The 139,444-nt window shown below is 52.3% G+C and overlaps 4 protein-coding genes and 1 long non-coding RNA gene across 5 annotated transcripts; 3 read left to right on the top strand and 2 right to left on the bottom strand.

Moving 5' to 3' along the window:
- The first annotated feature begins 9,541 nt into the window (after positions 1–9,541).
- Positions 9,542–20,346, top strand: Tinagl1 (tubulointerstitial nephritis antigen like 1). Its single transcript, XM_090335373.1, has 11 exons — positions 9,542–9,890; positions 10,756–10,819; positions 15,301–15,393; positions 15,596–15,710; positions 16,707–16,830; positions 16,911–17,061; positions 17,165–17,354; positions 17,461–17,506; positions 17,986–18,109; positions 19,720–19,765; positions 19,865–20,346. Exons 1-11 carry the CDS (start codon positions 9,575–9,577, stop codon positions 20,003–20,005), a joined length of 1,410 nt encoding a protein of 469 aa, XP_090191499.1. The 5' UTR covers positions 9,542–9,574; the 3' UTR covers positions 20,006–20,346.
- Positions 20,347–38,223: 17,877 nt separating this feature from the next.
- On the top strand, positions 38,224–44,685 carry Hcrtr1 (hypocretin receptor 1). The gene is made up of 7 exons (XM_090333822.1): positions 38,224–38,500; positions 38,656–38,834; positions 39,773–40,016; positions 40,280–40,395; positions 41,396–41,622; positions 42,769–42,890; positions 44,371–44,685. Exons 1-7 carry the CDS (start codon positions 38,302–38,304, stop codon positions 44,559–44,561), a joined length of 1,278 nt encoding a protein of 425 aa, XP_090189948.1. The 5' UTR covers positions 38,224–38,301; the 3' UTR covers positions 44,562–44,685.
- A 3,141-nt stretch (positions 44,686–47,826) lies between these two features.
- Pef1 (penta-EF-hand domain containing 1) lies at positions 47,827–63,283 on the bottom strand. The gene is made up of 5 exons (XM_090335372.1): positions 63,142–63,283; positions 53,631–53,904; positions 50,744–50,899; positions 50,161–50,304; positions 47,827–48,274 (listed from the first exon to the last, which is right to left on the bottom strand). Exons 1-5 carry the CDS (start codon positions 63,163–63,165, stop codon positions 48,045–48,047), a joined length of 828 nt encoding a protein of 275 aa, XP_090191498.1. The 5' UTR covers positions 63,166–63,283; the 3' UTR covers positions 47,827–48,044.
- A 258-nt stretch (positions 63,284–63,541) lies between these two features.
- LOC150062185 (uncharacterized) lies at positions 63,542–64,098 on the top strand. The gene is made up of 2 exons (XR_016535996.1): positions 63,542–63,626; positions 63,715–64,098. It is a non-coding gene; the product is annotated as an uncharacterized LOC150062185 (long non-coding RNA).
- A 6,013-nt stretch (positions 64,099–70,111) lies between these two features.
- On the bottom strand, positions 70,112–123,665 carry Col16a1 (collagen type XVI alpha 1 chain). Its single transcript, XM_090335371.1, has 72 exons — positions 123,481–123,665; positions 121,902–122,005; positions 119,842–119,916; positions 119,620–119,737; positions 118,532–118,655; positions 117,943–118,209; positions 116,986–117,066; positions 116,735–116,860; positions 116,122–116,175; positions 115,463–115,489; positions 114,837–114,872; positions 113,789–113,815; positions 112,786–112,848; positions 112,525–112,566; positions 112,395–112,439; positions 112,260–112,295; positions 111,909–111,971; positions 111,510–111,554; positions 111,336–111,431; positions 111,108–111,146; positions 110,665–110,709; positions 110,456–110,491; positions 109,630–109,740; positions 109,229–109,264; positions 108,642–108,677; positions 108,454–108,564; positions 108,105–108,149; positions 105,751–105,786; positions 105,575–105,619; positions 105,148–105,279; positions 104,681–104,716; positions 104,374–104,481; positions 104,034–104,156; positions 103,865–103,918; positions 103,612–103,653; positions 103,270–103,305; positions 103,133–103,186; positions 101,979–102,047; positions 99,050–99,094; positions 98,933–98,959; positions 98,003–98,062; positions 97,759–97,806; positions 97,588–97,641; positions 93,666–93,719; positions 93,413–93,445; positions 90,981–91,097; positions 90,786–90,827; positions 90,598–90,684; positions 89,933–89,977; positions 89,055–89,099; positions 87,395–87,448; positions 86,833–86,886; positions 86,236–86,289; positions 84,897–84,941; positions 84,745–84,798; positions 84,533–84,568; positions 84,164–84,226; positions 82,581–82,652; positions 82,357–82,410; positions 81,559–81,603; positions 81,334–81,378; positions 81,036–81,089; positions 80,592–80,645; positions 77,974–78,024; positions 77,674–77,763; positions 76,190–76,225; positions 75,346–75,390; positions 73,293–73,481; positions 72,922–72,988; positions 71,881–72,057; positions 71,648–71,725; positions 70,112–70,507 (listed from the first exon to the last, which is right to left on the bottom strand). The coding sequence occupies exons 2-72, from the start codon at positions 121,969–121,971 to the stop codon at positions 70,305–70,307; spliced, it is 4,866 nt and encodes a 1,621-aa protein (XP_090191497.1). The 5' UTR covers positions 121,972–122,005; positions 123,481–123,665; the 3' UTR covers positions 70,112–70,304.
- Positions 123,666–139,444: the final 15,779 nt, after the last annotated feature.

Genomic DNA, 139,444 nt, shown 5'->3' with positions numbered 1-139,444 from the left:
GGTCTGTTTTGCCCAAGGCTAGCACTCTACCACTCTGAGCCACAGTTCTCAGTTTCTGGTGGTTAGTTGAAGATAAGAATCTCATGGACTTCGATGCCCAGGCTGGCTTTGAACCATGATCCTCAGATCTCCACCTCTTGAGTAGCTAGGATTACAGGCATGAGCCGCTGGTACCTACCTGGCCAAAGTGTGTTTCTTAAGCCTGAATTTCGTGAGTCCCTTACGATTCCCCGTCTCTCGTTGAATTCACATGAAGATGTTTTCCGGCGTGTTAGATACAAGCTGCCATAGGAATTCCAGTGTTTCTTTTACAAGCAATCCCACGTCTGTCTGCTTTCCGAGTCAGCTTCTATAGCCCTCTGCCCTGGCCCTGGCTGCCCTGACTGTGGAAAGCGAGGGTCTGTTTGCAGCTCTGCCAACTGATGTGCATAGAGCAGACACAGCCCTGTACATGGATTCCAGACTGTTCTAATCCTGTTTTGACTGGTCTAATCTGGACTTCGTGCAGGTTGGCTCAGGAGGGTTGCACCGTTCCCACTGAGGGCGCCCCAGCAGGCTCAGCAGAGCCACACTGGAATCTACTAAATTTTCCCACTTCACATTGCTTCCATTGACAGTGAGTTTGGTCTCAGGAGACCCTTCTTTTGTATTTGAGCCATGTCCCGAGTCTGGACCACATGCTTTGTATCTGCTTCTTGGACGGTGAATCCAGGGATAGAACCTGCTTCACCTGGGTCTGAGGTCTGTGCTTCCAACCTTGACTCACACTCCACCCGGGCAGGGTGAGCTCTTGAACCAATTAAGAAGATTCTCTTGTTTGTTCCTTCCTTCCTTCCCTTTCTCCTTTCCCTTTTCTTTCTTTTTTCTTTTTGTGGGTTGTGGGGCCTGAACTCTGGGCCTGTGTACTGTCCCTGAGCTCTTCAGCTCAAGGCTGGCGCTCTACCACTGAGCCACAGCACCACTTCTAGTTTTCTGGTGTTTGGAGATGAAAGTCTCACAGTCTTTAATACCTGGGCTGGCTTTGACCGGAAATCCTCAGATTTCATCCTCCTGAGTAGCTAGGATTACAGGCATGAGCCACCAGCGCTCAGCTGGGCTCCTTTCCCTTTTCTTCGGAGACAGTCAAGCTTGCAGCCTAGACTGGCTTCAAAGTCAAGACTTTCCTACCTCAGCCTCCTGAGTGCTGGAATTAAAGGCATGTGCCAATCCACTCAGCTTGAAGATACTTTGGCAGTGTCAGAGCGCGTTCTTTCTGCTTCTTTCTGGCTTGAGCTGAGTGAGCTTAGCTTTGGCAATCTAACCAAAACACAAGAGCTTGTACTCCATCTCGGATTGGCAACCACCACATCAGGGATTCCTAGCTGGTATACCAAGTTACCACCAGCTTGGCTGCATGAGAAGTGCACTTTCTCCCCAGTAACAAGGCCAGAAGTAGAAAACCAAGGTGTGTGCAGGGCTGCAGTGGCTTGGCCCTGTAGTTGCTCTGGGGGAAGCCATTCCTTGCCTCTTCTGGCTTCCAGTGGCTCTAGCTGCTCCTTGTGGAGCATCCCTGAGGCCACCTTACTCTCTGGTCTCCTGTCTGTGTCTTCTGGTGTGGCCCTGAACAGAGCCCTGGACACCCAGACAATCCAGGCCCTCTCCACTGGTCCACAGCTCCCCTAGTTCTGTATCAGCCACAAGCACTTTTTCCAAATAAGGCCACATTTGCAGGTCTGTCTATAGATGTATCTTTTGTGCTCTCTCTCTCTCTCTCTCTCTCTCTCTCTCTCTCTCTCTCTCTCTCTCTCTCTCTCTCTCTCTCTCTCTCTCTCCCTCTCTCTCCCTCCCTCTCCCCTCCCCTCTCCCCTCCCCTCTCCCCTCCCCTCTCCCCTCCCCTCTCCCCTCCCCTCTCCCTTTCCCTCCCCTCTCCCCTCCCCTCCCCTCCCCTCTCCCCTTCCCTCTCCTCTCCTCTCCTCTCTCTGTGTCTGTGTGTGTGAGTCAATACTGAGGCTTCAACTCAGGGCCTCACACACTTGCTTACTTTTTTCACCTCTACCACTGAGCCACAGCTCCACTTGTGGCTTTTTGCTGGTTTTTACATATACGAGTTTCACAGACTTTTCTGCCCAGGCTGGTTCAAATTCGATTCTCTGATCTCATCCTCTTGAGTCACTAAGGTGACAGGTGTGAGCCACCGGTGTCCAGCAATGACCCAGCTTTTAGAAGTGGGTTCTGCCATGGAATCAGGTGTCCCTCACCCCACGGGGGACTTGTTTCTGCTTAAGAATCAAAAGGAAAAGCACAAGATGTGCTCACAGCCCTGCACTTGTCAAGATTTATCCGATGGTTCTCAGTCCCAGGCTGACAAGATCCACATTTCCCAGAAATGTCAAGTGAAATGCTCACGTGGTCAAGGACACAGACGCTGGGCACAGGACCAGCTCTAAGGAACAGGGCAGTGACTTCGGGCCACGACCTCCAGGCAGAGTCCTTTAGCAAAAGTGATGGAGATAATGCAGAGGTGTGAGCCATCGCCTCCACACATTCCGGGATTCCTGAGGCTTTGAAAGAATTAGCCATCACCGTAAAAGCGGAACAGTCACTCAGGGCCTGTGGCTCACGCCTGTCATCCTAGCTTCTCAGAAAGCTGAGCTCTGAGGATTGTGGTTCAAATCCAGTCCAGGCAGGAAGGTTCATGAGAATGTTTCTCTCTAATTAACTAGCAAAAACCCCAAAGTGGAGCTGTGGCTCAAGGGGCAGAGGGCTAGTAGAGTCAGTTAGAAAAGCTGACAGTGGGTCAAGAGTTTGGCCTAGTGGTAAAGTGCTTTCCTAGCATGCACAAAAACTAGGTTTGAGGGGCCAGGAGTTTGGCCTAGTGGTTAAAGTGCTTGCCTCGCATGCATGAAGACCTGGGTTCGATTCCTCGGTACCACATACATAGAAAAAACCAGAAGTGGTGCTGAGGCTCAAGTGGTAGAGCTCTAGCCTTGAGAAAACCCAAGGACAGTGCTCAGGCCCTGAGCTCAAGCCCAGACTGGCAAAAAAAAAAAAAAAAAAAAAAAAAAAAAAAAAAAAAAACTAGGTTTGATTCCTTGGTACCACATACATAGAAAAAACCAGAAGTGGTGCTGTGGCTCAAATGGTAGAGCTTTAGCTTTGAGAAAGCCCAAGGACAGAGCTCAGTCCCTGAGTTCAAGCCTTAGTACCAGCACAAACAAAACAACAACAAACATACACACATATCAAGCACTTACCTACAGGCTGGGATCACTACAAATCTACAGTCAGCAGTTTCAGATGATCAACTACCCTGCTAGAGTCTGGCGTATTTCTCTGGTGGATTTGAGAGTCCCAGGTATTTCTCACTCAACCTCTGGTCCTCCATGCCTCCTCCTTTCTCTGGCCTCCCTTGGGCTGTGACTTGAAGAACAGAGAAATAAAGTCAGAGGGAAGTTTCTCACCTCTGATTGGCTAGTTCTCCACACTCACCTCCTCCTCCTCCTCCTGGGTGTCAGGGAATTGGACCTGTCTCCATTAGAGGCCAGCTCCATCCTGGGTGCTCTGGGTTCCCTCGTTGGCTATTCTGTGCAGAAATTGGCTCCTCAGAAACCTCTCTCCACATCACCCGCTCCTTCCTGTTGGCCACCAACACAGAGGAAGCTCTGTGTCTTCTATATTTGGACAAAACCCTCCTGTGACTCCCTAGTCCTTTCTAGCTAATGCTCGGTTTTCCTGCTTCCTCTTGGGCTAAAAATTTCTAGAAAGAAAGAAAGAAAGAAAGAAAGAAAGAAAGAAAGAAAGAAAGAAAGAAAGAAAGAAGAAGAAAAGAAGAAGGAGGAGGAGGAGAGGGAGGAGGGGGGAGGAGGGGGAGAAGGGGGAGGTGGAGGAAGAAGAATTTCTTGTGCTTGGCATCTCCAGCTCTGTGGCTCCTGTCTGCTGTCCATCCGTCCTGATCCAGCAGCCTCCATCCCCACCAAGTCTACCCTCAGCAAACTTGTTTCCGCTTCTTCCCAGCCAAGTTGATGACACTGTCTTCATCTTGCTTAGCACTTGGCAACAACTGCTTCTCTTACCCTCCTTCTCAGCATCAGGGACTGAGCCCCAGCCCCTACAAACACATGCCCGCTCCTTCCTCTGCACTGTGCTTTCTCTCTCTCCCCCTCCACCCATTTTGGGCTTGTTGGTCTGGAGTTTGAACTCATGGCCTGGGTGCTATCCTTGAGTTTTGTGTGTGTGTGAATCGGAGTTGGGGGGGCGGTCATGGGGCTTGAACTCGGCCTGGACATTGTTCCTGAGCTCTTCAGCTCAAGGCTACCACCCTACCCTTGAGCCAAGCCCCACTTCCCATTTTCTAGAGGTTAATTGGAGGTAAGAGTCTCAGGTTCTTTTGTGCCCAGGCTGGCTTTGAACCTTGATCCTCAGATCTCAGCCTCCTGAGTAGCTAGGATTACAAGTGTGAGCCACCACGCCCGGTGAGCTTTTTTTTTTTCCACTCGAGGCTAGCACTTGAGCCACATCTCCACTTCTGGCTTTTTGGTGGTTACATGACATAGGACTTTCACAGACTCTCCTGCCTGAGCTGGCTTCAAACTATTATCCTCAGATCTTAGCCTCCTGAGTAACTAGGATCCCAGAGACACTCACTTGCGTCAGCTTTTGGAAACACACACCCCATTCCTCCCTGGCCACTCCTGCTTGGTTTATCGCACTTCCCTCTCCTCTCTGTTGAATGTATTGTAGATATGGGGTCTCGCCATCTTTCCCAGATTGGCCCTGAACTGAACTCCTGATGATCTGGGGTCACAGGTGTCTGCACACTGCAATGTCTGGCTCTCCCAAGAGGCCTCTGTGGAGCCTCCTGTCTCCGGGCGTCTTCCTGTCTTCCAGCCTGAGAGGGACTGGCACAGCTCATACTTGCTGAGCTGGTCAAATGAGAGAATGGTCTTCCTTGCTCAGGGAGAGGAGTGGCAGGGGTTTTGTGGCCACTTGAACCCCATCATGATCCTTCAGATCTCAGCCTCCTGAGATTACAGTCATGAGCCACCAGCCCCGCTCAGCTTGCGATCGCAGTGCCCGTGGAAAGGGTCGTTCTCTGCATCGCTAGCCTAAGTTACGACATCAGCCTCCTAAGTGGCCTCCACGACGCCTCTTTTGTGGTACTGCCTGTTCTCTGTAGAACAGCTTGGATGGACTTCTTTTTTTTTTGTTATTTTGCCAGTCCTGGGCTTGAGCTCAGGGCCTGAGCACTGTCCTTGGACTTTCTCAAGGCTAGAGCTCTACCACTTGAGCCTCAGCACCACTTCTGGCTTTTTTTCTATGTATGTGGTACGGAGGAATTGAACCCGGGTCTTCATGCATGCTAGGCAAGCACTTTAACCACTAGGCCAAACTCCCGGCCCTTGGATGGACTTCTTCACGTGGAAACGAGATTATTTCACTCCTGTATTTAACTCTCTTCAGTGGCAGGAGACAATTGCAGCTCCCTCCTACAGGCTGCACATGTGCCCGGATGTCCTGACTCCCTGCCTCACGGCTCCCAGCAGACACATGATGTGCAGCCTCAGGACCTGGGCTCCCGAGGATCTGGCATCATGGAGTGCATCCCACAGGCTCTGGGTGTGCCCACATCACCCCCAGCCCTCTTGCAGCTCAGATGCCACCTCCTCTGCTAGACCACCCGGGCCCTGTGGACACTAGAATCTCAGGTCCTGCACCTATCTGCACAGCACTTCACATTTCGAAATTACTCCTTGATCTCCCTCCCTTCCTCTCTCCCTCCCCCTCCCTCCTTCTCTCCTTCCTTCCCAAGGCCCCACCCCATTTCTCATTTATGTGTTTGTCTTCCTATTAGATTGCACACACTTGTCAACAGCAAGGCCTGAGTTAATTTGGTTCAACCCTGCACATCTAGCATTTAGCAGATTCCAGCCCATAGTGAATACCTGATAGAAACTTGTTGAATGAATGCAAAAAACCCAAAAAAATCCTAAAAGTAGGCAGGCCATGGCACCATCCAATCTCATTGCCTGCATGCACAGCATTCTGTCACTTAGCCTCTGGATCGCTTCTTTCAGCACTCCAAAGGCCCAGGGAAGCCTAGCACATCACAACAGGCTAGTCCAGCTCTCCGTCTTAGTTTGCAGCATCATCCAGGATCACTCAGTATCACTCAGTATCACCTAGTATCACCCAGTACCACTCAGCATTACCCAGTATCACTTAAGATCACCCAGTTTCAGCATCACCCAGTATCTCTCAGTACCACTCAGAATCACCCAGCACGACCCATTAGCACTCAACATCAGCTAGCATCACTCAATATCACCCAGAATCACCCAGCATCACTCAGTATCAACACTGCTTGGAGCTTTGGGCTTGTCTAGCTAACTCCAAGATTGACTGGATTTTTGTTTGAGCCATGCACATCTGGACCCTTCAAGTCAGGAGGCCAATTGAGAGCATGGCTGCCCTGTTCAACCCCAGAGAGACATCCATCCGGGGTGCCCAGAGTGGCTGGAGGGATCTCAGACCTGGAGGAGCCCTAGATCTCTAGGGAGGAAAGAAAGCTGGGGCTCTGCTCTACTGTGTGTCCCGGGGTGTGGCACTGCCCCTTGCTGCCTTCCCCTCCCTTACAGAAAGAAGACAATAGGACAGGCCTGGGGGAGACTGTGGGGATAGATGGATGTTGAGGCCTGGAAGGGACAGGGCTGCCTAGAACTCCCCCTGAGGGAGGCCCTGGTGGAGACTTCCTGGGAAAGCTGGAGGGAGCCGGCCTCACTTGCCAGGCCTTGGAACAAGGCCCCATGCTGGACACCAATGGGACAGAGAATGAGTCACTGGGGTGAGCTGGGCGGAGGAAGGCATGGAAATGGAAAGTGGGGTGTCCAGCACCCACTACGCCCTGCCCTTTTCCTCTCCTTCTTGGCCAAGGACCCAGTGAGTCACAGGATTCCAGGGAGATGGGCTTGGATCCAAGCTCTGCGATGATGGGGGTGGTTTCTGCCTCCTATGCACATCCAGACAGACAGACAGACGAGACAGCCAGATAACCAGACAACCTAAACCCCCAGACACACACAAGCCAACACCAGCACACACACAGACTGGTGGGGAGAGACAAGGACAGCCCTCCAGACACACCCCCAGGTACACCACAACACACACCAGAACAGCAAATGATCCCCTGATTTCCAGACAGACCCCAGACCAACACAGACATGACACCCACACACATACATTGGCATGGGGCATATGGATAGGTAAGTGGGAATGCAAGCAGACTAACAGACAAGGCCTGGCAGGTAGCCAAGGCATCCAGACACACACACAGGCCTACACACAGGTAGTAGATAGGCAGGCAAACAGATTGACAGGCAGACACAGACCCAGGGACACAGTCTGACACACAAGAACACTTCATGAACTCAGATGTGCGTGTAAGCTCACAGGGCATGACTTGGGACAAACACAGGCTGGATAGCCATGGGCTGGACTGAGCTGAGTCCCAGCCCCATGAGATGAATGCATCATGGCGGGCACTTCAGGAGTGCTTGTTCTGCTGAAGGCAGCCTCCAAGGAGGATACAGCACTGACTGATTCCAAGGAGATGAATTGGAGGTTCGACTGAAAAAGGGACTTTCCAACCAGGAAGGTGTTGAGACCTGTCTTGGGTGACTCTGAGCCTGGGGGGGGGGATATAGGGGGAGGGAGAGAGCATTGGAAGTGGGGGAGGAAAGCCTGCCTTCTGGGAACTCAGGCTCATTTGATCTTCCTAGCCTCAGTTTCCTCTCTAGACATTGCCTGCAGGGAGCCCACAGGCAGTGGGGTGTATGAATGTCTACACTGGGAGCCAAGGATGTGACACACACCCCCATCCCTACCAGAGTAGGAACACCCCTCTTCCTTCCTCCCCCTGAGACTCACCCCCAATGCCCCCTGGCAGGGGGCAGCCCTCATACTAGTGCCTTTGTCCTGGCCTCTCACTCAGCCAGGAGCTGGTGCAGCAGCTGGGGGAGGCTGAGGGAGGGCGAAGTGTCCTCGGGGTGCTACTGTGGCAGGTGAGCAGTGTGCGGGGGCCAGGGGCTTACAGGTGTGGTCTCTTCCTCCCCTGGCTGGTAGAGCCCTCTGGCTCAGGTTCAAGCTTGTAGGAAGAGAGGAGATTGCACCACAAGGTGAGGACGGGTGGTACCCCGAGGGACAGAAGCCCCATTGTTCAAGGCCCAGGCCGCCAGGGTGAAAGGAAGGTTAGTTAGGCCTGAGGCGGGATGGGGAACTTTGCAGGGGGTGCCAGCTGGCAGGGCCCTGGTAAAGTGGCAGGTGCCAAGGAGGGTGCCCTTGAGTTTGACAGAGGGGGCGGTGCTGGGCACCGTACTTCCAGGACCAGGGAGGGCAGACCCCATAAGGGGCCCTAGGTGCAGACAGCTGCCACTCCACACATCGGAGATGTGCTCCCTGGGGCAAAGGTCTGCAGGTTCCCGAATCCTCTAATCCTCGAATCCTCCCTGGAATTCCAATCGTCCCAGCCTGCCGTCACTGGACAAAGGGTGTGGATAGTTATTTGTCCCACTGAGGGGTCCGAGAGAAGCCGACCCCTCCCTAGCACCTCCAACACCCAGGGTCTGGTTGCCTCAGCTCTGATTCTTTACAAGAGTTTTTCTACTCCCTGGAAAGTCCTTCCTAGCTTCAGACCACAAATCTTTACGCTTGAGTTGCCGTTCTGCCAGCTAAGGAAAAGATTCCACTGACCAGAGACTCAAGGAGTACTCACGCCTGCCCCTCCTCATCTTGAAGCTGTCCATCCCAGCTGGCCAGCCGGCCCCAGCCCTGAACTCCGGCACATTTACTCCAGGTGATCGGTGGCCCCTCCTCCCGAAGCCGGGCCAGCCAGAGGCGGGGCAGGGGCCGGCCAGGCAGGGCGGTACATAAGCTGTCCCACTCCTTCCCTGGACTCCGTGTCCACCATCGATCGCAGAGCCAGGAGGCGGAGGCGCAGGGCAGCCGGGGTCCAGCCCACACCCCCTCACCAGGTAGGGACGCCCTGCTCAGAGGGCACAGGGTGTAGATAGAGAAGAAACAGAGCAAAGCAGGGCCAGGCAGAGGAACTGAGACTGGTGCCAGAGAGAGAGGGTGTGTGTGTGGGGGGGGGGGGGGGGTTAGACAGGGACAGAGGGACATGGAGAGGACGGAAGAGGACAGGAGAGAAGAGGAGGACTGGTCAGAAGTGGCTGCAAAACCAAGGACTGAAATCAGGGGTGTCAGAGGGACCTGGCACAGGACCTTGACCTGAAGGACAGGTGTTGGGTGGGGACCTAAGAATACCACAACCCCTCCCCCCATGCCCCTTTCCTTGTCCTCAGAGGTCCCTGTGCTGGCTAGGCAGAGGCTCTGTTCCCTGCCCTCCACCCCACCTCCTGGAAGCCAGGACAGTTTGCAGCCCCTGTGTTGTGTGCAGCTTGGAGGTTGGAGAATCGCCCCCCCCCATCCTACTGGACTCCCTGGCTTCCCAGCCCCAGGATGCATGGAGGGGGGGGGGAGATCTCTACTGCTCACCACCTCTGACCCTTGACCTCTGCCCTTCCCAGGTCCAGCAGGCATCATGCGGAGCGGTCCACTGGGGCTGCCGTTGCTGCTGCTGGTTCTGCTGACTGGCCAGGTTGCCCCAGGCACTCGAAGGAGTCGCCAGCGCAGGGAGCTGGCGCCGGGTCTCCACCTGCGGGGCATCCGGGATGCGGGCGGCCGGTATTGCCAGCAGCAGGACATGTGCTGCCGCGGTCGTGCTGATGACTGTGCCCTGCCCTACCTGGGTGCCACCTGCTACTGTGACCTCTTCTGTAACCGCACCGTGTCCGACTGCTGCCCCGACTTCTGGGACTTCTGCCTGGGGGTGCCACCTCCCTTCCCCCCTATCCAAGGTAGGTGCTGACATAGCCAGGGGAGTGAGTCGCCCTGCCAGCCTCAGACTCACTGAGGAGGCTTGGTAGACTCTGGGAGAGACGGTAACCCTCTAGGAAGTCCCTCCTGTGGTCTAGCTCTACTCTACAGCAAGACTGAGAGACGACCCCTAGCTGGGATTCTAAGTTGGCCCAGGGACATGGCAGCCAGCCTTCCACCCTTTCTCTCAGTCCTGTCTCTATTCCGGAAGGACGTGGAAGGTGCCGGCCCCGCCTGCTGACTCAACCTTGGACTGATAGGGCGTAGAGGGAGGTTGCCAGGGTCATCTTACCGTTCTTCTGCCTTTGCTCAAAACCTCATAACTCAAGGACAGGTCATACATGCCAGGGGGTCCCATCTTCCTCTACCTTCAGCCTCCACCCCCTTTGCCATGAGTTTGCCATAGGAGAATCACTGGCCTTCCCCCTTAGGGTTCCTGGGGTTCTGCATATGGTGAACCCATTCCTGAGTTGCTTATCCCCAAATGCTATGTTCTCTTGTTAGGCCTCATTTTCCTATGCCCCTTCCATGCTCTATCTCCAAGCCCGAGTCATTTAAATTGCCAAGGATCTCAGGAATGTTGTGGCTGGTATCCAGGTAAAGCAAGAGTCATCTGAGCTAGAGTCATTGAGTAACTTCCTATGAAGCCAGGCGTTGGTGTGGAACCCTGCAGGAAATATCTTAAGCTATAGTTTGGCTTTGGAGTTCCGGAGGGCTGGGATCAGCGTGTGTGTGTGTGTGTGTGTGTGTGTGTGTGTGTGTGTGTGTGTGTGCGCTCGCGCGCATGTGTGATCAAGATCACCGTCCCTGGCTGGGTTCCCATCACCACCCCTCTTCCTCCCACAGGGTGCCTGCATAGGGGCCGTATCTACCCCATCTTTGGGACCTACTGGGACAACTGTAACCGCTGGTGAGTAAATGGGACCCTGTGGCCTCCGTGGTCAACAAACCTGGTTCAAATCCTACCCCTGCCACCGTTTCACCCTTTTCCTGGGATTGAGTCCTTTTCCTTTTCTGAGTGGGCGGGAGGGGGTAGGGGGGTTTACACGGATCATGCTTCCTCGTATGGCAGCAGCCTAGAAACATTCCTGAGAGTGGTCAGCCATGGCTGCCTGGCAAGGTGCCACCTCTGAGCTGGGAATCCTGGCTTGGGCTGGGCCACTGCCCCTCCCAGTTCTCCTGGCTGTCACGGGAGAGTCCAAGAAGGGGACGCCAGGAAGGAAAGCCATGAGTACAGCATCCGCTGCCCTGGGACGGATAAGGGGTCAGGGATGGCTGCCCTCCTGCAGGCAGGCCCGAGGCAGGCCTCCCCTGGAATGTGACCTTCCTCCCTTTCCTCCCACCCCTATTCCTGGCAGGAGGAAGAAGGGGTCATAGGTGCCCCGTAAGCAGATGGGAAGCAGGGCAGGGTTGGGTAGGAAGCCTGAGGCCTTATGGAGAAATAAGAGGGTTCTGCACCCGCTCCACCCCTCATCTCTCTGCTGGGGGCTGGGAGGCCCCTGGGAGAGAAGGAAACTTTTTGGAATGCATTGTGCACAAGCTGTTTCCATTGCCTCACAGGGGTGAGGAGCACGTGGGTCACAGCGAGAGTGGGAACGTGTATGTGTGTGCATGTGTGCATGTGGGTGTGCGTCTGAGTGGGAGATCACAAGTGCACGCAGTATGTGTGCATACACGGATGTGTTCTGAGGGTTCTCCTGATCCTCACAGGGTGGCTGTTGAAGGGTTAACTCTCTCTCTCAGGCCCCTCTGGAATGCTGGGACCTGCTGCTTGCCACCAGCCCTGTCTGGACCTGCTTGGGCAGCCCTGGGGCACAGGCAGTGGGATCAGGAAAGCAGTGGGGACCTCTCCTCTATCTGCCCCTCTGGATGGTGGCTGAGGGTCCTGGGAGGAAGTTGGAAGGTCTAGCCCAGCAGCTCAGTATGGGGAAGGGAAAGAAGGACAGGACACCCCCCAGTCCCCACAGTCTCCTCCAGTCTTCCCTGAGCACCACCCTCTGGCTGGCTCCTGGGCTGGAGAGTCAGGCTTCCTGGGGCTCAGCACCCCTTAAGGCTCCTTATAAGGCCACACTGGAGGCGGGCGCCTGGGGCTGGCAAGGAGGCAGTTTAGCATCTTGTAATAGCAGAGATATGAGCTTGTAAAAGCTCCTAGAATGCACAGAATTCAACCCTTCAGTTGACATCTAGTTATTGAAGATCAACTTTTCACAGAGACATTGCTGGGCCCACGGATGGCTAGAACTCAGTCAACACAGTCTTTGAGCTGCAGAAGCTTCTGGTCTCCTGGTGGAGGACACGGAAAACCACACACACACACACACACACACACACACACACACACACACACGCATGCACCATCATAACAAGCCGCTGTGTCACTGTAGAAGTTATGAAGGAAGAAGAGGGCATAACAGAAGGATTAAGAAAGAAGGAATGCATTTTAAGGGAGGGATGCAGATGAGATAGGAGGATTTCTCAAGGCAGCTCGGCTGGGTGGGGCGGCCAGGAGGTCCACAGGGTCATCTTGATCAGATCTGGGTGAGAGGCAGGCCTAAGGAGGTGCCATCAGTTCCCTGGGGTCTCACAGACACAGTGGGGATTCGTTTGTTTATTTCTTCATATTTAATGAATTTATTTTTGTGCCAGTACTGGGGTTTGAACTCAGTGTCTTGTGCTTTCACTTAGCTTTTTCACTCAAGGTAGATACTCTCCTACTTGAGCTACACGCTTCCGGCCTTTTGCTGATTAATTGGAGATAAGAATCTTAGGGACTTTACACAGATTGGTTTCAAATTGCCATCATCAAATCTCAGCCCCCTGAGCAGCTAGGAGTACAGGTGTGAACCACTGGTGCCCGGCGTGAGAAATGTTTTGCTCTGAGTGTCTACAGTCTAAGGGCAGACACCAGGTCTGACTTACTGGGGCTTGGACTTTCCGGCAGATGAGAAATGCATGGTGGGGTGGAGATGGAGGGATTTTAGATAGACAGATGATGTGATCAGGAAAGTTTTGGTCCAGGTAAGAGGTGACAAGGGACCAGAGTGGGGTGGGTGCAGTGAGAAAGTGACAGGCAGTGGGTGTGTGAGGTGTTTTCTCTGGCACTGGGTAATGGAGGCACATGGGAGACACCACAGGACACCCAGGCCATTGATATGAAAAGCTGGGTGCCTTGTTCTGAAAACCCTTGGAGTACCAACTGGAGAAGGCTGGTAGCTATTTTTAAGTCTTGGATGCCATTACATATCCAGAGGTGTCAGAGGTCAGCCCCGAGTCTACAGCGCAGGAAAAGGGGGGCCTGGGGTTCCTGCAAGTGAGAACATTAATAATAGAGAACAATTTTGAGTGCCCACGTGGGCTAGGGCCTGCACAAAGTGCACCCACGTGGGCCAGGATTTGTACTAAGTCCTGTACAAGCCTGTCATTGAATCCCTGGAGAGCAGTGCTGAAGCCCTGGATGTCTTCCTTTAAAGCCACAGAAGGGCATGTCCACAACTGGTTATGTGAATAGATGGCTGGAGTGGGACTTGAACTCCAGGGTCTGTATTCTTTTTTTTTTTTTTTTTTTTTTTTGCCAGTCCTGGGCTTGAGCTCAGGGCCTGAGCACTGTCCTTGGACTTTCTCAAGGCTAGAGCTCTACCACTTGAGCCTCAGCACCACTTCCGACTTTTTTCTATGTATGTGGTACCGAGGAATCGAACCTGGGTCTTCATGCATGCTAGGCAAGCACTTTAACCACTACGCCAAACTCCCGGCCCCCAGGGTCTGTATTCTTACACACTGCATTGTACTGCCTCAGATGTGCAGTCACTCAAGTAATATTTATTGGGTGCTAGGCTTTGTTTACCTCAGTACTGTAGGTACTAAGCAATCTCTGCACTCAGGACTTTAGCATCTATGAGGAAAATGATGTGCATCACTGTAGAACAACAGGAAGGAAGGAAGATGTGGGGAGGGTGCTGCAGAGGGGAGGGAGTGTCAGAAAGTAGGAGGCTGAACTGGAAGATAGTGGCAAGAGAGCCAGGTACTGGTGGCTCATGCCTGCAGTCCTAGCTACTGAGATCTGAGGGCTGAGGTTCAAAGCCAGCTGGGGAAGGAAAGTCTGGGAGACTCTTCTCTCCAACAAACCAGCAAAAAGCCAGAAATGAGGTTATGGCTCAAGTGGTGGAGTGCTGGCATTGAGTAATAAAGTGCCTAAGCCCTGAGTTGAAGCCCCAGGACAAGCACAAATACAAAAGATAGTAGCCAGACCATGCGTCCCTGAGATGGTGGCAATTGAATGAAGACTTGGAAGGACAGAGTGAGCCATGGGAATTTGGGAGGAAGAGCAGCTCAGCTCAGAGGCCCTGGGCAGGAGTGTGGCTGGAGTGAGTGGCTAGCCTCACTCAGGATCTGGGACCAGGAGGAGCAGATCACACACAGAGCAGGGACAAATTGCGCAGAGCCTGTAGTCACCATCAAGGACTTTGGCTCTTATTCTGTGAGGTGACGCCAATGGAGGGTTTCAGATAGAGTAATGACAGGGCAGGACTTGGGCTTAGCACGATCACTATGGTAACGGCGTTAAGAGTACACTGGAGGGGGACATGGGATGACGTGGGGCAGATGCTGCTGGAACAATGCAGGGATGGCAGCAGTGATTCTGGTGAAAGGGGATTGGACTCTGGTTGCCACAGGAGATAGTTAGACACCATTTGAATTCTGGGTCTGTTGTGTTTTTGTTTTTGTTTTCTGGTGGTACTTAAGGACTTGCGCTTACTACTAGGCAGGCAGGCTACCATTTTTTATTCAAGTAATGTATCAAATCCAATCTTCTGGCCTGAACCACAACTCATCTACTTACGTTTCCTGTGTTACTGGCATTCTAGGAGTGTGCCATCATACTCAGCTCTTCTTGGTGCAGATGGAAGTCTTGCTAACTTTTGCCCTGGCTGGCCTCAAACCTCAGTCTGCCTAATCTCTGTCTCCTGTGTAGCTAGGATTACAGGCATGAGCCACAGCACCCAGATTTGCCTTATGGTTGGATTCAGTATGTGAAAGAAAGGCAGGGTGACTCCCAAGTTTCACCTGAACTCCAGAGGGACAGTGTTACCAGTTTCGTTTAGTTTTTAAAAGCAAGAAAGACCAGAAATTTGTCTTGGGGTGTGCTAAATCGGACTTGTTAGGTACCCCGTTGGTGATGTTGACTAGCAGCCAGCTCTCTGACTGTGGAGTTGAGGCACAGAGCTGAGTAGCGGAGACAAACTTGTGAGTTGTGAGCTTGACTAGATGTTGAGCACCACAGGGCTGGGCGGGGTCATTAAGGAATCCTAGGCTCCTGTTGCCTGCTGAGGCTTCTTTCCATCCCAGGGTCCTCACCCTCACTTTTCCTTTCCTTTCTTTCTTTTCTCCCAGCACCTGCCAGGAGACAGGGGAGTGGAACTGTGACCAGGAACCATGCTTAGTGGACCCAGACATGATCAATGCCATCAATCAGGGAAACTATGGGTAAGAGGCACGGGTGCAGCCCCAGCAGGCACGGGGGCACGCGCACATGCCACACCTGTGATGCACGCCATGCGATACAGGCATAGGTTTACTTGGGATGTTATTTGTTTGCACTTGGCCCCTCTGAGTCTCCCTTGCACATCATTCCAGGGCCCCTGGTCTTGGCAGATCTGTGACTTCTTCCCATCACTTTCTCCTCCAGGTGGCAGGCTGGGAACCACAGCGCCTTCTGGGGCATGACTCTGGATGAGGGCATTCGCTACCGCCTGGGTACCATCCGCCCATCTTCTTCTGTCATGAATATGAATGAGATTTATGTAAGTCCACCCAGGGCTGCCCTCATCTCTTTTAAGGCTGTATATCCCTGGGCACGTTGCTCCCCTCTCTGGGCCTTGGTTTCTGTACTGGCAGCATTAGGCTCAGAGTCTAAGTCATGTGGTCCAGGCTGAAGCCCCTCCCCCCACCCCACCACTCCACTGCCTCTTCAGCCTGGGAAAAAATGCTGTTGGCCCCAGTACAGTTGGGGTAGAGCCCAAAGGACGAGGAGGTCACCTTGGTATTTTAGGAAAAAAGGGACACAATCTTCCAGCTTGGCTGGAGAACAGCAATTCTTGGAACAAATGCAGACTCAGCGGAACCCCTAGGGAGTAGGGGGCTCCCCTGCCCCCACCCATGGGACCCTCTAGGGACAGAAATGGGAACCAGACCCAAATAGTTAAAGAGTGAGGAAGAGGAGCTTTGTGCTGCTGGGGGCGAGGGGCAGGGTACAGGGTGGAGGATGGGCCCGTCATTGGCAGGCAGGGAAAGGTAAGGAGGCCAAGGGCCAGTCTTCTCTGTGTAGGGACTTCAGCCCCAGGCTGGGTGACCAGGTCTAGTCCTGACTTCCCTGAGCCTCTGCCTATTTTCTGCCTCTGGCTGTTTGTCTTGGCAGTCTGCCTGATCACGAGATCACTTCTTCCCTCCCCTGCCAGAGTCTAGGGCCTAGAGGCCAAAGCCCTGGCAGGAAGGAGGGTGTGGCAGATTGGAAGGTGCAGGGGAATGAGACAGGCAGGAGTTGTGAGTAGAAAGCTATGACCCTGGCCTGGCCACTTGGCTGCTGTTGACTTTAGGTGCCCCATCTGTAAACTAGGACTAGTTACCCTAACCTGGTGCTGGGGAACCACTGAAAGGTTCTTGGTTCTCTCATTCAACTCCAAGGTAGGGGGACCCCATAGCGGCAGGCACCTCTAGACCCAACTGCCACAAGTCTTGGGCTCTCAGTGGCTGGGAGGGGCAGCCAGGCCAGGGCAAATGAGAATACCTTTACCTTGCAGACGGTGCTAGAGCCAGGGGAAGTGCTGCCCACAGAATTTGAGTCTTCCAGAAAGTGGCCCAATCTGATCCATGAGCCGCTGGACCAGGGCAACTGTGCAGGCTCCTGGGCCTTCTCCACAGCAGGTGTGTCCAGGGCCAGGGGTTGGCATCAGGGAGAAGGGCCAAAGCCTGGCCCCTGACAATCCCTCTGCTTTCCTCACTAGCTGTGGCATCTGATCGAGTGTCTATCCATTCCATGGGACACATGACACCCGTCCTGTCACCTCAGAACCTGTTGTCTTGTAACACTCACCACCAGCAGGGCTGCCGAGGTGGGCGTCTCGATGGTGCCTGGTGGTTCTTGCGGCGTCGAGGGTATGCAGCAGGGGCTGTGGGCAGGGGAAGTGGGAAGAGCCCCCCTGTGGGCAATACCCAAGCAGTGTGGCCCCACATCACCGTCCTTCTGCTGCCTCTCCAGGGTGGTGTCTGACAACTGCTATCCATTCTCTGGACGTGACCAGGATGAGGCTGGGCCCACCCCTCGCTGCATGATGCACAGCCGGGTGACAGGACGGGGCAAGCGCCAGGCCACAGCCCACTGTCCCAATAGCCAGGTGGATGCCAATGACATCTACCAGGTTACTCCTGCCTACCGCCTGGGCTCTGATGTAAGTCCCTGCCCCCTCCCTCCACACACACACCAGAGGAAGGGGTGGAAAGGGAGGTTTGGTCAAAGGCTGAATGAAGACTCATCCATGTCTTTCCTCCCTCTAGGAGAAGGAGATCATGAAGGAATTGATGGAGAATGGTCCTGTTCAAGGTAAATGCCCCTACTCACTCCTGGCCGGGCACAGTGGCCCAGATGGTCTGAACAGCGCTGATGGAAAGTCCAGTGGGACTGGAATGGGGGACCTATGTTCCCTCCCTGCAAGAAGACCCTGAAGCCCCAAACCAATGGCTCACGTCTGTCATTCTAGCCACTTGGGAGGCTGAGATCTGAGGACCATAGTTCAAAGCCAGCCCAGGCAAGAAAGTCTGTGAGCCTTTTCTCTCCAATTAACCAGCAAAAAGCCAGAAGTGGAGCTGTGGCTCAAGTGGTAGAGTGCCAGCCTTGAATGAAAAAGCTAAGGGACAGAGCCCTTAGTTCAAGCCCCAGGACTGACTACACACACACACACACACACACACACACACACACACACACACACGACCTGGAGTGGGCATTTAGTCTTGCATCAGAGCACAGCCCTGATGTGTGACTAATGGCCTGAGCAGCTCCACCTTGCCCTCTCCCCACAGCTCTCATGGAGGTCTACGAGGACTTCTTCCTGTACCAGGGTGGCATCTACAGCCACACACCTGTGAGCCTGGGAAAGCCGGAGCGGTACCGCCGACATGGCACTCACTCAGTCAAGATCACAGGGTGAGGGGCTTGTGGGCACACATGTGTAGATGCAGTGGGACACCCACTGGGGAAGAATGAAGGTGGTGGTGAGGCAGGAAGGCTCTGGAGCCTGTTTTCAAGCTTTACAGTTCATGCTAAGCCAGGGCTGCCAGTCTCGTTTCCAAAGGAGAAAATGTTAATTCAGACAGAGGGAAGGGAGTCAGGAGCTAGTGACCCACGCCTGTAATCCTAGCCTACCAGGGGTCTGAGATCTGAGGATCACAGTTCAAAGCTAGCCTAGTCTGTGAGACTCTTTTCTCCAGTTAACCACTGGAAGTTGGCACTGTGGCTTAAGGTGGTAGAGTGGCAGCTTTGAGTGAAAGAGCTCAGGGACAGTGCCCAGGCCCTGAGTTCCAGCCCCACAACTGACAAAAAGAAAGAAGAAGAGCTAGTCCTGGGCCACATTGAAAGTGGAGAGCCTCTGAAGGGCTTCTAAGAGCAATTTTATCCTTGTCCAAGGAGATACCATAACTGCAAGAAAACGTAGATTAGGGAGCCAAGCTACTCAGTCTCTTGTTTCTTGGCACCCAGTCCCAATCTGGAGAACTCACAGAACTAGCCCTCAATTGGCCCCTCTGATAGAACATACCTTCAGATCATGAATTTTAGCAGTCACCTAAATGGCTAGCCTGTGCAATATTCTTTTTATTTTATTTTGTACCTGGTAGTACAGGTAGCAGGGCTTGAACTCAGAGTCTGGGCACCGATCCTTAGCACTTTTGCTCAAGGATTGAGCCAGTTTTCACTTCTGGTTTTTTGTTTTTTGGTTTGTTTGTTTTTGATGAATACTGGAGCCAAGAGTCTCATACATACTTTCCTGCCCAGACTAGCTTTGAACCTTGATCCTCGAGATTTCAGCCTCCTGAGTAGCTAGGATTATAGGCATGAGTCACAGAGCCCAGCCCTATACAATGTGGGAGTTCAGAGTGAACCATTGCAAAGGTACTCACATTCTTTTAGGTCTTTTCTTTTGTTCCCCTGCTCCCCAAGGGAAGGAGGGCCAGAAGATGCGGGAGGTCCCACAGAACTAGTCTTAGGATGTAAGGCCTGGATAACTAGGCCCAAGCTCTGGCTTCTGCCCACCCTTCCCCTTATATCTTGGTGCCTTTCCCCCCATGTTGTCTTGGGGAAACAAACCAACAGGTATGGAGACAGAGGCTGGACAGAGAAAAACAGTCTGTGAGGTTCTTGGCTCCAATCAACTAGCAAAAGCCAAAAGTGGAGCTGTGGCTCAAGTGATAGAGTGCCAGCCTTGAGTAAAAGAAAGCTCAGGGAGCTGGGGGCTGGTGGCTCACGCCTGTAATCCTAGCTACTCAGGAGGCTGAGATCTGAGGATCAAGCTTCAAAGCACCCCAGAAAACCGCAAGTGGTGTGGCTCAAGTGGTAGAGCGCCCCCCTTTTGCTGAAGTATTCAGGGACAGAGCTCAGGCCCAGCGTTCAAGCCCCAGTACTTGCAAAACCAACAAGCAAACAGAGGTAGAGATGCTTAAGAGTGCCGGGGCCCAGCCTTCCATGTCCAGGGGTGTCAGGAATCCGGGTGGTCCCTGGGCGCAGGCCCACTGAGTGCCCTTCCCCTCCTGTCCGTCCAGATGGGGAGAGGAGAGGCTGCCTAATGGAACCACGCTGAAATACTGGGTGAGCCCCCACCGCAGCATGCTCAGCCCCCTGCCCTCCCCACCCCTCCCCCTCCCTCCCCCTCCCCCCTCCTCACCCACCCTCCCCGTTCATTCCCAGACGGCAGCCAACTCCTGGGGCCCGTCCTGGGGCGAGGGGGGCCGCTTCCGCATCCTGCGCGGTGCCAACGAGTGCGACATCGAGAGCTTCGTGCTGGGCGTCTGGGGCCGCGTGGGCATGGAGGACCTGGGGCACCGCTGAGCGGGCGGGCACGAGGCCAGGCGCGGCCCCTGGACGGACAGCGGCGGGGGCGCCCTCGGGGGGGGCCCTGGGGTGCGCGCGGGCGGGCGCCGGCCCGGATCCCTGCCCGGATCCGCTGACGCTGCGCCCGGCCTGGGAGCCGCGGGCAGGAGAGGCCGGTGGAGCCCCAGACCTCCCAGCGGGGAGGCCCCTGGCACCCCCAGCCTAAGACCACGGAAGCCAGGACACCCCCAGGCTCCTACCCCACTACCCTGCCCCCTCTCCCGTGTTCTTATTCTTCAAGATATTTATTTTTTTTTCTTTTTCACTGTTTTAAAATAAAGCTGAAATACTGACCATAACCATAGATAGTACCTTAGACTTTCTAGGGCTAACTGGGGCGGCCGGGGCTAGATGACAGAGGGGACTTCCTGAGCTGCTTGTCAGGGGTAGGGGGACTAGAAACCCTGGCCTCCTTTCTGTCCTGTGGGGGGGGTGGCATGGCCTTTGGCCCCCAGTGCTGGGGGGGGGTGGGAATCAGCTCAGACGCCGCTGAGTCAGCTCTGCCCAGGGTGGGAGAGCCCACCAGTCAGCAGAACTGGCCCAGCGCCCGGCAGACTGGGGAACAGGGGAGAGGAGGGGGGCTTGTCTGCACAGGGCACAGGGCAGGGCACCAGCCTCGCCAAGCGCCCTGCCAGGGGCAGCCCAGAGGCCCCACTGTCCTCCAGTCACCAGGCACGCACAGATCGCTGGCTTTCCCATCCCACACACCGTTTTCCCATCAGATGTCCTCCAGGCCAGCTCCCGGGGGCCACCGACTCCCCCTGCAAGCCAGCTGTGGAGTTCTCTTACTCCCACTCAGTACACCAGGCCCTGTGTGGAAAACCCCTGCTCCCCAAACACCCCACCCTCCTGCCCCTGCCCCAGTGACTCTGGGTCATCAGGGCTTCTGCTGCCCTTGCCTCCCACCCCAGCCCCAGTGCTGGGAGCTCCTCCAGGGCAGGGATTGGGTCTGGTTCATTGGGGTTTACAGTGGTGGCTTACCAAGGGGCGTCATTCTCTTCCCAGGAGCCCAGGGGCTCTGTGTGAGTTGGGGGATGGGCGAGGGATCTCCCCATGCAATCCTGCTCCTTGCCCCCACCTCCCACAGGCAGGAAAGACAGGTGTGGTGACTCACTGCCAGGGTCCCCACAGTCCCTGCTCAGCCACGGCCCCCACCACGGGGCATCGCCTGAAAGGAATGTGGGCAGCCGATAAGCGGTCGCCTTTGTCTCTTTTCCTGTTTGCTAGGACGTCCTGAGCCGGCTCCCCTGGCCCGCCCACCGGTCCCAATCCCCCGGGATGTGGCTTGCCAGTGGCCTTGGGACAAGGCCGACACTGGGCGGGGAGCCCTGAAGAAGGGCTCAGAGAGGCCCTGGACACCCCCTCCACGGCTTGGGCCCTACAATGCTGGAAAAAACCAGTTCAGAGGCCATGGGGCTGGGGTGAGGTTGGAATTTTCTACCAGGACCTTTGAGAAGCTTCACGGGGTGGGGAAGGGAGGGAATGAGACCAGGTCATCCTGGCCTGGCCCAACGCTGAGGCTTCCACTCTGCCCTGTGAACCCAGTGACCTCCACCCAGACCTGCCTGGGCCTGAGCATCCTGGGATGGGAAAGGGCCGAGATGCAGGTGGGTGGCAGCAGCAAATGGTATTATAAGGAGAGAGAAAATGTAAACAGTCCCAAGCAGATTCCTGTCCTTGAGGCTGCCTGTAAAGAAATCCTGGCCCCCTAGCCTGCTGTGGTGTGTCCTGGGGTTAATCCAGTTCCTTCTCTAAGCCAAAAGCACGGGTCTTTGGACAGATGGAAATGCCAGGCCCTGCTCTGATCCACCTTGGCTCTGTAATACTGGCTGGGTTTGTCCATCTTTAATGAGGCTAAAGGCATTCAATGTCTCCTGGGTTGGTGGGAGAATAAACTGAGCATTTCCCCTCATTGCTGGAACTTGTTCAGGACTCAGTCTAAGGGATTGGATCTGATCATGCAAAAGTTTTATATCAGGAACACTTATTGAGTGTTTTGACCACAAGTTTCTGCCAACACATTGTTCTGAATACTTTATATATTTTATCTTGTGTAAACCTTTCTTTTAAAACAGCAACAGGCCGGGAGTTTGGCCTAGTGGTTAAAGTGCTTGCCTAGCATGCATCAAGACCTGGGTTCAATTCCTTGGTACCACATACATAGAAAAAAGCTGGAAGTGGTGCTGAGGCTCAAGTGGTAGAGCTCTAGCCTTGAGAAAGTCCAAGGACAGTGCTCAGGCCCTGAGCTCAAGGCCAGGACTGGCAAAAATAAATAAATAAATAAATAAAACAGCAACCAAAAAAATAAACAAAATCAAAACATGTTTTTCTAAGCAGGGATGCCTCACACCTGTAATTCTAGCTCTGAGAACTTAGAATTGTGAAGCCAGGAAAGTTTGTAAGACCTTCATCTCCAATTTAACACACACACACACACACACACACACACACACACACACACACAAAAGCAAAAAAAGACTCCAAACAACAAAAACACTTGCTTTATTTTACACATAAGAAAACAAGAATTGAGAAGGAATAGCAAATTAGTGGAAATGATCTTTAATAAGTGGTTGAGATGGAATTCAAACTCAGAGTGTGTACATCCCCACAGTCTCCAGCGCTGTACAGGTTGTAGTAGTTAACACCGGCAGTTATGATCTAATGACCTCTCCAAGCCCTTTGCTTGCCTGGCAAACTCTTACTCATCTGTTCAACCCAGCTCAAATGTCCCACCTCTCAAAAGCCTTTCTTGGTACCCACCATCTGAATCTCCAGGGACCTGGCATACATCTCTAGCACAGTGGATCCTTAATGACAACTTATGCAAAACAATGAGGGCAGGATGGCTTTCTTTCTCAGCCCCATCCTTTCCTAGCTACTAGCTACTTACTCCAAGTAAGCAAGTCTTCATTCTGGTCTCTGCCCCTTCCCTGGGTCAGGGGAGAGGTTGCCAGGTGGGGGGGAGGGGCTGTTGGGTTCCCCAGTACCTGACTCTAATCTCCCCGGGCTGCTAAATTACATCACTTCATGTGAGCTGAGACTTCACATCTTCCTGACCTCTTGCCAGACCCCATCCCTGCCTTGTGCCCATTAAGGGAAAGGAATTCATGACCACTGGGCTGCAGTGAGCCAGGCACTTGTGCACTGCCTCCTCCCCCCCCCCCCCATGGGAAAGTGTCTCACTACAAACCCAGTGCCCAGTAGCAAGGCGACTCCTGGAATCCTGGAGGCCCATGGGAGGATTAGCAGGCCTAGCATGGTTTGCACCAAGGACCCCAGGACTGCTGGGGTGTAGTCTCTCCTTCCTGGTGTCTCTCTTTTCTGCCGTTCTTTCTAGAATGTCTGCACGTGGCCAGAAAGGACTCCTGAGCACGTCCAGCCCCCTGCCAGGAAGTCTTCTGATTGGCCCAGCTCCAATTCAGTGTCCATCGGTAGGCCAATCACTTAAACTATAGGCACAGAGGCCACAGTAGCCCTTTATGGAATTAGCATGTGAAGGATGGGGAGCTCCCCCAAAACAGCAGGGTGCAGTGGGGGCACAGGAGGATAGAAGTGTGTTGCTAACCACTAGGGGTAATGCTACCTCCATTTGACTAATAAGGCAGGGATGGAGGCCTGTGGGGGTCATGCAGCCAGGGAGCGGCGGAGCCAGGTACAGAGCTGATGATGAACTTGGACATGAGTGCAGGGAGATGAATGAGCCAGGGCTTTCTCCCCCGGCTGGTTCAGAGCACTCCTTCCCGGGCCCTGGGCGAGGGTTTCTAGAATTCCACTTGCTTAGTGGAAACTGGCTGTGAAACAGCTGCAGCAATCTCCTCCCAAAGTGTGGCAGGACCAAGGCCAGGCAGCCTCCCAGGAGTCTTCTGCTCTTGCACCTACGTTACAGTGAGCCAAGATGAGCTGGTTAACCAGCTAGTCCACCCAAGAGATGGGTGCCAGGGGAAGACAAGCACTGTAGGGAAGGATTGTGTCTCCCCCACCCCCAAAAGTATGGTTTGAACTCAGGATTTTAAGCTTATTTGACTTAATTGGTTCTCTCCCACTTGAGCCACGTCACCAGCCCGGCTTTTTGCTGATTACTTGGACTGTCTTGGACTTTTTCTGCCTTGGATTGGGCTCAAATGACAATCCTCCAGATCACAAGCTTCTGAATCGCAAAGGTTCCAGGCATGAGCTACTGGTGCCCAGTTTGTTCTCTTTAGAGAGAAGACACATATTACTTTAGGCAATATTACTAAGAAGTGGTGGATTTCATGTGATGACTTATCGCTCCCCATCTCCCAAGTTGCTGGTTCATAACTCCCTCTCCTAGTGAGTTCTAGTTTCCACTAGAACCTCTGTCCTGAGGTGAGTCATGAAAATGCTGATCCCCTCCCACTTTTCTGTCTTAGAGCCAGCATAATCTCCAGCCTGCCTGAGTTCTGATAACAGGTCATAAGACCCTCCTCATTCCAAAGTCGTCCTGCCCCCGCCCTGAGAGGGGAAGGCTGCAGGGTGAGGCCCAAGAGAATGCACAGGCCTGGCTGGGGCTCCTTACCCACTCTCCCAGCACTAGCTCTATATCGAAGGATCCATAAAACCCAGAGCAGGGCTGTGGAGAAAGGGCTGGGAAGCTCTGCCCACATCAGTCTGCCACCCCTCATCCCTGCATCTCTCCATTGGTAATCCAATAAAAGCAAGCATTTTCCTTCCTTCCTTCCTTCCTTCCTTCCTTCCTTCCTTCCTTCCTTCCTCCCTCCCTCCCTCCCTCCCTTCCTTTCCTTTTCCATGCCAGTATTGGGGCTTGAATGCAGGGACTGGGTTCTGTCTCTTAGCTTTTTTTTTTTTTTTTCCTCAAAGCAACACTCTACCACTTGAGCCATAGCTCCACTTCTGGCTTTTTGATGGTTAATTGGAGTTAAGTCTCATAGCCTTTTCTGCCTAGGCTGTTTTGAGCTGGAATCCTCAGATCTCCGTCTCCTGAGTAGCTGGGACTATAGGAGTGAACCACTAGCACCCAGCTAGCAAGTATTTCCTTGAGTTCCACGAGAGTCCTCAGTAAATTAACAGAATTTGAGGGGCAGGCTGAGGAAACCCTGATTTGCAGCCAGCTAGTCAACAGTCCAGGTCAAATGACTGAGTCTGCCAGTCACCAGACAGACTGACATCTCAAATGGGAGGTGGGCACTCCTGCTCTGAGCTGTCAGCCTGTGATCACAGGCATGAGGGGCAGATTGAGCGGGAGGACACCCAGCTGGTCTTCCTGCCACGAGGCCTTGCTTGTGTCTGGGAGGCCCCAGGCGTCTTTCCGTGTCATGTGGTATGAGCGTCCGGTTGGAAAACTATAGCTGAGTCTGATTTTATTCTTCTACAGTGGACAACCTTATCTGTCAGACCTCAAGCTGGGTGCCAGTGCACACGGCCTCCCTGCAGCTGGCATCTGCCAAGCAGGAGCGGTGGCTCCAACTCTGCATGGATGCTGTGCCCTGAGGTTCAACACTCACAGCCACTGGTGACCATGGTGTGTGTGGAGCTAGGAGTGGGGCTTGTGTGTACCCCCTGACCCTGGGCCTCGGCCTGGACTACAGAGAGGTGTTAGGGCTGTAGAGGGGAGCAAACATGCTGAGGAAGAGTTCAAAAATAAGAAAGGAAAAATCAACCCAGGGCTGGAGGTATAGCCCAGTGGTAAAGTGCATGCTAAGCCCTGGGTTCAATCCCTGGCACTGCACATAATTAATAATATCAGTACCACTCCATCACCTTTTGTAATTCCAGTATAATAAAATCAGAAATCCACAGCAAAAAGTTGGCCAGAGAAATCTAGGGTGTTTGGGAATTTAAAAGATCATTTGTAACTAAGTCATGAGGAAAGGAGAAAATTACAGTGGAGATTACAAGATCTTTAAAATGGATTAGGAGTAAACTAAAATGGAACGTGGAAGAGAAATTATAGCCTTCACTCCATCTACGAAACACAGAATTGTTTGCAGCAGTGGTACTACCTAGACACTATGTTCAAAATGAGCTGTGCAACCTGTGGATGGGGACAGGAGGGAAACACTGAGACACCGAGGGAAGGGGTGACATTGTCCAAAAAGAAATGTACTCCTTCTCTGACTTATGCAACTGTATATCACCTTTATAATAACATTAAAATAAAAGCATCGCAAAAGGAAAGGAAGGGGGCTGGGAGGGTGGCCTAGTGGTAGGGTGCTTGCCTAGCATGCACATAGCCCTGGGTTCCATTCCTCGGTATCACATACACAGAAAAAGCCAGAAGTGGTGCTGAGGCTCAAGTGGTAGAGCTCTAGCCTTGAGAAAAATCCAAGGACAGTGCTCAGGCCCTGAGTTCAAACCCCAGGATTGGCAAAAACAAAACAAAACAAAAAAAGAGCCCCATGACCCACAAAAAAAAGAAGAAGGATGGAAGGAAGGAAGGAAGGAAGGAAAGAAGGAAGGAAGGAAAGAAGGAAGGAAGGAAGGAAGGAAGGAAGGAAGGATTGCTAACAAATAAATTAAGTATCCAAGACCAGATACCAGGGAAAGACAAGCAGAAAATCCAGGAGCATAAAAGGAAGGAAATAATAAAGAGAATATGAAAAAGTGGTCATATGCAAAACAACCAAAAAACTGAATAGATTCCTTTATGAGCCTTGATAAACAAATCATCAGCACAGAAAACACAGTGCTGGAAACAAAAGGAGGACGTGACTGGAGATGTGGATCAGGTTGTTATAAATCACTGGGAAATACCACATAGGCCTGGGGTTCTGTACTGCCTCTGGCTAAACCAATATGGAAAAATTCAGGAAACAAACTCAAGAAAGAAGGAGCTGGTATGAAGATTGGAGAGGCAATCCTCCCCCCCTCCAAAGAGAGAACAGTGCCCAGGCCTTGAGTTCAAGCCCAGGACTGTTGAAGAAGAAGGAGGAGGAGGAGGAGAAAGAGGAGGAGGAGGAGGAGAAAGAGGAGGAGGAGGAGGAGGAGGAAGAGGAGGAGGAGGAGAAGGAGAAGGAGGAGGAGGAGGAGGAGGAGGAGAAGAAGAGGAGGAGGAGGAGGAGGAAGAGGAGGAGGAGGAGGAAGAGGAAGAAGGAGGAGAAGAAGCAGAAGCATCTAGCATTCCAGCCCCTGAAGAGGCATTGTCTTAAGATCCTTGAAAGGAAAAAACAAAGCAAAACAAAATCTAAGACTAAAAAGCCTAAAAACATTTTTTTAAGATATCACGTTATTTGGCTTGGTGATGCCATGCTTGGAATATCTGCAGCCACCACTGAAATTGACCTGCGACCTTCTGCAAAATTCTCATGTCACCCTGAGCTCATCTTGACCTGGACCAAGGTTGTATGAGCTCTCTAGAAGGCAGCAGGCACGTCCCCCTCTTTTCCTGTCACTTGAGACCATTTGTGTAAGATATGGACTTCTGCTCCCTGAATATGTATCTGAGCCATGGTATTCGGTTGTCATAGCTACATGCAATTCCCCCAAATCCTTCCTTTGAGATGACAGAGATTTTGCCATCGGGCTGAGGCCTCAGTGTCCCTCCTGCCTGGTCCGTGGGAGGATTTATTTTCCCAGGAGATTTCTGTCACTCCTTGGACACCTCCGCTGCTGTGGCCCAATGTGGGAGGACACAGGAGGAGAAGGCTGAGCCTGGGTCCCAAGACCTGTGAGATGGGGCCCAGGCAATGAAGGCCACCGCTGAGATTCCAGAAGTGACATCTCAGCTCTCACACTGCACATGAGTGGTGATAACAGGGATTTTGCTTCCACGATGACTCTTACTTATGCCAGGATCTGGGAGAGGAGGAGGAGGAGTGAAAGTAGATCCTCTGGGAGATACAAACCAGAGAGAGAAGGCGTCCATGACTGATTAGAGGCAATGACAGGGTAGACGATGAGAGAAATGTTCCCCCAAAGGCTGCTGTGTGCACCCCCACCTCTCCACCCCCGCTGCAGGTGATGGTTAAGAAAAGCTGAACAAGCCTGGCACTCCGGGAGTTGGAGGAGTAGCTGCATGTGGATTGGAAAATACGGCTGTGTAATTACAAATAATTAAAGATAAAACTGTCATATCCAACCTGCAAATTCATGGATTACAGTAGAGGACCAGGAGAGTCCATTTAAGGAAACTTAACTATGAGGAATCATAATAAAGTAGTGAGACATAAAATATGATATGAGGACAATGAAAATTTGGAAAGTAAGTGAAAGCCTATTTAATACAAGTTGAGTCAGTCATCAATTACCCTTTCCTACACACAGGCCCAGGCCCAGACCCAGACCCAGACACACACACACACACACACACACACACACACACACACACACCAGATATATTCTTTTACTCACATGCACATCTCCCATGCTCACATACCACACACATACCCCCTATGCACACCCCATGCACACAAGCATTACACAGCCCATGTGCACACACACACACACACACCATGCACACACATACACAAGTCATACATGCTTGGAACACACAGAGACAGGGACAGATTTCAAATGACAGAAAACTTTTCTTTCTTTCTTTCTTTCTCTTTCTTTCTTTCTTTCTTTCTTTCTTGTCAGTCCTGAGGCTTAAACTCAGGCCCTAGACATTGTCCCTGAGCCTTCTTTTGCTCAAGCACTTTATCACTTGAGCCACAGTGCCACTTCTGGCTTTTTCTGTATATGTGATACCAAGGAATCAAACCCAGGGCTATGTGCATGCTAGGCAAGCACTCTAGCACTAAGCTACACTCTCTTCCCAGAGAACTGTTTTCTAAAGATGCTATGGGATCATTTTCCGGAGACTGGCATAGCTTCTTCCTCCTCCATCTTGGCCAGGGGCTGTGGGGATCCTAGGTTGCTTTGCCTGTCTGCAAGCTAGGACCCTAAACTAAAGTCTGCTGTCTGGTCTTCCCCACTCAGGCCACTTAAGGACAACCAAAAGATCCCCAAAGCTTTTCCTTCCCTGCACATCTTTTGACAGTGTTCTTTGAAGATGTGCTCCTGCAAAGTAGGGATACAATCCTGGACAGAGACTTCACAGATTCCCAAAGCAGTGGAATGAACCCCGAGGACAATAACTACAAATACCAGAGGGCCAGAGGGCCAGCAGTCAAAATTAGAACAGGAAGTCAGAAGGTTTTAAAAGAAGAAAATGGCTTCATTCAACAAATAATGCCATTAAAATGCTGGAGGATTTTAATGACTCAATTTAAAAGTCATATGTTTCGTCTCTAAAGAGGCAAAGAGAAAAAGCAATTAGAAACTACAAGAGAACAAAAAAGTTGTGTAAGAACATCCCGATCTCCAGGAAATGGAAACATGTGGGGGTTTCTCCTCTGTGTTGTTGTTTTTGTTTTCTTTTCCTTTGTCTTATTTGTTTGTTGATCTGTTTTTGGAAGGGTTAAAGGGCTGGATACAGAAATGGAAGGACAAAAGTGAACAGATGCAGCAGTGGTTCTCACAAGACCTTATGTTGAAAATGAACTATGCAACTTGTGGGTGGGGTAGGAAGGAAAAACTGTGAGAGAGTGAGGAAGGGGTGGCAGGGTCCAAAAAGAAATGATCTCATTCACTGGAACTCCTCTGCATTTCACCTTTATAATAATTTTAAAAACCCTAAGAAGAAAGTCATGGCCCAAATATGAAATTAATTGAAGGGTAGTATGACTTCATGTATGGAGAAGGGGTGTGGAAGAATATTTTAGAAAACTTTAGAAAAGACTTTACTCATTTTCAGAGATAGACAATACACAAATTTAGAACATAATCGGAAATTCAGAGGGAGACAATAGACAAAATCAGAATATTTTAGGGAGTGTTACTGAAATTTGAACTCAGGGCCTCTATTCTGTGAGCCACACACCCTGCCCATTTCTGCTGTAGTTATTTTTCAGAGTCTCATGGTTTTGTTGGTTTTGTTTTTGTTTATTTTTGCCAGTTCTGGGGCTTGAACTCAGGGTCTGAGCACTGTCCTTGGGCTTTCTCAAGGCTAGAGCTCTACCACTTGAGCCACAGCACCACTTCTGGCTTTTTCTGTGTATATGTGGTACCGAGGAATGGAACCTAGGGCTTCATGCATGCTAGGTGAGCACTCTACGGCGAGGCCATGCTCCCAGCCCTCACATTTTGCCTGGCACTGGAATGGGCTTTGGAATATGATCCTTCCTTCTGTGCTTCCAAAATAGTTGGGATTACAAGAGTGTTCTACCACATCTGGCTAGAGTATTTTCAATAAGGATGTGGAACCAGATGAAAACAGAATAGTTCCACAACAGGAGTAAGGGATGGTGAGTGAGGAGACGATAAGGATGTCTCATCTGACACAGAGGTGAGTCATGAAATACTATAAAGAATTAATGACTCTAGAAAAAAGAGCTAAAAACTTATGTATCTAACCAAACTCAAGCCCAGGCATTGCCAAACTTCTTATTTTGCACAGTAAGGGCTGCACCAGACAATTCTCTCTTCCCTTAGTCATAGAACACTTATGTGGTTCTCCTAAGGAAAATTCTACTTCCCAGCCTCTTTTGCGGCCATATGTAATCAGGCCAGCACATCAGGTCTGATGCACAAAGGCCAGGAGTCTTGCTGTAAATAACAGTAGCTAAGGCATCTACAAACTTTTCCAAATGCTCATTTAACCCAAGGAGATGTATTCCTTTCCCTTGGCTGCAGTAGCAAGGTCCTATTTCTTTCTTTGTTTGTTTAGGATTTTTTTTTCCTTGCTACAGATTCTAACAACTAGGGTGTAGACATCTTTGAGAGAACTTGTTTTCCCTACCAACAGATTGGTAGCTGTATCATTTCCAGTGGGACGATGTCATTTAGCTATGATGAAACTCAAGCCCAGAGAAGTGAAGGAGTAGACTCAGGGTCACACAGCAAGTAAATGGCAGATTTATGATTTAAACCCAGGCAGCGTGGGGTCATCATCTGTCCGTGTCACAGTGACAGTGATCTACCCTGGCACAACTCAGGCTTGCTGCTGAGTCCAGAGCTACTCTACCAGCCCCGGACAGCCTGTAGAGAAAGGAACCATTATTTCTGCCTGACTAGGTTGTCAACTGCAGTAAGTACATGCTCATTAAAGAATCTGTGGCAATACTACAACATTAAAAATGGCTTTACTTCATTTTGTCCTGAATAGATGACTTAAAAATTTTTTACTTGATTATTATAGAGGTAATTATTATTATATTATTATACACCACTGGATTACATTTGCATGCATTGGGTTATAAGTACATTCCCTTTCATATGGGATCATCTGTTCCCCCACTCTCTCCCATGCCTTCCCTCCCATCTCCACCCGGGACTGGCACAGTTCACTTTCAGTAGTGTCCAGTGTGCTCTGCTGTTGCACTTTTTCACCCTTTTTCCCTGATTCTGCGCCCTCCACCTTCACACAGATGTGCTTGTGCATACATCATATATAAAGAATGCAGTCCTCCGTAACAGGGAAACAACAGCAAAACAAATTAAAAGTCTTTTGTTTCTATGTCTCGGGAGTTCAGTTCCGTGGGTGTGTTATTTTCTGTGCATACAAAGAGGCGCTTGGGCCTCTCTCCTGAGTCAGTCCTCTTTCGGTCTCACGGTATGTGAGTATCTAGAATCCCGTGTCATACTGACAGTAAGTTCTTGCTTAGTTTCAACGTTCTTTAAGTTACAGGGCAAGGCTCCCAGTCTGTCTACACCGCACCCTTGCTCGGCCCCCTGGGGATTCGTTGCCTTTGGGATGGATGGATGAGTCCAGGCTCTTGAGCCTACACACGGGCCAACCCTTCACCCATCTTTCTGTTTCTCAATGATCTTCTTCATGAGAGCACCCTCCAGCCAAATTAGCCCCTCCTCCCAGCAGGCTTTGTACCACACCCATCCTTGCCGTGTGCACCCTGCTCCCTCGGTCTGGAATGTCACCCCTTCTTCCTCGGCCATGTCCTTCCTGTGTGGCTCAAAGTTGTCCATGTTGATCCAGTTCTGAAGTGCTAGGTACTCAGGAGGCCAGAATTGGGAGGACCTCAGTTCGTGACCAGTATAGGCAAAAATGTTATTGTGGGACTGCCATCTCAGCAAACAAAGTGATTCATGGCCACATTCCCAGCTACTGGTGACATTTAGATGGAAGGACGGAGGCCTGAGGCAAGCTCAGGCAAAACAAAACAAAAAGCAAGGGACCCTATTTGAAAAAAAATAACTAAAGCAAAAAAGGGCTGGGAGAGTGTGTCAAGTGGTAGAGCACCTGTATAGCCAGTACTCTAGGAAGGTTCTGAATTCAAAATCCATATCATGAAAACACACACATACCACCACCACCACACCACAGTATAAAATCAAGGTGAGAACAGGGGTTCACACTTACAATTCCAGCTGCTCAGGAGGCAGAGCTAGAATGACTGGGGTCCCACACAAAGCAGGCTTGGGACAAAGCCACAAGACTGTATCTGAAAAATTAATTAAAACAAAGAAGTTCTGGAGGGCTGAGAATGTGACCTGGTGGTAGAGTGCTTGCCTAGCATGCATGAGGCCCTGGGTTTGAATCCTCAGTACCACATAAACAAAATAATAATAATAATAAATATTTGCTGGGTGCCAGTGGCTCATGCCTATAATCCTAGGTACTCAGGAAGCTGAAATCTGAGGATCATAGTTCAAAGCCAACCAGGCAGAAAAGTCCTGTGAGACTCTGATCTCCAATTAAACACTCAAAAACCAGAAGTGGTGCTATGGTTCAGAGTGGTAGATCTCTCGCTAGCCTTTACGGATAAAGCCCAGGGACAGTGCCCAGCCCAGTACTGACCAGAGGGGGAAAAAAGATCTGGGAGCATGGCACAAGTAGTAGAGCACCTGCCTAGCAAGAGCAATACCCCGAGTTCAAACCTCAACAGGGCCAGAAAACAACACGTGTATTCTCTTATTCTATTGAGATCAGATGTCCAAAACAAGACTTGTGGAGCTAAAATCAAGTTCCTTCTGGGGGCTGGGGCGAAGGTCCGCCCCTGAATTGTCCGGTATCCTAGGTCATCCACATTGCTGGGCTTGCGGCCCTTTCCAGCTCACTCTGCCTCCTTTCTTGAACCTTTCTAGCACTCCTGCCTCCCTCTTAGAAGACACAGGCTCTGCCTCTGAGCTTTACCAGAGGAGACCACTGTGCAGCCTATTACAGAGGCTCCTCATGGATCCTGGAGCAGATGGCAGGAAGAGGCCAAGCTGGAAGCTAACCCATGTCTTTCTGGCCCCAAAGCCTGGGCCTTCCCCCTTTCCTGCCTCACAGATGAGACGGGATCAGAGGCTCTGGAGCTGGTGGTCCCTCCTTGGGCTCACATGTACTCTCATCCTTCCTGGTTCCAAACTCATTCTGCCCCAACCCTGACTCCACAGGCTCCCACCCCGTGCATTTCCTACAATTCTCAGCTATTTCTCTACAGAAAGGTCTCCCAGCCTCTGCAGCAGCACCCTCTTTGTTGCCCGGCATTACCCCCCTCCCCCCCGCCAGGGTGTGGGGAGCAACCCAGACAGGGTGTTGCTCCTTCCATCCCCTTCTCTAGTCCCAGCCCCTGCTTGCAGATTCTCTCTGGGTTCAGTCTCCACACTCCCAGCAGGTGTTGGTCCCTTCCAGTGCCCACACCTGGAGGAGGGACTTAACAAAAGGGAAGCAGAGGCAGGGACCCAGCTTGGGCCCAAGGACATGAGGTCTCTGGGTGTCTGTGGGCATAAGTACTTGATCAGCCCTCCTAGAGGCCAGTGTCACTGGCCCTTAGGGACCCCAAACCCATGGTTTTGTCCCTGGCTTCTCCAGTCCATCCATGTGAATGCCTTCTGAGCCACAGCTCAGCCTTGCTGCCCCCCCGCCCCCAGCTCTTCCCTGGCCTCTGTTCTGTAAAGCACTCGGTACCCCCTGCCCTGAGTCTTCCCTCTACCCCACATCCTAGGCCTGCAGCAGCATCAGCAAGTTCCAAACCCAATTGCCGCTCAATTGCTCTAGTCCTAGCCAGACAGAGGTTACTGTAAGTCACATGGGGATTGGAGAGAGCAGGAGGCAGCACCTGGGGACAGGGCCAGGCTGACACTTGGAGATGAATATGACAGGGACCTGTGGCTTAGAGGCTCAGGATTAGATCAACAAGACTGGGGCCAGCTGGTTCCAAGAAGGAGGTCGTGTGGGCACCAGTTGACTGACAGCCTGAGCAACGCCAAGGCCTCAGTCTAGGCCTCCCCCAGCAGAGGAAGCATGGAGCCAGCCTGGAGCGTGGAGACCCCATGTCCCACGTCCCTCCTGAATGCAGGTGCTTTTCTGGGAGCTCCCAGAGGCTGGGGCTGCTCTGCCCAAGGACCTGATGGCAGCTCCTGGTGGGATTTCCACAGCATCTCTGCCCTGGATCCCCTAAGATTCCCCTGAGCAGACGCTCAGGGGTCCCTCCCTCATGCTCCTCAGCCTCCTCCACCTTCAGCTACAGCTCCATGGGCCCAGGTCTACCAGAGGGCCTGGGCCTTCTGGTAGCCACACTCTGGGGAGGAAGAGAGGCCTGCTGTCTTAAGGAGTCTCTTGTGACTCCTCATCCAGCCCTTGTTGGGGTAACTGGGGGATAAAGGAGGAAAGGTTGACAATTGGGAGGGGGGTCCCTTGGAAGGAGAGGGCTGGACTGGTTCTGTGACACTGGGTATTTTTTGTGGGGCTGAGTAAATCTCAGCCATGATTCCCACCCCACCCTTCTATAATGATTTGGGGGAACCTGGGAAGCCCCTTTGCTTACTCCAACCCAGGGCGGTCTGGGTGGCCTTGAATTGGAGCTCTAGACTGGGTTCTGAGTGGTGCAGGGCTCAGCCAGTATCCACACCATCTACACAGGCCCTTGGAGCTGTGCCGTACGCACGGGTGCTGTCGTTTGAGTGTCTCTGTATGATGTCTCCCATTCCCCACGAGCCTGCCCCTCCTCCCAGCCTCTTCATGGCAAATGGTCACAGCTATAGGTGGGGGTGTGAAGGGCCGGATCACTGCTCTGAGAGAAGAGGTACCAGTTCCACATTTGCACACTCATGAAGCCACAACACAGGGCATATCCACACACCTATCCCCACACCTGCAGGAAAACACCCTGGAGGACCAAAGCTAGGCAAAGTTCTGGTTGTACACTGAGACCCACAAAGACAGACAGCCCCCCCACCCCTTCCTTACAGACAGACCCTGACCATGTCAATCAAGACCCACACAGAGGCAGATGTGGACAACTCCCACCTAGGCTTGCCCCATGCATAGGCACACACACACACACACACACATACACACACACACACAAATGCACACACTGGTTCCCACAGATGCACTTGGCTCTTGCTTGAATACAGAAACTCAAATATCAACTGCCTCAGATGTACACACACACACACACACACACACACACACACACACACACTCCAGCCACTACTCTTTTTTTGAGCCCTTCATGGCTCCCTCTCCCCTGCCTCTGCCAGCACCCAGAGCAGGGAGGATCACAAATCTATACTCTGTCACAAAGCTCAGGTTCTGACTCAGTCCTCCCCTGCAGTGCTCTGCAGAAGCAAAGGTCACTGGGCTGCCCAGCGGCTACCCACCTTCTCTCATACATGCTGTGCCAGACAGACCATCTCCAGTGCCTGGGGAAAGAAAGGGCTTTGGCTGCCCTGGGGAGATGAGGGTGGAGCTCAGAAATCACCTCCTGGGAGAGGAGTGTGAGTCTCAGAGGACAGGGGAGGAGGGTGGTCTCAAGTGCTGGGAAGTCCTGTCCAGCAGCAGGCGATGGCCAAAGGCCCAAGGGTTCTACCTGTGCTTCCCAGCAGACGGAGTCTGCAATCCTCTGCACCCATTGCTCCTCTGTCTTGAAGACTTCCTTCCTCCCGACAACCATCCCTCCCCAGTTCTCCCCCTTCCCAGGGCCACCTTCTCATTCTTCAGGTCTTGCCCTAGAAACCTTGGCCCTGCTCATGAGTCCTACTGGGTCCCAGCGGCCTCTGAACACCTCTCCCCGCCCCCACTCTACCATAAGCACATCGTCTAGCGTGTACCTGTCTCTGAAAGCCCTGGGGGAGGAAGCTGGTAGATGTGAGGGGAGCAAGGGCTGGAACTCTAGCTCTGCCTCTGCTCTGTGACCTTGAACAAGTCACTGAAGCTTGTGTGGCCTGTGTCCACATCTGAAAACTGGGGAGAGTAACCCAGCCTCCTCAGGCCCCTGTGACGCTGGCCTGAGATCATGCATGGCGCTCCCCACAGCAATGGCAGCTGTGTCATTATGGGCTTCTTGCTTGGCATAGAGCTGGGTAAATATTTGTTGAATCGAGGAGACCCTCCCCCTCCCTGACTTGGGTGGGGAAAAGTGGGCGGAAGACAGACAGACAGACAGACAGACAGACTTGGGTCAGGTAGGACCAGGTAGGACAGAGACAGGCTGCTGTTCTGGAATGCGGGGTACCTGGGCTCCGCACCAGCCCAAGCCTGGCTGGCGGCGGCGCCCTCTGGCCCCTGCGCCCCACCTGCACGCCCATCTCACCAGCAGCGGTGCCGGTGCCCCTGCCCCGCGGCCCCCGACGCTGCCCGGGGCGGGTCCCCACGCACCCGCTGCGCCCCGACGCAGGGCGGCCCGGGGCGTAAGTGCTGAATGGACGCGAACGGCATGAATGGACCGAGGGGCGCGTGAATGGAGGCGGAACGGGAAGCGCAGTGGCGCGGGAGGAGGGGGGAGCGTCGCCCCCGCCCCGCGGACTCCGGCGGCGGGGAACTCGGCGCGGAGACCCGCCGCCCCCCGCCCCGCGGCGCGCAGCCCGGCCGGAGCCCGCGCCGCCACCGCCGGCCCCGCGGCGCCTCCGCGGGACGGGGAGCCGCCCCGCCCCCCGGCTCGGTCTCGGTCCTCCCCGCAGGAAGGCGGCGTCCGGGCCGCCAGGTGCGGGCACCAGCCACGGGAACGCGCGGGTCCCGGAGCCACAGGTGCGGGGCGTGGGGGACCCCCCCGGGCCGGGAATGGGGGTTCAGAAGGAACTGGGGGGACAGTCTCGAGGGGAAACCTCTAGATGTGGGGAGGCCAGACACCATCCGGCTGCTCTCACCTCCCGGCGGGCGTCTGCGGACCCTTAGCGCTCTCCATGCGCCCCCCGCAGCCCCGAGGTGCGGGGAGGTCCCGCGGGGGGAGCCGGCAGGCCGATGCCCCGTGCAGCGCGGAGCCCCGTCCCCTTCCCGCTGGGCCTCGGGGGACCCCCAGCCCGCCCTGGGGTCCCTGCGCCGCGGGGGGAGGGCGGCGGGAGGGGCCGAGCGAGGCCGGATTTATGAATGGAGAGCGGCCTGCGCGCCCGCCCGCGACCCCTGGCGGCCGCCTGGAGCATGGCGGCCCGGGGACTCGAGGGGGCCCTGGCGGGCCCGAGGGCCTCGCAGTAGGGTCCTCCCGGCTCCCGGAGAGACGGCCAGTTCCGCCTTGCATCGTCCCCGCGTGTGTGTGACTGTGAGGGCGCGCGCCCGGGCCGCGCCCCTCGGGAAGGGCTGGCAGGTCTGGTGGGCGGGGCCCGGGGCGCATCCACTCCCTCCACCCTTTTGGTACAACCAAAAATCAAAGCCAGCGGGCCGACTCAACGGAGAATGTGTGCCATCTGCCATCGGGACCGCTTCCCTTCTTAAATCTGGGCTGTTTGGTGGCGTCACACCAGCCTGGCTTGGCTTGGTGACCTTGAGCAAACAGTTCAACCTCTCTGAGTGACCATTTCCTCATCGGCCAAGCGGGGCTCCCTAATAGCAGTACCCAGAAACGCCCGGCTTCCCGCACCGCCGGGTGCTGGGACAGCCGGCGGAACGCTTGACTTTAGAGCTCAGCACTCCTGGAGGCAGTCCTGGGAGGTAGGTACTGGATGGGGAAACTGAGGCTGAAAGAGGGAGGCAATCACCCATGAGCAATTTGTGTGGAATTGGGATGCTGCCCAAGACTGCCTTCCTCCACCACTTCTGGTGTGAGAACCAGGAGGGGATATGCAGCATGATCCATAATGTTTCCTCCTTCCCTCCCTCCATCCTTCCCTTTCCCCTACCCTTCCTTCCATCTCTTTTTCCCTTTCCTCCTTCTCTCTCCTCACTCTCTCCCTCCTCCCTCACTTCCTTCCTTCCTTCCTTCCTTCCTTCCTTCCTTCCTTCCTTTTTTCCTTCCTTCCTACCTTTTGCACCCCCAAAACTAGGGTGCAAGACCCAGGCCGCCCAAGGAAGTGGGCTGAGGGTGGCCCTCTGTAGATCCCAGATGCCCCTCTGATGCAGTGGCTCCAAGCTCATGGAGCCCTCCGCCACCCCAGGGGCCCAGACAGGGGCCCCCACTGGCATGGGGGAGCCCTCCTACATGCCTCCAGACTATGAAGATGAATTCCTGCGCTACCTGTGGCACGATTATCTGTACCCTAAGCAGTACGAATGGGTCCTCATCGCAGCCTACGTGGTGGTGTTCCTCACCGCCCTGGTGGGCAACACTCTGGGTAAGTGACATGCCCCTGCCCCTGGGAGCAAAAGGATCCTGGGCCTGCCTGCCAGCCCCGCTGTCTGCTAGCACCGAGGAGAGTGAGGGTGGGGATGGAGGAGAGTTGGGATGGGCGAGGCTCGGCTGCTGACCTCCTTTCACCTGCACCTGCAGTCTGCCTGGCTGTGTGGCGAAACCACCACATGAGAACGGTCACCAACTACTTCATTGTCAACCTGTCCCTGGCCGACGTGCTGGTGACTGCCATCTGCCTGCCGGCCAGCCTGCTAGTTGACATCACCGAGTCATGGCTTTTTGGCCATGCATTGTGCAAGGTCATCCCCTACCTACAGGTAAGCTCTCACCGGCCTGCTGCATCTGCCCCAAAGTCACCCCCTTGGGGGGTGTCAGCCACACTTGGGCTTGCTTTGCAAACAGCCCCATGCACTCACACAGGGATCTTTCCTGGTGACATGTAGATGAGCAGTCACATGGATACACGTGGTCCCAGCCCCGAGTGAAGGGCAGCATAAGGCCACAGTGATGCAGACACAGACACTTGTGGGGTCTGCTTGCTTGTCTTAAGGGGTCAGACTTCCAGGGGCCTCATGGAAGCTGTCACTGCCCATCCTTCCAGTTGGCCCAAGACCTCCCTCCCTCAGGGTGCACATTGGGATGCCCAAATGGGGCTAGTGAGTGGAAGAATGGCTGACCAGAGCTGGCATAGCTTTTCACCTGTACCCCCTGACCTTCTCCCTGCCTCTCAGAGGGCAGGGGGTCCCTTTGAGGCAATGCTGACCCAAGCTATGGTCCAGACTCCTCTCTGTTTCCATCACAGTGGACTTTCTTCAGAGCATTGTACATGGGTGATGTTTCAGAGTTAGGGCAATTGGCTTTCCCAGTGTTCTAAGGTTTTGATTAACTTAGGTGATCTTAAGCATATTCACAGATAAGGTCATTGTGGGCCTTAATTTCTCCATCCGTAACATAGCACCCACTTCATGGCATTGGCGTGAGGATAAGGAGAGCAATGCCTGGCATTTGAGAGTTTGTGTGCCAGGTCTCTAGCTGGACATTTTCCATACATGCTTTCTTTTATTCTCACCAGAATCCTGCCAGGTAGATGCTATGTGCCCATTGTAGAGGTGAGGCTCAGAGAGGGTGAGTGCCTCGTCCAAAGTCACCCGGAAGTAAGTGGTGCAGTCAGGATCTGCACCACATCCAGCTGCCTGGCACGTCTGGGTTGTGACTTCTCCTTACTTGCCCACCCTCTTGTGTCCCCATGGGACAGGCCGTGTCCGTGTCTGTGGCTGTGCTGACTCTCAGCTTCATCGCCCTGGACCGCTGGTATGCCATTTGCCATCCACTGTTGTTCAAGAGCACGGCCCGACGTGCCCGTGGCTCCATCCTGGGCATCTGGGCTGTGTCTCTGGCTGTCATGGTGCCCCAGGCTGCTGTCATGGAATGCAGCAGTGTGCTACCCGAGCTGGCCAACCGCACCCGGCTCTTCTCTGTCTGTGATGAACACTGGGCAGGTAATGGTGGGCAACTCTGGGGCATGTACCCTAAGGGCAGGCATCTCCAGACGTGTGGGCATCTGCTAGGAGTCTATCCTGAGCAGACACTGCCAGATAAGGCAACTCCAGGTTCTGTTCCCACCACAGTGCCTGCATGGGGTCCAGCTATTCCCATTCCTGGTTGGGCCCTAGTGGGGATAAGGTGGCATTACTAATCAGGCAGGCCTGGCTGGGGTTCTCAGGCTAGACCTGACCCTTGCATCTTTTAACCCCCCCCACAGATGACCTGTACCCCAAGATCTACCACAGCTGCTTCTTCATCGTCACCTACCTGGCCCCACTTGGCTTCATGGCCATGGCCTATTTCCAGATCTTCCGCAAGCTCTGGGGGCGCCAGGTGAGGCCCACTGTGTGCCACTGAGCTGAGAGGGGCTCCAGTCTAAGGGAGTAGATGATCCCCTGCACTCAGAACAAGCCCTGATGGCTGTAGCAGGAGAGTGGGCAGGCCTAGGGACATGGGGAACTTGAAGCCCAAGTGCTAGAATCTATCCTGGTGCAAGGATGACTAATTTCCTTCTGGTGACAGTAGCGACCACTTATTGTTATGTCCTGTCATCAGCCTCTTCACCACTTCCTATGTGAGAAAACTCCGGGACTCAGAGAACAGAATGTCTCCCCAGAGCCTCAGAACATCAGAGATCAACGCAGATATCTATGTGCTGGGCACAGTGGCTCAACATCTATAATCCTAGCTTACTCCAGAGCCAGAGATCAAAAAGATCATAGTCTGAGGCCAGCTTAGGCAAAAAGTTCTCTAGACTCCATCTCAGTCAATAAATGCTGGGTGTGGTGGCACACAGCTGTCATTCCAGCTAGACATGTAAATAGGAGGATCACGGCCCAGGCTAGCCTAGGCCTCATTATGAAAGCCTACTGGGAATATAACTAAGTCCTGGGAACCTGCAACCCTGGTGGAGAGCCATGCTGTGAGGCATAGACTCTTCACTGCTTCTCTCCTACGCCCCCCACATCCAGATCTCCCCATAGTCTAGTCTGGCCAAGGGGCAGCAAAGTTCAGCCTATGTTTATTGGAACTGAAGAGCTAAAGAGATTGGAGTTCAGGGCCTTGTCAAGGGTTCCTCACCTCTTTGAGTCTCTAAGAACTGAAAATACCTTTCCAGAAGCATGCGCTTTCATGGGGAAAGAGAAACAACCTTGCTCACACCATAGCTGGAACTTCTTTCAAATGAATGTCAGGTTCCCTCCCCTTGGGGAGGGGGATTGTTCCCTTGTCCACCTCCATCCTGCCCTAGGGTCTGGCCTGGGTTAGACTCAGCAAAAGGGAAGGCCTGTCTTGTGGAGTGAAACCCATGCTGCTATCTATGTGTGCTGGACAGATACCTGGCACCACCTCGGCCCTGGTGAGGAACTGGAAGCGGCCCTCAGACCAGCTGGAGGCCCAGGGGCAAGGCCCAAGCACAGAGTCCCAGCCCCGGGCCCGCGCCTTCCTGGCCGAAGTGAAGCAGATGCGAGCTCGGAGGAAGACAGCCAAGATGCTCATGGTGGTGCTGCTCGTCTTTGCCTTGTGCTATCTGCCCATCAGTGTCCTTAATGTCCTCAAGAGGTATGGGGCGGGCCGGGAGTTTGGCCTAGTGGTAGAGTGCTTGCCTAGCATGCACAAAGACCGGGGTTCGATTCCTCGGTACCCTACATACATAGCAAAAAGCTGGAAGTGGTGCTGAGGCTCAAGTGGTAGAGTGCTAGCCTTGAGGAAGTCCAAGGAGAGTGCTCAAGCCCTGAGCTCAAGCCCAGGACTGGCAAAAAAAAAAAAAAAAAAAAAAAGAGGTATGGGGCTGGGGGAGCGGGAGGGTGGGGGGGAGAGGCAGGGCCAGGGGAAGGACTTGTCCCAGGGCCACCGCCTTTCCATGATGTGACCTTGGGGCAGGTTGTTTCTCCTCTGTGAGTCTATCTCCTCCATCATTAATGGGCACGACAGTCTTGATGATTGTGAAAACTCATTCTGCCATTCAAGTTCAGGATGAACAGTTGCACAAAACAAAGTCTCTGCCTTCAGAGCAGGGACATAAGTTTTAAAAAAAAATCTATGCAGGGGCCGGGAGTTGGCCTAGTGGTAGAGTGTTTGCTTAGCATGCACAAAGAGTTTGATTCTTCAGTACTACATACATAGAAAAAAAAAAAGCTGGAAGTGGTGCTGTGGTAGAGTGCTAGCTAGCCTTGAGAAAGCCCAAGGACCATGCCCAGGACCTAAGCTCAAGGCCCAGGACTGTCAAAAAAAATCTATGCATGGTGGCAAAGACTATTGACAGGGGTGGGTGGTTTTGATTTTGTTTTAGATGTATTTTCTCAGTCTGAGAAGCTGGACATTGCATGTGATTGTAATCCAGCACTGGAAGGCTGAGGCAGGAGGCAGGCTAGTGTCACTCTCTCAGTGAGCAGAGACGAGGAGGAAGGGAGGGGACCTTCAGGGATCTGGAAAGACAGCATTTTAGGTAGAGGGACAGGGACACAGCGGAGGAGGGGCCGAGAAGGGTTCATGGAGGAACATGAAGAAAACAGATCCTTGCTGTCACGTTGCTGTGAGGATGGATAAGAAGATGGACTGGGGAAGGGGAGGCCCTGCGATCTGGTGGCCTGTTCCTAGGCCCATTCTGGTCAGGACTTCAGACCTAGAAGCCTACGAGAGCACCGTGATGAAGAGGAGCAGGTGGCCTAAAACATGACAGTCACCCACACTCCAATTTTGCCTTAGGGTGTTCGGGATGTTCCACCAAGCCCGCGACCGGGAAGCCGTCTACGCCTGCTTCACCTTCTCCCACTGGCTGGTGTATGCCAACAGCGCCGCAAACCCCATCATCTACAACTTCCTCAGTGGTGAGTGGGCTGGGCAGGTGGTGGTTGGAGGGAGGGCCCGGCAGTCCCCAGAACAGCAGTCTCCATCTTGGGATGGTGGGGAAGGAGGCAATTGTTCTCTCCTGGGCATTGTGGGCCTGCTCTGGGAATCTCCACTCACAAGGGAGACTGAGTGGCTTGAGTGGGAGACAGTGGCCAGCAGTCATGTGGAGGTGGGCAGAGGCTGCAGTTGCCTCTACCATCCCTGCTTAGACATGTGCAGCAGGACCTCCTGCCACTGCCCTCTGTGGCCAACACAGGCAGAGTGGCCCATCTTTCTAAAGGGAGCCTGGCTTGTGGAAGGAGGGTGGGATTTCCTGCCCCAAGGCAGAAGGGCAGCTCACCAGCACAGATAGCCCAGGCCTGAGGATGGGCACTCCCCAGCTGGACATACTGGCAGGTGGCACCTGGCCCCACTGCCTCTGCCCACAGCCCTCTCAGTCACCCACGTGGATGCCCAGATGCCCACCCCACTGTGGGCCATCTGCCTCTACGGTCTTGTAGTTTCTACTCCATTCACCATCTCCCAGTCTCAAAGGGGGTCCTGGCCTGACCTCTCCTCAGGCTTGGCTCAGTAGAAGTGACTCACAGACTTCCAGTTGGGACCTGGACTTTTCAGAGGCCCATCTAGGTGACTGCTCAAGGCTGGATACAAATCATCTTTTAGAAAGGATTAAGAGGTTTGAGGGAGCACAGCTCAGTAGTATAGTCACACAGGCACTCGCGAATTACTCAACAAAGACTGCTGTTGGTTCCCAGCCCAGACGAGAGAGAAGCTGAGCTTTTGCTGGAGAGGCAAGGGCAGGCAGACTTCCTGACCTGCATGCCTTTGTCCACTTACTTACTGAATATCTATTATGTGCTTAGCCCTGTACTGGGCACCACAGGGGCTGGCAGGCTGATTACACATGCTAGAGGAGAAATCTTTGCCCCCTTGGTCTGTGTGGGCTGGACAGGGTGGAGTGGGATCTGTCCTCTCCCACTGCCCTTCTCATTAAGAGATGGGCTTTGAAATAAGAACGGCCAGAGGCTAAGGTCCTAGCACAGTGCCTGGCACAGCATGAGTGCCACTTGCAAGAGCCCCTGCTGTCATTTTATCCTCACAGGGAAGAGTTGGGGAGAGCCTAGCAACAGAGTGAGCCCAAAGCTCTCTCCTCCCCTGCACACAAAGGGCAGAGGTGACCTGAGGCTCCTGAGCCAGACGCTGCCACATCCTGAGCCAGGCCCTGAGCCAGAGTGCCGTCAAGGAATCAGAGAACAATTGCATTTTGCTTTGGGAAGGAATCAGAACAATTGCATTTTGCTCCAGGAATCCACTCAGGAGCTCTGTCCTTTCTCCACTCTCCCCTTCCCTTTCTGCTCCCTTGAGCATAGCTGGAACTGTGTGGGTGGCTCTTGGGCTCCAGCCCCCTTCCAGCTGCATTTGTCTCCTTATGGTTTTGTCTTTTGTCTCCCAACCAAGGCAAATTCCGGGAGCAGTTTAAGGCCGCCTTCTCCTGCTGCCTGCCTGGCCTCGGTCCCTGCAGCTCTCTGAAGGCTCCCCGTCCTGGTTCTTCTGCCAGCCACAAGTCCTTGTCTTTGCAGAGCCAGTGCTCAGTCTCCAAAGTGTCTGAGCATGTGGTGCTCACCAGTGTCACCACAGTACTGCCCTGAAGAGAGCAGGGGCTGCATAGCTCCTCATTGACAACTATGGATGGAGGGCCAGGCTGGAGCTCCAGGCCTGGCTTTCTGCCTGGGTGACTCTGAGCAAGTTCTTCTCTCTCTGAGCTCATGTCTCCTTAAGTTAAGCAAGGTTGACATGAGGCTTACAGATGCATCAGGGAAGGGGAAAGCTCTCCATGGTCTCACACTTGGGCACAGTTACTGATGTATTTCTCTCCCGTGACCATACTCCACAGTAGCACCCACCATCATCCTCCTTCTAGCGCTTGGCCTTCCTTCTGCAGACTCCTCTCTACCCAATCATAGGACCTCCATAGGTGTTTCTATCTGGCCCAGGAACCCTTGACCCCACAAAGCCAGAGCTGTTGATGATGCCTGTGCAAACTGAGTCCAGTCATTGTCTGGTGACCCCCGAGCACAGCACAGCCTTGCCGGCTGCCCAGCCACACACACTGCAGGCTGAACCCTGTTGACTTTGTGTTGTGATAAAACTCTCTGAGCAGCCACTCGGCATGGAGGCCAGCAGCCCAAAGCAATTGTAATTAAAAGCCTGGCACAGAATGCTCCCTTTTCCTTGTCATTACACAGAATCTGTGTGGCTCAAGTTAGGACAGGAGGCGGTGCTGCTGGGGAAGCTGGAGGCGACCCTGGAGGCTCTTGCCTGCAGCCTTCCTTGCCCCCAACAACCCTAGATGGGTCCAGAGCGCAGGCAGCACTGCCTCCTCAGTGGTGCCAAGGCTTTGATGCCCAGAACCTCCACTTTTGCCATGTTGTCTGTTTCCTGGCCCCAGGGCCTCTGGAACTTAAGGGTTATGATGAGCAGACAGCAGGTTAACGGACTGATTTACTGTTTCCCTCACCTTCTTGTAAATCAGGCCTTCATTTATTTTCTATGAACTCACAGCATACAGAGGAAGCCACACACTTGGCTGGACGTGCTTGGGCTGGCTCCGAGCTGATTATGGGGCTGCCAGAGGCTCTGATCCTCACTGCCAGAACAGGATGGAACAGTCTAGAGTGCTGCTCCACTCAAGGAGTGGGAGACATATGGCCGAGGCCAGCTCAGCCGTGCAGCATGCCAGGAGTGCTTACATTGATTAATCGAGCCCTGGGCTCCCTGACCCCACCTGTCATCACAAAGCAGGGGACAGGGCCCCGGGGCCCAGCCTGGCTCCTCCCAGGCCCTCCACTTCCCTGAGCAGGTGGAATGTGTGCTTAGGTATGTCACCCGCTCTCCAGCCTCCCCAGCCCAGCTGTAGCCCAGTGGCCCTTATACCTATTGCCAGGAGGAACAGGGTGCCCACACACTCCACCCCCACTAGCCTTGGAATCCAAAGCTGTTCCTGAAAGTCAAAGGCAGGTCTGGAGGGGCAGTGTGCACAATAAGGTACCATGCTGGAGCCAACTGTGTCCACCAGGGTCCATCCAAGCCTGGGGCCCTCAGCCTTCCTTAGCACACAGACTGAGAGAGGCACCATTCTCTAGAAGGGCTTGGGAGCTGAGAGTGCACTGATTCAAACATATGCGAGACCCTGGTTTCTATTTACACTGTCACATAAAAAAATAAAATCACAATGGCTTTCAGGGAAATAAAAGAGGGCTTTCAGGAAGACAAGCTGACAGCTGGAGCTTCTGCTTCACACTCTTCTCTCCTCCATTGTTGGTAGGACTCAGCCCCACAGTGGGTTGCACCTTTGCCTTGAGGGCCTCTGATGAACTAGAGGGAACCAGCATACCAAGGAGGCATCAGCGAGGAGCACCTCAAGAGCTCTGGGGTACCTGGCAATGTGTGGCAAGCTCCACTACCTAGATGACTGGCATTCAGGAAGGGGGATGTATGCACTGGGCATACAATGGCAGGCATTACCAAGATGGCAGGATTTAGAGTCCACTCTAGGAAGATGTCTCTATGGGTAAAAAATACCAAGCCAGCTGGGAAGGCTCAGAGATTTTGTCATCCACTCTCCGGCCTACCCAGCCCAGCTGGAGCCGAGGCCAGACTTCTCAGGAGTCTGTGGAGGGCACTCTAGGTCTGAATAGGGCTGGCCTCTGGGAACTGGATCTCATCTTATCCTAGGACTTCAGAGTCACAGTAGCAGAGAAGCTAAACCGACTGAGCCTGATCTGCTTACAGGGACTCACTGGCCTGCAAAACTGTCACAGCTGTTCTCCGTCCCCAACCCCATGCCCCCATCCCTCCCTCCTTGGGCTGGGAGCACTCTCCTGAAGGCATCTCTATCACCAAGCTCTTACCTTCATCTCCAAAAGCCAAAGGATAATCACATCATTATCGCTGATAAGGCCCTTTGGTGTTCAGCTTTTAATCGAAATTCTGTCACCTGGTTACGGACACCCAGTATAGAGCGGGTATCGTGTTGAACTAGAGATCCAACTGACAGGAACAGATGGCTATGCTTAGTAAGAACAGGGGAAGTTATGACTATGTAAATGGAGCTTGTCTCAAAAGGTAAAACTCACACCTGAGATAATAAACAGGCCATACTCTGAACAAAGTTTGGGGTGGCTGCTTCCAGATCAAATGCCAACCCTAAAACTTTCATGAAACAAAGTCAGTCTCTTGAGCTGACCCCAGCCATAGAAGTGAACCCAGCAAGGCCTCACCTCACTCTGGCAAGTAAGAACTCCATCCTGGCTGCCACCAAACTGTTTTCCTTCATGGCTTGGTAAACAGTATGTGCTGGATGAAAGAATCAACAAGTGGTTGAATGGATAGGTTTGGAACTAGATGTGGTAGGAAACACGGGACTCCTGAGTTTCATCTTTTATTGAAGCTTATTGTTTTACTGGACTTTTGGCCCCAAATGGAAACACAAATTCTAAAAAACAAAACAAAACAACAAAAAAAAACGTTGGCAATGCAAAGTAATAACTGAGCCCTGGGGACTAAAGCCAAGCAGAACATGGGTGGCAGGCAAGAGGTACAAGCTATGGAGAGCAGCAGCCTGGTCAAAGATGCCCAGATGGCAGAATGCCAGTGCTCCCTGGGCAGGGAGACCCCAGGCAACCAGAGGTTAACACACAGGACACATGGGTGTGTGTGAATCCAAGCCACTGGTCCCAGAGGCAAGTCTCTCTCACGTCCATCAGACTGGAGAGATTGAGGTCATCTGACATGACGCCTGGGTGAGGCTGATGAACACTCACCACTGGCATCAAGGTGTACAGGGGAAGGCTGGAGGCCAGTGCATGGCTGACCACATACTGCCCTGCCCTGGTTCCAGGCTGTGCCGCTCAGGGCATTCAGCTTCTGGTCCTTCCCTAGGTCAGATCCCTGCCTGTGTGGCCACACTTGGTCCCAAGTGAGTAATAAGCACTACTTGGTGGGCTGATGCAAGACAGGGAACAGGGCTGCATCAAGTAAGGGAGGATCTCTCTAGGAGGGACAGGAAAAGAGGCCCACACGCTCTCCCATTGTAAGGAACAGACAAGGCCCTTGGCACGCTCCACTCAGGCTCAAAGCATCCGAGAAGCTGTCATGGTGACGAAGTCTTCAAAGCTGAGCCGAATGTTGCCCTGCACAGCTGTATCCTTCTCCCGGAAGGCCTCCGTCAGCACCTGTAGCTGGGTGCACACCTGGATGAAGCGGTCCAGCTGCATGGCAGGGTTGGCAGAGCGTGGGCAGTAGCGGGAGACCAGGAGCTGAGTGAACTGGGGGCTTAGGTTGTATCCCATCTGGGACAGAGCTGGAGGGGCACAGAGCAGACAACACACTGTTGTGAGCGCCTCCTTGGCCCAGCCTCACAAGGACAGCAGACCAGGGGACTCAGGGATCAGCACAGAAGCATGGCAAGGATGCTCCCCTGAACCAGAAGGCCCTCCCTCTGTTCCCAAGACGCCACTGTTCAGTTAGGGTTCACAGGGTCCCAGGCAGATAGGGGGCTCTGTGGTCATCTCCAATTCCTGTAAGTCACAGAAGGAAGCCCAGGTTCCCACACCACCTTGCCTACAGCAGACTGCAGAGGCAGCAGTGCAGCACATGGGCCTGGCCCATGACAGGCTGGCAAGCTGAGTAGTCTGACCATCCTTCCATCTTACTACTGCTAAAAGAGGGATGACATGCACCTTGTGGATCTAGTCAAGGTTAAAGATGATCTCACACACACTTAGCACAGTACCCAGCACTGGGTATTGTTTTGTTTCTGAGGCAGGGTCTCCCTAGTTAGTCTGAGCTGGCCTTGAACTTGTGATCTTTCAGCCTCCTGAGTGCTTCAGTTACAGGTGTGTATCATAATGCCTGGCTCAACAAGTGTTTCTTTTAATAAAATCATCTTCTCTCCACATGAGCCTACAGTGCTCCCCCATCCCCCAAATGAGATGCATCCTGCTTTCTGCCCTCTTCTCTACATAATTTATCAGCCTAGGCTAAAATCTCAGCAAATCTCCATTTGCTCTGTGGACAATACATACACAAAGCCTGTTTTCTCATCTGTAAAATGGAGACAAGACATTCTTCACCAAATGGTAAGAAGTATAATAAAAAGGGCCTAGTATATGAAAAAATGAAACCTACTAACATGCTTATTACTAACTTGGGACATAGCAAGCATTCACTGATAGTTTTTGCTCCTTTTGTTTTGCGCTAGAAGACCTGGTATTCAAACTCAGGGCCTCGCCACTTCCCTGAGCTTTTGTGTTCAAAGCTGCCACTCTTGGGACACGCTTGAGCCACAGATGCACTCCCAGCTTTTTGCTGGCTAACTGGAGATAAGAGTCTCATAGACTTTCCTGCCCAAGCTGGTTTTAAATCGTAATCTTCAGATCGCAGCCTTCAGGACAGCTAAGATTAAAGGCATGAGCCACGGGAGTCTAGCTAATGTGAGTTTTTCTGTTGTACTACCTCACCAATACCGGTGACTGAGGTCAGCAAGCTATTGGTCAGTGCCGTCCTCCTCTTCTTTCCCACCAGGGACAGATGTAGTGGGCTCACTCCTTCTAGAAGGCCCACAGGCCTTCCTAGTCTTGACTGAAATCCATGACCAGGGCAAAGGATTGGACACTCTGAGTGACCCTTTTCCTTTTAGGTTTGGAAACTCCCACTAGTTCTCATAATCCCATTAGCCACCCGTCCTGTTACCCACCAGCCCAAGCCCGGGGCCCAGGCTGTGGTGTGATAGAGTCAGACAGGATGGAAACCTGCAGCCGGTCTCAGGTCATGTTATCCAACTACAATCAGAGTTGAGAAGACACTACCTTTTAGCAAAAGCGGCTGTTACCTTTCTCAGCCCCTGGGCAGGGCCGTTCTCATCCGATCTGGCAGAAATAGAGGGAAGAGCTACACAAGCCACATAGAGCACATCCCTGGGTGCTATGTTTCCATCCCGAATTCGCACTACCAGTCAGGGCTGCCCCTCGCAGCAATGAGGGAGTCCTGTCACCAGGGAAGCCAGCCCTGATCCTAGCTCCAGGGTCCCTTTCCCCCTGATTTTGCTCAGTGCCCCTGGTCTCAGAAGGGCTTTATGTCTTCACTAAGGACAGCACTTGTGACACATGGGAACTTGGCAGTGAAAATGTCCTCTGTCTGTCTGAGGAGAGGAGAATCTAGCCATGTCCTGTCCACTACTGCCCTCACCTTGCTGCAGCTCTGTGTAGCTGATGGAGCCTGAGCGGTCCCGGTCATACTGCTGGAAGAGGTTCTTCCACTGATGAATGAACTTCCACAGGGCTGAGAAACCATACACATCGATGCGTCCTGACTTTGTCTTGTCAAACATGTCTGGGGGGAGGAGGGAAGAAAGACTTCAGAACTCAGGAGGCCTGCTCCCCAGGCTAGGACTCCACAAAACCACAAAGTCTGAGGCCCAGACACCTGCCCCTGAGACTAGAATCAAACCCAGTACCAGCCTTGTCAGGCTGCCTCAGGCCTACCCCATCCAGTACTGTATCTTCACTGCGAGTCTGAATCTCCACTGACTTCACCTGCTGTCTCCTGTGGGAGGGAGTACCTGCCTGCAGAAACTGAACTGGCCTGTAACCCAGAAGTCAAGAACTTGAGAAAGATCCAGTCTAGGAGAATTCCAGGGAGATCTCCCAGCCTCCTCCTGGGAATACTCACTGGCCCAAGGAATTCTTCTCAGACTGACCACCCAGCCACCCACTATCAACTCTCTGCTGGCTCTTCCCTAGCCAATCCATGGGGAAGGGTGGGGACTCACTAATCATCATGAGGCAGGTCTCGTCATTGAAGGAAGACCAGTTGGAGTTGATGAGGGCCTGCTTTAGCTCCTTGATGGAGATGTAGCCACTGTGGTCAGCATCCACGGACTGGAACCAGGAATAGGCCTCAGGATCCACACTGGGAGGGACCCCACCTGTGGGGAGGAGTGTGAGCCAGGAGAGTCAGGCCCAGGCAACAAGGTCAATTCACAGAAAAGCCAGCAGAGCCTATTTCAGCACCTCCCCGGCTATAAGTCAGCCCTATGCACACAGCCTCACAGATCCACCTCTCTGTCCTCCATTTCACTAAGACATGGCTGGAAGGCTCTCAGGTTTGCAGCTGTTTTCTCTTCCGTGAGTCCTGCTGGCTTTGCTATATAATATTCTAGTCACCTCTCTATTTGATTCTGTGTTTCCTGCCGGTCTCCAGCACATGTAGAATTCTTTGGAAAAGGTGACCTGAGAGATGGAGTGGTAAATGAAAGCGCAGCAGCAACGAAGTCTCTTGGGAACAACTGAGTTAACTGTCTCCATCACACAAGAAAGTATCAGAAACAGCCATGGGTGGTTGTGGAGGACAACCTGACTAAGGGCACAATATGATCTACTTGATGAGAAATCCAGGTCATTCCCCCATCCACCCTCTAAAAACAGCAGTCTCAGAGTAGAAGCTCCCACTGAGGTAAGCGTGCGCGGTGTGCTTTGTGCAGAAAAGCCACAGTGTGGAACCAATACCAGACCTGGATTCAAATCCTGGGTCTGATCCTAAGTGGGATGTGTGATTTTAGGTAAAATGCGTAACCTTTTTTAAGATGTACCCACTTCCCAGGATGGTGTGATACTTATACAAGATAACAGAAAAGGGGCCGGGAAGTGGTAACAGTGCTTGCCTAGCATGCACGAAGATCCGGGTTCAATTCCTCAGTACCACATACATAGAAAAAGTCGGAAGTGGTGCTGTGGCTCAAGTGGTAGAGCTCTAGCCTTGAGATCCCCCAAGGGTAGTGCTCAGGACCCTGAGTTAAAGCCTCAGGACTGGCCAAAAAGAAAAAAAAAAAAGATAACAGAAAAATACGTTTCCTAGCAAAGGCTGCAAAGGATATAGTCGCAGACACGTTCAGAGTGGAAGAAAATCAGCTAGGTCTGCAAGGGTGGCAAGGAGTGAGATGGGAGGGCAGCAGGGGCAGAGGTACAGGGTATGTTCAGAGCATGCCAGAGGGGTTTTATGTGAGTGGAGTTAAAAGGGTGACACCAGGTAGGGAAGCAGAAAAGGCCCTTTAGGATCCTTTTTTTTTTTTTTCCTTTAGGATCTTTCTACCAGCAGAAAGGTATCTCTAATGGTCAAATGTGTCTTCCAGAAAGCTGGTGCTCAAACCCTGGTTGTGCGATCTCCTTGGGACCCCAGTGCAGGTACTGTAAACTACACACCAAAGGTGTATAGTGAGAGGAGAAAAGAGAGCAGCTGAGCACACAAGGCAGGCCTTCCTTTCTCTCCCCTTCTTTTCTCCCTCCCCCTTCTCTGTCTCTGTCTGTCTCTCCCTCTCTCTCTCTCCCACCTCCAGCTCCAGTAATTATAACTAGCCTTAGGCCCTGGAGGGATAAGGCTCAGAGTCAGTGACCTCCTGCAGGCTTCTAGACAAGATTTTAAGGGATATGGAAACCCACTAGAGAGCTGCTGCATTGAAAGCAAATGGCCTGGGCTCTGAGGAGATAAATGTTACTAGCTAGCAGTGCTCAGAACTCCTGAGGTTTGAGTGTCTCCCCAGGGCCACCTGCCCAGGTACACACTGTCAGCAAGGAACTCCCAGGAGGCCTTTCCTATGCACCAAAGTGGGATGCTTTGCTGGTGGCTGAATCTCCTGGGAAAGAGCTGCCTGAAACGAGGTGGTTTTGTTTTTGTTTTTCCAAAGGAAAAAAAGAGAGATTGGGGAGTGGGGGAGAAGGCATGATGACATCCATTTTCCCTGACCTGTTTGAGGCTGCTCAGAAATACTCATTGAGGCTGAAACCCCCACCCAAGGTTTTCTGTTGAATCTCCAAGTCTTTGCCCTGCCTCTGTCCTCCTATTCTAAAGGAGGCCTCTCCTCCTTCTCATCCTCCTTCATGCCTCATTAAATAATAAATACTTCTCTGCTGAGAATACCCTAGGACAAGTCCTCTCAGAATATTCTTTATTAAGCTCAGATGATGTACCCAGTTCTTATCTGCATCCTTTCATTTGATCCTTATCAAATAAAGTGAGGTAATGCCACCACCCCATTTTACAGATGGTGACACTGAGGCTTAAAGAGGAGTAAGTAGCCTGATCTCAAAAGCCAACCTTATTGGGCTCTGGTAGCTCATGCCTATAAACCTATAATACTCAGGAGGCTGAGATCTGAAGAATGTAGTTCGAAGCCAGCCCATGCAGGAAAGTCTGTGAGTCTCATCTCCAATTAATCACAGAAAAAAACTAGAAGTGGTGCTGCGGCTTAAGTGGTAGAGCCCTAGCCTTGAGCAAAAGGAACTCAGGGACAATGCAGGCCCTGAGTTCAAGCCCCAGGACTGGCAAAAAAACAAAAATCCTGGAAGAAAACAAAAGGAGACCTTGTTCATCCTCCCTAGCTTCCTGCTCTTTTCTGTGCCACAACATAACTAACACACAAGATGCTCCTTCAGCCCAGATCTCAGAATGAAGACAGACATGGAGCAGACACTCGCTGCCAACCTGTGGCTGCTGACACCTAAGCAGGAGTAAAGCAATAAACAGAAACACCTGCCACAAGCCGGGAGGTCTGGAGGTATTACTACAGCAAAGCGAGCTGACACAGACTGAAGGGTTGCCTGAGTACCCACAGGAAGATGAGGACGGACTGTGAATGACTCAGGGCCCAAGATCCTACTTACCTTGTCCATAAGGCCCAGGTTGCTGGGCAGCATAGGGACTTGGTGCCCCATAGGGGCCCCCTGGGGCTGCACCGCCATATGGACCTCCAGGAGTTCCAGAAGGAAGCCCCCCCGCACTGGGGTGTCCATAGGGCCCCCCACCAGCTGGCGGTCCATAAGGCCCTCCAGGGGCAGGTCCTCCATAACCACCATACTGCCCCCCGCCATGGGGAGGCCCAGGGTAGTAGCCACCGGGAGGAGCTCCAGGCGCCTGTCCTGGAGCTCCTGGGCAGCCCTGTGGAAGGAAAAGACAGCAGTTAGGATGAGGAGGCCAGAAACTAGCACAGCACAGCACAGCACCTTGCCACTGCCACTTTCTCAGCAGGCAGGGTGCCTGACGCCCTGGGTCAGAGGAATAAGCCCAGGCTTCCTGGGAAGGTCCCACCAGCACAGCTCAGAGTCAAAGGCCTCCAGAGGGCTGAGATCAAGTCTGCTCTGCTACTTTACATTCAGCTTTCAGCAGGCATGGATGTGCATGGAACCAGATGGCATTCCAAATGCTGGCCTGCAGGCACCCCATCTCCACCCGCAGGATTCTCAGCACACAAGCCTGACCTCAACAGTGACACCGATAATTCTACAGCATGGACCCGGGCCAGCCTCACTCCTGACTCTGCAGCCAGCAGGGAGACCCAAGACCCAAGGCAGTATGATTCCTTGGCAAGAGACCAGTTCAGGCGCTGCTACTTACCAACTGGATTGCTAGTCATTAAGCCTCAGGGTGTTCAACTGCAAAATGGGAACAATAATGCTGGCTACCTCAGGCTAACAAGGGGACAAAAGAAAGTGCTCTGACACAGAGGAGGGAACTCAAATGCAGACTAGTCACAGAGACTGGGGCAAGGGTTATAGGCAGATAGGTCTAGAACCCAAGTCTCCCAGCCAGGGCGATGTGGATTTCAGCATACATGGGGGGGGGGGCATTTTCCCCCTTCTCCATCTCTGTATACCTGTAGCCTAGGACACCATATGTCCCTAAACAGACAACAAAGGCCTGGCAGAAAGCAGGCTCAGCTCATCTGCAGATCAGCTCAACTCCAGGACATATAGAGCAGCTGGCCCAGCTCTGAGGACAGTATAGGTTCTATACATGCTGTAGATCTTGTAGATCTGCTTGTAAATGCCCCAGTGGCTTAGCACTGAGAGCCTGGGCTTTCTTTTTCTTTCCTCCTCTTCCTCCTCCTCCTCCTTCTTCTCCCCGCTTTTTTTTTGTTTGTTTGTTTTTGTCATGGGCCTGGGCACTGTCCCTGAGTTCTTTAGCAAGGCTGGTGCTCTACCACTTTGAGTCACAGCACCACTTCCAGTTTTCTGGTCATTAATTGGGTGATTAAAGAGTCTCACAGACTTTCATGCCTGGGCTAGTTTTGAACTGCGATAGTCAGACCCCAGCTTCCTGAGTAGCTAGGATTATAGGCTACCAGTGCCCGGCTTGAGCCTGCTTCTTTACAAATAAAATACAGAGCAATCCTTTCCCTATTGGATTGTGAAATAAATGCGAGCAAACTTGGTTACTTTCATTTTTATCTGAAGAATGCTTTGGTAAAATAAGATAAATACAATTGATAAAGAAAGTTGCTTCAGCCAGTGCAGTGGCTCATGTTTGTAATTCTAGCTACTTAGGAGGCTGAGATCTGAGGATCAAGGTTCAAAGCCAGCTATGGCACAAAAGTAACTGAGACTCTTTTTTGTTTGTTTTATTTTTGGCCAGTCATGGGGCTTGAATTCAGTGTCTTAGCACTGTCCTTGGGCTTTTCTCAGGGCTAGAGCTCTACCACTTGAGCCACAGCACCACTTCCAACTTTTTCTATGTATGTGGTACCAAGGAATTGAACCTGGGCCTTCATGCATGCCAGGCAAGCACTCTACCACTAGGCCAAACTTCCAGCCCAGTACCTGAGACTCTTATCTCCGATTAACCTCCAGAAAATGGGAAGTGCGGCTTGGCTCAAGGGTAGGGTGGTAGCCTTGAGCTGAAGAGCTCAGGGACAATACCCAGGCCGAGTTCAAGCCCTATGACCTACCAAAAAAAAAAAAAAGTAAGAGAGAAAGTTGCTTCATAGCCCTGACCATGCAGGCCTTGCTGAGTTCTGACAAGACTTGGAATCTTCATCAGAGGAACTCAAAGAGAGCTTGGAAAGCACCAGCACAAGGGAAACACTCTCACAGCAGAGCCCAGTATGAAGCAAAGGATCACATAAGCACTGCTGCACTGTTTTTTACTATATGACCCACTACTGTCAACAAGGGGCCTGGGCATGTAAACCCTGAGGGACATTCTCAAGGAGTTCAGTTAGCACAGAGGCATAGGACATTTGTCATACCAAATAGCTAAGGAACAGCACAAGAAACAAGGGTAGATCCGGACACATAAACCACTATCCCAGGACAGCCAAGGAAAGGGAAAAAATGCAACGAGTTTTCCCGAGAAGGTGGCATTGAGCTAGAAGAATCATCAGAGGAGTGGGAGAGATGTGACAAGAGGGATACCTGGCCTGAAGACCAGTCATAAAACCTAGGCTTCCCATTTTCATATGAGGAAACTAAGGCTGAGAGAAGGGAAGGAATGTGCCCAAGCCATTTTGTGAGTAAAGGCAGAGGCAGGGCCAGGCTGTTCCCCCAAAGTAGCCTACACCCAATGGCTCCCAATGCCTTCTGCCATAGCTCCTTCCCTCAGCACCAGAGAACAGGGTCCAGGGATCATGGAAGAGGGAGGTGGGCAGGGACTCTGCAGAGTTTGAACCCCTCCAAAGCACAAGCTGGACAGCAAACCACGAAGCAAGCATCTGCTCCATGCTACCGCCCATTGCCACTGCGGGCAATGTCACAGCTGTACCAGGGCACCTGAGCACAGCCCTTCCACCTGGGAACAACTGCCACGACAACAAAGCACTCGGTCTTCTTTCCCTCCAGGCTATCCTAGTCCAGGAGCCCATGGGGACAGGGCAGTCTGGCAACATCAACATCCTTGCCTTTCTACCCCATGTTAACTCTCACATGTGGTTTATCAATACAAACACTCCCTGCAGAATCTCACCAACACTCCCCTAATAAGAAAAGGGAAGAGGATGGTAAGTCTATTTCTCAGATGAAGAAACTAAGGTACAGAGCTGTTAAATGACTTCATCCAGCAGGCATTTACAGAGCAACAACACAGGCTTAGGGGCACAAAACCAAATGGAATCCTTCCCTGGAAGAGTCCACAGTATGATATGATCTGATTCAGTGCCTGCAGAAAACTATTTCGATCTACTTACATGCTGCCAAAGAATCATAGCCTAAGAAATAGATTCTGTTTGCTGAGCAAATAAACAAATGACCTATAAACAACCTGTGAAGAGAATCAAGGAAGGATTCCCACGAGAGGCAAAAGTGACAGTGGCGTTGGTCCTTGGAGCCAAGGCAGGAATACAGTGTGAGCCCAGAAAAACAAGACCTTTATAGCCTCGTGACCAAGCACTCTCTCTGCCTTTCAGTTGACGGGCAGGTACTTTCCTCTGCTCAGTGTCTCCTCCACCCAACAGTAAGCTCCCTGGGTCTCATTCATCATGGTCCCCAGGGCTCAGTACAGCTTAGAGAATTCCAGTGGTGGTGTGGAAGATGAGCAGGTGGGAGGCAGCAGCAGAACATGGACCAGACAACACAGCCCAGGAAGGGGAGAACAGGAGGGATTCTGAAGCTATTTCAGAGACAGACTAGACATGACTTGGCAACTAATTAGATTAGGAAAGAGGTGGAGGGGGAGCACGGAGAGGAAAGTATTCGGGTGACTCAGGTTTCTAGCTTGCACAAGATGAAGGATGTGCAGCAAGTGAGGCTGACTCCAGGCCACTGAGTTGTGAGTAAAGGTCTGAGCCAGAATTGTAAAACAGAGACCATAACTGCACAAGTTTTCATACTACAACATGCTACCAACCCTTTCTAGAATTTTCCCAAAAGCATTTCATACCAACAAACATAAGACTGAAGCAGAGGAAGCCAAAAGACAGGAAGTTCAGTAACCACGGTTTCTAAAGCATCACAGAAAAAAACAAAAACAAAAACAAAACTACCTCTAGGTCTTTAGCTGACTGAAGATTTGATGTGTTGCTTCCAGCTCAATCATTTTTCACTGATCCCCAACTCTAAGAGGTAAGGAATATTATCTCCATTTTAGAGATGACAAAGGGAAGGCACAGTTTAACAACACACCTGAGCGTGTAGCTAGAATGAGCAAGCTGGGACCAGGTTTGATGATGCAAGTCTGTAATCCCAGCTACTCAGAAGTTAGAAGCAAGAGGATCATGGTTCAAGACAAGGCCAAAGCTTGAGAAACTAAAACCAAAAGAACTGGGGAGGTAGCTCCAGAAGCAGAGAACTCTAGAGCAGTAAGCTCTAGGCCCTGGTGCAATCCCTAGAACTGCCAAAAAAAAAAAAAAAAAAGAAAAAAGAAAAAAATGAAAGGATGCCTTTTCAACAGGGGGAAAGGAAAAGAGGAAAAACTGGGGGTATGTGATATTGTTCAGCACCTGCAGGCCCAGAAATCAGAGAGCCTCAGAAGAATCTTATTTTGGGGCCGGGAGTTTGGCCTAGTGGTAGAGTGCTTGCCTACCATGCACAAAGACCCAGGTTCGATTCCTCGATACTACATACATAGAGAAAAGTTGGTGCTGTGGTTTGAGTGGTAGAGCACTAGCTTTGAGGGAAAATCCAAAGACAGTGCTCAGGCCCTGAGTTCAGTCACCAAGACTGTCAAAAAAAAAAAAAAAAGAATCTTATTTTTTTTCGACATTCTGGAAGAGACCCCAAAGACCCTTCTGTCCAACCTCTCTATCTATACCAGAGTCTGCACCACCACTGTCTGTGCTCCTGCACAGACAGTGAGCCTGTCCCCTCCCAATTCATAAAGTCCTGCAGTTCCCTTTAGCTCCCGGGCTCATTCTTCCTCTAGAGAGCCTCAGATATCAAAGGCTGAGCAAGGATGAAGAAAGGCTACATTACAGATAAGCCTGAATCTTAGAGCTACTCCAACTGCCTGCTCAGAGAGGAAGCCCAGGCTAAGGGGTTAAAGCTGAACTGTTAAATAATCACGAGGCCCAAAGGAATGGTTCAGGCACTTGCCAACATAGCCTCTTGAAATATTTAAAGGAAAATAACATGCAGCCGATGAACAATGAGCCAAGAACTGTCCCAAGCCTTCAATTACCACTCTTATGCTAATACCCAAATCTTTGTCTCCAGATTCATCACCCTGAGATGCACACTCATATATCCACCTGCCTCCTGACTTTTTCTCTAAGCCTGTGCCTCTTTCTGTTCCCTCTCATGGTGCCTTTTGCCACCCAGTCATGCAAATCCAACGCCTTAATGCACTCCTGGGCACCTTTCTTTCCTCCCTCAATTAAGCACCAAATATTCTCAACTCTAGCTCCTGGTTTTCAAGCCAACCTTCAATAGCTTCAAAACTCCCTGCCTCAGTCTCTCCTGATTCAATCCATTCTCATAGGCCCCTACAGCAAAGACTCCAAAAGGGTAAATAACACAAAACCCTTCTAGATCTCTTAGGTACTCTTAGAAGGAAATCACATATCCCTCAAAGATATACAAGACCCTTTGGAATCTGACCCTGGCTTCCATTTCTGGTCTTATTTCTTGCCCCCTTATTATTACAACGAACTGATTTTAAAATTCCTCCAGAATACTGGGCTATCTTACTGGCTTGATCTTTGTGAATTTATTTCATCTATCAGAATACAAATTTTTTTCCTGCCTGTCCTGTTGCTTGAACTTAGGGCCTGTGCATTGTCCTTGAGCTTTCAAGGTTAGCACTCTACCACTTCACAGCACTACATTTGAGCTTTTTCTGTGTATGTGATACCAAGAAATTGAACCCAGGGCTTTGTGCATGCTAGGTAATAGGTAAACACTCTACCACTGGGCCACACTCCCAGCTCCCTGAGTTTCTTTTGCTCAGGGCTGGTACTCTTCCACTTGAGCCACAGTGCCACTTCTGGCTTTTTCTGTTTATGTGGTACTAAAGAATGGAACCTAGGGTTTCATGCCTGGTAGGCAAGTACACTACCACTAAGCCAGATTCCCATGCCAAAATACAATTTCTTTCTTCACCCAGCTAACTCCTCCTGGTGATTTAGTTTGTGGCCTGCTGATAGACAAGGTGTGTTCCTGTTGTGCTTAGTGCCTTATACTTACTCCCATTTAGTACCAACACAATGAGCCTACAACCTATATACCTGCATTCCTCCCACATGCAGAATTTACTGCATGCCACACATGATGTCCAGCACTTGACATGGGTTATCTCATTGAATCTCGTGTGTGTGTGTGTGTGTGTGTGTGTGTGTGTGTGTGTGTGTGTGTGTTGCGCATGCGCATGTGCAATGGGGGGGGGCGGCAGCATCATTTCTGGAGCTTGAACTCAGGGCCTGGGCACCGTCCCTTAGCTTTTTTCCATTCAAGGTTGGGGCTCTACCACTTAAAGCCACGGCTCCACTTCTGACTTTTTGGTGGTTAATTGTAGATAAGAGTCTCATGGACATTCCTTCCCTAGACTGGATTAGAATTGAGATCCTAAGACTTCAGCCTCCAGAGTATCTGGGATTACATGTATGAACCACCTGCAACTGGCTTACCTCTCTTAATCTTCATAATAAGGTCATCTATATTGCTATGTTGTTGGTCTAAAAGAAGGGGAATGAAATTCTTGTACAAAAGTAGCAGACCAGGGATTTAAAGTCCAATCTCTGGCCCCAGAGATCAAGCTCTGAAACCACCATGGGATCAAAAGGTGCATGACTTTTACCACTCCAACATCCAGACTATGCTTGAATACATGAGCTGGAGGTGGTGGAAAATTACAGGAATTGTGACTTTGCAATAGGCTGAAACACACCCCTAGGGCTATGTAGTGGGTGGAGGAGAAGCAGAACTGACAGAGTCTCTGGACAATTTAAAACAACCAGTTTCCTTTTATAGCACGCCTAGAATGAGGAAGCTAATAACAGTAAGGTGGGGAGGGGAGGGGAGAAAGCTATTTCTTCTATTCCAGACACTTTCCTTTCAGTGCTCCTTTTGAATTTCTCATTGCAAGCATAGGCCCAGGAAGCATGGTGTGGTGAGAGTAAAAGTGGCAAAATCTTTTGGGACAGATATCTTTCCAGTCAGCTGTTGTGGCCATCTGGTTATAATGATAATTTTGTATGGCCTGCGAATGATGTCATAAATATTCACATGGCCCTTGGCAGAAAAGTTTCTCTACCACTGCTTTAGATGGTCTGGGCATATAATAACTGAGGGGCCAAAAGCGTGGCCTAGTGGTAGAGTGCCTGCCTAGCATGCACAAAGCCCTGGATTCCACATACACAGAAAAAGCCAGAAGTGATGCTGTGGCTCAAGTGGTAAAGCCCAAGGACAGCCAGGTGCAGTGGCTGTAATCCTGTAATCCTAGTTACTCAGGAGGCTGAGATCTGAGGATCAAGGTTCAAAGCCAGCTGGGGTACAAAAAGACTTGAGATTCTTATCTCCAACTAAGCTCTAGAAAATGGGAAGTGGGGCTTGGCTCAAGAGTAGGGCAGTAGCCTTGAGCTGAAGAGTTCAGGGACAATGCCCAGGCCCCAGAGTTCAAACCCTATGACCAACAGAAAAAAAAAGGGGGGTGCTATTTACCAGGCGTCAGTGACTCACACCTGTAACTCTAGCTAGTCAGGAGGCTGAGATCTGAGGATCACTGAGGCCAGCCTGGCAGAAAAGTCTCCATGAGACACTTATCTCCAACTAACCACTCAAAAACTGGAAGTAGCCCTGTGGCTCAAGTGGCAGGGTTCTAGCTTTGAGCACAGAGATGCTCAGGAACAGCACCCAGGTGCTGAGTTCAAGCCCCACAACCAAACAAAAAAGGTGTGCTCTTTCAACAAGCTCTCAGGATTACAGAACAACCACTGAGATCCAGTGTACTATGGCAATATTTCCCCAACTGTGTTCTTCAGTGGAATTTCATGGTTACATACATTTAAAAAACGCTATATATTCCATTCCTTTCTGGCAGACTTACAATATACATTGGCAAGTTAAGAATTCTAAGATAAAGTTATCCAGATGTACTAAAGAGAGTATTGGGTAAATTTACTTGACAATACCCATTCAGAAAACAGAATGGAGTTGGGGTAACACTGTTGGTATACTTCTTCCTAACCCCAGTCCCTGTTCGCTCTAGCCATTCTCCTTACCTCTTAAGTTTGCAATGAAAGAAGTTCTAAGCTACAGCTGGCCTCATCACTCCCCCTCCTTTCCCCCCATCATGCACACCCTCACTATGTAAATCTTTTATGACAGTTAATCTCTCTGGGCTTGTTACTTGGCTGTACACTGAGACTGGTAATCCCAGCCTGCCCTACAGGGCTTTCATAATCGACACATTTGGAGGACCAAATGGCATGTAAACTGTACAAGGCTTCACTTCATGCAAGGAGCCTTAATATATTTATCTTATATTCAACACTCTATTTGATTGTTTGCCACCTTTATTTTCCTGCAGGGGTTTGATTTCTTAAATTACTGTGTGATTTGGGCAACCTTTAGGATTGTTTCCTCTTCTGTAAAATGAGGCTAGTAAAAACCACTAGCAGTTTTGTAAATATCAAAATGTCAAAAGGCAACACATTGCACCTTACTATGTACCTAAATGCCTTGCAAACATCACCTCAATATTCTTCAGAAGAGCTATACAAGGTAGATCCTTCTTAATCTGGTTCTGTTTCAGAGGAAGACATTTTGGTTCAGAAAAGCAAGGTATCTCACTCGAGGGCTCAAAACGATCCTAAGTAATGGGGCCCAAGATGTGGCCCTTCTTCTGACTCCAAACCGGGTCAGAACTCCGGGGTATGGCGTTCTTGCCTGACTGGCGATGGGCTGGCTGGCTTCTGGCCTTGCCTCTGCTGCCTGACCACCCATCTTCTCTGGGTTGCACTTTTCCTGCCCATGCAGTGACGTCGGACAGTCCAGTGACCCAATCAGCACACTTGGAGCACTGCCAACACCCAGCCTCTCCAGATCCTTCTGCCGCGGTGGGTGGGGGTGAGTGGGAAAACCAGTTTCCAGCCCCCGCCCTGAGCGAAACCGAGGGAAGCCGACGTCTGCACACGTCGAGGCGGCGCTGGCGGCTCCGCCCCGGCCATTCACCGGGACGCCCGGCGGCCCAGCCCGGCCTCGCCGGCCCAGGGTCTCTAAATGCCTGACCGTGTCACCAGGGGCGCCACACTCCCTCGCTGACGCGTGGTCTCTCGTGACGTAAGCCGGGAGCGACTGACGCCCCTCCTCCTCCCCCCTCCTCCCCGGCGCCAGGCTTCTCCGAAGGCACCTCGGCGAGAAAAAGACCATGGAGAAAGCAGGGAGAGAGAACGGCGACGCCGCGGGTGGGGAGGGGGCGAGTCTGGACTTGTCCTAGCCTCTCCCTGGCTTCGTGGGCTCCACACTCACTCACCTGTCCGTAAGGATAGCTGGCCATGGCGGCTCTGACGTCACACACGGGTGAAGGGCGGGGCTTCCTGCGATGCAAGCCTCCTCTCGCGCGGCGCCGGGGGGGAAATGGGAGGGGCGGAACTTGCTTCTGATTGGACGCTCCGAATGCCAATCCTCTGTGAGGTCGGCTAACGGAAGTGACGCCGAGGGCGGTGGGCGTGCGCCTGAAGCACAGACGTAGAGACGCTCAGGGCCGGATGGGGTCTCCGGAGCTGCTGGTGGTTTTACTAGAGCGCTTGTTTCTCCCTTCCCGGACGTAGAAGATGGCCCCGGGGTCGGTCAGGCCAGGATATTTCGTGAGAAGCCTGGGTCGGGTGTTGCTGCGTCGAGCATGTTCTAACCTGGCAAGTGGGACGCTTGCTAGTGGCGTCATTGCCGTCGTCACGCCGAGTTCCCGCCCACGAGGCTGCCGTGACTAGGAGGGACCGGGCGAGACCTCCTCGGAGGGTAACGGGGAAGGACGAGGGGTTCTGTGCCGTCGAGACCCGGAGCCGAGCGAAGAAAATCAGACGATCCCGCGCCTCTTTCTTCACAGATGGGGAAACAGCGCCAGAAAGCCAGTGACCGACCCGTGCTCGGTCACGACCGAGCGCGGCCTGGACCCGGGGTCCGCGGAGGCCTCAGCGCCCGGCGGGGACGTCCGGACGGCGAGCCCTAGTCACGGAATAAAACAAAGGCCACACGCGCACCTCTTGAGGCTCCTACACTTGTTTGCACGCTTATTTGATTAACTGGCTGAGTTCGAAGTAGGCATTCTCCATGGGGGGGGGGGCAGCCAGAGTTGAGATTGCTCAAATGCCACATCTGGTGATGCCATTTGGTGGCTTTAACTTCTCCAAGGGCTTCCCATCACTTCCCCCCTCCCCCCCGTTTGACATTTTATTTGTTGGACTACATAAAATAGTTTTATTTTGGTAAAGGTCTTTTTTTTTTAAATCCTGAGTATTTTCTTTTTCATAACTCTTACAGTAAAATTTAACCTATTTTCAAGACTCTACATGACCTGAACCTTGCTTGAGTCACCAGACCTCCTTTCTGCCCATTGCTATCTTGCTAGCCTGGTCACTCCTTGGGTCCAGTTCATCCTGCCTCCAAGTCTTTTGTGTGGGGGGGGCAGTTATGTGGCTTGAACTCAGACTGGGCACTGTCCCTGAGCTTCTCAGCTACTACCACCCCACTCTTGAGCCAAGTCCCACTTCCCATTTTCTAGAGATTAATAGGAGATGAGTCTCAGGTCCTTTTGTGCCCAGGCTGGCTTTGAACCTTGATCCTCAGATCTCCACCTGGCTTTGCCTCCAAGTCTAGATCACCTCTTATCTCTTTCTTCAATTTCCATGGGATGGCTTCTTTTTGTCATCTAGGTCTTAGTTGAAATATCATGCCATAGTGGGATCTTTCTTCCTTTCTTTTTTCTTTCTCTTTGTTGTTGTTGCCATTGATTATAGAGCTTGAACTCAGGATCTAGGTGCTTTCCCTAAGCTTTTTTGCTCAAGGCTAATGCTCTACCGCTTTTATTTGCCAGTCCTGGGACTTGAACTCAGGGCCTGGGCACTGTCCTTGGACACTTAAGTGTTCAAGGCTTGTGCTCTGCCACTTGAGGCACAGCTCCACTTCTGGCTTTTTCTGAATAGGTGGTACCATGGAATCAAACCCAGGGCTTCATGCTTGCCAGGTGAGCACTCCACCACTGGGCTATACTCCTGGCCCTCTTACTTTTTCCTAATTATTACCTGTCACTAGTTGAGTTTTCCTCAGGGTTTATGTATGTGGTAGAATTGTCCTTATTTACTTCCCTGTCTCCAGCATCTAAAATAAAGTCTGGTATCCATAACTCCAATAAACGTTACTTGCTATCATAATTATACATGCATTAAGTATTCTGTAATGTTTAATTTTCACCATAGTGTTGAGATAAATACTGTTACCCATTTATAATGAACTGGGCTGAAAGAAGCTAAATGATTTAATATTGAAAAGAGCTGGGCATGGTAGCACATGCCTGTAATCCCAGCACTTGGAAGGCTAAAGTAGGAGGATTTATAGTTCAAAGACAGCTTGAGCTGCATAGTGAAATTCTTGTCTCAAAAAAAAAGAAAAGGAGAGTCTTAAGATGTGACCCCAATTTCATACCATTTTAACTACTCTCAGTACTTAATAGTTGGTTGCATTGTTACAAGAGTCCTCAGCCAGAGGCCTGATTCTGGGGAATTGTTCACAGACTAAGTCTAGTCAACCATATACAAAAGACAAAACAGAAAAGAAGTGATAGTGGATACAGGAAGCTATTCAGTATGGCCACTCTGGAAGGGTCCTCAGTCTTGCTTTTGAGGAACAACAGTTTTGAAGGGTTATATAAGAGAGGAACAAATGGCAAGAATTGTCCTTCATTAAACAGGCCTGGTCAAATTGTGGTCTGTGGCTGATTTTTATCCCAGGATAAATGACTTTCTTAGGGATTGTTTTGGCTTGTTACAAATGTTTATCCATCAGACCTGTTGTTCTTGGTTCCTGAGGTGCCTGTAGGACTGCGTGACTAACAGAAACAAGGCAGAAAAGCAAGATGGAGTTCTTTAGGTCAACAGCTGGACTCTTCTTTAGGTTTAGGACAGTGATATGATACTTGTAGGTACTGCTCTGGTGGTCTGGATTGGGAAACTCAAAGTCATTCTAGGTATAATGTCACAGCCTGTAATCCCCAGCAGTGAGGAGGCTGAGACAGGAAGATTGAGGGTTTGAGGTCAGCCTGAAATACATAAGATCTTCAAAACAAAACAAAAAATGCTGAAGCTAGGCACTGGTGACTCATGCTTGTAACCCTAGCTACTTAGGAGGCTGCAATCTGAGGATTGAGGTTCGAGTCCAGCCTGAGTAGAAAAGTCCTTGTGAGATTTTTTATCTCCAATTAATCATTCAAAACCAGAAGTGGAACTGTGGCTCGAAGTGGTAGAGCACTAGCCTTGCGCAGAAACAACCCAAGGACAGTGAATGCTCAGGCCCTGAGTTCAAGCCCCAGGACCAACTTTTTTTTTTAATCTGGTAGTTGTCAGTCTATTAATGATATCCCTACAAACTTGAAAATATCTTGGTGCTTTCAACCTTGAAGGCGAAGGATTACCAGCTTCAGATAAGCATTCCTTAAATGATTAACATGCTTACGTGCAGAGTAGACCAGGAATGGAGTTTAAGGTAATAAAAGGAGATAGAGAAGAAATGAAGGCAGAAATGTCAAGGTTTTATCTTGCTTTGGTTTACCCGTTGGGGTGTCTAGATCCACCTCTAAGCCCCTGTTCCGGTATATTCTTCTCACCTTTATAGCCCTACAACCTAAGAAATATTGCTGGAATTCAGTTGCAAAATCTTAAAAGGGAAGAAGTTCTGAAGTATGGGGCTAAAGGTCAAGGGGATGTTTACCCAGAAAGAATGGCAACACCTGGCCTATAAACAGGCCATGTGACAGCACACTCATTCTACAAACACGTCAGTCTATTGAGTTCCCATACTTACCAGGCTGTTCTGGGTGTTAAGGACTCATTGCTTATGAGAATTCTTTCCCCAGCTCACCTCTGTCCCAGCCTAAGGCTTAGCTGTTGCATATCTTCACAATTTTTTTGGGAGGGAGGCAGTCAGACACCAACCAAAGCCAACCTATAGGCTATGTCTCAGAGATCCAGGTGTGTTTATTTTGGAGGAAGCTAAAAGAGACACTAAAAACAATCCACTCACTTCTCAAAACCTCAACTACTTGAGGCAGATAGAGGAGGGTGGGGATATTCCTATTATTGTTTCAGTTTTAGCCAAAAGGGGGAAAGTTGGATTCAACCCTTTGGAGAGCATCAAGTATTTTCTTCCCAGAGCTCATAAAAACACCATTGTTGACCCATCATCAGAGGTAAGGCTGAAGTTGATCATGGAAGGGCCAGCCAGTGAAAAGTAATTTTCCCTCAGGCCTCCTGGCTGGGTGCCAAGCTCCTGTATGACTTTCTGAGAAGGAATGCCAACATCCACCTAATTATTATGGAATTAATTCTCTTTGATTCCAACTAGATCTAGTTCTGGAATTGAGATTATAGTGGGTGTTTGTGGAAAGTGATTTGCAGCTTTCCATAGAACCAACCAAAGAATGAGAACAGCAGATGTGGCAGTTTGGTCAACTACCCTTCCATTAGGGAATTACAAAGAATACATTGATATATTCCATTCTTATAAATTACCCAGGACATTTTTTTGTTAAGGCTTGTAAGGGGTTAACAGGCCACATGTGAAGAAAATCTAATTGGTATCTGTTGAATTGTGGTGACCAAGGAAATAAGGACAAAAACGATTTAAATTCCAAAAGACATAAAATTTGGATGTGTGGGACAGAAGGAGTCTTTACAGAATAAATATGCAACAACCTTTCTTCTGTTTTTTTGTTTGTTTTTAATGCTAGGGCCTAGGAACTGTCCCTCAGCTTTTCATTTCGGGTGGGCACTCATCACTTGAGGCACAGCTCCACTTCTGACTTTTTTGCTAGTTAGTTAGAGGTAAGAATCTCATGGACTTTCCTGCCTGAGCTGACGTCAAACTGGGATCCTTAGATCTCAGCCTCCTAAGTAGCTAGAATTATAGGCGAGACCCACCAGCTCACAGCACTTTTTTCCATTCTTTCTGGGCAGATGGCTTCTCAAATTAAGCACCCTCCTGTCCATTCTCCATACTGCCACCCGCAAACTCCCTACTAGACAAAACTCTGTGTAAACCCATTAGTACCATGCTCAGCAATCCAACTACAGTAGCCTGCGTCCCACCCCAACGCTTGCTGTGCCCAACCATCTCTGGACCTTAGCACATGCTGTCCCCTCTGCCTGGATCCATTTCTTTGTCTAAACACATCAGGATCCCCCTCAAAGATGCATTCCCCTAGTGCCTTATACTGTCACAGCACCCCACTTTATACTGATTGCTTAACTGTCTCCCTCCCACACCAGACTTATCTGTCTAGTTTGCCTCAGGATTCCCCAGAGCCTAGTACAGCTCCGGGCACAAAATAGGAAGAGGAAATAGACTCATCATGTTAGATTCTTGTCAATCTGAATGCTGCCCGTGTTGCCTTAAAAGCCTGGAATCCACTTTAAAAAATGAAAACAGAAGAATAATGGATGGGAATGTGAAGGGGCTGCCTAAGAGAATCAGAAGGCAAGTGCTCCTCCTTTTTTCTTCAGCTTACCCAGCTCCTGAACTGATACGCAGGACCCACAGATTTAATATATATACATATATATATATATATATAATTTTTTTTTGCTGACCCTGGAAGAAGAAGAGACTATAAAATTCAGCTTCCCATCTGGTTCTTCATGGTCCAAGAAAATACTGCACAATTTCAAACTCCAGGGAGACAAGCACTCCAATGATGAAAGCTTAAACCTATTCTGTTGTAGAATCCCCAAAGAGTAACATGAATTGGACTCTGGAAGCAACGTGAAGGAAACATCATTTACTCTATAAGGATCTGTTCCCCAGGGACCCTGGAAAAGGGGATGAGTTTGATATTGGCTCATGGCAATTTTCCCTTCTGGCCTTCTGACTCAACTCTGCTCCATTCAACAGCTGGCCCTCATTTTTCTTCCTATTCACGCCAACAGGCTCCTAATCACGAAGTCTATCATCATCTGCCTTGCAGCCTGGGCTGAGAGTGGAAGCTGGCCTTCCAGTGGGAGTGTTTTAACATCTGTCCTTATCCACTGCCCCCAAATCTGGCTGCTACTTCAATACTAAGATGATGTATTTGCTTTTTAATGTTTTCTGTTAGAAGCAGGGTTAACTGAGAATTGCTGGTGAGAGATGAAACAAGAATTGACTCCTTTTGTATCTAAAAACAGCATGGGAGGCACTCAGGCATGCCCAGGAGCTGGCTGCATTTCATTCTCTGTGCACTGGCATACCTCTGCCCCTGGCAGGATAAAGAAAAACAGGGCAAAGGTTCTAAACCAACCATAGGCTAATGCCCAACCGAAGAAGGGAATGCTCAGAAATGTACTGCAAACATCAGCTCTGCGGAGATTTGACAGCGGCTTGAAGGCTTCGGCAGTTCAGATAAACATCTAGACTTGGAGTGTATTTCTGAGCCTTCTCTGTGATCCCTTTGAAGTTTATCCAACTTGAATAAACCTTCCAGAAGGCTGGAGCCAGTAAAAAGCCTTTCTGTGGAAGTCTCCTTCCTAGATGTACCCTGTTGCTTTCTAACAGGCCAGCCAGCCCATCAGGAGAAGTGATCTGAAAAGGAGAGGCAGAAACTTGCAACAGAATGTTCCTGTAATGTTCAAATTCCCTTTTTCTTCCTCCTCTTGTCCTCTTTACATACTGATACATACAGACTGAGGGGGGATCACCAAACTTGCAGGGGGCTTTGAGAACCACAGCCTTAGATCCTTGCTGCTCATGACCCCATCTCACAGATCCAACAGGGCTATTTCTGAAGGCCATGCATGTTTGAATAAGAGATACCATTTGTGGTTCAGGGAGTCGCTGCTCGCAGCTGAAGCATAGCTCATGGAGCCAGGCATCAGGACAGGTGTGAGGTTCCATCCCATTTCCCAGGGAAGCATTCCCAGGTTCCCTGCACAGGGGCCAGAGCCTATCTTTCCTCCAGTTTGCACAGGTTTTCTAGTTGCAAGTTTACTGGCGCATTGAGAAGAGCCAGAGTGCTTGGAGTGGCTTCTAGGTGGGTGAACACACCTGAAGACCAGGTGGGATCTCCCAAGGTACGAGTTGGATCCGCGCTGGGTCACAGGAAGTGGAAAGGGTGGGCACAGTGTGGTGGGGCTCCCAGCCCTGGCTTCCTTAGATAAACAAATGGAGGGGCTCTTATGAGCTGGGAGTGGGGTCTCTTTTGTGATGTCCCTTTGTGATTCTGGAACCGAATGGGAAAAAGGAGAACAGGGAGATTTGGCTCCAGCACCAGAGAACCCCACTGGATGTGGGATTGCAGACAGTTTTGTTTCTTTATTGTTTAAAAAAATATTAACAGCAACAAACAACAATGACAATATCAACAGCACAAACATTCACTACCCATCCCAGAGTCCTGTAAGCCGAGGCCATTTATCCCCCGTGGAGTACTTTGACTCACAGCAGGTGGCAGTTTCAGCCAAAAGGCCCCTTCATGTTTTGCATGGGTGGATATTGCTGTTCCATGGGCATGGCTCCAAAGCAGTCTGAGGGGTTGCAGTGGCCAGCCTTCCCTGGCTGGCCTGTGGGCCCCGGAGGGCCAGGGATGCCAGGAATGCCTTGCTGACCCATTGGCCCTGTTGCACCCATCTTGCCATATCCCGGGGGCCCTTGGGGACCTGGGAGGAAAGAGTTACGGAAGGCAAATCAGGAGACCCAGATTAGCAAGAAAAGATGGAACAGTGATCATGGCAAGTAATGGATCCGTCAGATGCCTATTTCTTAGGCTACCACACGTCTTCATCAGCTCTGGTCTGACACTTACACTGACCTAACAAGGACAGTGTCATTGACAGCTTCTATGTGCCAGGCACGGGCTTTTCTGTATTAGTTCTGGAAGCCACAGAACAATTTCCTGAGGAAAGAACTCTTCTCTAACTTTGTAGTGAGGACGCAAGCTCAGAGCTACACATCAGGTCAGTAATGAACGTGGTTCACAGAGACTGGAACAGGCTTCAGCCACTGTCTTTCAGGCTCCATAACCACTCACACATCTTGAAGAGTGACCCAGAGCTAGGCATTGGGAATCCATGTCTGTAATCCTAGCTACTAAGAGGCTGAGATCTGAAGAGGAATGTTCAAAGCCAGCCTAGGCACAAAAGTCCATGAGACTCTTATCTCCAATTAACCACTAGAACACCAGAAGTGGAGCCATGACTCAAGTGATAGAGTGCTAGCCTTGAGCAGAAACACTTAAGAACAGCACCCAGCTTTAGCACACGTACACACACACACACACGAGTTATCCCTGAATTCAAGCTCTAGTACACACACACACACACACACACACACACACACACACAGTTATCCCTGAATTCAAGCTCTAGTACACACACACACACACACACACACACACACACGAGTTATCCCTGAATTCAAGCTCTAGTACACACACACACACACACACACACACACACAGTTATCCCTGAATTCAAGCTCTAGTACACACACACACACACACACACACACACACACACACACACAGAGTTATCCCTGAATTCAAGCTCTAGTACACACACACACACACACAGTTATCCCTGAATTCAAGCTCTAGTACACACACACACACACACACACACAGTTATCCCTGAATTCAAGCTCTAGTACACATGTACGCACACACACAAAGTTATCCCTGATGGTTTAAGTGAACTCTTCGACACTATGCGCCCAGTAGGGTGCCAAGCATTCCACTTGGGGACTTGGCCCCTGTTGTGTGCAGCTCTCGCCCACTACATCATGCTAGCCCAGTTTCTTACCTGGGGGGCCAGGGAGACCGTTTTCTCCTGCAATGCCAACACCGATGTCTCCCTTTTCACCTTTGGTACCAGGCAATCCTGGGACAAAAGAAAATAAGAGGTCTTATCCCTGAGCAGAACAATGACATAGCTAGTCATGTTGCTTGCAAACACACCCACAAATGCCAGACTCACAACAGGCTTCATGCAAGACTCAGGCCAACCCCACCTTGGACACTAGAGGATGGAGCTACCTCTCATTCCTGGTAAGCCTTGACGTCCTTCTCTGCCAATCTGACCAGGGAGCCCCGGTGAGCCTGGAGCACCTGGCCGGCCTGGAGCCCCATCCTTGCCTGGGGGCCCTGGCCGGCCAGGCGCTGCCGCCACCTCCATGGGGAACTGCATCCTGGAGGTATAGTAAGCCATCCTCTCTGTAAGGACAAGGACAGGTCACAGGGAGCCCAGGGACTCACAATGTTAGGTGCTGCCGGTAAGCCACCAGCATGGAGCAGTCTTCTTTCCAAGGGACATGAGGCCGAGGAACGTGGGGGTCAATCACTTAGCTAAGCAGTGTCCTGTGCCTCCGGGTCTGGGCACAGTCCCTGAGCTTTTCCTCAAGGCTAGCACTCTACCACTTGAGCCACAGCTCTAATTCTGGCTTAGTATATATGTATGTGTGTATGTGTGGTGTGTGTGTTTAATTGGAAGTAAGAGTATCCTGGACTTTCCTGCCTGGTTTGGCTTCGAATCCCAGTCCTCAGATCTCAGCCTCCTGTACCTAGGATTCTAGGCAGCCCACCTGCATCTAACTTCCACATTGCTTTTCTCTGGAGATCTTTCAGACACTCACATCTCCTTTTAGTATCTCTCATCCCTAACCCCCTTCAGTGGTTCGCCACCAGCTTCAGAAGGAAGTTCAGATATGTGTCCTTTCCAGTCAGGATGCCCAGCCCCTCTAGGACAGGGTCCATGTTGCCCCCAGCAGCTACCTTACATTAGTGTTGTGCCTTCCACTTAGAGCTTACTCCACTCGGGCTCATTTGAAATCAGTTTTTCTTTGCTCAAGTAGGGACTCAGGAAGGGCAGGAGGAAATCATTTTATCATGGAGCAGAGCAGGTAACAAGGAAGGCCTATTGGATAGTGGCATATAACACCTGTCTCTCGCCTGTCGGTAAATGTGGAGGGCAAAGGGGCAGAGGGACACAGAGGCTTTTAGAAAGGGAGGCCAGGGCTGGGTGAGAAGTGACTGGGAAGGCTAAGAGGTGCCCACTGCTCCCAGCTGGCTGCCAATTACCATCAAACATTTTAATGATCTCTTGTCTGATGTATCTCTTGATTTCATCATAATTCACCATGTCTCCCTGAGGAAAGAGGAGAAAACCTGGCCTCAGTTATGCCATCCCCCTGGGGGAATAGACTGGAAATGTTCCAGGTGCCTCCCACACGCCTTTTGTCCTGAGTCCTACCCACCCTGCAGGGGTATAAACCATTCTGTGCGGAGGCTCTGAAGGTTGCTGAGAGGAATCTGTAAGCAGCCTGCCCCTGCCCCCTACCCCAGCAGAGTCCCCTAAACAGAAGCCATGACCTCTCCTGCAGCATCAACAGGAGCATCTAGCCTATGTGCCTGCACTGGGGTGGTGCCCATGTGAGCCAGTCTCTACTTACCATGGAGCCGGGCATACCAGGCAAGCCAGGGCTCCCTGCCGGCCCAGGAGACCCAGGGTGGCCTCTCTCTCCTGCAGGACCTGGTGGCCCAACTGGACCCATAGAACCACTCTTGCCAGGCCCGCCAGGCATGCCAGATCTCCCTTTCTCTCCAGCCTGGCCCTTCTGTCCTGCAGGTCCTGGATCACCCTACAGGGACGGCAGGTCACATGGCCCAGCATTACCAAGTGTCATCAAGTCCACACGACAGTGTAGTAGTGACCCACTACCCCTCCTCTGTGTTCCAGAGGATTCTCACAGGTCATAACACCCCCATCTCACTGCCCCCAGAGCAGTCCTTCTAGAAGACAATTGGATGGCACTACTCCCTGCTGATAAAGCTCCCACCTGCCCTCAGTATGAAGGCCAGATAAGGAGGGCCCTTCTTGTTGGGTTCTATACCTGGTGTTCTGTACCAGCCATCATTCTCTCTGAGTCTGCCATCTTGGCTCTTCCTGCTTGTAATGCCCCCAACCCTTCTTCCCAATGTGTTGAAAAGCCATCTCCTGTCCTTACACCTGGTGGGGCTGAGTCTCCTCCCTAGACCCCACAATACCTCTTCCAGTCTTCTGTAAAATCCAGTGTTGGTGTGGCTGGACTGCACCAAGCTCTGCTTACCCCAGGCCAGGCAAGAGGGCTAGAGCCCCCAAGAGCTAGCAATACGTGGGGAATAAAAACAGACTTCTGTTCCTCTAATCACAGCCCATCACAGCTAAGAACCAGAAATGGTCCAGTGAATAGAGGGCCAAGTCCTCCCTGGAACAAAGCTGCTTTTGCTGACAAGTGCTGACTACTTTACATGTGCCCATTAAGAAACTCAACATGGGGTGGGGAAGGTAAGGGGGAGGGTAAGGGGGGGAGGAGGCTTGGCATGTATTGTATATGACTTTGCTTTCGGCACTCTGAATCACGTTGGAATCTGGGAAGGGCAGGACTTGTTACGAATCCATATCTTTATGGAGACCAAAACAACTTCTAAGGAACAAAGGCAAGGGCTTGTCACTAATCCATAATAATACCTTTATGGAGACCAAAACTACTTCTAAGGAACAATATAGTTTTCTCAGGACAGGCTACCCACCAAACAAGATAACTGTTTAGCTTGGCCATATCCTTACCATAACAATTCAAAGTCCTTGATAAAACAAGGACTTATATGATGGTCGGTCAGGTGCCCAACCTATGGCTGGAACTCTATTAGCATGAATACACTTTTTACTTCCTTCCCTCAGTTCCTGGCCTATTTAAGCCAGAGGTGGGAACATCTGGCCCTTGACCTGCATAAAGCCTGCGAAATCCTTTGGTACGTGACAGGACAGGCATTTATGCTTCTCCATAGCTTCTTGAAGCCTGTCTGTCTGCATTGATAATTTTGTATGGTCCAGGAATGATGTTACAATATCCAAATGACTCTTGGCAGAAAAGAAGCTTATTAAGCACAGCGTATGGTCTGTACCCTCAAGACAGCTGAAGATGGGCTGAAGTGCTGTGCTATGTCCAAACTATATAACCTCTTTTCAGTGCCCAGAACCATATCTCTTTGGCAAATATAAGCCAGTAGCAAGATATGGAACTCCTGGAATTTGGGCCTGGGGTTAAAAACACCCTGGTTCCAAGGCCGCTTTGAATGTGTGTGTGTGTGTGTGAGTGTTGGTACTAGGACTTGAAATCGTGACTTTACACTCTCACTTGGCTTTTTTTTTTTTTTTTTTTGCTCAAGGCTTGTGCTCTACCACTTGTCACACCTCCAACTTGCAGCATTTTGCTGGAAGAGAAAGGAAAGAAGAGTCTCACAGACTTTCCTGCTCGAGCAGGCTTTGAACCGTGATCCTCAGATCTCAGCCTCCTGAGAAGCTAGAACTACAGGAGTGAGCCACCAGCACCCCGCTTCATGGCCCCTTTCTCCCTGCTCTGGCCTCCCTGAGTCTCCTGTGAGGCGAAAGCAATAGGTTGGAGCTGGGCTCTACCAATTCATGGGAACTTCGTCTTCAAACCCCAGCCAGCACCCACTCACCTTCGGACCAGGTGGTCCATAGACTCCCTGTTTTCCAGGGGGACCCTAGAAGAAAGCAAAAATCAGAGGTCAAGTATGGGCCATAGTTTCAAGAGTTAGAGAAGACCACTCTCCCCAGTCCTGGGACCCCAGGACATGCCCTGCTAGGCAGTGTGTGAGGAAGGAAGGGGGCCTCTCAGACAGCTGGATGGGGGCACAATAGGAAGAGGAAAAGGAAGAGGAGGAGGAGGAGGAGGAGGAGGAGGAGGAGAGGGTCAGGGAGGAGCAGATGAGAGCACCAGTCTGGAGCAGTGGAGGGTCAGGGAGGAGCTGGCACCCAGGTAATACATGTGTAGACTTTGTTATCATTACTCTGTTTCAGAGCAGTTCTGACAAACCAAAGAAAACGGGGACTAAAACAAGTCACATTGCCATGGGTGTCTCCTAATTTTCAGTTCCTATCCTTGAAGCAACAAGAGGACCAGTTATCCACAGGCCTTGATCTCAGGACCCTATGACAACCAAACCCCGTACCTGCTCCAAGTCCCTTTTATAAGACAATACGGTATCCACTCATCATCAACACACATTTCCCTGTACAACTGAAATCGTCTCTGGGTTTTCTATAATATCTAATACAGTAGGAATGCTATACAAGTAGTGATACTGTATTGTATAGGAGATAATGACAAGAAAAAAGTTTGCATGTATTCAGTATTAGTGTAATTTTTTTCTGGATATTTTCAAACTGAGATTGATTGAGCTCACCAATGCAGGACAGGTGGAGTGGGTGGGGTGGGGGGGGATGCAAGGAGAGGAGGAAGGAGGAGTCTCCCCAAGGGAAAAGGATTCCAGGCAATGGTACCTCTTTGCCGGCTGCACCATCCACGCCAGGTTCCCCCTGAAGAGAAGAGATGTGATGAGCTCTCATCTAGGCTGACCTCACAGGTCAGGCCTACCAACCTTGCCCAATCCCCTTATTCCACTGAGAACCTGAACCTGCAGCCCCCTTCCCCAACTCTCTAGCCTGGTCCCAGAGCCCACACTGACAGCTCCTGGCTGCCTCCATCCAATCTCTGCAGAGGAGAATCAGATTGTGTCTCTTTGCTTGAGATTCCCCACACCTCTATCCTCAGTGAGACTGACCAGCACGGGCCTGGGCCAGTTCCCTGCCCAGGACATGATGGGAGAGGCTGCCTCTCCAGTCCAGCCCCTTCCTGTGGGAATTGGGGATTGCAGGGCAATGGGAGATAATTCCAGGGGTCCCGAGGTTCCTGAGCTTGCAGGCAGGGAGAGAGGTGGGGCCAGGCAGACCTGTGGCAGGTGCCCCTGTGAAGCAGTCTCAGTGGGTAGATCTGGCAAATGGGCCCACTGAATGCGCCCACCTAATTGGAGTTGTCCACCCTATTTCAAGCTACCAGCCCCGGGGCCACTTCTGCTCCTCCATGAAAGACAGGCTGCTGGGTAGAAAGTCTCCCACTGGGACTTAGAGAACTGGGTGCCCTCCTCGGTTTTCCCAGGAGGCTTTTTGTTCAGCAGTGGTTCACCTGTCTGCACACGCGTGTGTGTGTGTGTGTGTGTGTGTGTGTGTGTGTGTGTGTGTGAATTGGGCCTTGAACTCAGGGCCTCGTTGTCATCCTTAGCTTTTTCACTTAAGGTTAGTGCTCTACCACTTGAGCTATAAGGCCACACCAGCTTTTTGGTGACTAAATGGAGATAAGAATCTCACAGACATTTTCCTGCTTTGAGCCACAATCCTCGGATCTCAGCCTTCTGAGTAGCTAGGATTACAGGCGTGAGCTGCAGGCACCTGGACCTATCAGGACAATAGTTGTGTGGACCAGCTAAGCTATTCAAGTTCTTGGCTGGAGATGGAGTCACAGTACTCTTACTGTGTGACTCTGAACAACCTGCATAGCCTTGCTGAGCTCCAGCTTCCTCATCTGTAAAGGAGAGTCAACCAAACCTACTAAGCGGGGCTGCAGTAGAGATGGAAACAAGGTACATGGCAGGTGTTTCGCTCACCACGCAGCACATGGTCAGCTAACACAGCACTGCTTAAGTGCTGACTTCTGAAGAGCTGGGAGAGGCACAGGACAGGCATAGCATTTCTCATGCCTTTACTGACAAGTTCCCATGAGGCAGGGGCAACACTGGGACCAGCTCTCCTCTGCCTGACACCTAGTGGGGCCCTGCATCAGGATGGCAGTGGTCACCAGAGGCACAGGACCTGCTGGCCAGTGTGTGGGGATCCGTATGTGGTCCCCAGGCCCAAGCTCCATACGGCTAACCTGCTGTACTCCAGTCCCAGGAGTCCAGTGCAGCACCCCTCCCCCCAACTGTGCTTACCGGGGGGCCAGGGTGTCCAGGTGTACCAGGCTGGCCTGGGAGACCAGCCAGGCCCCTTTCTCCAGGGGCTCCCCGGTCTCCTTTCAGTCCCTAGAGAATAGGAAAGAGTGATGATGGAGGCGTGACGAATACCGCAAAGCCCGAAGCGAACAGCCCCTTGTGTGACTCCAGCCATCTCCTGAGACCTCTGCCACATCCCAGAAAGGGGTGAGAGGCTGGTGACAAGTTGTCCTCTGTCCTTCTAGCTTCCCCTTGGAGGAGTTCACAGCAGGGGAGGACCCAGGGGAGAATGTCACTCACCAAGGCAGAGATCCCAGCTGGACCTGGCTGACCGGGAGGCCCCGGTGGTCCCTAAAGAAAGGGGGAGTCAGGGCTATGGGAAGTGAATGGTAAGAACCCCCCGAGGTGCGGGGCTGGCAGCTGGACCAGCCCTATTTTCTTCCTTAGATATCAGTTCTTAGTTTCTTCCTGAAATCCCTCCTTTTCCTCAGCTCCTACATGTGAGCTTCTCACAGGGCTAGGTCCAGAGCACAGACATGGGGCCCCAAGCCTCCTACCATCCTGCCCAGTGCCGGCTTAATGGCATACCTGGGGCTGTGAGAGGATTTTATAGAAGCCACAGCCCAGAGGCCAAGGGCAGAGAGCACAGGCAAGGTGACTGAGTAGCAGCCACATCTCTAGGCATCTCCTGAGACTTCAGAGACTATCCTGCCAGCAGCCCATGGGAGAGGGAAAGTCAGGGCTCAGCACCACCCCCAATATCCACAGGGAGAAGCTCTGCAGCCGAGCACCAGGGCACTCTCTCCAGTCCACTGGTGCCCTGCTCAGTGAGCTCTAACCTCCAGGAGTGTTCCCCCATGCCCCGTTACTGATGGCCAACATCCTTGCACATCTCAAATGTCTTCTCCCTAGTCAAAGTGGCACCTTCTTAGGTACCCAAGGGCCCTCAGTTCTCCGTCAGGGCTCTTCCCTTCACTAGTCCCCAATGGAAAGTTCTAGAAGCCATGGTCTGTGTTCTACTATCTAAGATTCTTGTGATGGACAATCACACAGAAGTAGTCCTGGGCTGGATAGAGAGGCAGTAAGAGAAAGAACAGAATATTATTTTATATCCAGTGACCAAATGCACATAGCTACTGAGCCTTTGTCAACCATTCCTATTCATATCCTCCTTTGGCCTCAGTGGTACTCTCTAGACACTCTGGAACATGAACGGTACATCATGTAGGTGGAGATGGGAGCGAAAAACCAGGAGACAGCAATGGAAGGGGAGACATGGTTCAAAAAGAATTGCACTTACTACCTGACTCATATACCTATAACCACTCTGTATATCAACTCTACAATACCAATAATAATAATAATAATAATAATAATAATAATAATAATAATAGAACCAGCGTGTTCTCTACTGTCTCACACCCCTGTAGGAATCTTCCTTTTTTGGGTCATGAACTGTTTTTTGCTGTTGTTGTGATGGTGGTTGTTATTGTTTGTTTTCTTTTTGTGCCAGTATGGGGGCTTGAACTCAGGGCCTTGCACTCTTAGCTTTTCCACACAAGCCTAGTATTATTCTACTAGGTTTGAACCACATTTCCACTTTTGTCTTTTTGATAGTTAATTGGAGATAAGAGCAATGGACTTTTTCTGCTCAGTCTTGCTTTGAACCACAGTCCTCAAACCTCAGCTTCTCAAGTAGCTAGGATTACAAGCATGAGCCACCAGCCCCTGGTATTACTAATTATTTTTTAAGATTACCCAAATCAGGGCTGGGAGTTTGGCATAGTGGTAGAGTGCTTGTGTAGCATGCATGAAGAACCCAGGTTCGATTCCTCGGTATCCCACATACATAGAAAAAAGCCGGAAGTGGTGCTGAGGCTCAAGTGGTAGAGCTCTAGCCTTGAGAAAGTCCAAGGACAGTGCTCAGGCCCTGAGTTCAAGGCCCAGGACTGGCAAAAAAAAAAAAAAAGATTACCCAAATCCTCCTAGAAATCATAGAGCCGGCCAGGAGCAGGCTGCGATCGAATGGCAGCGTGCTCGCTTTCCGGGAGCTGTCACACTGATCAAGGGAACCAATTGGCAGTCTTGTGTGCCACAGATGGGAAAATTGTTGTTGCTTAATAAGAGTCTTCTCCAGGTCACCCTATCTCAGTAAACACCCACCTACTTACCCAGTTGCCAGGCCAAACACAGGCACCACCTTTAGCACCTCTTTCTACCCTCTGCCCTACTCCTGTCCCAATTCAGGTCCCAGCAAGCCTTTTACCTTCAAGCATAACCCAGCTCCAGACCCTAGCCCTCCAGCTCTTCTCCACCCACCCACTCATCCCTGAGCATACCTACTCCAGGCTCCAGCCAGGTCTGTGAGCCTCCTCCTCTCCTCGAAGCTCAGCTTTCAGAGTCCCACTGGACCCTCCCTCAAGCTCGCCAGCCACCCTGACATCCTTGGGGTTCCTGCTTCTGCCTTTGGCTCTATAGCTCTACTGACCATTCTAGAGCCTCCCACTGTCTCCTGAGATTGCTCTCTTCTATGTCTCAATTGTCCAGCAAGGTTTTTCTCCTCCCTGTCCCTTGTGACATCATATCACAGCCCAGTGCTTTCCAGTTCATGTATTTGTCGTGATTGCTGGAAAATGCCATGAGATCCCAGGTCTTGCCCATCTCACTGCTGTTGTTCCAAAGTTTGGCACAATAATTGAGCAAGTGCTTAATTATTTATTGATCCACTGAAAGACCATCATCTGACAAGGGACTTAGAATGTACCCAGAAAACAATGAGGTGGTCAATCAGGTGAGCAGGAACACTCTGTAACTCGGCATGATGAGCACAGATCCCATGGTCAGGCCGCCACCAGCTGGCCCAACCACCCCAGAATCCTCACTTGCTCAAAGGCAGAGATAAAAACAGTATCACTTACAACATGGCCAGGAGGGCCAGGTCGTCCCTGGGGTCCCATGGCTCCAGGCTCACCCTGCAGGAACAAGAGAAAAGGAAGGGAGAACACAGAAACAGACTTATGAGTGACACAAAGCTGCTAGGCAGGAGAGGGCTGTCTCCAATCAGAAGATACCGGTGGATGGAGAAGCGGGGCTGGGTACTGGCCTTCAGACCTAAGCTTCCTGGAGCTTGAGAAGGCCAGGTTGTGTGTTTTAGGTGGGTGACACAGCAGCCCCTGGAGAAGGAATCGGTTATAATTCTTAAGAGGGAAGAGGTTCAAGATGTGGAAAATGGGGAGAACTTCTCAGAAGGCTAGGAAGAGGGAAAGCAGCCACTTTGCCGCAAAGAGGAAGTAAGTGGCTATACCAGATTCCACAGAGCCCAAAGCCATCTAACGTCAGTGTTGCAGAGATCCTGCTCTCACCTCTGCTCCTGGCCGGCCACTGCTGCCAGGGGGACCTGGTTTGCCACAGTCACCCTAGAAGAGAAAGGGGTGGTTAAGGCTTAGTTACCATCCTCCCCAACCCAAACTGACCCCATATCCGAGGGGCTCTGCCACCTCTCTAGCCTTGGTCAGAGGCTTGTAGATGAGAGTTCCAGGTCCTGGTGGTGCCAGGAGGCTGATGATGTCACAGCCAGGGCTCATGTAGAACCTCCACCCAGGCTTCGCTGCCAAGTCTACAGGGCCTCAGGGAAAATCCACTCTGCAGAAGTCCCCCTACCTTGGGTCCAGGGAGGCCAGGGTGTCCTGTCTTCCCTTTGAATCCCTGGAAAGAAAGGCAAGGTGTCAGGTACCCTACCTCTCTCCTCAGGTGAGGTGACCTGAACCAATCTGTCACTATGTGCCTGGGGGAAGACGGGGAAGACCTGGAGGACATGCTCTGCCTTCTAGAGCTTTCCAGAGAGAGGCCTCAGCATTCCTGACTCCCCCCTGAAGCTCAACTTACCGGGGGTCCCATGAGTCCAGGAGGGCCAGCAGGACCGGGGTCTCCCTAGGGAAAGAGGCCGGGATTGAGAGTTTTCCCTTCACCAACTTCCCCCTAAACCCTGGTACGGTGGAGAAATTGTTGTGCCAGGCAGAGGAAGGGAACCCAAATCCGACCTCAGCCTCTCACCCCCGCTTGAGGCGCTGTGTGACCCAGGCCCTCTCCATGCCTGGCTCTCTTTCCTCTGGTACTGGAAGGAGCTGACTTTGATGTCCTGCCATTCACTATGGACCCATTATTTTCAGATTTCCCAGCAAAACTCAGACCAGGAGCCAGGTGCCTCCTGCCCGAAATCCTAGCTACTCAAGAGGCTGAGATCTGAGGACCTCAGGTCCAAGCCAGCCAGGGCAGGCAGATCCAGGAAACAATCATCTCCAATTAGCCACAATTATCTTCCAATTAGAAGTAGAACTGTGGCTTAAGTGGTAGAGCCCCAGTCTGGAATCTGAAAAAAGCTAAGGGACAGTACCCAGGCCCTGAGTTCAAGCCCTAATATTGGCATAACTCAGCCACGGAGCCAAGCTTTACTCAGTTTGTAGCTGACTCTTCCTAAAACCCAGCTGAATTTTTCCCGTTGTCCAAGGCTTAGACCATAAATGAATTCTTGTCACTCTCCTGCCTTTGCTGATGCCAGCCCATCTCACCTGACTAAGGCTACTATGATGACTAAGCTAGCCTGAATGAAACCCTTTTCTGGACTTCCTACAGGAGAGGGAAGGAAGGAAAGGAGCTCCTGCCCACCCTGACCCCCCATCTTACCCGCAGGCCAGGCTTGCCATCCTTCCCATCCAGTCCATCCAGCCCAGCGGGCCCCTGTAGACAGAAGACTTGTTTCTGCCCACTGAGTCTGGGCCTAGAACATGGGAGGGCTGAGCCAGGCCTTTGACTCTCCCCATTCCCCCGCTCCCCCAGCCCCCAACCCTTCTACCCAAGTGCACCCAGGCACACAAACCCTGCCTCCCAGGCTGAGGACCCATGCTCACCTGAATGCCAGGAGGTCCTGGTGGTCCAGGGGAACCAGGTAAGCCTGATGGGCCTCGAATCCCTTCACTTCCCTAAAACCAGCACCCCCCCCCCCCAAGAGAGTCAGCGGGGCCTTGTCCTGCCCTTGGAGATGAGGCCCTGAGTTAAAGGGCCTAGAAGTCAGAACACCTGGCTTCTAGCTGGAAGCCGAGCTGGCCCAATGTGTTCTCTCCACCAAGGTGCCTTTCCTCACTGCTCCATGAGGAGGGGCAGAGCCTCTTTAGTCCAACTTTTCCTGGGTTGACCCACGTGATGGGTAGCAGGGGTACATGTTCAGTGTACACCACACAACAGCATGCAATGTGTGTTAGTTTTGATGCCCCAAGGTTGAGAAAGTGGGGTGGTTCCTGTCCCCAGGGATTTCCCTGCCCCTCCAGGCCACAGGCCCACATAGCCCATGGTAAATGCAATGTGTGGGGAAGGGGGCTGTGGGAACCCAGAGCAGGGGGATAACAATGGCCAGGGGTCTGGTAGCAGATGCTCCACAGGATGTCTGGGATAGGAAAGGTGGAGGAAGAGGCCTGCTTGAGAAGAGAAAGCAGCCTTGTGACTGCTGGGCCAGGCTTTCTGGGCCCCAGTGATGGGCGGGGCAGGAGGCGGGATGAGCTTGATTGACTGCACTGAACTTTATGAAAAGAGACTTCTCAGAGTGCTGGGGGGAAGTCGTGGGAAAGATACAAAGCTGGGGGGAACCAGTAGAGATCCAGAGGGTGACACTACAGGCCCCTGTCCTTATCTTAGACAAGGAAGCTTCACTTATATCTGTTTCCCAGTTCGATAAACGAGTGGAAGATGACTAAAAATCACTGCTCCAGTCACTGGGGAGCCATGGAAGGTTGGGGAGGGAAAGAAGAGGGTGGTGAGAGGAAGAGAAGAGAGGCTGCTGCATCCAATAGGGAGAGGTGGCTGACTGCATCAGCCGTCCCCACTAAAGGAGAGACAGTTCTGGGGTCTCTGCAATGTCACTAGCTACCAGGAGGGGTCAGCACAATCCCAGCCAATGTCGGCCCCACTGGGAATCAGGTTGGAGAACTTTGGGGATTCTCTGCAATGACCAGCTTGAGCTGGGCAAGAGCTGCAGCCTCCAACCTCCACAAGGAAGGCTGGGGAAGGGAGCAGCCAATCCTGCCCACTCATGGCTGAAGGGCACTGTGCGGGGAGGCAAGGAAGGACCACGGCCTCTCCAGCAGCCAGGGAACAAGTCCCAGTGCCTTGTGGAGGGAAGTCGATGCCCCCTTCCAGAGGGTACCTTCCGGTGAGACATTTCTGGTCTCAATGACACTGTTCCCCCTCCCTTAGCTTCCTGCTGAGGAGACCAAGATGGCAAGGGCTTAGCTGTCAGCCAGGCTTTGCTTTGGCCTGTACTCTACCTGCCTTTATGAGCCCGACTGCTCAAAGGACCTAGTTGTTGTTGGGCCTGGCTTTGAGGCAAGGAAGTAGGTCTGTGAATTCCACATAGCCCAGTGCTAGGAGTGGAACTAGGGCACGGGCACTGCATGGCTCACACGGGTGGCTGGGGCCAAACGCCTGGAGTCTTGCTCACCTTCTCTGCTTGAGGACCAGGGGGTCCAGGTGCTCCCGCTTTGCCCGGGAACCCCGGGGGACCCTGGATTGACAAAGAAGCAGGTAGGAAATGTAAACAAACAAACAAACAACAACAACAAACATGAGGCCGGAGCCCATCCTTTCTTCTTCCTGTGTATGTTTTCCCGTTGTTCACTGAAATAAACATCATCTTCCACAAACGCCTGCTGGGCCTTGCTGGGCCCACCCAGGAGGCCTTGCTGTCCAGGTTGAGTTCCTGGAGTAAGGCCTGGCCACCCAGGCGGCTCTTCCAGCCTCTTCCTTTCTCTCCCAGTCCTGCCCTCCCCATGAGACCACATCACAGAGTTGGCTTTGTGTTTCCACTCACCGGTGGGCCTGGAAAGCCTGGCTGGCCTTGGAATCCCTGGAAGAAGAAGCAAGAGACAGTGTGCTGTGCCATCCCTCTCTGCCTGGCCGCCCACATGGAAAGAGTGACAGGCCGAGGCAGCCCTGACAGTTCCCCCAGGCCCAGGCCCTCCCTGTGCCCAGCATGTCCCCCTCTCCACAGGCTCTAATGCCCCACCAGGAGGCCTCACTCACCTGGTCACCCTTCTCACCGGAAGCTCCTTGGGGTCCTCTCTCCCCTCGGGGCCCCTGTCACCATAAGGAATGGAGTTGGAACCCAATCTTCCTGTCCCAGGCCCCAGAGCAGGCCCGCCTCAGCCCTCCTCCCCCAGCACCCCTTTACTCACTGCTGGGCCTACAGGACCAGGGAGGCCTTCGGAGCCTGGTGGGCCCTGGGATGAGAGGAGCACAGTCAGTCCCTCGGAGGGGTGTGCAGTGGGAAGCCCTGAGGGTGGGCTGGCTCCTCTACCCTTCCCCTCGGCTGCCCCCTGTCTGTGCTATGGGTCCACTAGCCAGCCCTGCCACCTCTTGGCTCGCTCCTGCCAGACAGCCAATAGCTGCCAACCTTTCATTCTCAAGCACAGCTCTGATTATGCCACCCTCTTTTGCTCAAGAACCTTCCATGGCTCCTCTCTGCCAACTAAAATGAAGCATATACTTCTCACCCATGATAGGGTTTGAGACATCCTATAAATCTATCACCAGCCGCTCTTCCTGTCCTCACTTCTAGTCTGGCTAATGTTCCCTCAACTTGTAGCTCAAGGCCTTTGCATGGCTTTCCCACTTGAAATTCCCTCCATTGGCCACTCTTTTTAGGTCTCCTCAAGTCCTGGAGAATTATTACATGGCTTCAAACTGCTTCTGTAGTTGCTGTAGTCCCTTCCCCATGGCCTTTCTCCATGGGATTCCCTCCTCCCTCCATTCAGATCTCAGTTCAAATGTTACATCCTCCTCCATGATGTCCTCCCTGACCTGTCTACCCAGCATCCTGTGCACTGCTCCAGCTCTTTCCCTGCTGCACAGGCTCCTGGGTCGCTAGTCTCTGTCTCTCTCTCTCTGTCTCTCTTACATTTGTCTCTGTTTACTCATCTCTTACTGAGCCTGCCTAGTTCATTGCAGAATCCTCAGAAGGGCCCCAGGCACCATTTTTGTTATTGACTAGCAGTATGCTGGCTTTTGCAGTCTCCCACTGAAGCCTTGGTGACTTTTCTTGGTGGGAAGGAGGGAGGTAAGACTCTAGAACCAGCTCAGCTGATGTCAGAGTTGAGGTTTGAGGTCTGTTACCAGATAGATCTGGCCTCCAGCCCAGACTCTACTACTCACTCTCTAATTGGCTACAGGACTCTGGGTGAATCATGGCAGGCCCCAGCTCCTGGCTCTGCAGGGAGCCCCATGGAGGGTGGCTGAGCTGGGAACTGAGTCCCTGGTGCTCTGGGGAGCCACTTTGGCAGGAGCTGTGCCAGCCATCTAGGCCATTCCCCATCCCATCAGGCAACCAGTTTGTAAGAAACCTGCTGAGCTCCTGGCAGTGCAGCCTCCGACACCAGCTGGCTGCAGCTGGAGTCTCAGGGGCAGGGGCAGCAAGGTCGTGGGCTCCTCCTCAGCAGCTGCCAGGAAAACCTCCAGTCCCCAGTGGTGGTGGGAGGAGGAGGCTGCTGTTTGAAGCCCTTCAGAACTCAGACTCACCAACTCGCCCTTCTCTCCTGCAGGCCCTGCGTAGCCTCGCTCTCCCTTGATGCCCTGATGAGAGAGAGAGAGGTGGGGGGAGGGTGGTAGGGAGAGAGAGGGGGGGGAGGGAGAACAGAATTAGTCCAATAGCCTGCCCTTCTCAGTGCTAATGCAAGGGGTGGAGAGCTGCATCTGGCACCCAGACTGGCATGGGCACTTGGAGGCTAAGGGCGCCAAGGATGGCCGGGGAAGAAGAGCCCTGGGCCACTGTGGCCCTCCCTGCCATGGTGGGAAAGCTGGGACATGCCTACCTAGCAGCTCCCTTGGGGATGGCTGTCACTCCAGCCCATTCCCATCCCAGGGGCAGATCTCCATTGTTGGGATGTCTGAGACTCAGTGCTTTCTGGCCCTAAGGCAGAGTGGCAGGGCCAACCTACCTACTAAGGGGTCCCCAGGGAGGGTGGGGAACTGCTGTGAGGGGGGGGTGAGGCTGGCAGAGGCAGGGGCTGAAATGCCTGGAGAGGAGGGGGCCTGTCGAGGGATGCCCAGCCTGGCTCCATCCTTACCACCAGCCCGAGCCCCCAGCACCCCAAGAGCCAAGGTCTCTGTACTCACAGGCAGTCCTGGGGGGCCCATAGCACCCGGGTAGCCGGGTTGTCCTGGAGGACCCTGTAGAGAGAGGCAGACAGGATGGATCAAGCCTCCCACAGTGCTGTCTCCTTCCCTGGACAGGAGTGGCTATGTCCAGAGCATCCATCAAGTAGGTACCCCCTGCCCTCAAACTTTGGCCCCTTCTCCAAGCCCCAGGTGCCATGAGGGCAAGGCAGGAACATCTCCCCAGCCTTGGGCGAGACCCCAGGCTAAGCAGAGTGCCAGAGTTGACTAGAGGAAAGGATGGGAGGGATAGGAGTGTGGGAGGAGAGGGAGTCTCCTAAATGCTGTGGCTGAGGGGCCCATGACAAGCAGGGGAGTTGGGACAAGTAGAGATTGAGCTCCTCAGAAGTGTGGAAACACGAACACACACACACACACACACACACACACACACACACACACACACCAAGGGAATCCGAGCCATCCAGGAGTTCCAAAAGAAAGCATCCACCTCCCAGCCTCCCTCCAGTGGCCTCCTTAGGGCCTGATCTGTCCTCCCAGAACCCAGGCCACCTCTTCTTACCGGCTCCCCCTTGTCTCCTGTCAGGCCCGTGAGGCCTCGTTCTCCTTGGAGGCCCTTGGAGAGAAAACTCATGAGACACTGTAGAGGAAGTCCAACCCCGCCCAGCCCTTGCCTCCTCCTTACTCCAAAAGCCTCTGTTCCCACCTTGGACAAAGGTGGGGGTCACTAGTGGAACCTCAGTCTCCCTGGCAAGGTGACTCTAGGGGTATGCTCCAGAGGGGGTCTGTCAGAGTCATGTCCACATACAGCTGCCTTTCTGGAACATGCTTTGGAATCAGGCAGCCGTCAGTGCCTCCTCCTGCCCCACCCCATGAGGGAATTTGAGGTGACTGTCACGCGTGTGCCCTGTCTGAGGTGCACCTTTAGGAAGGTGACAATCAGGTGTGTGCTCCTTCTGAGAAACAGACATTAGGAGAGGGTATTTCCCACAAAAGTGTGTCACCAGATAGCCGACACTTACCTGTCCAAGCCCCGCCCACCGCTCCCTACCACCTTCCGGAGATGGCACTGGGCAGGGATATTCCTTGCCATGGAAACCGGAGCCTGGGCCCTCACCCTCACCCTGGCCTCATCCATTTGTCACACCTTTGAGAGCTCCCTCTCTGCCCCTTACCCTCATGTCCCAGACAAATGGCGCTCAAACCTTTCCACAACACAAGACAGATGGCTAGACGGACAGATGGCCCCTTCACCCAAGCAAGCAGAAACAGACACGGCTTGGTCAGAAGATGAGGAGGTGGGGACAGATGGGACCATGACAAAAAGGGGCCCTGCTCCCAAACCTCCACCACCAGGCCTGGGAGGAGCGGAGCTAGGCCTTGGGAAGACAAACTCTTGACAAACAATAGGTTAGCTTCTGTGATCCAGGGGAGACTGGACAGGAAGGAGGGGAGATGACTTAAAACACACCTGTGACAATGACAGAGGCAGAGCACTTAACGACACCGAGTAGGAGGCCCCAAGGGGGATGGGGATGGGTCCTGTGACACCCAGAAACCCAGCTGGCTGGCATCACATGCCAGCCTTAGAGTAGACTGGGATTAGAGCTGAGGAAGTGAGAGGATGAGAAAGGAGGGTAAGAGAAGGGGTTCAGGGCAGGGCAGCCTCTGAACCCCTGGAGTGCCTCCGGACTGCCTTGCTAAGGCAGCAGGGGCAGCCAACCTGTGCCAGGCTGCAGTGTAGAGCCCTAAAGCTTTGGCATCTTCACCCGGCTTGGAGCCAAGTGCCTGGCAGGGCCCCAAGAACTACTTTCAGCAAATCTTCAGTCCCCATGGCAGGTGGTGGGAAGCGGGAAGCAGAAGTGAGAAGAGAGGGAGGGATAAAGGGGCTCCCTGGGACCCAGATTCCAATAAAAAGGTAAAAGAGCTCAAGAGGACGCGGACTGAGGGAGGATGGTGAGGAAAAGAAGAAGGAAATGAAGAGGGGGGGGGGACTGAAAGAAAGCGGGAGGCTGGAAAGAGATCAGAGACTGGGGGAAAGAGAGCCAAGCGGTGGAGCCAGCCGTGGCGTGTTGGTGGGTGGTGTCGTTAGCTACCTTGTCTACAGGGGACAATGAACAGGGAGGGGAGAGCGGAACCACAACACCACAGGAGGGGCAACAAGCAAAAGCCACGGAGACCTGGCTGGTGGGCGGGAAAGGGGGACAGTACTAGGTTCTTACAGGTAATCCGGGGGAGCCAACAGCACCAGGAAAACCTGGGGGGCCCTGGTGGGAGAAACAGGCAGGGTCACGTCTCACAAGCACAGTCACCCGGGGGTGACTGGGGGTGTGAGCACAGCCTCAGGCTGGGCTGAGGGGAGGAGGTCTTGGAAGGATTTTCAAGGCAGCTGGAGAAGAGATTCATTGGCCACTGTAGTCTACAAGATGGCGGCTCATCCCCCCTCCCCACCTTGTTCCGGAAAGCAAGATTCCTCCATCTTCAGGGGGACATGCTAGAGTCCACCCAGGAGTGGAAGCCCGGCTTCCTTTGGGACTCACCACCTTCCCTGCCACCCTCCCCCCCCCAGAGGGTGGGTCCCAGGCTCTGATTTCTCCAAAGAGCATACTTCCTGTTTTGTTACCCCTAGCCCCATCCCTCCCTGCCTTACCACCACCACTGAAGGTACTGGGGTAGATGTCCCAGGCCTGGTATCCTGCTTCAGAGATGGCTCCTCAGAACCACAGAGGCATCTCTGCCCAGTCCTAGCCCTTGTAAGAGGTCTCATGTCCCATGGGCAGAAATCTTGTCAGAAGGCCCACATATCTCCCAGGCCATAGAGAGTCCATTTGGTAAAATAAAACAGCAGGAAGGGGACGGAGGGGGCAGAACCCACCCCCCGGGGGCCTCCCCATGGGCAGTACCATAGGCAATGGCGCAGAGCTGGGCATGTGGTGGTGGTGAGAGATCTCAGTCTCCAAAGATGCTCTCAAGAGGGGAAGGGGCGGGCAGCGGATATGCCTGCTGGGCTTCTCTTGGGGACAAGGCCGCTGAATGGAGTCTGAGTGTTGGGACCCCTTTAAGCGCTTTCCAAGCCACCCAGGGTACTACAGGTACTTACAATAGGGCCTGGCAGTCCCGGGGAGCCTCTCATGCCAGGTGGACCCTGCAAAGGAAGCCCATGGAGACAGATGCAGAGTCTGGGGCCAGATGAACCCAGATCACAGCACCTTCCTTTCAGTCTGCCACAGCCATGGCACCAGAGAACAGCTGATGGGAATGCAGGATCATTTAGCTGATACTAGAATGGCCTTGCATTTATTCATTCAGCCAGCTAACAAATGTTTATTGAGCAGCTATTATGGACTGGGCACTGGTCCAGGGACTGGGAACATCGCTATAAACAAAACATTTTCAAAAATCCTTCCTTGCATTATTCACATCCCCGAGGTGAAGTGGACAGAAACAAACACCACAGTGGACACCTGTGGAATGGTCCTGAATGACACAAACACACAGCAGGGTGGCAGGTCAAGAGTGCAATGCAGGTAAGGGGCCTTTAGAGTCTGGTGCAGGAAGGCCTCTCTGAAGTGATACAGAGGGAGCAGGGGGGTGGGCTCCGAAGAAGCAGGAAGCGGAGAGGGCCCAGAGTTAAGGACAGCAGAGGGTGCCAGGTTTGGGGGGGTGGTGCTCCATATGTGAGGTTTTGGAGACCCCTGGAAGACCTCCAGACAGATGGAGGGCCCTGAGAGACTATCTAGGCGAGTGCCTGGTCTCTGGCCTTACCTCTTCTCCTCTCTGCCCTGGCAGCCCTGGGGGGCCTGGCAGGCCTGGGCTCCCAGCACAGCCAGGGTCTCCTTCACCATTGTCTCCCTGGAAAACAGAGGGAGATGGAAGAGTGAGCAGCCAGGGCATCTTCCTGTGGGGGAGAGGGGAGGGGAGGGGGGAAGGAGAGGGGAGAAGGGCTCACTCACCCTGGCCTCCTCAGATCTTGGGCGCTCCCTCTCCAAGTAGCACTGTAGGGGACAAAAGAGTCTGTGTCCTGTGAGGTGGCCAAGCACATGAGCACACGACACAGGGTCTCCCCTTCACACGGGTGCCAGGGCCTCGAAGCAGGGAGACATCCCCCCACCCCACACACACCAAGGCTGTCCCGGCTCAGTCCCTACCCGGGCACAGTTGTCCAGGCCTGGTACACCAGGGATGCCCTGGTCTCCCTTCTCTCCTTTCACCAGGACAGATGTGGGATGGGCCATCTGGCCCTGGGCACAGTCCCCACAGATGCTCTGAGGAGGAAACAGGGAGCGCAGTGGGTCAGAGAGGGCAGGATGTGCCTCTCAGAACCCAGGGCCAGGGCACCTTGCCCAGCAGCCCTCTGTCCATCCCCAGCCACAGCCCTGCAGCAGCTTTGCTCCCGCCTCAGGGGACCCAATCCCAGCCACTGGCTTTGGGTTCCCTCCAGGAAGCAGCGCTGGTGGGGCCAAGCCAGAGCACTTTCCAGACAGGCGTGTGGGAGGAGGTGCAGGGGCCCACAGAGGGGCCATCTGTCCCCGCTGCTCTGACAACCTGTGCCCGCTGTGTGGACAAGGCTTGAGGATCCAGGCTAGAGGGGCTGGCTCCGAATGCCAGGGCCTCTGCCCGAGGGAGGCAGGGGAACAGCTGCAGGAGAAGCCCTTGCCTCCCTGAGCAGACAGGTCGCCACCTGCTCCCCAGGGACCCAGGGTTCTTCCGGTCACTGAGAGGCTGCTGGAAGATATGAGTCTTTCCCTTCAAAAGTTGGTAAAAAGCAGACGCCAATCTCAGGGACTCCGGAGCCTGGGGGTTCCTGTACACTGCTGTGGGGTCCAGGCCCAGTAGGAACAAGGTGTCATCTCTGCTCCCAGCAAAGCCCCACATAACAAGGTCAGTTTCCCAGCCCCTGAGGCCTGGCTTGACAAGGCACCAAACATTACCCCACATTTAAACCTTGGGGCCCAACAAGGCAGGCGATTTTTTTTTTTGTCAGTCATGGGGCTTGAACTCGGCCTGGGTGCTGTTCCTGAGCTCTTCAGCTCAAGGTTAGCACTCTACCACTTGAGCCACAGCACCACTTCTGGTTTTCTGGTGGTTCATTGGAGATAAGAATCTCTTGGACTTCCATGCCCAGGCTGGCTTTGAACCATGATCCTCAGATCTCAGCCTCCTGAGGAGCTAGGATGACAGGCGTGAGCCACAAGCACCTGGCTAAGGCAGATGATCTTATGAGCATTGTAGAGACAAGAAGGCTGACACACAAAAGTGATCAGCTGGGTCACCAGAGGCCTCATCGTATAATCCTAGCTGTTCAGGATTCTGAGGTATGAGGATCACAGTTCAAGGCCAGCCTGGGCAGGAAAGTCTGTGAGACTATCTCCAATGAACCACCAGAAAACCAGAAGTGGCGCAGTAGGTCAGGGGTAGAGCTCTAGCCTTGAGCAACAAAGCTCAGGTATCATACCAGGCTCAGAGGAGGAGGAGGAGGCAGAAGAAGAAGAAATAATGATTATCTGGGAACCAGTGGCCCAGGCCTGTAATCCTAGCTACACAGGAGCCTGAGATCTAAGGACTGTGGTTCAAAGCCAACCAAGGCAGGAAAATACATAAGACTCTTATCTCCAATTAACCAGCAGAAAGGCCAACACTTCTAGAATGGGGACGTGGCCGTGGCCAGCCCCTTGGTCTGCTATCTGACCCCTTCCACAATCTGCATTGTTTCTCTTTGGGACCCTTTGAGGAGCACATGAATCTTAGGAGAAGTGTGGTCAGATCCTGTTATAGTCACCACTCTGGGGCAGAATGTGGGGGGACCCAGGCTTGACAGAAGCCCAGCGGGGGAGAGGTGCAAGTCCTGCTGCCTGGAACCCCACAGTAACCTGACATGAGGCTGCTGCTGGCTGAGCTCAGCCTCTGCTCCAGCCGCTTCTGGACACATGTGTGGTTCTGAATGCATGAAGCCCCATACTCTGTCTGACCGAGGCCCACTGGGGCGGTGAGATATTCAGGACAAGCTGAGGGAGCTCTGTTTTAGCCCAGGAGGGGCGTCCTCACGATGCTGAACTGAGTGGCAGGGGGAGAGGGGTCAGGAATCTGCAGCTACCTCATCTCTAGAGGTCACTAGGAGAGGAAACAGAGTGGATCTTGGTACCCAGGGGACCCCTCCCTCTGGTGGGCCCTGACACAGGCCAACACTCCTCCCACGCCCCAAGACCTTCTGTTCCCCAAGCACTAGGATTGCTTCTCAAATCCCTCCTCCTCCTCCTCCTCCTCACTTTCTGAGTAGCCACCCAGCCATCATAGAATCCATTCTGTACAATGCTTCCAACTTACTTGGTGCTGTCCTAGCTGACATAGGCACTTCGGGGCCTTCTGGCCCACAGCTCTGCCACCAGCATCCACTGAATGGGTACCCTCACTGGAACCCCTTAAGCTCTCACTCAGCAAGGGTTGCCTGGGATGTGGCCCTGGGCCAGGCCCTCTCACACCACTGCTTGGAACCAATAAGCTCATCCTCAGTGCTCTAGGAAGAGCTGAGCATTTACTATGAGGGGCCCTATTGCCTCCCCATCCCCCTCAATCCTCTTACCTTAAGGAGGTGCTGCTCAATGGGTAAGGAGCCCTGCAAGAAACAGACATGTGGGCAGGTGACAGTGGGGGAGGGACTCACATGACCAGGCACAACCTTGAGGATCATGGTGCCAGTCTTGAAAGGGAGAGGGTAGCGGGTCCCCCACCCCCATACACACATACAAGCACAACTCAAGGGCTGCATGCCAGCTTAGCCTGGGAAGGGCGGAGGCTTGGGGGTCAGTGGCCAGTGAGTCCTGGCTGGCACCTACCAGTTCTGCTGTGAGCCCAGGCTGTCCTGGCAAACCATTGTTTCCAGGCACTCCCTGTAGCCAAGAAGAGACAGGGATGATGCCTCTCTCCAGCCCCCGGGGGCTCCCCATCTCTCCTACTCACCCTGCTGCCGCTTCCCCTCTCCCTACAGGGCTCAACAGCCTGGCCGGCACACGACTGCCATCTATTCTTAGCTTGGAAGTTTCCAGACAGTTCAGAGAGGAGAGAAAACTGAGGAGCCCCAGAGGAGCAGCCACCTCCCCTCAACCCACAAGGACTACTTCCCCTACATGGCAGGGCTTAGGGTCTTCTAATTGCTGTTTCTTACTGTCTTCCCTAAATCACTTTTTAAAAAAAATATTTTCTCATGTAATCAGCATCATAGGTATCCATTGTCAAAACAAAATGAAATTGGGAGGGATGGGGGAGAATGATGAACAGAGGACATGGATCAAAAGACACTCGACTCCTAAACTGGCTGTGGAATACTAATTCCTTTGTACAACTACTTAAAGATAATAATGTAACAGGCTGGCAATGTGGCTTAGTGGTAGAGTGCTTGTCTAGCATATATGAAGCCCTGAGTTCAATTCCTCAGTACCACATACACAGTAAAAACTGGAAGTGATGCTATGGTTCAAATGGCAGAGTGCTTGTCTTGAGCAAAAGCTCAAGGACAGTGCCCAGGCCCTGAGTTCAAGCCCCAGTACTGGTAGTAGTAGTAATAAAACTCAAAGTGGATATATAACGTGCCAAAGATCATACGTCAGGTAAAGACAGGGGCTGAGATCCAGTGGGGGCTGAGATCCAGCGAGGGCTGAGATCCAGCGAGGGCTTCCAAGCGTTCTCCTATCTGCTCTTTCCATGCCACGCATCCCACACACGTCACCCTCCAGTATCTGTGCTGGCCAATCACACTTCCTGGTACAATGCCTGACTCTCTGTCTAACTTTCAGCAGGTTTACTTGGAGGAGAATCAACCCAGCTCTGGGCCTCAGTTTCCTACTCTGTAAGACAGGGTAGTTTGTGGTAAGGTTGTAGAGGGCTTAGAGCAGCCTCTTGCTCTTAAGGCAGAATCTCAAGGCACACTTGCTTATTAGTCACTCCACCGCCCTGCAGGGAGGATGCTTCCTTCTGCATCCCTAGCGCCAGACAAGGAGGAGGTGGGCAATAAATAGGTGTTGAGTGAACGCTCTGCTGCTCAGCCTGCTCCTCCCCTGCACAGGCTCAGATCTGCCTCCATGCAAGTCATAGCTCTCTCAGCCTGGAACACACACCTGCCCGCAGCAGCCCTGCCTGTCTAAGGCTGGCTCTTACCAGGCCTGGGTCAGGCCTGAGTCAGCAACTACCCAGGGCTTTGTAGCCCTTCCTCCAGTGTCATGAGGGTTTAGAAATAGTGCCAGGCACAGGGGAAGGGCATTGGACATTTTGTTTTTGTGTGTCGTTGGTAATGGAGCTTGAACATAGTGTGCTTGCTTGGCTTTTTGGTTCAAGGCTGACACTCCACTACTTGAGCCATAGCTTCTAGCTTTTTTGCTGGACAACTGAAGAGTTTCTTGGATTTTTCTATGCAGACTGACTTTGAACCAGCATCCTCAGATTTCAGCCTCCTGAGTAGCTAGGATTACGGGTATAAGTCACCAGTGCTTGCCCCAAATGTGTTTTTATTACTGTCATTATCCTTTACTCTGATCCTTTCTGTAATACTGGTATGTGAGTTTGAGTCTGAGATTGTTTTTCCTGCCCTCCCAGAACTAAATGTGCCCATGTATTGTTCTCCTGGGCATCTAAAGAATAGTGCAGCCTGAGTTCAAACCTAGGCTGGACTCTCTATGGACTATCTAGCTTTGGGCACATTTCTTCACTTCTTTGCCTCAGTTTTCTCATCTGAAAAGTGGATCAAGACACTGAGACTGTGCAGTTTGGGATGAGAAAGTGCCATGCTACTGAACTTGCTTCCACACAGACAGGAGGGTAGCTTCCTGCACCCGGCCTGGCAGAGGACAGGTACTCTTAGTGGTGCCTCAGCTTGGTCTCAAGCCAGGGCACCAGATGAGGACTGGTACAGGGGGAGGAGACTCAGCACTCACTCTTCCCTGCCCCATTGCCCAGCGCGGCCTGGCAGGGTACACGCCATGCCAGCACCCACAGTTAATGAGTCGCTGTGGAAAGGCACGGTGTGTCCCCTGCAGATGGATCGCTGCACTCTAGCACTGCCTGGGAAGCAAGGGCAAGGCTGCAGAATGGCAGGGTAGACTCTGGTTCCTGATTTGCAAACTACTAGGGGCTGGCCTAGAGGCAGCATTACGGAGCAGGGGGAGGCAGTGGCAGCAGGGAGAAAGAGAGACAGAGACAGTGACAGAGTCAGAGACAGAAACAGAGACAGAGCTGCCCAAGAAGCCCCAGTCCAGGGTGGCTGTACCCTGGGCTTCAGGGACCTTGGACAAAATGGTCCAACTCTCATAGCTTTAGCTCTCCCAGTCCTGACTTGGTGATAACTCTGTCTTTTTCCTGGGGCTAATGTGCAGTTCAAATGAATCAAGAGACTGGATGTAAAATCCTAATAGGCACCATCATTCCATAATGATGGCTGATTTCACCTGAGCACTTCGCTACATGGCAGGAAGCGTTGCCTGCACGTCACCTGTGTGAATGTTTTCTCTTTTTTCGTGGTAATGGGGATGGAACAGGGCCTCACAAACGCTAGGCCAGCATTCTTCCACGGAGCCACACACACAACCCCCAGCCTGTGGATTGTTTTAATACCCATAAAAGTCCTGAGGTAGGTGCTGCAATTATTCCCTTACGAGATTAGCCAACTGAGACACAGAGGGGTTGAGTAACTTGTCCTGCATCACACAGCTAATACATGCCAGAGCTGAGATTGAAATGGAGGCTTCCCAGCTTTGAAATGGCAACTCTAAGAAAAATGCTCCAGAGATCCCAGTCCCTAGCACAATCCCCTCACTAACTCTGGGCTCCTGGTTACCCCTCAGACACATCTGGCACATTCAGTCATGTCTCACTGCCACCTCCAGGCCTTTGCACCTGCTGCTTCCCCTGCCAGGAATGCTCTCCCCCAGCTCAGGTCTACCTGGCATTTCCTTTAAGTCTGAGTTCAAATAGCATTTCCTTTTGAGCACTTTTCCAGATATTCTTTTTTTTTATTTTTATTTTTTCTGCCGATTCCGGGGCTTGAACTCAGGGCCTGAGCACTGCCCTTGGGTTTTCACAAGGCTAGAATTCTACCACTCAAGCCACAGGACCACTTCAAGCTTTTTCGGTTTATGTGGTACTGAGGAATGGAACCCAGTGCTTCATGCATGCTAGGTAAGCACTCTACCACCACTAGGCCACACTCCCGGCCCCTTTTCCCAGATATTCTTGCTGCTCCCCTCTCATTTCTTATCCCTCTGTCCTTTATTTACTCCTTAGCACATGCCACATTCTAAAAGACTTTATTCTATTCACCATGCTTATTGCCTGCCTCTCCTCCTAAAATCTAAGCTTCAAGATGGCAGAGATTTAGAGTGTGTGTGTGTGTGTGTGTGTGTGTGTGTGTGTATGTTTACTGCTGTATTGCCACACCTAAACCCATGCTAGAAAATAGCAAACAAAGATGTGTGTTCCAGGAACAAATGAATGCCGAGTACTGCTCAAACGTGGGGCATTCTCTATCAGTGGCAGGGATTTGTCCCAGATTCTCCCCATGGCCTGGGCTTGGCACATACTGGCACATACTAGCCTACAACACAGCATGCCTCCAGAAAGGTCTGGGAGTGTGAAGGGCTGGGCCAGCAGGCCTGGGCCAGCAAGGGAGACACCCCGGTATGACTGGAGGGGGAAATGGGGTACACATGGGGTCTGGCATGGAGCAATCACCATATAGTCTGAGCCCTGCCACCCCAATTCCACCATTACCTGCAGCCCAGGAATTCCAGGGGGTCCTGGAGGTCCAGGGACACCCGGAGGACCCTAGGGAGAGAAGATGAGATCAGAGCCAGAAGCAGGCTATGCCCCTTTGCTGGTGTGGGGTGGGCAAGCCGTGGGGTGTTGCGGACAAGAGAGCTGGAGGAGACAAGCCACACACACCTGCGGGCCCGGCTGCCAGGAGCTGCCCATCCAAAGTCCCGGAGCACCCTGGGTGGGAGTGGGGGTCGCAAAAGAAGGGGAGAGATTATAGGCAACATTGACACCAAGCGTGAGGATGCACGAGAAGGCGGCTGGCTGAGGCGTGAAGCCCCGCGGGGGCCAGCACACACTGGGCAGCAGGCGAGGCCAGAGACCAGAGGCCAGGCTCTCTCCCCCAGTGGGCAGAGCCCTTGGCATTACTTACCGGCATGCCAGAGAAAATGGGGTCCCCCCGGGATGGGCAGGAGCATTCCCCTGGCTCTCCCTGGAAAGGCAAGAGCCTTGGTTAGAGATGGTGAGAATGGGGAGGCGGGGAGCCCAGAAACCACTTCGTAGGAGAGGCAGCACAGGAACTAGAGGTACAGACCAGGGCCGAAACTCAGTATCCGCCTCTAACGCTAAAATGGGCACAGAAGCCATAGGAATGGTAGCTCCTGACTGTAATCCTAGCACTCAGGAGGCTGAAGCATCACAGTTCAAACCCAGTCAGGGAAGTCCACGAGAGTTGTCACCAATTAACCACCAGAAAACTGGAAGGGGTGCTGTGGCTCAAAGTGGTGGAACGCCTGCCTTGAGCAAAACCAGCATCCAGGCCCAGAGTTCAAGACCCACAACTGACGAAAGAAAGAAAGAAAGAAAGGAGAGAGAGAGAGAGAGAGAGAGAGAGAGAGAGAGAGAGAGAGAGAGAGAGAGAGAGAGAGAAGAAAGAAAGAAGGAAAGAAAGGAAGAAAGAAAGAAAGAAAGAAAGAAAGAAAGAAAGAAAGAAAGAAAGAAAGAAAGAAAGGCATTGACTGCCAGGGACATAACGGGTCCATGTGCAGAGCAGTGCTGCCTTAGGGTTGTCAGTCACATGGCCATGGCCCCTGTTCCTCTGTGGGCAGCCCTGGCCCTCTGGGCCTTGCCTGTTGCACACTCTTCTGTCCTAGTCCCTCATCTCTCAGCCCTATTCCTTGCATCCAGGCCACTGGAGTTCTCTGGTCTCCTGCGATCTCGGCTAAGTGCTGAGTCAGCAGCCAGGTGAAGTGGGGCGTCTTGAGGCCCCTGGAATCAATAGCAAGGAAATGGGATGACCTCCCTTCTCCCCCCACCCCCAGTCCCCTGGGTGCTGGTATGACCACAGGACCTTAGTACTTACCTTCTCTCCTCGAGATCCCTTTTCACCCTGCCAAGAAGAAACACTGGTAGGTAAGTAGGTGGGGGTAGAAAGACAGGACCAGCCCTGGCTTCCTGCTACCTGGGGTACCATACTCACTGGCATCCCTTTGGCTCCTGGAAGTCCAGCCTGTCCATCTTGGCCCTGAAGAGAGAGAGAACTCAGAGTTGGTGGTTAAGGCTGGACAACAGCCAGCCATCTGGCCTGCCTCAAAGACAAACAGAAGCAGTGTCAGGTCTACCGGTGCCCACGCTGAAGGGGAGAGGCACAGAGAGGAAGGCAGACTGGGTTGCTTGGGCACCACACTGGACCAAGTGCCTGTCAGAGAACAGTGCATGGAGCCCCCGCTTCCATCCTGGTTTACAGCTGAGGAAAGGGAAGATAGAAGAAAGGGGAGCCTGGCGCTGGTGCCTCACTGCAGTGATCGAGCTACCCAGGAGGCTGAAACCTGAAGGATGGTGGTACAAAGCCACTCCAAGAGGCTTCAAGCTTCCGTCTCTAATTAACCGGCGTAAAGAAGTATGGCTCAAGTGGTAGAGCATCAGCCACAAGCCAGCAAGCCCAGCAAAAGCCCCTGAGTTCAAGTCCCAGTACCAGACATCAAGAAATCTCAGTCACGGGGCCGGGAGTTTGGCCTAGTGGTAGAGTGCTTGCCTAGCATGCATGAAGACCCGGGTTGGATTCCTCGGTACCACATACATAGAAAAAAGCCAGAAATGGTGCTGAGGCTCAAGTGGTAGAGCTCTCTAACCTTGAGAAAATCCAAGGACAGTGCTCAGGCCCTGAGCTCAAGCCCGTGACTGGCAAAAGAAAAAAAAAAAAAAGAAATCTCAGTCACAGCACAGCTGTATCTGGGTCTGTTGGGCCCAAAGTCTCTCGTCTCCTTTCTTTCCCTTTGATGGGGGCTACCCATTCAGTATGTCACAAAAGTCACCCACACCCAGCCAGGACGAAGGAATTTCAGGAAATTCTATTTGATCAACAAGGAGCCCCTGAGATGTTGTCATTTGCCTCAGGTCACACAACTAGTGAAACTGGGGCACTCTTGGGAGCCACAGAAAAGTTGTGAATCTGCTCAGACCCACAGATGCCAGGCTGGCACTCAGCAGGCTGAGTATAGCCGCCTTCTATGAAGCCCTCTACTTTTGTACCTGGGACCCAAGTGACCTCCAGCACCAGGTGACCTCGCCTCTGCCTTTATCCTGGTTACCCCAAGATAAGCCAGCTCTGCTGGACAATTCAAACTGACACACAGCACGGCTCTGGGCAAGCCCCTGCCCCCTACTCCGGGCTTTAGTGTCCCCTCCTCAGGGGGAACCCATCCATGGTTCCCTAATGGGGACAAGAGTTTCTCACAAGGGGGATCCTCAACAATAGGTGAGGGTACCATTCACTGGGCTATTTTCAACAGGACCAAAAGCTCAAGGAAAATTATACACTTGCCCACGACCCAGCATGGCACAGGCTGGCTGAAAGGTAGCATTTCTTTGATTTAGGCTAAAATTATATCATCTTGTAAAATTCGAGTGGGTTCATGTGGTGTAGAAGCTGGGTATTAGACAGGTCTTTGATGACTAAAATGAGAAAATGCACTTATTATTACTTAATCTATGCAATTTGCTTAACAGACCAGCCTTAGGCCTGAAGGAATATTGTCTTCCTGACACTGTAGACTTTTGGGGAAAGCAGCACTCATTTTCAAGGCACTCAGAGGGTCCTGGGTTTGAAATTGGGGGAGGAGGGAAAGATGGGCTTCAAACCTTTGGCTTTATCCCTCACTGTCTAGCCTTCAGTTTCCTCATCTGTGAAAAGATAATAATAGCAGTTCCCTGACCTGGTTGTTGTAAGGATGTGTTGAGTTTAACACGGTCCCTTGACAAGGGCACTGTACAAAAAAAAAAAAAAAAAGGTGTGTGTGGGGGAAGAGACAGGACATTAAAGTCCATCTCCAAGGAAAAGAGAATGGAATGGGCTGAGGGACAGAGGAGACAGAGGGCCAGCAGATAATCAAGTAACGAATCATGTGTAGGTCAGAGGACTATGTAGCTCTCTGTAGCTCAGTGAGTAACTAGAGCTGAAGGCTCTGAACACAAAGAAGAGCTAAGAAGTCAGGAACTCTAATCACCCCAGTTTGATCAGTACTTCTATACATGTACTGGAGTACCTATAAATATTATATGCTAACTAAAAACACAATTAATAATAAAAAAGATTCTCTCTCTCTCTTCCCTCTCTCCCCCACTTTCTCTTCTAAAGGCAAGTACTCTACCATTTGGGCCACAGCACCACTTCCAGCTTTTTCTGTGTATATGGTACTAAGGAATCAAACCCAAGGCTCCATGCATGTGAGGTAAGCACTCTACCAATAGGCCATATGCCCCACGCAATGAAAAGGTTTTCACAAGAATAAATAGGATGCTGGCATAGTGGCCCATGTCTATAATCATAGCTACTCAGGAGCCTGAGATCTGAGAATCACAGTTCAAAGCTAGCCAGGGCACTAAAGAATCTGAGACTCTTATCTCCAATTAATCACTAGAAAACGAGAAGTAGGGCTGTGGCTCAAGGGGTAGGGCGGTAGCCTTGAGCTGAAGAGTCAGGAACAGGGCCCTGACCCAGAGTTCAAGCCGCATGACCCACTCAGGAGGCTGAAATCTGAAGATCAATGTTTGAAGCCAGCCAGGGCTGACAAATCTGAGAGATTCTTATCTCCAATCAACCAGCAAAAAAAAAAGGTGAGAGTGGAAGCATGGTTCAAGTGATAAAGTGAAAAAAGCCAAGCGAGAGTGCAAGGCCCTGAGTTCAAGCCTCAGTACCTGAAGTGGTGGTGAGAGAACACAGAACAAAAGCAATGGCAACCACCTCTATTCTCAGTCAAGGGCTCTCAGTCTCCCCTGCCGCCCATGCCTCTTCCTTCCTTGAGGCTGGTTGGTGGAGACTTCTCTCCTCCACTCCAGGATGCTGGAACAGACAAGGTCAAGGCCTTGCCCTTTCCCAGCAGCATCCCCAACACAGACAAGACTCTTACTGGAGGCCCAGAGATGCTGGCACCAGGAGGTCCCATGGGTCCAGTGGCTCCTTTCATTCCTGGAGGTCCCTGGGGGAAAGGGCACAGGAGTTACAGGGGCAAGACTTGAAGTTAGCACCATCCAGCAATCAGGGTTTCAGGCAGGCCACTGACATGGGTCACTCAACCCTGCGCCTGGTGTGTCTGCCGCAGGTCACTGAAAAGCCCTACAGGAGCCAAGCATGGGGGTTCACACTTGTAATTTTAGCTACTTTGAAGACAGAGATCAGGATTGTGGTGCCAGGGCAGCCTGGATAAAAAGCTAGCAAGCTCTCTTTTCCACCAACAGCTGGGTACAGTACCCCTGCTATTGTAGTACACAGGAAGATTGAGAGTCCAGGCCAGCCTTGGGGGATTAGAAGGGTGGGGAGTAGGCCAGGAGTGTAGCCTAGTGGTAGAGTGCTCACCTCACATGCACAAGGCCCTGGGTTTAATTCCTCGGTACCACATATATAGAAAAGGCTAGAAGTGGCACTGTTGCTCAAGGGGCTACCCTTGAGCAAAAAGTGTCCAAGGACAGTGCACAGGCCATGAGTTCAAGCAACCAGGACTGGCAAAAAAAAAAAAAAAAAGAAGAAGGGTGGGGAGCTGGGCATTGGTAATCCTAGCTACTCAGGAGGCTAAAACCCGAGGATGGAGGTTCAAAGCTAGCCCGGGCACCAAAGTCCATGAGATTCTTATTTCCAATTAAACTGCCAGAAAACCGGTAGTGGCTGTGGCTCAAACGGTAGAGCGGTAGCCTTGGGCTGAAGAGCTCAGTGCCCAAGCCCAGAGTCAAGCCCCATGACCAACCCCCTCCCCTCAAAGAAAAGAAGGATGAGGAGTTCATGAGTCTCCCTGTGGAGGAAGCAGGGTGTGGTAGCATGTTCCTGTCACCCCAGCTACTCTAGAAAGCAGAAAATAGGAAGATCGTAATCCAGGTAGAGGCCCATGCAAAAAAAAACAAGATCCCATGTCAAACTAACCAATGCAAAAAAAAAAAAGGACTGGAGGCATGGCTCGGTGATTTAGTACTTGTCTAGAAAGCATAAAGCCCTGGCTTTAACCACAGAACCCTCAAAATAAAACAAAACAAAATCCCTGCGGGGCTAATGCCCGTGGAGGCAGAGGCTCACCTGGGCCCCCTTTTCTCCTGCACGGCCAGGTGGTCCCGAAGGCCCTGGAAGGCCCTGCAGATAGAAGCACAGTTAATCCCTTATCCTAGACTGATTTTTTTCCCCACCAGCTGCTGCCAAGGCCAAGTCATACATACCTGAATGCCAGGCAAACCCTGGACTCCAGGCTCCCCCTGCGAGTCAGAGAGAGCAGAGTGAGGCACAGGAGCCACAGGCCACCTGTCTCACTGGTCTGGGGTGGGGCATCTGCCAGCCCAAACTTAGGGGAGCTCCCCAAGGAGACCCTGAGGAAGGGTCAGCGAAGTGGGATCAGGGCTCAAAGCCAAACCCAAGACTACCATATGAACAACACATGTCAGAACTGAGCACAAGGGCATGCTGGGGACGGGGCAGGGGGGGGGGCGGGGGGAGGGGGAGGGATGGTGGTAGCACGTAGTTGGAGAGTGAGTAGGAGAGCAAAGATGAGGCAGGAGAGTTACCTGTGGCCCCTGGGCTCCTCTTCCTGGAGGCCCTGGCTCTCCCTGAAGAGGCAGAAGAACAATCCCTAGCTCGAGATTCATAACCCATCCTTCGCCTTTCTCCTAGCTCCTCCTCAACCTCTCGGCCTCCTCCCTCTTCATCTCCCAGCTCAGTACCTGACTCCATTCCCCACTCCAGGCCCCAGTCCCATGTGCCTCCCACCCTCACCTACGTGTACCCACACATGAATGCCACCAGGCCCTGCTCACACACCTGTGTGCCCTTCAGCCCTGGAGGCCCTTGAACTCCGGGTAGACCAGGCTGTCCCTAGAAAACACCCAAAGAAGCCATGGACTCTCTATAGGGGCAAAGGAGGGGCAGGAGGAAGAGAAGGCAAAAACCCAAGCAGGGAAGGACAAGAGGGCAGAGAACTGGAACTCACGGGTTTGCCAGGCCAGCCCACACCTTCAGGGCCTTGCTCTCCTTTGGGGCCTGGCTTCCCAGGCAGTCCAGCCATGTCTGTCAGTGACCCCTGCAGGTTGGGGCAGGCAGTGCAGCCATCACCCTGTGGTCAGAGATGGACAGAGTAAGGAGCTGGTAGCCCCATTCCCTCCTGGAGCCCCTGTGCCCTCTTTCTGCCCTCCTACCAGACTGAGAAAACAAAACAGGTCCCCGACAGGACAAGCTACAGAGAGGCGCTGAGGGGCCACCGTAATCCTTCCCCTGGGAAGCTCTCTGTCTGCTTTTTGCCCGTGCAGTGAACGTTGCCCCGCCTGACTGACCTTTTCTCCTTTAGGCCCAATAGGGCCCCGAATGCCAGGCTCTCCAGATAGCCCAGGCTGCCCCATGGTGCCTGGTGTTCCAGGGTCTCCAGGACTCCCAGCATCACCCTGTAAGGAGTAGGGTTCAAGGAGGGCAAGGGTGACTCAGCTGGGGGCAGGCCTTCCCTACAGCCCTCACCAGGGCTGAGAACTGGGAAAGCAGCGGGCCGTGCAGGGAGCTGGCACAGCCAATCAGGATAAGATGGCCAGGTGGCATCCTAGAGGAGCGAGTGTCCACTCACCCACGTGCCCACAGAGGTTCTCTTACCTTCTGTCCCTTCAGTCCACGCTCTCCGGCCTTGCCCTGAGAAGAACACAGTCCCAGTACCCATTCCCTGAGTGAACACCCTTGAGCACCCAACCCTGTTATCGCCCCACCCACCCCCAGGGATGCCATAGGGAACTAACAGAGAACAATCTCTGCTCTCCTATGAGTGAAGAGACCAGAGCCAGAGCATGTGCCCTGGCAAATTATCTCATCTGGTCACAGTGCCTGTTTCCCTGTCTGTCAGGTGAGGATGATAAAACAGGGTGGGCTCCTGTCCCTGACAGGCGCACCAGTGTGCCTCTGCTCTGCCGTGATGTCACAGGAGAAAGGGCAGGGGCCAGGCAGGGATCGCCCACTGGAAACAGAAACACAGACCCCTCCACACACTCCCAATCTGCCCCTCTGCACAGGCCCCCTCCCCTCTCTTGAGCCCTGCTCACATCCACTTCCAGAGGCTGAGGACTCACCTGCTTTCCAGGCAGGCCAAGGCCTGGAGGCCCAGGCTCCCCCTTCTCTCCCACTGGCCGGGGCAAGTGCACCACATGACTGTCTCCATCCTGAGTGCTGGACAGGGCTGAGCATGGCTCACAGGGCTCCCCCTGCCGAACAAGGACACTGAGTTAGGGGTCCCTAAGCCTTGGGGCTCGAGGGGACTGAAGGCCTCACGGGGGACCTCAGGTTGCAGAATGCAGCCAGATCTGATTACCACGGGGTCTCTCAGGAGAGACTGTGGGGGTACACAGAAGGAGTGAAGGCTGGAGCCCTGTTGGGATGCCACGCCAGGAGCTAGACTTCACTCTACAGGTGGTGAGGAGCCCCAGGACTACAATGCAGCAAGACAGAACAAGAGGGGCTGACTCTGGCTGTGTGTGGGTGGGGGTGACCCAGACTCACCTTTGCCCCTTTGATGCCTGCTGGTCCCACTGGTCCTGGTGGCCCCTACATGAGAAGAAGCCATATGTGAGGTCCAGCTCAGCTTGGGCCATGTGGAGGGGGAGCCCAGGCTTATCAGTTTCCCAGTAGTGGGCAACCTTGACCTTCCCAAGCTTCTGCCCTCCAAGGATGCTTACCGGACTGCCAGCTGGACCTGCCTCCCCAAAATTACCCTATGGGCCAAGCACAGAACACACAGTCAAAGCCGGGATCGGGCAGAGGTGCCAGAGAAATCCCCAATCCCAAACTATAAAAGCAGCTCCTTGAGCTAGGAGTACTTGCTCATGCCTGTAATCCCAGCTACCTAAGAGGCAGAGATCTAGAAGATCTCACTACAAGGTCAGGCCAGGCAAAGTAAGTTAACAAGACCCTATCTTCACCAATAATCTGGGTATGGTGGCCTGTCTCTATAATCCCAGCTACATAGGAGGATCAAAATCCAGGTCAGCCTTGAGCTGTGAGACCCCATCTAAAAACTGACGGACCTGAGTTCCAATCCTAGTACCACCTTTAGAGTATTCAGGCTGTCTTCTCATCACCTGGCCAAGGAAATTGAGGCTCAGAGTAGAAAAGGAGCTTCCACAAGGTCCCCAAGGGCCTCTGTGGCTAGCTACAGGTTAGACTGTGTTTCTACTCTCAGCTATGGCAGACCCACCCCAGTGCATAGACATCATTCACTCATTCATTCATTCATTCATTCATTGTATGCCCTGGGGACTAGGGATGGTTTGTGAACAGCACAGCTATAAATGCCTCATGGTGCTTAGATCTTTTCAGATAATAGATCTTTTCAGATAATAGCTGTACATAGTAGCAGGGTGCAGGTGGCTCATGTCTATAACTCAGCTAGTAAGGAGGTTGAGATCTAATGAGTGTAGCATGAAGCCAGCAGGAAAATCCATGAGCCTCTCATCTCCAGTTAACTACCAAAAAGCCCAAAGTGGAGGCATGGTTCAAGTGGTGAAATTCCAGTCTTGAACAAAAATGCTAAGGGACAGTGCTCAGGCCCTACGTTTATCCACCGTACTGGCCAAAACAAAACAATCTCTGGTGATGAGTGATGAAGGACAGAAGGGCAGCTAGACAAAAGAGGAGAGTCCATTTTAGACAAGGTGGCCAGAGCAGCGAGGACCACAATGAGAATGATGGGAACGAGGCCAGCCAGTGAAGGCCTAAGTGGACGATGCAGATGGAAGGTATTTCCAGGGGGAATCACCTGTGAAGCATCCAGGAGGTGTGATCCATCTTGTCATATCCAGAACAGAAAGACAGACAGGAAGGCCACAGCATGGGAAAGGAGAGAGAGTGAGAGAAAGAGAGAGGGAAAGGAAAAGAGAGAAAGAGAGGGAGAGGAGGGGGAAAATCTGGAGAGGAAGATCTTCCAGAGTGAGGCCCAGCCAGACTGTGGCACAAAGTCAAGTCCCAGAAGGATTGTAAGCAGGACAATAATGTCATCTGAGCTCTGTTTTATGAAGCCATATTAGCTACTGGATGATACATGGGTTAAAGGGCTGCAGGCAAGCAGGAAGAGGCTGCCGCCTCCCAGGTGAGAGATGATGGGACCTAGACTCAGCCGGGGGCCATGCAGGTGGGAGAGGGACAGGAATGGGGGGAGGAGGGGCTGGCAGGATCATCAGGACTTGCCAATGACATGGATGGGAGGGAGGAAGGGTGGGGAAGGGAGGAGTCAAAGCCGACCCCCAATTTGTTTGGAGAACCTGTGTTTATGCCATTTGCTGAGATGATTTTAAAAAGAAAAATAAAAAGGGAAGCAGGTGCAGGGTCGGGGTGCAGAAGCAACATTTGAGAAATGCCAAGTTTGGCTTGCCAGTTAGAATTGAGCCTGAGCATGTGCAGCTCAGCGTGTCTCACACTGGGGCATTCGCCCGCACACAGAACCCCTCATTTGAGTAACACTCCATTACAAGTTCAATGCTGTCATTTGTCTCTAATGCAATCATAAATACAAATGTTAACACGGGCACTGGAATTGAGTGACCTGCTTGAGTAGTGGAGATTATAGACTCTGGAGCCAGACTTCCTGGGCTCCAATCCCAACACCCATGTGGTTTTAGATAATGTCACTTGGCCCTTCTATGCTTTCCTTTCCTCATCCTTAAAATGGGAATAATAGGGCATACCCACCCATTAGGTTTGGAAGGATAAAATAAGTTAATATATGCGCAAGTCTTGGAACAGTGCCTGGCACATAATAAGCAGAAAAGAAGTGTTAAATATTATTTTACTATAAGGTAGTCTTAAATGTGCTTAATCGTTTTAGATTATCATTAAATTAAAAATACAACGCTAAGGAATTCTCTTGGAGAATATGAAGGCTCTTGGAAATAAATTCTTTGACTCCAGTCGGCAAAACATTGATGAAACCATTTCTCTGTGAATTTACAGTCTGATCTCTGCCCCATCCACCACCCTCTCCCTGCCTCCCTTGCCAAGGAGCGTGGGTGTCTTTTGCACCCAGTCTGGATCTCACCTTCTCTCCTTTCAGCCCTCTTGGCCCTGGGACCCCAGCTTTTCCCTGGAAAAAACCAAAAGACAATGTCATGGCTTCCATTCCCTCCAAGTCCCCAGTGTCTCAATGTCCAATCAGAGAGGGCGAACCATGTGTATGATGAATCCCACAGCCTGTCCACACAGTCACTCCTGCCATATGAGTGACACTCCCAGATATGGAGGAAACTCTAGGACATCCTGGCACAGCAAAGGGATGAAGGGAAGGACTGGGATGCAGGCCCGGGACACCTGCCTCATGGCTCCCCCTCGGCTCCCCTCCCTGAGACCTGGAACTTGAAGACTTAAGGAGTTAAGACCAGATTACTCACCGGAAGGCCAGGTAAGCCCAAGCTAGGGGAGCCCACATCTCCGTTGGCCCCTGTAGATGGTCCAAGATGCTGAGCCCCTACAGCTGTGCTGCAGGACAGGCAGGGCTCTCCCTGGGGAAGGAAGAGCAGGGATCAGGATGGCTCCCAGGCAGGTAGAAGGGAGTAATCTTAGCATGGAGGGTCCTCACCTTCTCTCCTTTGAGGCCTTGGATGCCAGGATCTCCCTGCAGGGAAAAATGGTTTGTGGACTAAGACTAGGGGTACTGAGGTAGCCCAAATGCTCTGGTCATATGTTAGGACCTCATATTAGGAGTTTCAAGACCAACACCCCAATAGTAGGGTTCATGAATGCATATTTAGAAGAAGAAGGAAGAAGAGGAGGAGGAGGGGGAGGGGGAAGAAGAAGAAGAAGAAGAAGAAGAAGAAGAAGAAGAAGAAGGAGGAGGAGGAGGAGGAGGAGGAGGAGGAGGAGGAGGAGGAGGAGGAGGAGGAGGAGGAGGAGAAGGGAGAGGAGAAGGAAGAAGAGGAAGAGGAAGTAGAAGAGGAAACAGCAGCAGCAGCAGCAGCTATTCAGAAGGCTAAGATCTGAAGATCAAGACTCATCTCCAATTAACTAGCAAAAAGCCAAAAGCAGAGGTATGGCACAAATGGTAAAGTGCCATCCATGAGCAAAAGAGCTAGGCAAAAGCATGAAGCCCAGAGGCTGTGCTCCACTTCTGGTACATGTGTGTGTGCACGCACACACACACTAAATTACCCCAGTTCCAGTACATACCCGATCACCTTTCAATCCAACAGTTCCCAGGCCTTCCTAAAAGAGAGGATCTGTGAGGGGTGGGATGGCCACTGGGCACAAGACTCCAGCTCAGCCCTGAGCACTTCCTTCCCCACTTCTCGCCATGACCAAGCCCAGGCGCAGCTTCACTCCTAAGGGCTGGCTTCACCTGTTTCTCCAAAAAAGCATCCTTACACCTCTCAAACAGCCCTGGCTGGTTGCCATGGAGACAGGGGTGACACTCTAGCATAGCCCTAATCTCTATGGTGTTGATCCCTTACTGCCTAGACCCTCTGCAGGAATTTCTCTGTGGCAGTACTCAGTCCTTCTTCCCAGTTCTCCTGATCACACCCCGGGGTGTGTGGAAGGTGCTGTGTGGAAGGGGTGGAATGACCACTCACCCTGGCTGGTGCAGGATCGCCTGGTTCCCCCTTGGGCCCTGGTTTTCCAGGGAGTCCCACGAAGTTCTGGAACCCTCCAGGCAGTGTTGGACAGACTTCACAGGGGTCACCCTAGCAAAAGAAGAGACCCCGAGAGCTCAAGTAGGATGGAGAGCCTGGGAAGGCCAGGAGCCGCCTGCCCATCTGAACTAGAATCACTGGGTGTGTGGCCGGCACTCTGTCCCCACCATTGGAGTGGGCAGCAGGAATGCCACCAGGGGTTCCTGTCCAGTCTCCTCCTCTGTACAATCCCTGTACATCAGGAAGGTGCAGTTTCCACCACCAGCCATGGAAAAGGAACAGACAGATACAAAAACGCAGGGAAGAGGGCTGGGAGTTTGGCCTAGTGGTTAAAGTGCTTGCCTAGCATGCACAAAGACCCGGGTTCAATTCCTCAGCACCACATACACAGAAAAAAGCCGGGAGTGGTGCTGAGGCTCAAGTGGTAGAGCTCTAGCCTTGAGAAAGTCCAAGGACGGTGCTCAGGCCCTGAGCTCAAGCCCAGGACTGGCAAAAAAAAAAAGAACAACAACAACAAAAAAAAACGCAGGGAAGAGAGAAACTAACTGAGCTGCCAGTCACAAACTATGTGGGAAGCAACAGCAGATTCTGAGTCCAGTGGCACCCCAAGCCAGGTTCTTCATGTCCCCATTCCACAGGACTTAAAGAAGGGGTTAGAGTCACCCAAGGAAGGCCCAGGCCCTGAATCTAGAGCCTTATTCTCAGTGTCTGCACAGAGAGCCTTCTGTTCCTACCCCATCACAGCATAACCAGACTTGGGACTCACCTTCTCTCCCTTTGTCCCTGGTAGCCCTGGCTTCCCCTGTTGGAGAAGAAACAGGGCATCAATGCCAAGGAAGAAGGACCGATGTGCTAAGGGAGGTCTGGAACCCTTAGCCCCTTTCCCCTAGAAGCCCTGGAATTATAGATCCCAGCATTGGTGGGCAGTGACCTCAACACCCCCTCCCGTCTCCCTCTCAGCTAAGGGTTACTCACAGGCTTCCCGCCAGGGCCTTCCTTTCCTGGAATCCCAGAGCTGCCCTGTGGTCAGAAGAAAGGTTGAAGAGGGAGACTCCAGCCAGCATGACCTCAGCCCACAGGCCCTTCCTCACCACACTCTGGACAGCAGGGTCATCTTTGCCAAAGCTCCCACCTCTGGCCCACTTACTCCAGGAATCTTCGCTACCTGATGCCTGTCCACCCCCACATCTAGCCTGTATCTGTACCACAGACAGAAAGGGAGAGAGAAGCTCAATGGATAGACGGGCAGACATTTCTAGGAGATTTTCTGCGCAGCCAGACCAAAGCCCCTCACTCCCTACCTCTGAGCACTGAGGTGGTCACACTTCCCACCAAGCCCAGCCACCTCAGCTACACCCCCCTCCTACACCCCACCAACGAGCGGGCTCCCCCACATGCCCACTCGGGCCTGTGCTTACCTTGTCTCCCTTAGGGCCTGGCGGGCCACCTGGCTCTCCCTGCAGGCAGAACAGAGTGATGGAAGAGCTGGAAGTTTCCCAGGGTCTCACTACAGCACAGTGAGATCTTTTGCTCTGATCCCTCCTCCGCCAGGAGGACCCCTGGGTCTGGGCCTCACGCCTACTCCCTAGCTCTGGCAGAGAAAGGAGGTCTCAGGAAAGGGAAGCGGGAGGGGCAGGGATACTCACTGGAGTCCCAGGTAGTCCTATTCCAGGGGGCCCGGGGAGACCGGGGGGCCCGGGCTCTCCTGCCAGTCCCTCAGGCCCCACGAAGCCAGGGTCTCCCTGACATAGACAAAAGTGGGTGTCACAGTTCTGCCACCCCAGCCTTGCCACACCCCCAACCCAGGATCCACAACTCACTTTCTGCCCTTTGGGCCCAATGACGCAGATTTCTCCTGGCCTGCCCTGCGAGGAAGGACACAAGGAACAGAGGTGACCACAGACCTGGATTTCACCCCACTAGGACAGGGAAGTAAATACCCTCTCACACACACACTTCCCCACCTCACTGCTCCTGTCCTAAACCACACCCCATCCCAGGACCCCAAGGTCATCAAATGTTACCCCTGGATCATCTGAGCTGGGAGTCCAGACACCTGGGTTCAAGCCCTTTTCTGCAACCCCTTCCCCTCGCCCTTGCTCCTAGGGCACAGCTGCTCCCCTCCCTGGACAAGAGGAGGGGGCTGGATTCCCTGGATAAGTCCTAGCATTGCAAAGTCCTGGGCTAGGGGCTGGGGAGAAGGGTCCCCAGCACCGTACATCTCGGCCCGGCTTCCCCGGCAAGCCCTTGAGGCCTCCGTCACCCCTCTCGCCTTTCTGGCCCTGGGAAAAGAAGAGGCAAAGTGACTCATTGAGGAAAACAACTGGAAGAAACAGGGCAGATTGAATGGCTTCCACAAATGGGCAGACAACAAGAACTGAACCAGCCAGGACACTTAGTAGACATGGTGAGTGTTTAGACAAGTGGCAGGAATGGGGGGGGGATGTGGCAGCTCTGCCTCCTGACACTACTGTGCAGGGAAGCTTGGCACCCTCCCCTCCAGAGACCCTTTATAGGCTTATGGGGCCTGTGGACCCTGTCACCACCCACTTCAAAGCCAGCCCTGTTACCTTCTGGCCTGTTGAGCCTGGGAGTCCTGATGGCCCCTGAAATGAGGAGGGAACACAAAAGAAGGGATGAGGAGGGAGAGGAAGGCTGAACCTGGAACCCTGCACCACCCCTGCACTGTCCCAGGTCTCACTCACCAAGCCTCCGGACTCTCCCTTCTCTCCTTTCAGGCCTTCTGCACACTGAGCAGGGAAATAAAACATGTTGAGAGGAGCCTGGGGCTGGCCCCATCTTCACCCTGAAGCAGGCCTCTCCTTCAGGTCTTACCTGAAGCGGGGCATCTGGGGAGACTCGAACACAGTCATTGCCCTGTGGGTAAGGAGTAAGGATCAGAACCGGGGCCCTGTGAGGGAGTCACCCTAGACCTGCTGTGTGGAGAGGCCCAGAAGCTTCCACACACTCACCCTTCTGAGCACTCTGCCTCACCCCTCAAGGAGCCAGACTTCCCCCAGAATGATGGGAGGTTAGCTGACATCCTGCCCCAGCCCCAAGACTGGGTCTCACAGTAAGTGTGGCTGGAGCACTTACCCGTGCACCCTTCTCTCCCTTGGGACCTGATGGGCCAGGCGGGCCTCGCTCCCCTTTTCCGCCCTGTGGGTAAAACCAAAATGGTAGCTAGGACTCAAGGGGGCATGAGGGAGCCTCTAAGAAGTGATCCACATTCCAGATCTCCACCCATTACCTACACGCATGTGCACACACACGCGCGCGCGCGCACACACACACACACACACACACACACACACACACACACACACAGAGTCCCAATCCCCATCACACACTTGGCATATGGATTCCATATGCACCAGCCACTCGTTCCTCCCACCACGAAGAGCTGTATTTGGCAGACCTCACACAGAAGACATTCTGTTCCCCATACTCACATACATGTATACCAGCTCACACTCACCTCACCCAAGGCACACAAGTGACACAAAGCACCATGTCTGAGAGCCAGGCTTCCTGAGACCGAGATTTGTACTTGCCAGCAGGTGACTCTGGAAAAGTCATGTCACCTCTCTAAGCCTCAGTTTCCTCATCAATAGAATGGGGTTTGTGTCAGCACCTGCCTTGAGGTGCTACTGTGTAAGGCATTGGAAACAAGAGTCTAGAATGCTGTCTGCCAGCTCGCATCCTCAGATACTGTCCACCCCATCACTAAGAGGTTCTGTGGACTTATAGGGGTACATGAGGTCCCCCAATGCACACTGCTCTGACACACCCAGTCACAGATATGGGGATAATGTGGACTCCGTTTACCCTGAATGAGAGCATTCCCTCTAGAAGATGAGTGTTTTGCTGGATCAGAAAGGAGATTGATATAGTGGCCCTGGGCCTGGCACACAGTAGGGCTTCAGGAAAAGGGAGCTTTGGACCCCTTTGTGCACACAGAACTTCTCCAAAACACACTCAATGATTGCACACTCACAAGCCTCAGGCATCCTGATATACAAGCATAAGACCAAATGGCATGGGATGGGCTGGGGCCACGCCAGAAGGAAGGAGGGTCTAGTTCTCTTCTGAGACTCACCTGGGGTTCAGAGGGATCCAGGGTGGCCTGAGGGAACATAAGAGAGAGTTTTGTACTTCAGGGAAAGAAAAGAAAGCATGGGCCCAGAGAGGGTGAGCAATGCATTTAGGTTCACACAGCAGGAGGGAAAGTCCAACCACCTGAACCTAACCTAGGCTCTTCCTTCTAGGTCAATCAACATGCTAATTCTCTCCGCTACGGAGGGATCTGATCTACTGTTTCTGACCAGCCAGGCTTTAGCTAGCCCTGCCCCCAGTTGCTAGGATGACATGGCTGCCAAGTTGCCATGGTAACCCCTGCACATCTGGGGACCCTGGGCTTGCCCAGATTTTGTCAGGGGATGGTTTGGAAGAGGAGCAGCAGCAGTGGGGGTACTTATTGATGTCCTTATAAGTCAGGGGGCTTGGAGCTAAAGCAAGCTGGAGTTGTGCCCTTGAAGGATCGTTATGGCATGTCAGACAGTCAGGCCACAGGAAAGAAAGCGGTGACTCATGCTGCCTGAGGACAAGGCACAGTTGGGTACCAGCTGAGCTCACACAGCCAGGCTCCCTTGTCCTTCCAATCCCCCAAAAGGCTCTGTGTCCTGTTAGGACCAATTATTGAGAGAGAAGGGAGATGTCTTCTCAGGCCTTAAATTATGTGTGGTTTGGGGATCCAGTGCTGGCTGGATGACCCTGAGCCAAACCCCTCCCCTCTCTTCCCCCCACCCCCTGCCCTGCCCTGGGAGGTGATGTGTGAAGAGCCTTCTAAACAGAGCAGGCCTGAGACCTGGTGGGGAGCTCAAAGCTGGGATCAGCAGCCAAGGTCCTGACCCCACTGACCAGCCAGCACCCCATGCCCTGTCCCTCCCAGACCCAGTGTGCAGGGTGGAGCTCTGGGTTGGCAGATGTGGGGGTGGGGGCCCAGCCCAGCAATGGGAAATGGGCAGGGAAGGATGTAGAAACACATAAAGACCCCTTGTCCTCAACCAGCAAGCTCCAGCCAGCGCCAGGCCACGCCCACTGCCAGCCCTCACCCACGGCACCCTGTAAACCCTCCATTTACTCACATTGTTCCTCTGGGCGCCAGGAGCGCAAGGAGGACACTGAAAGGGAGGAATGGGCCTGGAGGTCAATTCTGAGCTTCTTCACCCTATCCCTGCCCAATACACACACACATGCACACACACACATGTACACATCTATTCATGCATGTGTACATACATGAACATTCACACATACATATATACACATACATAAGCCCCAGGAGCATGGCATATGTCTTAGGTACAATTTGAGACGAGTGTGGAGCTAGGAGCTAGGGAAAAAAAACAACCAAGCTCCTCTCACTTCCCACCAACCCAAACCCACAGCCATTTTCTTGATGAAGAAACTGGAGTTCAGAGAAGAACGGTAGTGGTTCTGGGTTGCACAACACACCAGTCCAGCTGAAGACCAGAATTTAGGGGTTCCCAGGTCAAGGCCTAGGCTTTGCAGGACTGTCCTCCAAGGCTTCTAACCTACCACTCAGGGAGAGGCCATTGGCAGGCAGCATCCAGCCCCAAGCAATGCTGGGAACTGTGTTGTCATCCACCGCCCCCATGCCCAGTCTTGGTGCCCCCAAAGCCTAGCCAAAAGGCTCTGTGCTAACATGCCCTCCCCAGAGCCCTTTGGCCAACCCAGACAGCAGGCTCACCTCATCGGCGGCTGTCTGTCTATGGACCTGGGAAGAGAAGGGAATGGGAAGAGGCAGGAAACCCAAGGGATCAAGCATTGCTCCCACACTGGGCCCCAAGAACCAGTATGAGCATGCTTTGTACAGAATTCTGTGTAGGCCAGGCATGGCAGCTCATGCTTACAATTCCAGCTAGGAGGGAGGAGGGGATTGGAAGAATCAAGGTTCAGGAAAAGGGTTAGTGAGACCTCATCTCAATAAATATGCCAGGTATGGTGGGTCATGTTTGTAACTCTAGGTTTGTGGAAGCTGTAAGTAGAAAGATTGCAATCCCAACCCAAGCCAGCTCTGGGCTAAAAGTATGAGAGTGTATCTAAATAATAGCTAATGTAAAAAGGACTCAAGTGGTAGTATGCTCATCTAGCAAGTGCAAGACCCTGAGTTCAGACCCAAGTACCATCAAAGAAAGGGGGGGGGGTAGACGGAGAGGGAGAGAGAGAGGGAGAGCGAGCGAGCACAGGTACTATGTCTGTCCTTCCCTGTCTGTCTGTTTCTCAGAGCTGGCACCACACAGCCTGAGCTCATCCAGGCAGGAAGAGTGGGAGTGGAGTATCTTCTCAGAGGGGTTTTACGAGGAACACACAGGGCAGACAGAGGGCACCACAGGTTCCTTTCTCTACCTGTGCTCCCCTTTCTGCCTTCTGTGTGGCTCTTCCTGTTAGCTGTGCATCCACCTGGGCAGACAGAGCAAGAAGAAACCAGTGAGAAGGGGCCATTCTAGTGTCTGGGCTGGACATCTGAGTAGGATGGACCCCAACTCCCCAGCCCCCCAGCCTGGCATCTGGCACCTCCCAGGAAATCAAGGGGCTGTGTAGGCCCCTGAGGCCACCCCACAGGAGCCCCTTCTTTTCCCCACCCATGTGATGCCAGAGAAAGCAGGCAGTGAATGAATAGGGTCCTGTGTTCTGGCAGCCAAAGGCTGGGCACAATGCCCAGAGGGCAAGGACACTGCCCAGGCAGAGGGCGGGGCTCAGGGAGGAAATGGACTCCTCCTATCATGTCTAAGGAACCTGGGAAGGAACTGGGTGCTAGGCCTAAGAGAAACCCCGAGGGGAATAGTGTGACCCAGCTCCTGACCCCAGGTACCCCTGTCCTAGAGAGACGGACTTTGGTGCACTTCTGGTCCTTCCCCTCTTGGTCTCAAAAATGCCAGAGCCTGGCAGGCACAACTCTGTGTCTGCAGGTGGGCAGCCCCTTGCCCTGTGGAATCCTATAGGAAGGATTGTCGCCCACCTTGCTGCTCTGAGGTTCCTCCAGGCAGAAGCAGCGGGTGTAGACCTTGCCCTCAGTCTGTGGGTTGATCTCAATGAGCTCGTTACTCTGGGTATCCCGGCGGGCCTTGGAGCTCTCTAGGGGACACTGCTCATAGGGAAGGGGGATCAGTCACAGAGGGCCTCCTCCTCCCTGGCCCCCAACTTCCACACACTGTGCCATTAGACTGTGCCCTCCCTCCCTCCACTACCACCAGCTGTGGGGACACTCACCCCACCCGGTAAGATCTCACAGCAGCCCTCTTCCAGCACCAGCTCCGGATCACAGTAGATGTGCGCCTGTTGTAGGTCAAACTGAGAAGCACACGCAGTTCATTTCACTTTACTTTATCGCATCACTCAGTGTCATGATCCCCCCTCCCGCCCAGGGAGACACAAAGATGGCTTCACCCCAGGGTTTGACCTCGCAGTGCTTCCAGGCTAGCCTAGAGACCATCTAGAATAGGGCTGTCACTAAAAGTAGAACAAAAATGGCACTGGTGGCTCATGCCTGTGATCATAACTACTCAGGAGGCTGAGATGTGAGGATCATGGCTTAAAGCCAACTGGGGCAGGAAAGTCTAGGAGATTCCTAGCTCCAATTAACCACCAAAAAAAAGTCAGAAGGGAGCTGTGGTTCAAGTGGTAGAACACCAGTCTTGAATGATAAAGCTAAGGGTCAACATCCATGTCCAAGCTCTACTACTGGCACAAAAAAAAAAAAGGAAAGGGGAGGGGGTGGGGAGAAAGGGGAAAGAAAGAATGAAAGAGTACAAGAAAGAAAGAAAGAAAGAAAGAAAGAAAGAAAGAAAGAAAGAACGAAAGAAAGAAAGAAAGAACATGTGCAAGAGAGTAAAGAGAGTAGGCCAGAGGAACAGAAAGATGAGTTTGCCAGGAAAAACACTGCCAGTATAGGGAACTGCATAGGCAAAGGCCTGGATGTACAAAGTAGTTAGTGATGAGCAGAGGCAAGCTGCATGGAGAGATGCAAAAGGATATGGAGCTGTGGACTCGGGGATCCAGATCATGCAAGGCTTTGAATGGCAGGTTTAGGCTTGTCTGGAAGGCAGAGGGACATAAGGGGAAGATTTTGAGCACAGGACATATCTGGTCAGGTACAGATTCCAGGAGCTAGCTCACTCAGGCTCCTAGGAAGTAAAAGCAGAGGCTAGAGCTTGACCAAGGACTCACCAAGACGGGCTTTCCCTGCTCAGCATCCAAGCCCAGAAACACATGGCCCACAGGCCTTGTGGGTCTCCGTGGCCCCAGAGGCTGGGAGGAGGCTGAGATGCAGTCCACATGCATGGAGGCCACACGTCCAGCCACGCTCAGCATCAACTTGTGCCAACGCAGGTCAAAGAGCTGGGGCACTGGGAAGATGCAGGACACAAAGTCGCCATCTTGGCCCTGCGCCCGGAGCTCCAGACTCCGCTCTCGACTGTTGACTTCTAGAGAAATCTGTGTGGAATTGGGGACAAGAGCAGGGCAGGTTTCAGAGCTCCAGGGTCACCACCTGGCAAAATCTAAGGTCCTCAAACTCATTTCACAGGAGGAGAAACTGAGACCCAGAAAAGGAGGAAAGCTGGCTGGAGTCAGGAAGCCATATGGGTAGAAAGAATGGAACGGGCACTGGTGGTGTGCAGAGGACAGCCTGGAGGGTGGGTACTCAGACGGAGCAGGGAGGGCCCAGAAATCACAAGCTTGGATGGAAAGTGAGCTGAGCAGCCTGGGACCCACCTACCAGATGCCCCAGGGAACTGTGAGAGCGAAGGGGCCTCACCTGTGGGTACCCAGCTTCATCAGTCACTTGAAACAAATACCACGTGCTCTGGTAGGTGTGCTTCTTCAGCAGGAGGGTGAGCACCAGGGCAAACTCCTCGGGGAGACCCTGAGGAAACACTCGTCTGCAGGTGAAGCAGAGGTTTCCCTAAGTTTCAGGGGAGACGCAGCCACTGCATACCCTGGGTCTGCAGGACACCCACCACATATACTTGGAAACCCATGCACACATTCACTCTGCACAGGTTTGTGGAGTACCTCGTAGGTGCCAAGAGCTACTGTGAAAAGCAGACGTGCCTGCCACCATGGAGCCTTTGGGTCTGATGGGATGGGAGCCAAACACTGGAAATTCACTCCAGTAACCCCAGCTACTCAAGAGGCTGAGGACTGAGAATTGTGGCGCAAAGACAGCCCACACAGAAAAGTCTGTGAGACTCTTATCTCCAATCATCCACCAAAAAGCCCAAAGTGCAGCTGTGGCTCAAATGGTAGAGTACCAGCCTTGAGTGAAAAAGCTGAGAGACAGTACCTAGGCCTTAAGTTCAAGCCCTAGTACTGGTTAAAAAAAAATCCTTGGAATAACTATTTGCACTGCGTTAAATTTTGGTGAAGAGCCAAGCACTGGTGGCTCATGCCTGTAAGCCTAGCTACTCAGGAGGCTGAGATCTGGGGATTGTGGTTCAAAGTCAGCCTGGGCAGGAAAGTCCATGAAACTCTCATCTCCAATTAATCACAGAAAAAGCTGGAAGTGGTGTTGCAGCTCAAGTGGTAGAGTGCTAGCCTCGAGCAAAAGTTGCCCAGGTCCAGAGTTTAAGGCCTAGGATAAGCAGAAATTAATTTATAAACTAATTTTAGTGAGGATTTCTAAGGAATGCAGGTGGCTGCCCAGGGGAAAATCATGGTCCTGGGGCAGAAGAAAAGATGCTAAACAAGATATGGGCACACAGACATGAGGGTGGCACATCACTCTTTCTCGGCAGGGCGAGAGGTGGAATGACTCCCAGTGGGACCCCCCCCACACACACACACACAATCTAGAGCTGACAGGACGTGGGTGAGGCCAGCGCTCATTCCCAGCGGTCCCCATACCGCGTGGGCTGGGTCACAGAGGCTGTCCCCAGCCTCAGGATGAGGGGACCCTTAGGGTTGCGAATCTTCTTGATGGCTGAGGTCTTCATGAGGTTGAGTCGGCGGATGAGGTTGAAGCCTTTGGGAGGAGACACTAGATAAAGGGCTGAGCTGGGCAGGTGAGGAGGGACACAGGCCACTCCAGAAAGAGGGCAGGGAGACAGCATGAGAAGGGGCCCTCACCTGTCACGTTGGCTGACAGGCCACTGCTGTGCTCCAGCTTGAGGCCCTCTGGCTGGGAAGGTGGGCACTGTTCCCCTGGAACAGAGTTGGTGGGGGGAGCATTAGGGGCCCAGCCGGGTTCTGGGGAACCTGGAAGTATAAGTCCATAGTCCACACTGTGGACCTTTAGCCCAAGCTGGCCTTGAGCTGCTCACACCTTCTGACCCTGGCTTCCCAGGGGGTCAGGAGACACCCTGCAAAGGAGGGATGAGAGATCCCAGAAGCCCCAGGGCACAGATAATAAGCCATGGACGGGCACATACTCCCTTTCTGACATACACCCAAGTGAGGGCAGGGGAGCACTGCAAGGGGAGGAAACGTCAAGTTCAAATACATCTCTGTGTCCTGCATAATTGCACATTGGCATCTGCACATGTGAGCTGTGCGGAGCCCATGCCACCAGAGGTGCCGTGTGTGGCTGGCACACGTGCTCCGTGCCATGGGTGGGGCTCCGCTTCCCACATCCAAAGCAGCCAAGCAGGCCAGACACAAGTCTCAGCTAACAGAATAACTTTTCACCTGGATACCATCTAGAGAAGAAGCTACAAAGACCATGCTCTCCAGGGCACCACAGGGCCTTGAGCTCCAGACAGGGCATACTGAAGAGATAAGGAGTCCTAGGGAGCATTTAATGCAGGTCTCCAGAGCCCCAAAGGGACAGGCTGGCAGCACTAGGCCTCCTTCTCCTTCTCCCTGAGGCTGACCTTGTAGTGTTGCTGGAGGCATGGTACTAGAGAAGGAGAGTAGACTCAAAAGAGGCCCCAGCTGGGCGCCGGTGACTCACACATGTAATCCTAGCTCCTCCTCAGGAGGCTGAGATCTGAGGAGCACAGTGCAAAGCCATTCTAGGCAGGAAAGAAAGTCCATGAGACTCTTATCTCTAATTACCCACCAGAAAACCAGAAGTGGTATTGTAGCTCAGGTGGTAGAGCACTAGCCTTGAGCAAAAGAGCTCAGGGACAGCACCTAAGCCCTAAGTTCAAGTCCCATGACCAACCAAAACAAAACCAAGACCTTCCCAGCAAGGCAGATGGGGACAGTGAGACAAGACAATGACATGGGCTCCTAGGAGCTGGCCTGGCTGGAAGAAGGTCCCTGAGCATGATGGTAACCCCATTGGAGTCTCCCTCCTCCAGGTCTGGCCGGAAAGATCATCACTGTCTTTAGCACCAGAGCAGCAGTGGGTGACTCACCCCCTGGCAATGGGCCCAGATTCCTTACAGATGTTGAAATTCTCTGCCCCAGTCCCCCCAGGGGACCTGGTGAAGGGGAGAAGAGCAAAACTCCTGCAGATACACACACACACACACACACACACACACACACACACACACACACACGTGTGCACAGACAGAAATAGCTGGCTGTCATACAACCCACCCCTACCCCTGCTCACAGACCCTTTCTCCCTGTTCACCACCTTGGTTTTCTTTGCCTCCACTGCCTGGCTGGATTTTGGTGTTAGGTGTTTTGCTCCTGCCTGGCTAGGCAGCAGAGCTATAAGCCTAGAAGTCACCCAGCAAGGTTTGGCGAGCTGCCCAGTCCACTTCCCCTGGCTTTAGGCCCTGGAAAGCTTTGCTGTCTCTCCATCCAGAGTCTGGGCCTTGGGCGGGCCCTTCATCCCAGCCGGTGTGGAGGAGGAACAGCGGGCAGAGAGAAAGGAGTCCACCAGGAGAAGGCGCCAAGGGGCTCAGGCTGCCTTTTGCAAGAAGGGCACGGTGCCTCTTCCTCTTCGCCTCACCAGCCTCAGCAAAGTTTTAAAGGTAGGTTTTGTACTGAGAAGTGCTCAGAGACACAACCATAGACACACACACACACACACACACACACACACACACACACACACACTTTTTAGCTTGTTTGCCCAAGCTTGTGTGCAAACACACCATCTGAGTCCAGCCCGTAGGCTCTCCCACAAATGTCCATATGACCAGTGCATACATGATTACATACATGTGAAGACCCAAGTCCTGGGGGCCAGTTGCAAGGCCTGTGTTCCCCTCACCCCCGTGTCATCTCACCTGCATTGATCCTATGGAAAGTAGTCCAGAGACTGAGCAGCCACAGGCCAGGAGCCCAGGAGACCCACATGCTTCCCCAGAGGGGTCAGCTGCAGCCACAGCACCTGAAAACCAGAGACCGGGAAAGTGGGCTTCTGATTCCATTCACACATGTGCCAACGGCACCAGCCTGGGGGTCCTGCACCCTGGGATTGGGGTGGGACAAGCTCTCAACCCCTCTCAGGGGCCCAACACAAGTCCAGGGCTTGGATCTGGCCAAGGGTGAGAATCAAAGCATTTAACCACCAGTGTGGCACAGACATCCACCAGCCAGAGCAGAACGCTGGCTAGAGTGTTATTTATTATAACAGGGCCTCTGGCTGTGCTGGTGGGTTCAGGAGAGATCTAGAAGGCCCCAGAAGATACAGAAGTTGGGACGGTGAGGGGTCTGAGGGCTATTGATCAAAACACCTGGCAGAATCCCACCACTTGGAACAACCATGCTGGTATACAGCAGGCTGGCTCCTGGCAAGCTGTACTGGCTTGGGGCAGGCAGTCCTGCCAGGTACCTACAAAGTCAGGGGAATGGAGCCCAGGCTGTCTCCTGGCAGGTATCATGGCGCTGTGTGAGCGCCAAAGCTGCCTCCCCTGTGGGGACAGTGGGCAAGAGAGCAGGTCATCGGGGCTCAGGACCTCATCACCAACCTCTTCCGCTGATGGATGCTCGTCTTTTAGTTTTATTAAACCCTGATGGATGGGCCCAGATAAATCAATGCAAGCTCAGCAAGCGGCCAGCAGAGCCATATATCATCCAACCTCTCCCCAGGACAGGCAGCTCATGAGCACACAGAGAGACACGTGTGTATATGTGTGTGTCAGCTCATCACACATGCGCACACATGCCACCATAGACATACAAACCCACCTGTACACTGACATGCTCACAGACATACCAGTTCACACATACACACATGCACCCAGACAGCCTATGACCACCTCCAGGAGGCCTTCCTGTCGGGAAGTTCTTATGCAAGTCTGACCTCATTCCTTCCAATGGAATCCTATTGTCCCTCCTGTGGTCCTGGACTGAGAATAGAAAGTACCCGCCTCACCCCAATATATTTGGGAATTAAGACTCCAACCTCTCTCCCCCTGGGATGGTACTGTGTCCTTGCCCTATCCATCCTCCATTGTAGGGTATGCACACCTCTCAGGCCCAGGCTGCCGTTCTGCCAGCCAATGGACGGGCTGCCAGCCGAGGGCTGCATGTGGGTGCATGTGGAGGCGTGCACGTGTATGTGCTCATGCTCCCTTCCGGTTCCCCGCTTCAGCGCTCCACTCCCCACCACCCTGTCTGAGTGAGGGTCTACATGGAGAGAGTGCAGATGCTTCCAGAAAGTAACACAAGCACCGTTAGAGGGCCAGGAGAGGAAGAGAACCAGGATGGAGTGTAGGGCCGATCCTGATTTAGGGAGAGAAAAGAAAAGAAAGACTGAGGCTCAGAGCAGGGATGCCACAGGCCCAGGTCACACAGCAAGCTGGGCAGAAAGGGGCCCGGTCAAGCCCAACCTAGGAGGCAGCCCAGTCCGTGCCCACTTACCAGCGGCTGGGTAGCTGCTGAGCTCACTGAGCAATCCAGGCTGCCCCAGGCCAGACAGGCAGAGGAAGCAGGGCCTGGGTATCACTGGCCCCCCGGGGGTCCTCAATGTCCCACTGGCCGGCCGCGAGTCCCCGCTCCCCGGCGCCCAGAGCTCCGCGGGCTGAGTGTGGCCCCGTGCGCACGCCTGCCGGCCGCCGGCCTCTCCGAGTGGGGGGAGAGGGGCGGTTCCAGGGGGCTGGGGGGCTGCCAGGGCGGTAATGGAACACAGCTGGGCCGGCCCGCCAGGCCTGGGGGGAGGAGGGGGACGAGGAGGCCGGAGGGCCGGCGGTGGCGGCCGGGCGCGGGGCGCGGGCCGCACGGATGCCGCGGCGCTCCGGGCCTGGCGAGGCGCCCGAGCCGGCCCCGCCTGCCTCCCCGCCAGGTGAGCCCCGGGAGGGCGGCGGGGCGGGGCCCTGCGTGCCCCGAGCTGCCCTGGAAGCGGCGCCTGCAGAGGGCAGGGGAGGCCTGGAGTCCGCAGGGCCTTCTCTGGGACCACCCCCTTTCTCCTTCTTTGGCCAGGCCCCCAGAAAGTCGGATGGGGAGGGGGTGGAGACCCCAAGGCCCGTGGAACCCGTGACGTGGCTGGCGCCCAAGCCTCAGTGGTCAGCTTTTTCCAGTTTCTGGGCCTAGAATTCCGAAGCAGCCGTCTGTCTCTGTCTGCACCAGGGGAGCGTGGGGGGGGGGATATTGGAACCCCCCCTTACACACACACACACACACACACACACACACACACACACACACACACACACACACACACACACGCTGAATTAACCCATTCTGTCCTGGTCTCAATCCCAGAGAAGTGGAACCCAGCATTGAGCAGGGCTGCAGTCCCACCTCCTGCTCTCTAACTGTGGCTGTTCAGCTGTCACTCAGCTGTGTCTCTGGAGGATGGGACCATCCATCTAGTGTCTGCCCAAGTGGCTTTGCTTAAGGAAACGAGTTCAAGTCTATCAAAGCACTTATACATGCTCTGGCACAGGGAGGAGAAATATTTCTTTCAATTTTCATTAATATTGGGAATCCTTGGCCCAAGACAGGGTGAGATGGGGGATGGAAGATGGATTAATCTCCCATTCCTGGGAGGGATTTTGCTTTATATTCAGAGCCCAGAGAAAGAAAAGAAGTTGAGGTAGGATGGGAGACTGATACACACCTCTAATTCCAACGCTTGAGAGGCTGAGGCAGGAGGGTGGCAAGTTTGAGGCCAAACTGGATAGCAGTGAGCAGCCTCCCTAATCCCCCCCCCAAAAAAATATTGCTCTTGGGAAGGCCAAGGTGCAGGTAATGTTTCCAGTTCTATCGCTGATGGGGCAAACTGTCCAGGTGCGCCTCCCCCCACCCTCAACCCACAAAGGTCTCTCCCTGGAGACCCTCTTGGCCCAAAGGTTGTGGAGCCATGAAGAAGTGGATTTCATTGGCCCATGAGTGTTAGATTAGGTATGGGGGCTGAAGGAAGAGCAACAGGAGCGCCTTGGTTTTGGGGGGGGCTGTGGCCCCATCTAACCCAGGCAGGGGAAGGACAGCCCTGGGATTTCCCTCTTCCAACTCCAGAGGTGCTGAGTCAGTGGAAATCCCAGCCACTGTGGAGGCGTCCCCTCTGCCTGCGGTCCCTACTCTGAGCTGGGCCCAGATGTGGTGGTGGTGGTGGTGGCAGTAGGGCCCGCAAAGTGCTGAGCTCAGCAGGCAGCAAGCTCAGGGGGTGGGGCTTGCAGAGGCTTTGGTGGGAGGGCTGGCCAGGCGCTCGCTGGCCCATGGGTGTGTTCCCAGTTCTAGGCATGCACACGGATTAGGCTCTGTTTTAAGAATTCCACATATTCTAACTCTTTTCTTCTTCTCCTCCCACCCCCTTTTGGTCTGGGCCGGGCCTTGTGCTCTTTTTTGGCTTTTTCGCTCAAAGCTGTCCCTCTACCACTTGAGCCACAGCTCTACTTCTGACTCTATGATGGTGAAGTAGAGATGAGAGTCTCACCAACTTTCCTTAACCACAGTCCTCAGATTTCAGCCTCCCTCCTGAGTAGTTAGGATTACAGGCATGATTCACCAGAGCAGGACTTCCTTTCATCTTTTGGTTTTGTTTTTTGTTTCTTTCCATCCTGGAGCTTGAACTTAGAGCTAGGCACTATCCCTAAGCCCTGAGCTTCTTTTGCTCAAGGCCAATGTTCTACCACTTGAACCATAGCTCCACTTCTATTTACTTTTGGTGATTAATTGGAGACAAGCGTCTCATAGACCTTCCTGCTTAAGCTGGCTTTGAACCTCGATCCTCAGATCTCAGCCTCCTGAGTAGCTAGGCTTACTGGTATGAGCCACAAATCTGTAAGGCAGCATTCTCAACTTACCCCCATCTTGCCAATGAAAAACTTGGAGCACAGCAACAACTGCTTTCCAGGATCACAGCCCACGGGCGCTGGAGCGGAGAGCCATGTCCAGTAGGGCCGGACAATACAGGCTCAAGCCCTATGCCATTCTGGCTGTACCCATCCTTCCTCCACTCCCCCCCCCCAGTCAGGGGTGTGACTGGGCCAAAGCATCTAGAGCCAGGGGGAGTCCAGAGGCCCTCCTATAGCATCCCAAGAGTGGTCAAAGATCCTAGGACACGGCTTCTTCCTGGATCCACCATCACAGACAGTCTAGAAATGTTCTGTGTTCCTTCAGCCTATGACACATATATGAACCCAGTATGTTTTCAGGTAGCACTTGGGGGTAGATACTCCATGTACATGTGTTAACACACCTGCTGTGTACACACACAATACATTCCTCCCAAAATAGATATAGAAAGACATATGTAGGAGCCTCTTTTTCTGAGCATACTCAGACAAATGCACAATTCTCAGAATACATGCAGCAACAGCTGTGATGGTATATGTCTTTAATTCCAGCTGCTCCTGGAGAGACTGAGGTAGGAGAACCAGACTTGAGAGCAAAGTGGGAAACCTAACAAGACCCTGTCTCAAAATCAAAACAGAACTGGGGATGGTAGCTCAGTGATAGAGTACTGGCCCGTGTAGACCCTGGGTTTACTCTCCAGTACCAAAAGAAAGAAAAAGAAAGAAAGAAAAAAGTAAGACACCACACAGACTTGAATGTATACGCATAGTCACATGCATGAGCACACAGATATGTATATACACATAGACCTAGAAACACAGGCATAGTTGTTTAAATAGGCAAGCAGAGCCGCCTGCGGACTTCCTGCACATGTGTGCACACAGACACAGACAGCCACATGGAATCACTCCCAGACACGTGCTCAGACATGAAAACATACATACATGCACTCAGGTCCCCGAAAGCCCTGCACACCGGCAAGCATGGCATCCCGTGGGGCAGGGCGCCGTGCCCTCACCCCAGATGGCATCACCACAAGGTAATCAGCACCGCTAATCTCCACCAGCTGCCCTGGAGCCTGCCTGCCGCTGCTGGGTAGGGCTACCAAGGCCTCCTGGGCCTGGGGTAATAGGCCCAGATGTTGGAGATGCTTAGCTGGCTACTGGGAACCCCCACCTGCCAGGGGCAGCCCTTGGGACTGAGTAAGGGTAAAGTGCCAAGGGAGAGCCTGGGCCCAGAACAGATCCAGGGACCCCTACACATCCAAGCAGAGGTGTCTTCAGGTGGCATGGGAATCCTGGCCCACGTGCACACAGGAAGGGGCTAGTGTAGGTACACATACACATACACACACACACACACACACACACACACACACACACACATCACATGACAGGCAATTTGTCACAGAGCTGCTCTCCCAGGTTTCTTCCTCCTGGTAAACACCACCAGTATTCACCCAGATGCTCAGACTGCAAACCCACACTTAGTGTCTTCCTCTTCTCTCTCTCTCTTTTTTTTTCCAGTCCTGGACTTGAGCTCAGGGCCTGAGCACTGTCCTTGGACTTTCTCAAGGCTAGAGCTCTACCACTTGAGCCTCAGCACCACTTCCGGCTTTTTTTCTAAGTATGTGGTACCGAGGAATCGAACTCGGGTCTTTGTGCATGCTAGGCAAGCACTTTAACCACTAGGCCAAACTCCCGGCCCTCCTCACCCCCCTGCCCCCCGCCATGGTCTTTTGAAGAACTGTTCCAAGAGCTTCCAACTTCTCTGCCTGCTGCTCCTCCACCCAGCCTAGCAGCCAGGAAAACTCTGCCCAAATTCCATCAGCCCCTTTCTAGTCCTCACGAAACCCTCCCAAATCTCCAGCCTGCATTCGCCACATAGGTTTCTGCTTGGGGCTTTTGCCCCTGCTCTTCCCTCTGTCTGGGAGGATGTATGTTCCCTAATCTTGTCCAGCCTGGCCGAGCTCCTAAATCAGCCCCTCACAGTGTCTTCCCTGACTGCCAAAGAGGCCAGCTCACTCCCTGGTCACATTTGTTCCTCACTCTAATCACCGTTCCTGGTGCTTACAGCTGAGACGGATACCCTGCGGTACCTTTATTCTGCCCACCCCACACTTAGTCACAACTGCACTGAAGGAGACTCAACATGGACACATGCACAAAGGTACGTGTGCACATGTTCACACACCAACACATGCATGTGTGCCCTGACCTGGTTTCAGCCTCCGGGTAGAGAGACTGAGATTGGAGAACCAAGATTCCCTCTGCCTCCCTCAGTGTCTCATTTCTGTAATGTCTGCCCCCTCTCCTCCACATGTGCACGAGCTCTCTGCTTCTTTAGCTCCTCTCCTCTTCTGCCTTCCTGACTCCATTTCACCCTCCGGCATCCTCTCGTTCTCTATTGCTAACTTATTTTTCTCTGCTTTGGGACTTGTGTCTCCAACTCTGCCTCTTGGTCTCCTTGTGCCTCTGGTCTCTGTTTCTTTGTTTTGTATTTGTGAGGGAGATATTAGTGTTTGAAATCAGGGCCTCTTGTTGGCTCAGCTTGTTTGCTTGACTGATGCTATATTACTTGAGACACACATCCAGCTTTGCATTTTTGATGGTGTGTGTATGTGTGTGGGGGGGGGGGTTGTTGCGTTTTGTTTCTTTTTTTTTTTTTCTGGTCCTGGGTCTTGAATTCAGGGCCTGGGCGCTATCCCTGAACCTCTTTGTTCTCAAGGCTAGCACTCTACCACTTGAGACATGGTGCCATTTCCAGATTTTTCTGAGTAGTTTATTAGACACAAGAGTCTCATGGATTTTCCTGCCTAGGCTGGGTTGAACTGTGATCCTCAGATCTCAGCCTCCTGCGTAGCCAGGATTATAGGCGTGAGCCACCAGTGCCTGGTTTCTATTCTTTACTTTTTTATGTCCCTGTCTATTGCTGTCTCTGACTTCCATGCCACTGTCTCCTGCTTCTGTCTATCTGTCTGTCTGTCTCTCTCCTTTCATCTTTCCCTCCTTCCCTTCCTCCCTCCCTTCCTGCTCTCTCCATCCTGTCTATATTTCCCTCTTTAGCTCTTTCTGTCCACAGATATTTCCAGGACTGGGTTTTTATCCCTCTGGCTCAGACTGTCTGCCTCTCTCTGTCTGTCCTTCATTCCCTCCCCCAACACCCCCATCTCTGACCTACCCCCACAACCCCTCAGCCGGCCACACCCCTGTAGCTGGCTGTCATGGTCATTGTCCTGGGGGAGAGCCCACCCACCTTGCAAGGCCATGGCAAGCACCTCAGGAATACCTTGCGTCCTGGCAATACTCACTCACCACCCAGGCCCAGTCAGAGTATCATTTTCAAGTTGCTTCAGTTCCCAGTTACTTAAAATTTCTGGAAAAGTGAGCCAAGACCCTGATGGGCACAGCTGTGGATGTGGTAATGGCCAGGATAAGTAGATACTAGGGGAGAGGAAGACATCCAAGTCTCCTGGGCCCTGGCTCTCGCCAACTGTTCTGAGAGGTAAATGGAGACATATAAAAGCTGGGCTGTATGGAGCCAGGTTAGTGGTCTAGTGGTAGAGTGCTTGCCTATCATGCAGAAAGCTGTAGGTTTGATTCCTCAGTACCACATACACAGAAAAAGCTGGAAGTGGCATTATGGTTCAAATGGTAGAGTGCTAGCCTTGAGCAAAAGAAGCTCAGGCCCTGAGTTCAAGCCCCAGGACTGGCAAAAACAAAAAAGAAGTACAAGTCTTACCTCTGTCTATTGTGACGTCTTATCCCTGTGGTACTACAACATAAACTGTAGGGTCTCGATTTGACCTACCTTCTCTGGCATCAGGGTGCCTTAAAGCACTTTGCCAGATCGTTTTACCCTTGTGGTTCTCAAGAGGGGAGGAAGAAATCTTGCACCCTCTAAGACACATAGATTTGGCAATGGATGGACCTACTGCCAATTAGCAGTAATGCAATAGAGAAAGAAAGTACCACATAGAAGGTAGAGGACAAGGATGGGGGCCCCAAAATGTCAGAGAAGCCCGGCCTTGCTCCCAGCTGGAAGTGCTATGTTCCTGAATCCCCTTTCAACTCTTCATCATGGGAGACGTTAGAAGAGTCAGGACTTCAGAATTTGATCCCAGCTCTACCTTTAATAACAGCAGCTAGCATCTGTGGAGACCTTTTCCAGCCCTGTTCATATAGAACCTCAATTTAATCTCTCCACAGCCACAGGAGGCACAGGTTCTATCCCCAAATCCTTCTAAGGACGAGGAAGCAGGACTTGAGTGGAGCCTGGATTTGAACAGGTCATTTGGGGAGAAGTCTACAGGGAAAGAGGCCACATAGTGACAGACTCGCAGCCAAATCCATTCTTCCTGTTTAGGTAAAGGAACATACTATCTCATTTAACTACAAAGCAATTTAGGAGGGAGGCACTGTTCACAAACTCTACCGCTGGATTCAAGATTTAGATTTTGTATCACAGGCTGGGAGCAGAGATCTCCACTCTCCTCTTCCTGACCCCAGACCCGCGGCTCAACCAGTCAGGTCACTAGCAGTCCTACTCCAGTGCTATGGAGCACAACAGGGCCGCCCTAGGAGAGCTCAGCTCAGTCCACAGGATTCTCATTTCACAAAGCTTACTTTTTTCTACAGGTGTTCAGTATATGTAGTTCATTCTAGAACCCAGAGGTAAGTACCCTATCTGTCGCACAGACTGTTTTGCTCATTTGCTTCTTGGTTTTGGTACTGATCCCTGGGCTGGGCCTGGATGCTGTCCTTTAGCCTTTTTGCTCAAGGTTGGTGCTCTACCACCTGAGCCACAGCTCTGCTTCTGGCTTTTGGTGGTTCATTGGAGATAAGCATCTCATAGCTCTTCCTGGCTTCAAACTTTGATCTTCAGATCGCAGCCTCCTGAGTAGCTAGGATTATAGACATGAGCCATTTGTTCCCAGCTCACGCAGAGTTTTGAAAGGATTAAAGGAGATGGTGATAAAAGAGGCAAGGCTCTGTTCTGCGTGCTGACCTGTAGGGAATGTTCCTGCTCCCAGGCCTCAGGATCCCCAGCCGAGGTAAGGGCTCCCCCACCACAAAGCTCCCCAAGCACAAAGACTGAAATTTCTTCTGATTCTCCACATGCTCAGAGCAGGCACCAAGAAGACAGCTCACAACAAGCACCTGAGGGGCAGCAGAAGGACGACAGCTCTGCCCAGTGTCCCGTGGGGGCCTCCTACTCTCGGCCCAAGGCTGCCAGTGATGTGCAGGCAGCTCTGAGGACCCTCTGCCTGGACCGGTGCCCCTCTTCCTTCAAGTTTTGTTCCACCTCCAAGGCTCTCAGTCTTCCTTCAAGGCCTCAGTGACGTAGCTCCTTTCCGGATACTAACTAACTCCAATCAGTTCTACTTGGGCTGTGTGACCTTGGGCCTACCTTTGAGTATCTCTGGGCCTTATTTCCCTATTTAAAAACAAACAAACAAACAAATACGATTGCGGCATAGTGTCTTAGAGTGAGAATTCCAACCTCAGCATAACAGGGTTCAAATCCCACCTCTGTCATTTTCCTTGCTGTGGATGAACTGCTGCTGTTTCTTCTTTTCTTTTCTTTCTTTCTTTTCTTTCTTTCTTTTCTTTCTTTCTCTTCTTTCTTTCTTTCTTTCTTTCTTTCTTTCTTTCTTTCTTTCTTTCTTTCTTTCTTTCTTTCTTCTTTTCTTCCTTTCTTGGAAAGCCAAGCTTACACAGATGCTGTGGTGGGGCGTGAGGGGACTGGAGGGTTATTGGGAGGGTGCATAAAAGGGCTGAGCATGTGTGCTTCCCGGAACTCCATAAATGACGCTGTTCAGCGAGTGTGTGCCACCTCACCACAGCACACATGATCTGTTCCCTGCGCCCTTCCTGCTGTCTCCCCCTCCCCCTCGTACTTCCTCATTTAGCTTTGAGACTTGTCTGTCTTCCTTCCCACTCGGGAGTGAGGAAGGCAATTGGGACTGTTCTGGGAGTGGGTAGATCTGAGCAGATGCTTGGAGGAGGGAGCAGTGTAATCAGTTATTGGCTATTGATTCACTCGAGCATGTGGTACTCTGCTAGACAGCAAAGCCCAGAAGGCCCTGCTTTTCCTAGCCTTTCTCCCAGAGCCCGGGTGCTTGCATGTGAACAAAGGACAAATCCCATCCCTGGGACACAAACCCAGAAGGCTCTGGTGAGGGAGGCTTGGGGAGAAAAGGAGTAGTAGCCTGGGACTTGCAGATTCTTTCATTGCAGGCGAGAGTCTCAGACAGTTAGACTTGTAAATTTGGGGGGGAATCCTGAAATCTCTGGGTGGAGAGACATTTTGGCTGCTGTCAGGCCCCGCCTCATCAGTTGCAGTAGTACCCAACAATGCTGTGCTTTTCAACTATCCAGCAAAAACAGAAATAGGGCAGGGAGGAGAACATTCAGGGTGTAAATATACTTTTTTTCACCGAGACAGAAAATAAAATCAAAGATCTGAGAGGCTCTGATCCTGGCTCTGCTATTTCCTGGCTTTGTTCTCTTAGGCCAATTCTTTTACTGCTCTGAGCTATAGTTTCCGCTATGGCCATCCAGTGGGGTGATCCTGACAGACACCTAATCCCACAGGACTGTTGTGTGGAGTAAATGAGATGTGTAAAACCAAACCAAGCCCATGTTAGCACTCAAAGATGTTAATTACTAGTATTACTCAAGAAAGCTGATAATTACCAAGGATTCTTGCCCTGTACCTCATAGCCTCTTGTAACTAGATTTGTTTACAGACCCAACTTTATGTAACTTTCAGATATCAATGGCAGCTAGTTGCTGGTGGCTCATGCCTGCAACCCTAGCCACTCAAGAGCCTGTGATCTGAGGACTGAGGTTCAAAACCTGCCCAGGCAGGAAAGTCCATGAGACTCTTATTTCCAATTAACCTCATGAAAATTGGAAGTGTGGCTGTGGCTCAAAGTGGTTAGAGTATAGCTTTGAGAGTAAAAGCTCAGGGACAGTGCCCAGGCCCTGAATTCAAGTCCCACTACTGACAAAAAAAATCAATGGTATTTCAGACAGGTAAATGGCCTGAATAATAATAATAATAATAATATAATATATAAGAAATAAACTAGCTGGAGTACCTACCAGCTTTTATTTATTTATTTATTTAGTTAGTTAGTTAGTTAGTTAGTTTTTGCCAGTCCTGGGGCTTGAACTAGCACTGAGCACTTTTCTTGGGCTTTCTCAAGGCTAGAATTCTACCACTTGAGCCACAGCACTACTTCCAGCTTTTTATCTGTGTATGTGATACCAAGGAATTGAACCCAGGTCTTCATGCATGCCAGGCAAGCACTCTACCACTAGGCCAAACTCATGGTCCCTTTACCATATTTGACAATCCAGAAAAGGCCTGGCACTGATGTTTGGGGACAAAAGGAGTCGAGGTATTTAGAAGGAACAGAGGTAGAACTTGGGTCCCAGGTCATGGCTAGAGCCTGCCTTAAAACAACTTTAGGTGGCTCCCCTGCCCTTTGGCAAGAAGGGAAGGCTGAATGTAGCAGCCATGAGTTCCTTCCATTGTCCAAATTTGAGGCTCTCTCTCTTAGCTACTGTGTGTGTGTGTGTGTGTGTGTGTGTGTACTGGGGCTTGAATTCAGGGTTTTGTGCTCTCCCTTGCTTTTTTTTTTTTTTCTAGTCCTGGGCTTGAGCTCAGGCCTGAGCACTGTCCTTGGACTTTCTCAAGGCTAGAGCTCTACCACTTGAGCCTCAGCACCACTTCTGGCTTTTTTCTATGTATGTGGTACTGAGGAATCGAACCCAGGTCTTCATGCATGCTAGGCAATCACTTTAACCACTAGGCCAAACTCCCAGCCCTCCCTTTGCTTTTTGGTCAAGACTGGTCATCTTTTTGTGATTAATTGAAGATAAGAGCTCACGGACATTTCTTCCTGGACTATCCTAGAACTATGACCCTCAGATCTCAGCCTCCAGACGAGCTAGGATTATAGGCACAAGCTATCAACATCTTGCCAAACCTGAGGCTCTTTTTTTTTTTTTTTTTTTTTTTTTTTTTTTTTTTGCCAGTCCTGGGGCTTGAACACTAGGCCAAACTCCCGGTCCCGAGTCTGAGGCTCTTAAACATGTCACAGCCCAGACGTGGTCCCTCTTTGGGACAGGTAGTGAGATGAGGTGAGTTCAGTCTATGTCAGGACAGGATGCCAACCTCTTCTCCCAGTCCTCATACCCAGTACAACACCACCTTAGCTGAACCTCTCTAGGGAGAACTCATCACACCACATTCTCCAATTCTCCTAGTCTGTACTGGGGGAGGGGAGGGGAAAAAAGGCACCAGAGATGGTAACTAACTTTCTCACCAGTACTGAATCATTCATTGTGTCTAATATTTCTTCACTGCTTTCTTTTCTTTTTTTTTTTTTTTTGTCACCGGGCTTGAACTTGGATCCTGGGTGTTATCCCTGAGCTCTTAGGCTAGCACTCTACCATTCTGAGCCACAGCACCACTTCCAGTTTTCTGGTGGTGAATTGAAGATATGAGTCTCATGAACTTTCCTGCCCAGGCTGGCTTTGAACCTCGATTCTCATACTCCTGTCTTCTAAGTAGACAGGATTACAGGTGTAAGCCACCAGGGCCTGGCCTCCATTGCTGTCAGGACAGGACTATGTGTCATTACTCCCATTTTACAAGTGACTGAGTTAGGAGCTCGGGTGTTATCTTCAGCATGGAGACTTTACCGTGTCCAACGGAAGTTAAGCGAGTGGCCCACTAAGATGCAGAGCTGAGATTTGAATCCAAGGTAATCACAGCACACTCTGCCTAGTGATGAACCCCTTCCTGTTTGGAACTCAGTTTCCTCACCTAGAGAATGGGTGTGCTTGCCTGCTTGAATCCCAGACTCCTTCCTTACCCAGAAGCCTAGTGAGCTTGGACTGCGAAAAAGGGCAGGTGCAGACACAACTGTCCAGCCAGGGTGGGCGCTGAGGGCCAGACACACAAAAACAATCAAATAAGTCCAGCCAAGGAACTCCTAATCCTTCCCTGCTGTGGCTGCTGCTACTGCTTGCTGGGCCTGGGAGCCGGGGCACAGCATAGCCAAGCACAGAGTGCAGCCAAGAGACTGGGAGTGATGCCGGGCCATCGAGTCGGCCTCAGCAACCTCAGCTCCCGTGAGGGGGAGCGGGAAAGGCCCTCCTGAATGGTGACTCAGGCCTTCTTGACCCTCTCCTGGGTGGGCACGTTCCAGCACCGACAGCGCCGAGGCCTATTTTTAGATCAGGCTCCAGGCTGCGCACGGAGCAGCAAGGGGGAGAGGCCTCGTGGAGGGGCAAGCATCTGATCCACTGGTTCTTCTTGGGGTTCAGTCCTACAGGCTTTCCAGCTGTCCAGTTAGGAAACCATAGGGAGGGAGGGGGAGCGAAGGGGGCGGATATCAACATGTGTACAGAGATGTGTGCCCTTTCCCCCTTCCCTCCATCCAGAGAGCTGGGGTGGGCCTCCTGAGAACGACCTTGGTTTGCGGGGACCAGGAGCCTCTGCATGGCCTAGGTGTCTGCCTATTAGACGGGCGGGCAGGGTTCCAGACACTGAGCTGGCCAGGGCGGAGCTCGAGAAGCAGGGTCCCTGGATCCTGACCCCACCCAGCCTCTGGCCACACCCACACACCGTGGAGACCACGCCCACAACGACCACGCCTTCCGTTCACACCAGGGCCACGCCCAGCGTGGCCACGCCCTCAAGTCTCCCCTGACGTCATCCTCCGCCTCCCGGCCTCGCCCCGGCCGACCCAGCATCCTCTCCCTAAGTCAGGGGTGTGGGGAGAGAGGAAGGCAGGAGCCGCTCCCCCTGCGTGGGGTCGGGGCACTGGCGCGGCTTCTGGAAGCCTCCAGGCTGTGGGACTGCAGGAGCCTAGCAGACTTGGGGGCCGGAGGGATCCCTGTGTAAGTGGGCACGGGGAGCTTCACGAAAGCACTTGGGCTGAGGCCGGAGTCCTGGGGAGTCAGGACCACTGAACACAAATGTCCCTGGGGCACAGTTTGGGAGCGGGCAGAGCCGTCCTGGGGGTGGAGGGCTGAGGGCGGCATCCCCCGGCACCGTTCACCCGGCACCACCTAGCGGGAAGTTTGGGAATCACGGAGCCGAGGACGGTGGGGAGCGGGGTGGGCACAGCCCTCAGACTCCCTCCTCTCCCACTCCCGCCCTTCTGCCCAGGACGCTCGTGTCGCGATTCGCCTAGATGGAGAAAGGAACCATTCTCACCCTGGTCCTCCTCCCCCAGCTCCAAGTCCCTGTCCCAGCTTCTCAGATGGAGGTGGGACCGGCCTTCTCAACATCCCAGCCACTGGGCCCCAAAGCCCCTGCCAACTGCTCTTCTTTTCTGTCTTCCCTTCTGGAGAGTAGTATTTGTTTTTCTTACTTCTTTTTGCTTTGGGCAATACTGGGGATTGAACTCAGGGGCTCAAGCTTGCTAAGCAAGCTGCTAACACCCGAGCCATACCTGCAGCCTCTTTTTGCATTGGTTCATTTCTCGAGGTAAGGGCTTACGTTATATTCTGGCCAGCCTGGATCTTCCTACTTGAGCTTCCCCATAACGCTGGGGATGACAGGCACCCGCCACCGCGCCTGGCAAACAGCCGTGTTTCTAAAACAGAAATCTAGTTGTCACTCTCTTGATTAAAATATTTCCATGGCTTCTCATGGTCCGGATGAACTGCAAATCTCAACTTGGAGTTTCCGAGGCTCTTCACCCCTCCACCACACACACCAGCCCAACTCCCACTGGCTCTTCCAGCCTTCCGTCCAGTGAGTGCGGTGGCCTGCTCATGTCCCTTTCCCTGGGGCCTCCTCCTTGCTGTCTTAGGGTGCTCCTCCTGGCAGAAACCTGAGGAGGCCTTCCCCAATCCCCAGCTGAGAGCTAGGAACTCCCTTTCAAATTCCCCCATCCCCAGTGCATCCACACAGCTCCCAGAGTAGCCTTCCCCACGGGTTCCTAACTACCCAGCCACTCTGCAGGCAGCACCGCTTATTGAGATATTAATTGCTTTGCTTCCTTGTATTTCTCCCTCCCACTTCCATGCTGGTAGCCAAGGCCTTTGATTTTCCTAGCCTCGGGGAACTGTGCCCGGCAGAACACAAAAGCTGCTTGAAGTCTGATGGCTCATCCAGACTTTTGAAAACACTAACCTTCTGGAAGCAACTGCACTAGGTGCTCCCAAGGGAGGAGGAGAAGAGGACAGAGAGAGGAGAGATGAGGACTAGCTAGCTGCACCGGGAGAAGTAGGGTCGTGTGAGTGGTGGCACCCTCCCTGACAGGTGACAGGAGCTGAGGATGAGTGGTAATGTGCCTGGGGTCCCTGGATCCCTGGTCCTGGGGATCCTAAAGTAACAAGGGAACACTCAAGCCTCTGAACCTTAAGAGATCGTGTGGGATAGGCCAGTAGGTATCCCTTTGGGGCCAAGGCGAGTGAGCAAGGCCTCCGTGCGTACGTGGGAGTGGAAACATCATCCTTGTCCAAGCCTATAGACTAACAATGACTGAAATGGAATTCTCTGCCAGGGTGTAGGGAAGTGTGTGGGGTGAGTCAGATTGGTGTTGGTATAAAGAGAATATAGAAATGGTATTTCATAGCCCGGCACCAGTGGCTCACACCTGTAATCCTAGCTCCTAAGAAAGCTAAGATCTGAGGATTGCAGTTCCAAGCCAGCCCAGGCAGGAACAGCTGTACAATTCTTATCTCCAATTAACCACCAAAAAACCAGAAGTGGAGCTTTGGCTTAAGTGGTGGAACCTGCAGTGAAAAAGCTGAGGGACAGTAACTAGGTCCTGAGTTCAAGCCCCAGGACTGAAATAGAGAGAGGAAAGAAAGGAAGGAAGGAAAGAAGGAAGGAGACCCATAGTTGGGTGCCAGCAGTGGCTTATGCCTGTAACCCTGGCTATTCGGTGGTTGAAATCTGAGTATCACAGTTTGAAGCCAGACCAGGCAGAAAAGTCCAAAGACCATTTTCAAAATAACCATCAAAAAGCTGGGGACAGCAACCAGGCTCTGAATTCAAGCCCAGTACCAAGACAAGAAAAAAAAATAAGAAAGATATTTGTTTCTGTGCCAAGATTTCTATCTTCAACACCTGTCTGTGTATGCCACCAATAGAGAGCAGAGATCACGTGTGCCTCATTCAGAATTGTATCCTCAGGACTCAGCATGGTATTGGCATCTAGTAAATACTCAACTTCTAGTTGTTGTCCTCAGTAGCTTCAGAAATCCTTCTAAAGTTCAAGCATGCTTCTATGGTCCTCCCTTCCCAGCCATCCGAATAAACTAAAATGCAAACCCTACCACCCCCCAACCCTCCCCCCAAGCCACCTTTCTCAGCCTCATCTCTTCAGCCCATCCTCCATGCCCACTCCCCTCCAGCCAAATAGCACTATTTGCAATTCCCTAAACTTGCCAGGTTGTTTCATGCCTCTGTGCCTTTGCTTATGCGGCACCCTGTGCCTGAAGTGCCCTTGCCCCTTTCTCTGCCTATGGAGCTTTCAATTCATCATCTAAACTCAGCACAAGTATTTCCTTCTCTCTCTTCTCTGACACTCTTCCCCACAAGGCAAAAGAGACCTCCACTTCTCTGAAGCCTCATGGGTATGAGCTCATGCCCATGCTCATCTCCCTCTTCCCCAGGCCCTGTGTGGTGAATTCTCTGGGGAACTGAGTCCCCAGTTCCCAGCATCGTGCCAGGCACCCCATAGATTTTCTGCAAGTGCTCACTGCTCACTGAGCTGTAACCCTGATCCTCCAGGGACTTGGAGGGGGGGATGACCTGGAGCATCCTCGTCCATCTGGGCCTCTATTTTCCCTCTGCACAATGGAGGGAGTCGAACTTGATGGTCTCTAGGGCCCCTCCTTTGCTCAGTTGAGCATGGAGACGATGGCATATAAAACCCAATTCACGTGTGTGCCCTGCAGGCCAGCTAAAGGCAGAGCACGCTCAGACGCCTCTGCCTTCATAGCTGCATGTGACCCTCGCAGAACAGTGCGTATGTGGCCTTCTGGATGTAGATGCTGTTGTCCCATCCCCCGTCTCCCGTCAGCCATTGGCCTTGACAGTGAAAAATTCAGAAACAGTCAGGGCTGCTGGTCCAGCAGTGAGTTAATATTCAAGGAATGAGCCTTCTGCAATATGCATGGCCTGAGGCTGGTGTCCTATGGGGCTCCCCACTTTCCAGGCCAGCACCAGCAGGGGCCTCCCACCTCACCCTCCCCAGGCGTAGACAGACACAGACTGCTGCCAGCAGGGCACTAAAGCCCAGACTCTCAGAAACATTTGCTTTTTGGACACTTCCCTCCCAATGTCTCCTCATCGACTCATTCATTCCTTGACTCATTCAATCACTCATTCATCTGGCAATATCTATTAGGTTCCTATCATGTGCCAGACAACAGAAGTTATGGCTATAAATATGGCGTACATGCTGTTCTGCCATCAGGGGTTCCCAGTCCAGTGGGAGAGACAGGTAATAAGTAAGAAAGGGAGGAGATCATTTCAGGTCAAGAGAAATAGTGCTATGAAAGGATTAAGATAATATGATTTATTTATTTTAAGTGATTCAGAAGCT

The sequence above is a fragment of the Megascapheus bottae genome, chromosome 6 (assembly GCF_031878675.1).
Source record: "Megascapheus bottae isolate mThoBot1 chromosome 6, mThoBot2.hap1, whole genome shotgun sequence".
Taxonomy (NCBI): Eukaryota; Metazoa; Chordata; class Mammalia; order Rodentia; family Geomyidae; genus Megascapheus; species Megascapheus bottae.
This window is presented reverse-complemented; position numbering and strand designations above follow the sequence as displayed.

Bases quoted from the DNA above. Each gene is read 5' to 3' on its own strand.
- Col16a1 (XM_090335371.1), bottom strand. From the start codon at position 121,971: ATGTGGGTCTCCTGGGCTCCTGGCCTGTGGCTGCTCAGTCTCTGGACT. The intron at 109,741-110,455 runs GTGAGTCCCAAG...TTCTTTTGCTAG, and splicing joins CAGGGACAAAGGGAGAGAAG to GGTGACCCCTGTGAAGTCTG. The intron at 104,157-104,373 runs GTCAGTCAGGCG...CTCTGACCACAG, and splicing joins TTGGGCCTAAAGGAGAAAAG to GGTGATGGCTGCACTGCCTG.
- Tinagl1 (XM_090335373.1), top strand. From the start codon at position 9,575: ATGCGGAGCGGTCCACTGGGGCTGCCGTTGCTGCTGCTGGTTCTGCTG. The intron at 10,820-15,300 runs GTGAGTAAATGG...CTTTTCTCCCAG, and splicing joins TGGGACAACTGTAACCGCTG to CACCTGCCAGGAGACAGGGG. The intron at 17,507-17,985 runs GTAAATGCCCCT...CTCTCCCCACAG, and splicing joins GGAGAATGGTCCTGTTCAAG to CTCTCATGGAGGTCTACGAG.
- Pef1 (XM_090335372.1), bottom strand. From the start codon at position 63,165: ATGGCCAGCTATCCTTACGGACAG. The intron at 50,305-50,743 runs GTGAGTCCCCAC...TCCTCCCCCCAG, and splicing joins GACCTGCCTCATGATGATTA to ACATGTTTGACAAGACAAAG. The intron at 48,275-50,160 runs GTGAGGGCAGTA...GTGCCCCTCCAG, and splicing joins CTACACAGAGCTGCAGCAAG to CTCTGTCCCAGATGGGATAC.
- Hcrtr1 (XM_090333822.1), top strand. From the start codon at position 38,302: ATGGAGCCCTCCGCCACCCCAGGGGCCCAGACAGGGGCCCCCACTGGC. The intron at 38,835-39,772 runs GTAAGCTCTCAC...CCCATGGGACAG, and splicing joins AGGTCATCCCCTACCTACAG to GCCGTGTCCGTGTCTGTGGC. The intron at 40,017-40,279 runs GTAATGGTGGGC...CCCCCCCCACAG, and splicing joins CTGTGATGAACACTGGGCAG to ATGACCTGTACCCCAAGATC.